The sequence below is a fragment of the Hyperoodon ampullatus genome (genome assembly GCF_949752795.1).
Source record: "Hyperoodon ampullatus genome assembly, chromosome: 18".
NCBI lineage: Eukaryota > Metazoa > Chordata > Mammalia > Artiodactyla > Ziphiidae > Hyperoodon > Hyperoodon ampullatus.
In genome coordinates this window covers 48,924,397-49,045,451 of record NC_136931.1, presented here as the reverse complement: position 1 = coordinate 49,045,451, position 121,055 = coordinate 48,924,397, and the positions used below count along the sequence as shown (strand labels likewise).

Here is a 121,055-nt window from a genome sequence, read left to right as displayed (position 1 = left end):
AGAGTCCTATAAGGTCTGGCTGGGTGGAGGGGGCACTGCTGAGCGCATCTACTGGGCACCAGTCTACGCCAGTTTCCTGCCTGGCGGCTCCTCCCCCACCCCAGTCCCTGGAGTTGCAGCTCTCCCACCTCCCCACCCAAGGTGGGCACCATTCCCCCCTCGTGCCCAGGGCAGGTGGGTGTGGTGTCCACCCCCCGCCCTCTCTTGGTGCCCGCTGTGGATACTGCATGATGTGAACCACGGTTTTGAACTCCGTTCCTGCACCCTCCCCGAGAGCCCCGCCCCGAGCCCACTCTGTGCCTGCCTTGGCAAGGCGGGCCCCTGCCCAGCGCCTGCTGGAATGAGAAGCACAGACTCTGCAACGGACTAGATTTTCCTCCTCCCCCCGCCCCGATTCCCTACCGGCCAGGCCGGGCTGCCCCCTGCCACCCTCGCTGGCCATTTTCGGGTCGCGAGGGGGCGTGGTTGTTTCTTGTGGTTGTGTGTGTTTGTTGTTCGGGTTTAAAAAAAAAAGGGAAATTGAGACTGCAAGTGGGGGAGGTGGTGGGTTTGGGGGGTCTCCCCCAATCCAGGCGTGTCCCCCCTTGTAAACGAGTCTCCTTTATTGCCTGCCTCTGCTGTGAATTAACTTGTTCCGTGTATTAAACTGGGCCTGACCCCTCTGCCCACGTCGTCTGCCTCGTTCTCCAGGCTGGTTTGGGGCGTCACCAAGAAGGGGAGATGGGGCCTCACTGGGGGAGAAGCAACCGAGGTTAACAGCTGGAGCTGGCCCTACGTCCATCTCCCTCCAGCTCCCCTCTGCACCCCGCCTTTCCCTGGCTTTGTCCCAGCTCCTCCCTGCCTCGCTGGAAAGGAGAAGGGGGGGGATGGGGTGGAGGGGCTCCCACCCAGCCAGCTGTGGTTGCCCTGGCAACGGACTGCTGCAGCTGCAACGGGGAAGCAGTGAGGAGGGAGGCGGGAAGCTGGGGACTGGGGGAAGGGAAGGGATGGAAAGATGAAGACTGGGGGCTGGCCCCTCCCCTCGGGGCTGTGGTAGGGATCAGGGGCGCCTCATCCTACACCCAGACATCACCTGGAGCTCCCTATCCCGATGTGGGGCAAAGAACAGAGGGGAATGGGCAATGGGATATAGATCCAGGGACATTAGGAGGAAGACAGATTTGGGTGAGGTGAGGTGAGGAGTGAGAACCAGGACACAAGAACAGTCAGGAGAGAGACAGGAGTCACACAGTTACAGAGAACGAGAAAAAGAGCAGGAGAGGGAAGACGTAGACCTGGAGAGAGATGCAGATGAAGAGGGCCAGAGGAATTATGGTGGGAGAGGACAGAAGAGATGACTTAGTGGGAGAGAGGCGATAATAGTAATCAAAAACAGCAGACACATGGGGAGAGGCAGAGGAGGAAGTACAGGGATCTGGAGAGAGAAGCAGAAGAGATTCCATGTGGGGAGGCAGGGAACCAGGGCACGTAAAATAGGAGAGCGGAAGAGAGAGTACGAGGGGGGAGGCACATTTGGGGAGAGAGATGAAGTTAGGACCCAGCACAGGCGGAGTCCTAGGACAATGACACAGAGAGGAGATTTCAGGGGAGAGGACACAAAGAATTTAGGGAGACAATAGAAAGATCTGGAGAGAGCCAAAAGCAGGAAGGGATTCAGAGCCTGGGTGAGGGGAGAGCCAGAGGCGGGGTGGGAGGCAGACGAGACGGGGGGAGGGTCGAGGAGGGCGCCCGGGCCAGCGAGAGGGGGACAGGCAGAGGAAGTGGAAAATTGGGGCAAGATGGGGAAGGGACGAGCAGGGCACAGTTCAGGCGAGAGCGCAGGCTGGCGTGTGCGAGTTGTGGGGTGTTGGAAGTTGGTGTGTGTCACAGGCGCCAGGAGAGGATGTGAGAACAGCTTGTTCCGCCGTTTCCGTGCGGGGGAGGGGGGAGGGCAGCATGGGTTGAGGATGGGGCCTCAGGGAGGGCGGAGACAGGGAGAGTGTCTGGAACACTCTAGAATTTTTAGGAGATGTGGAAATAGCTGGTCCACCTCCTCTGGAAAAAGGATATATAACCGTTTTGGAAAAAGATTTTTTGTGTGTGGGGGGCGGGTGTGTGTGTGCGGGAGAGTCTAGGTTACAGAAGCATCAGGTTTGAGATCGGAAACAGTAAAGTCCATCACAGGTAAATGGCTAGGTGGGCCAGAAAGCCCCAGCCGTGGGGCCAGCCCTGTCAAGAGGAGGGGCTGCTTCTCAGATCCAGGTGGAGTTGGACCTAGACTTCCCGCCCGAAGCCGGACCTTGGGATTCTCACATGAAATTTCGAGATTTGGAAAATAAGTTTGACCCTGATCCCCGGGTCAAACTGAGAAAGTGTTTCGCCAGGGCAGCTGCAGATCTGGGCCCAGGAGTTTAAGACCGCTCCCAGCCAGGAGAGCCCCTAGGCCCAGGGCTGAGGTGCCCGAGCCCCCGGGGCCTGGAAGCAGGGGCTGCTCTTCACTCCAAACCACCGACTAGCTGACGGGCAGAGGGAGGCCTACGCCCACCAAGGGCGGGTGTGGTGCCAGGGAGCTAGCACTGGCAGGGTGTGGCCTGGGGCGACAGCCCCGCTCAAGGAGGCAGGGGCCCCTCAGTTCAGAGTCTTGCTGCAGAGGACAGAGTTACCAAGCTCGAAATCCAGCTTTCTTTCTGTACCATCTCCAGATTTTAAAAAGTTGACCATTAATTTAAAAACCAACACAACTCCATGGGCCGGGTCTGGCTTTCAGGCCTCAAGTATATGAATTCTGAGGTAAAACCTCCTTCTTTTTAACTTAAGAATTTCTTACATTCGGGGGAACTCCCCGGCGGTCCAGTGGTTAGGACTCCGTGCTCTCACTAAATTTCTTACGTTCTGAGTGTTGGATTTCTGTCACTTGGGTTTCAAGAAAAAGAATGGTGCTCCCTGGTTCTTAGGGGTGTGTGCGTGCATCGGGGGTGACGGCGTTTGGGACAAGGGGGACAGGAGGAGGGGGATGACGGTGGATCACACCCGCTTCTCAGGGAGTCCAGGCAGCTGCTCAGCTAGCGAACACACAAGCCACTTCTATGAAACATTTATTTCCTTTAAAACCTCCAGAAACATGCCAGAAAATCTCAAGACAGGGATGGGGCTGGGGGGTGGGGGGAGATAATAATAAAGAATAAAAAAATCCAAATGAAACAAATCAACATATATATAAAAAAAAAAACCCTGCTGCTATCTTCAGCCATCAGATAGAACACCAAACTCAAATTAAATGTGCTTTGCAGAGATCCTTTAGAAATAACAGACAACAAAACCCCAAATCATAATTTACACTTGTCGATGTACATGATTAGGTCCCCAAAATGATTCAAATGATCTGAAGATATGAGGAGACAACTTAAAAAAACAAACAAACAAAAACGGGGAGGGGAGGGGTGAGCCCCAGGTTAGGGTCTGAGGAAAGGGTGGGGTGGTAAGTGGTCCTGGAGAACCCTCCCCAAAAGGGACCCGGGAAGAGGGGCAGAGACATCACAGTAGCTGGCCAGGGCTGAGGGCCCGGCAGGCCCCCCTCGCAAACCACAGGTGAGGGAGACGAGATGGCAGACCTGAGGGCCTTTCTCGCGGACTGCAGTGCTGCCGAAGGGCCAGAGGTTGTTGGCAGGGAGGCACGACGAGGGTCCTTTTCTCTTGCTCCTTCAACGTCTGTGTCCTGTGTGGTCGGTCCCCAGAGCCTCCTTCCCTGAGGTTTCTGGCCCCAGAGAGGAGGCGGCGGGGTCTCCGGACGGGACTGGACCGCCTGGTGCTGGCCCCCGGCCGGAGCGTGCTGCTCTCAGCTGGGCCCCCCGGCCTGCCTGCCCACCCTGCCTTCGTCCCCAGCCCACGGGGGACGCGCCTCGATCCTCAGCTTGAGGTTGGGGGAAACCACAGACTGTGGCCGTACAGACTTGTTCTGGCGCAACTCCACATGAAAAAATAAATATATATATATATATATTTTTTGTTTGTTTGTTTTTAAAGGAAAAAAAGAAACTGTTTCCTGGGTGAACAGCGTAGTACCACACCGGCCTGGCTGCCTGGCCAGCTGCCCCTTATTGCCTCGAGAGAACCAGCGTCTTGTGGGGTTCGCACAGCAAGGCGCTCCCCGGGGAGCACAGTGACGGTGTCCGATGTTGCTGCTGCTACTGCGGGGCCTACGAGATGGGCCGAGGGGCTTTGCAAAGGGAAACAAAAGCGGAGAGGAGAGGGAGGCTGCCTCCCTCCGCCCGGACCTGACGGCTCCATGGAGCCCCTCCTGGTGCCCCGGAGGGGCCGGGGCTGACGGAGCTGGGGAGGAGGAGGGGTGGGGCTGTGCCGGCTCCGCCGCTGGGCCTGGCCGGGTCAGCAGCTCACAGGCGGAGGGGCCCAGGTGCCGTGGCCTCTGGCAGTCAAGGGACTGGTAGACAAAGACTGGAGAAATGGTCCCGAGCGTGCAAATACCTTCCCCCTCAAAGAAGTTAACTCTGGATGCTGGGGTTTCCTTGCTCCACCCTGGGGCCCCCCAAGACAATAAATGAAACTCTAAGAAAGTGCTCCTGGTTGCTTTTTGGAGGACAGGGTAGGGAGGGGGCAATGTCCATGCTTTCTGGAGCCAGTGCACCAGGGACCAAGAACCCTGGCCCGCCTCCACGCCGGCCCGCACCTCTCCGGGTGTGAGGGGAGAGTGGGCTGGTTTCCCGCCGTGATTTCTCAGGCAGGGGTCTTGGCCCCATAAGCCCAGATGCTGCTGTGTGTGGTGAAGAAACCCAGTTGGGGGATTCCTGGAGCTGTGGGGTTTGGAGACTCACTCCTGCCCTCCACCCCCTTCCTACAGCTTCCAATGGCTTGGTCCTAGGAAGAGGCTGGATGCGGATGGCAGGATGGGACCCTGGGGGCAGTGTGGGCGTGGCCCAGCCCCCAGGAACCTCAGATGGCAGCTCAGAGGGAGGCCAGAGACCACGTCGCCCTCTGGGGCTCGAGGGCCAGGAGTGGACCCCAGCTCACAGCCCCGTGAGGCCTCCCTCAGGTCCCACTGCCACCCGGAGCGTCCGTGTCCACGGGAGGGCGGTGGGGCCCTGGCTGCATAGCTGGGTCACACCTGCAACCAGAAGCCGGGCTGAAGGAGAGGAGAGCAGGAGCCCCTGGTCTGCCCAGGCGGAGGCGGGGAGGTGGCAGCCTCTCCACCTCAGAGTTCCTTCTTTTCCCTGCAGAAGATCTCGGCGAACTTGCGTAGCTGCTCGCTGGCGGCCTGGGACTCCTCCTGCAACCGCTGGTTGTTCTGCCTCAGGCTGGCCACCTCCGACTGCAGCACCGCCTTGTCCTGCTTCTCCTGCGGGGGCGGGGGCTGGCATCAGCGGGCGCATCTTGAATGGCTCCCCGGGGCCTGCGAGCCCCGCTAGGCCGTGGTGGAGAGCCAGGCTGCCAAGGTTCAAATCCCAGCTCTGCTTCTCAACAGCTGAGCAACCTCAGGCAAGTCTCGGCCCCAGTTTCCTCCGCTCTAAAAGGGGCGGTTGAGAGGTCTCCCCGAGGTCACGTATGTTGAGCTCTTAGAACACAGCCTGACGTGCAGTAACTGACAAACGTCACTGCAGTTAGGAGCACCTCATTCCACCCTCACAGCCACCCGAGGGCTGGGGACTGCTGTTACCCCCATTTTCCTGGAAGAGGAGACCAGGCCTCACACAGCAAGTAGGGGGCTGGGATGTGGATGCAGGGCTGCCCTTCCAGGACAGTGTAAGATGCTCAGGCAGTGACTTGTGCAAGGTCACACAGCATTAAGTGGTGGGGTGGGATTTGAACCTGGGCCCCTATGACTCCTGTGCTTGAGACTCCCATGTTCTACTCGGCCACCTTTTGGCTTTTTACCCAAACACGTATAAAACGACAAGTGAAAGTCTCTTCCACTCTTATTTCCCCTCACTCTTCCACACCCTGGAGATAAGTACAAGGAACAATCTGGAATGTCGCCTTCTAGATATCCCTCTGACCCACAGCTGTTAAACATTTTTTAAGTATGATGATACTCTAGGAAACGGTTTTGCAACTTGCTTAATTTTCTGCTTGAGTTACTGGACTTCTTTTGTATGTTAGTAAATATATAGATTTCTGTTACTACTTTAATTGGCTGCAGACCATTCCGCTGCACAGGTGTCCTGTCATTTATATAACCATTCTCCTGTTGACGGACAGCTGCACTGGCTCCAATTTTTTTATTGCCAGCGGTGCAGCAGCGAACATCCTTGCTCATGGGTCTCTTCGTGCCCGTGCTTGAAATTCTGTTGGACAAGTTCCCACAGTGAAACTGCTGGGTCGACAAGGTACGCAATTACAGTTTTGACAAACATTGTCCAATTGCCCTCCAAAAAGGCTGGGCCAATTGATTCTCCCTCCAGGAGGGCATGAGGGTTTCTCTGTGTGCTTTGCCAGCCTTCCCTACTGTCACTTTTTACTCTTCACTCATGACTACATTCAAAGCTGGGTGGCCTCCCCTAGAATAGATGGGGTGTGGGTGGGGACGGGTGCCTCAGCCTCGCTGTCCCCTGCCACCCTCCGGGGGGGGGGGCCGGGAAGTGCAGTGGGGAGGTGCGTGCCACGTGAAGCGGCTGCTTGGCAGCCTTACCTTCTGGAGGTCCGTGTGCAGCTGTTTCAGCATCACTTCCAGTTGGTACACCTTGCCTGTCAGATCCAGGGGTGGCTCCTCACTGGAAAGACAGGAGGCAGGGTCAGGCTCTCAGCCCACAGCTGGGAGGAGCCCGGGATACAGGCTCCCTCTTGTCCCTGAGGCTCTGGGGAGTCCTTTTCTTGCTGGAGTCCCAAGGGATGCCTGGAGGAGAAGGCCACGCTCCACCTGGCGAGGGCATGTCTGTGGATGTGGATGTGGGTCATGGGAGCACCAGGCCTGCCGTGTGTGCATTCCTCCCGAGGATGGACCATGCGTGTGCTTTTGGGAGAAACTCCCCCCACGTATGACCACCTCAGGTGGCACAGTACAAAGAACACCCCCCCACGCCCATCCACCGAGCCCCCGGCAGGCCCGAGCATCGCTCCAGCATATGGGGCATGTAAGTGAGCAAACGGACGGGAGAGCCTGACAGGTGGTCAGGACCAGTAACGATACGGACAGTAACAGCCCCCCGCTACCGAGAGCCCACCCTGTACCGTGTGAGGTCTCACCTAACAGGGCGGACGGTGGTTTCCCCACTGGACAGAGGGGAAACCCAGGCTCAGGCGGGGACTCTGCACCCAGGACCCCAGCCTGTGGCTCCCCCTCTGTGCAGATTCCCCAGGCCTGGGCCCGCCTGGCCCCTGCAGAGGAGGGCAGGCAGCCGAGAAGGCTCCACTGGGTGCTGTGGGAACGCACACACCCGGTAGGGGTGCCGGGGTCGGGGGGGCATGTGGGCTGCAGCAGACGAGAGGGAGACGGCGGGGGGGGGTCTCCGCCCAAGAAGGGGAGAGGACTCGGCCCTCCTGCCTCTCCCACCCTTTCCTCCCTGCTGGTGCTGCATCTTGGGGAGCTGCAGCCACAAGGGGAGACAGGAGGCAGGTGGAGGGAGGTCATCAGTTCAGGGCAAAAGGCGTCCGGGAGCGTGCCCGGAGGTCCCGGCATTTCCACGCCCACCCTGCTCCTACCCCTGCCGTGGTGCCCTATCTGTAACCACCCAGCTCTGCTATTATAGTGGGGCCAATCTTTGGTGGAGGTTGAGTTCTAAAGCCACTGTGTGAAGCAAAAAACCAGGAGAGTCAAAACCACCCTAGAAAATCGCTTGAACGGCCCATAAAGTACAGTGCACGACTGCTGTATACAGAACCCTGCACGGGGAGGTGTGCAGATGAGTGTGAAATGCACTACTGAAATCCACGGACATGCAAACATGCCATTTCCATCCTCTCTCCCTCTTTGTAGTTCTATTTTCTGCCAAGCTGGTGCAGTTGCATCTGCTGCACTACATGTGAGATGACACATGTGAGATGCCCGCCTCCCCGACCTCCTCCCTCCCCCGGAAGCCTCGTGAGGGCAGGGCTTGGGCCTCCATCACCGCTGTGTCCCCAGACAGCCCAGCACGGGGCCTGCCGGGGAAGAGTGAGAGGTAAATGTCAGGGGAACACGTGCGTAATTTAGGAACCTGCAGAGGAGGAGACCCAGGAGCGGGCAGACAGACGGGGCAGACGAGAGGCCCGGGGGCGGAGGGGGAGACTGGGGGCACTACTTAGCGATTTTCCAAGTTGGCAGTGAAACAATCCTGAATGCTGATCACAGGGCTGACCCCGACTTGGTCCCTGCTGGGCCCCAGCACGTGGGTTAGTCCAAAGTCTGTCAGGTGAGAGGGGCAGTTGCTCCTCCAGCTACTGCCAAAGGGGTGGTGGGGTGACCTGCCCGGCGGCCTCTCACCCAGCGTGGGGGAAGGAGCCTCACCTCATGGTAGGGGTAGTCCTGGGGGTCGGGGGCCCCCTCTCCAGGCTCAGGTGGCTGTGGACAGGACTGTGTGCTGGCGGGATGTCCGGGCTCAGAGCTGGGTCGTTGAGAGAGAAGAGCGAGACGGCTCTTTGCACTGCCGGGCAGAGGGGGGCGGTGGTCGGCAGGGCTCCCGGCTCCTCCCCACTCCACCCCCTCCCCCAGTGACCAAGCTCTCCCTGGAAACTCCAGGACACTGCCAATCACACCCCGGTGAGATCACACAGGCGTGTAGGATGGATTCTTGCCAAAATACCAAACCAAATCGGGACACAAACAACAATAACCCGTCCTGACTCTGAGCAAGCCTCCAGACCCGATGACCAGCTTACGCAAAATACAAGGGACAGAGAAAGAAATTAAGTTGCGGTGTGGGGAAGTGACCACCCAAATTGGGCAGAAGTGACCTGGTATCGTCAATAAATAAATGGTAGGGGGAAAAAATGGCCAGAAGTGGATGGGGTTGACGCTGGGTGATGAGGACGTGGGGATTCATCATCCTAGTTCTGAGAATGTGAAACTTCAAAAGCAAAAAGGAAAGCGGAACAGAGAATATCAGGTATACGGAAGAGAGAAAAAAATCCCAGGGGGCTGCCCGTTAAAGCAAAGATTCCCGGGTCCCACCCCAGACACGTGACTGGCTCTGGGGGAGGGGCCTGAGCACCTGCACTTTCAGATGGGACCATTAGGTGATCCTTCTATAATGGCAAGAACTGGCGACAGTCCTGATGCATCCAAAAAGCAGCTGGCTGAGTGAGCCCTAGGACAGCCAGACAATGGAATGTGCAGGGAGTGAACAACCAGAGGTGGGGCTGCGTGTCGCCCCGTGGGGAGAGGGCACCGCTACCTGGCAAAGGCGGGCTCCTTTACATCTCTGTGCTCTTTATATCTCTGTGCTCAAAGAACAGCACAGTGAAAACCCAAATACCCTTCCCCAAGACCCACCCACTGTTAACGGTTTGCCACACTTACTTTCTGCATGTGTGTGTGTGTGTGTGTGTGTGTGTGTGTGTGTGTGTGTGTATTTTACTCCCTAACCATTTGAGAGTAAATTGCCGACATCCTGGTATTTCACCTCTGTGTACTTCACTACCCATCTCCAAAAAGTAAAGACAGGCTCCTATATAATCACGAAACAACTTCGTACTCAGGAAATTTAACATTTATACGGTATTACTGTCTAATAGATAGTCATCTTGAAATTTATCCAATTCTCTAAATAACATCCTTTATAGCTGTGGTTTTCTGTCTTGGATACAATATTTCTTCTCTTCGAAAATACTTTTCTATAAATAGTTTCAAACGGGCCCCAAAGCAGAGAAAAGAGCATCACGGGTCCTCATGAACCCACCGCCAGTTTCCACACTTTTCAACATACTCTGGTTCCTTCCCCTGCACTCTCTTTGGTTTTTTTTTATTCCCCTGATCACTCCTCTCCTTTACGTTTTAAAAACAGCTTATTGTGGTTTAACCAACATACAACCAACTGCGCATGCTGAAAAGTGTACCATCTGGCCCGGTGACTGTGGCAGCCGAGCCTCAGTCGCCTCATCTGTAAATGGGATCCTAATACATCCCTCAGACTGAAGAGCAGAAGAGATGATGTTTGTAAAGTGATAACGTGCCGGCTGAGGAGATGCTCTGTAATGTCACTGTGGCTGCAGAGTTACCTCCTTCAGGAAGTGCCCCCCACTCCCGAGCTCATCAGGCCTCTGGACAGCAGCGCTGGGACACTGCCTGGCAGCCACTCCCCAGTGGTTCTGGAGTGTAAGGCTGGGGTATCCCTGAGGCCAGGCCTTGTATTCTCTGTCGTTCTCCCTCCTACCATGCCCTCCCCACCCCAGAGGCCTGACTGCCTTCATCCCGTGGCTTGGGGAGAGGCTGCAGGACAGGATGGAAGCAATGAATGGAAGCAAAGAGGGAGGGGCTTCCTCCAGGGCCACCTGTCAGAGGTGGGCTGGCTGACACGTGGAAATAAGAAGGATGTGTATCGTATGGGTCTGGTTTAACAGATCCTGCTCTGTGCCAGACCCATGCTGGGCACCCAGTGGCGACTGAGACAGCCCCGGGTCTTGCCATCATTAAAAAGCAAGGGCACAGGCAGAGGGGTCAGGGCTATAGGAGCCCAGAGGAGGTGCCTGATCCAGACTAAGGGATATCAGGGAAGGCTTCCTGGAGGAGGGACGGCAAAGCTGTGGCCTAAAAGATGGAAAATGAGCCAGAAGAATATGTTCTTGTCTGTCACGGTTTCACAGATGTGGGAACTGAGGCTTAGAAAGGTAAAGCCGCTTGCCCAATGTCACACGGGAGAGAAGTGGCAGAGACTGCCAGCTGTCCCTCATGGTTTTTCTTTCCCCTTCTTGGTAATGACACATCACAAATTTCAGCCTCGCACATGGCCTCACACCCCAGCTTGCCCTGGAACAAGGTGTGGCCGTGACACTCTGACCAATGGGAAGCAAGTGTAGGAGGAGTATAAGGCTTTGGGAATAGTCCTCAAAGGGAGGGGATGTCTCCCTTGCTGGTCAGAGCTGGACATGATGGTCAGAGCTCTAGTGGCCTGTGAGGGTGAGGCCCCCCAGGAATGGCAGAGCAGGCACGGAAGGGGCTTGAGCTGTAATGCGTTTGTGGAAGTGCCATACCAGCCCCAGACTGCCCACCCCAGGAATTTTTGCTGCATAAAACCTTGTTTGTTTAAGTCATTGTTAATTTGGATTTTCTGCCACTTGCAGCCAAAGTACGTCTAAGTACAATTTGGATTATGAAAATTCTGCACTGTAATAATAACAGAAAGTACTGTCTGCTGAGAGCGTGTTCTGTGCCCGACACGTTTTACACACAGACTCCTCCCCGCGGGTCCAGGCAGTGGGTGCAGTCTCATCCCAGTTTTGTAGATAAGGTAACTGGGAGAATCAGACAGATGAAGACATTTGCCCAGGACTGCACAGTGACCAAGGGACAGGGCAGGATGTGAAGCCTGCTCGCCTCATTCTGGAACCCGAGTGTGTCCCCCTTCAAAGCCCCAAGACCCTCCGTGGATCCTTCCAGAAGAGAGAAGGGAGTAGGGATCTGGCGGGGCTGGGTGGAAGATGCCTACCTTCGTATGCCTTGGCTGCGTTTACGAGGCTGGACCACTCCAGGCCAGCAGCCGTGTCAGGCAGTGGCATCATCCCTGGGTCCAGGCGCCGCAGGGGCCGGTCCCGCCCATCGGCCAGTGAGAGCTCGGAGGCTGAGATGGTGGCTGGGTGGGGACAGCGGAGAGGGGAGATGGGTGAGTGACAACGTGGGAGAAACAAAGAAATTAACACATTATGTTACACTTCACATACAATTATGTAACATTATGTAACTGTTATACCTGTTACATATAACTAAACGAGTACATTATATTTATTAGATGATCAATGCCAGGGAAAACATCCAGCAGGCTAAGGGGGTAGGAGTGTTGGATGTTTACGTAGGTACGATTTTAGGGTGCTGAGGGAGGCCTCGCTGAGAAGATGGCCTTTGCACAAAGCTCTGAAGGAAGGGGGGCGCGGGGCGGGGGCACCTGGGGGAAGAGCATTCTGGGGAGCTGAAAAAGCCGAGGCAGGAACGTGCCTAGAGGTTTAAGAAACATTGAGGGGGCCCGTGCGGCTGGGACGGGAGAGGCAGAGAGCAGTGGGAGGTGAAGTCACAGGTGACAGTGCTGGACTGTGTGAGGCCCTGTGGGCCATGATGCGAACTTTCTCTCTTCCCCTGGGTGACATGGAGCCACAGGTGGGCCCTGAGCAGGGAGGGGTGTGACCTGTCACAGGTGTCCAGAGGGTCCCTCTGGCTTCGTGTGGGGGACAGACGGTAGGCAGGGGGAGCGGGGAGCAGGGAGGCAGTGAGGAGGCCCCTGCGATGGTCCAGGAGTGAGATGAGGGCGGACAGGACCAGGTGGGGCTGCAGGGACGAGTGGACGGATCCTGGGTCTATTTTATAGGTGGAGTCAATAGTATTTCCTGAGAGTAGATGTGGGCGTGAGACAGAGAAGGCTCCAGGATGACTTCAAGATCTTGGAGCTGGCACCAAGATGGGGAAGGCTGGGGGTGGGATCAAAAGTTAGTTTCTGGGGGCGTGTGAGATGCCTCAGACACCCGTGGGGCGCTGGCCACGTGAGTTTTGGAGTGGAGGAGTGAGTGCCAGGCTGCAGATACAATGTGGGGCGCTTCAGTGTATGGATGGTGTTTAGACGTGGCAGGGTCACTGTGGGGAGACCTGGTCGGTTCAGGTATGATATGTTGGGCAGAGAAAGAGTGTCAGGGTGTTGGAAGTGACAGATGGCACGAGCACTGCACCAACAGCTGACTTTGCTGCAGAGACAGAGCGAATCCCCCATGCTGGGCTCAGGCCCCCCGCCTCAGCTCGCCGAGGCCTCACAGCCCCTAAAGGGAAGGGGAGAGAGGATGACAGTGAAGCACAGAGGTCAGGAGGTGACTCAGGCAGGAAAAGCCATGTCCCCAACGAGCGTGTCCTCTCTCCGGGCACCATGCTGGGTGTTACAGGGATCATCTCACAGGCCCACCTCCAGTTAGCCAGGAGGGAGGTGCTGCTATGACCCCGTGAGGCAGAGGGGGCGGCCTACACTCAGAGCGGGAAGCTCCCTTGCATGCAGACTCACGCTCGCCGGTGGTGGCACTTGGCTGTGACACGCGGGGTCTGACACTGACCCTGCTCTAAGCCCAACCCCACACGGCTCTGGTGTTCAGAGGGTCCCTGTTAATATCCTATTTTAACCCTGCTCTCTAGTCCAGAGGCACAAACCTGACGGATGACAGATTAGAATGCTCGCTCCTGGTGACAGCACACTAACAGAAAAATACATAAACAGCTACTGGGTTTTTTTTCAGCGCTTATTGCATATCAGGCATTGAGCTTAGTGTTTTCCATGAAGAACTTGTTTGATTCTCGGATTAACCCAGTGAAGTGGGCACTATTTTTGCCCACGTTTTTACAGGCACAGAGAGGTTACAGCTGTGACTTCAGGACCTGGACTACAAACTCGGGCCATCCAGCTCTCAGGACGTGTGGTGCTAGTAAGTGTTGCCCAGTGAATGAAAGCTCGGGGGAATGAATGAGGGCAGGAAGGATGCCGAGCCCTTGACCTCCACGCTCTCCATCTCCAGCCTCCTAGCATCTCACTACTGAGCGGGTGAGGGTCGCGGGAGCAGCTGCCACAGCCAAGCAAGCTATCAGCGGGCGCTGCTGTGAGAGGCTCCTTGGCATGAGAGCCCTTCACCCGTGAAGCCCAGGCCTGGGCTGACGGCATCTCTTCAGCCCCGACGTGGCTTGGGAAGGGCTCTCGAGCAGGCGTGGAGAGGTGGACAGACCCAGGGCCCCCGGCCACACTGAGGCCAGATGGGACTCTCTGTGGTCCAGGGGGACAGGGGAGTCAGACGGGCAAAGAGAGGTATACGTGTGTGCTTCATGAGACAGAGGGCCCTGGGCTGTGGTCCCCGTAGGGACCCAGACAACCTGGACCCGGCTCTTAGGGAGCCCCCAGTCCAACAGGGGAGACAGACTCATTCCCACACAGTGACAGCCCGGAGTGAGTGGGGCTGTGATGGGAAAACATAAGGCAGAGTGGGCAGGATGGGATGGGAGCAAGCCAGGGGGCTGTGGGGGCCCAGAGGAGGCGTCTGACTCAGCCTGGCAGCCTGGTTGGGGAAGGAGGATTTCCTGGAGGCAGCAGCATCTTTTTTTTTTTTTTTTGATGCGGGCCAGTTTTTAAAAAAATAATTTATTTATTTTGGGCTGTGTTGGGTGTTTGTTGCTGCATGCGGGCTTTCTCTAGTTGCGGCGAGTGGGGCCTACTCTTCGTTGCGGTGCACGGGCTTCTCATTGAGGTGGCTTCTCTTGTTGCGGAGCACAGGCTCTAGGCACACGGGACTCAGGAGTTATGGCACGCAGGCTCAGTAGTTGTGGCTCGCGGGCTCTAGAGTGCAGACTCAGTAGTTGTGATGCACAGGCTTAGCTGCTCCACGGCATGTGGGATCTTCCTGGACCAGGGGTTGAACCCGTGTCCCCTGCACTGGCAGGTGGATTCTTAATCACTGCGCTACCAGGGAAGTCCCTGATGCAGACCATTTTTAAAGTCTTTGTTGAATGTGTCAAAATATTGCCTGTTTTATTTTTTTGTATTTTTTGGCCCAAAGGCATGTGGGATCTTAGCTCCCCGACCAGGGATCGAACCCACACCCCCTGCACTAGAAGGCGAAGTCTTAACCACTGGACTGCCAGGGAAGTCCTGGCAGCGGCATCTTAGTTGAGACTGAAAGGATGAGGCAGAGCTAGTCAGGGGCACTCTGTCTGCCTTGTGTGGGTCTGTGATCTCTGTGCATATTACCCCTGCCCTGGCCCCTCTCTTGCCTTCTCCTCACGACGTGTCAAATGCCTACTATATGCCAGGCCCTGCCTTCAGCACGGACAGGGCAGTATAGGCAAGATGCAAATGAAGGAGACACAGAGTGACGCTGAGGGAAGCAAGAGGAACTGCCAAGAAGCTCAGCCCCACAAGCCCCTCTGACGTGCTCCCACTGTGTGCCTACTGCCTAGAGCACAGCCTGGCCCAGAGCAGGTGCTCAAGAAACATCTGTGGAACGAAGGCAATGGAGGGGCAGGCCGGGTGCCCTGGAGTTCAAGACGGGAGGGATGACCCAGGCTGGGGCTTAAGGGAGGCCTCCAGAGCAATAACTGAGCAAAGCCCTGAAGGAGAAGCAGGAGTTAGTTATCAAGAACAGGGTTAGGGGCTTCCCTGGTGGCGCAGTGGTTGAGAGTCCGCCTGCCGATGCAGGGGACGGGGGTTCATGCCCTGGTCCGGGAAGATCCCACATGCCGCGGAGCGGCTGGGCCCGTGAGCCATGGCCGCTGAGCCTGTGCGTCCGGAGCCTGTGCTCCGCAACGGGAGAGGCTACAACGGTGAGAGGCCCGAGTACCGCAAAAAAAAAAAAAAAAGAACAGGGTTAGGGGAAGAGCATGGCCAGCAGAGGGACCAGCCATGTGGAATGCCCTGAGGCGAAAGAGTTGGGGACAGAAGGATCCAAGGGAGGGTACTGTGAAGCAGAGGGACTGAGGTGGGGCCCCCCATGGGGCACAACACCAGGGCAAGGAGTACGGACCGAGATACTAGGTTAATGGGGAGCCATGGAAGAATTTTAAGGGGGAAGATAGAACCCCGCAAAAAAGTCCCAGAGCCTCCTCCAACCCATCCCCTGCAACGTACAAAAGGGTTCCATCTAGATGCTACAGGGGCACAGGCCCTCAGCTGAAACCCTTGGGGTGGACACATCTCTGAAGTCAAGATCTGTTGGAATTTGATACAGTACGATGCGCTATATATACGTACACACCCAGAAAGGTCGGCAGTGCCCCTACTCAACACACTAGCGCTCCTCAACGAAGCAACTGCTCGCTCACACCAAGTGGGGTAAAGAAGGACCATAAACAGCCTCACATCCATTCAGGTCGAGCACTGCTGCCCAGTGAGCTTGGCCCAAACTTCTGCTTTGCCTTTCAGTTTCAGAGCCTTTGGGGTTGTGGATAAGGGATTACAGGGTGGGCTGAAGGCACGGCCAACCCCAGACAGTGCAGAGCTTTTTGATGGGGGCCGTGTGCACAGCGCCCCCTTCAGTAATTATTTGCTGATGCTGGTCACACCCCTGTACCCCCTTCCCTTCAAGAGCTGCAGGCCTGGGGGACGTCACTTACGTAAATAAATATTCACGAGGCTATTTGCTTGGTGCTGGAACACGGAGCTGGGAAGGGGGGCAGCTAATAGAAACCCTTGATCCTCAGGACCCTAGTGATGAGCTCTCCAGTCTGGAGACACCTAGAGAGACTAACGCCCTCTCTCTGGTCTCAGATGACCCCAATCCCTGGGTGCCACCATTCCTTGGTGACCCCCAGGAGACCCCTGATGCTTGGCCAACAACCCCTTGCTCTGTGGGTGACACCCGGTGCTCAGTCATCAGGGCCCCCTGAAGCTCCCATGCACTTCGGTTCCCTCCGTCAGCTGACTCTGACACTGATGACCCCCAGCCTTTGACCTCTAGGTGAACTGTGGGCTCGTGGCCCCTGCTTCCCAGCCCCTCACCCTCAACCAGCTCCTGGGTGCCCGGGCTCACATTTCTTCTCTGGGAAGCCGTTGCCGGTGGCAGGGATGGTGCTGGGGCCGCCGGGTGGGTGGGCGTGCTGGTGCTGGCGGCGGGCGGGCAGCGTGCTGGAGGGGAAGGCGCAGGTGCTGGTGAAGAGCACGTCGTTGGGCAGGCCCGGCTCCAGGCCGGCAGGGTTGGCAAAGCTGGGCTCCCGACGCCCGCTGCACAGGCTCTCGTCCGACAGCGTCCGCTGCAGGCTCTTCTGTGGCGACTGCTGCCAAGACAGGGATGGGAGGCGGGACGCCAGGCGTGGTCACGGCCAGGCCCAGCCAGGGTCGCCGTCCTTAGAGGCTTCATCCCGTCCTGGATGTCTGCGGTCTTTACCCAACCAGCATCCATTTCTGCTCCCTTTTTGGTCAACGTACTCCAATTTTCTCCTGGGGATTCCTCCTCCCCCCTCTGCAGCCCACCTTATTCTGGAGGGCCGACCCCACCCTCCAGCTCCAGGTGAGGTCAGGGAAGGCAGGATGACCTGAGCTGGAGCCTGAGAGCCAATCATTGGTGGGGACCACGCGGGACAGAGTGCTGGCTTCCCCCAGAGCTCAGGCTGGTGGGAGGGAACCCTGGAGAGACTGCTGCCACCCAGGTCCCCACCAGAGAGCTCACAGCCAACAAGAGGGAGGCAGGGACAAGAGGGAAAAGAAGCAGGGGATGTGTGAAGGGACTGAGGACGCCTGCTGTTTTGGCCCCACCCCCACCCCTGGGTCACAAGAGCCTAAATGCCCCCTGGGCCCCGCTCCTGCACTCCTGGTCCTGTGGTCCAGGGAGGGGTGGGGGCTGCTTCCACCCTGGGCTCCACGAGAAGGACGTGAGAGCCAGTAAGAGCATCCCAGTCCAGTCGCGTGACCTACGGTGGGGATAAATCCCCTGCAAGCCTTCCAGGCTGGCTCACGCTGTGATCCTGCCCCTGACCAGCTCGATGTCCTGACTCCTGGCTGCGGAGCCACACACCCAAACAGGCTGGCAGGTGCCGCGGGCAGAGGCGGTGGGCAGGCAGAGGCAGTCCTCCTCCCCCACCAGCCTGTCTGATTGTGTGTGTGTAGCGCGGCAGGGGCGGGGCAGCCTCTACGTACTCTGGCGTCTCTCTCCTGCTCGGGTGCCAGGTTGTCCATGATGATGAGTTTCTTCAGGTCGTCCTCGATGGTGGACTTGTAGTTCTTCCGGGGAGAGCGGAGGTCTCGGAGGGAGGCCCTCAACCGCGGCTGCCCAAAGACGTTTTTGGTGTTGCTGTCCACCTGCCTGGAATGAGAGGGGCATGGTCAAGGTCAGAGGGGTCTCGGGAGGCTCAAGCTGCTTCTCAAGGTTGTCCTGACCCAGGAAGGCTGGCCGCCACTGGGCGAGTGATTGCAGCTTCTCCACAACATCTGGTGAAAGTGGGACAGAGGAGAGGCTTGGTTTGTTCTCTCCACTCGCTCATCCCACAGACGTTGCCTGGGAACCTACCCTGTGCCATGCGTGTTCTCGGCGGGGGAAGGGGGGATACAGCGGTGAATGTGAAGCTGACTCCAGTCAGAGAGACTGACAATGAATAAACGAACAAAGACAGAGACCCCATAATGTGAGGTAGAGAGAGGTATTCTGAAGAGAAATAAAGCTGGGTAAATGGATAGGGATCGCTGGGGATGGAGGCTGGCTTTTCTGAGGGGATGACATCGGAGCAGAAACTTGGAGAGAGGAAGGCAGGAATCCACCTGGTATTGTAGAAGAGGGCACAGGGCAGAGGGAACAGCAAGTGTTGGGCTGTGAGGTGGGAACAGGCTCGGTGAGTTTGCGGAGTGGCGGGGGGGATGAGTAGCTGAGGGGGAGGAGGTGAGGCCTGGGAGGTGCTGGGGCAGATGTTCTGGAACTTATGAGCTACAGAGGGGACTTGGGGTTGCATCTAGGGAGCCTCTGATCTGGTGAGTGCTAGGTCCTGATGTGCATTTTACAAGGGTCTCAGACAGAAAAGTGACCCTCATGGAAGCAGGGAGACAGTGAGGAAGGGAAGCAGTTGTTCAGGTGGGAGACTGGGGTGGCCTGGACCAGGGGTTCCAACCACAGAAGAGGGATGGGGTCCCACAGAGGGAGAATCCCCCAAAGGGACCAGTCCCTTTGCGCAAGTGCAGGGCCAAAGGCAGCAGACCCCTGGCCTGAGTGCTCCAGGGCCTGGCACCAGATCTCCCTAACTTTGGTTTCCTCATCCACCACATGGGGTAAGACAGCTCACGCATCACGGGGTGGCTGGGAGGATCTAGACATGAGGTACCTGCACCTGTTCCTGCTGTGGGACCCTGGGCAAGTCACACCACCTCTCTGATCTTTGGTTTGCTCATCTGGAAAACACGCTGACCTCACAGCATTTTGGGGTTTGCTGCTAAGCGCTTGGCCAGCGCCTCACAGAACAGACAATGGGGGAATGAGAGCTGCTCTTGTAACTTTACCTGAGGCTGCCCGGCCCCCCGAGCTGCACACAGTCCTCTCCTGCTGCTCCTATCCCCTCCACTGGCTCCGCAGGCCATCACCCCCGGCTCCCTGGCCCTCTCCTGGCCAAGGCTGGCTCCTGGGGGCTCTGTGTCCTCCACTCCTGGGACTTCCCCTGAGACCTCCTCTTGCCTTCTGATTCCGGCCCAGCCCTTGAGATCAGGTTTTCCTTCCCCAGTGAAAACCAGATCCCTCACCTGAGGTGTTGCTACACCCCAGGAAAGAAATAATGACAGCTAAGAGGAGCGCAGCGTCAGGCATGAGCCACCAGCCCGAGGGCTCCACGTGTGCTAACCTGTGAAATCTGCACAGCAGCCCTCCCTGGGAGCCACTATTACTAGCATCTCCATTTTACAGGTGGGAAACTGAGGCACAGAGAGATAAAGTAACTGTCCAAAGTCACACAGCCTATGAATGGAGGAGCCAGGATGCCAGCCAAGGCCACCAGGCCTCAGAGCCCATGGTGTCACGATCACACTTGGCTGTCACGTTTGTACCACAGAGATGGCATATGAAAGCTGTACAGTATGTGGAACATAATCACGTTTGGTTTAATAATATGCTTTTATATGCTGAAAAAAAATTCTGGAAGAAATTATGAACGATTACCTCTGGGAAGCAGGAGTCTTATTAGGAGGTGGAAAAATGAGATTTTTACTTTTTATCTGATACCAACACCCTTCTGAACTGTCTGAATTTATTTTGCTATAATCACGTGTTACAACAATAATAATATAAAAACTAGAGCTGACACCTAGACTTCATCATTTTGTAACTCAGGAAAGAAAAAGAATCTTTGAACCCAGGAAGAAATAAGATACCTTGGGCTCTTGAGGGTATTGAAGTCTACATTTTTTCTCATTTTCTCAGCTGCCAGCCTTGGGATTTTAACAAAGGAAGGAAGAAAAGGCAGCAAGTTTTTTCTTGTTAGGTCGTATTCCTTCTCAAATGAGAATTCCAGGTCTAGGGTAATTTTGGCTCTGTCATTATTAGGGAAGTATGCTCTTTAGGCAAAGGAAAAGCGCTCTATCCAAAAGAGAGAAACAGAGACACAAAGAGAGAAAGAGAAGTATACACCCCAGAGTACAGGTTGCTCCCTTGGGAGCTGGAAGGGGATTCACCCCTCCCTCTTCCCTTTTGATTTGGCCATTTCCCAGAATCCTCTGCACAAGGGGAGTATGTGACTCAGCGCAGGGCGCGCCTGAGCCCATCAACCTGGTGAGGGAGCAGGCTGGGCCTCCAGCTCATCCACCGCAATAAAGGGGTGCTGTCCCCGAGGCTCCCCTCTGCGAGGGGTGTAAAATGACCTACTGAAAACTTTAAAACGTGCACTTTCTCTACCCTGGGGGTTCTACATCTGGGAATGTGTCCTTTAATGTGCCAGGTGTACGGGGACCCATGTGTGCCAGGTGTGCGGGGACACTTCATGGGGTCCTATCTATGGAGCAAACAGAATTGGCCAGCAGGGGAAGGGCGAGGCCCCACAGGGAGGGACAGTGGCATCACAGAATAATACTACCTAGCTGCTGAAGAGAAGTGGAGTTGGTCCACATGACATGGGAAGAGGTTCGCCCAGATATGTGTCATGGGAATAAAGAAGTGGTACTTATGGTGCGAAATCATTTTTAGAAAACAAAACTCACACACAGCTTAGCTTGGTATACTGAAGTTTACCGAAGTCTCAGCTCCAAAGGTGGATATGTGGGGATTCACTTTCTAAAAATGTTCCTCACCACAGCCCACGAGGTCCGAAACAATCTGTCCTGCCCGGTCTCAGCCCTCATCTCCTCCCACACAGGCTTCCCAAGGTTCCTTAAATATGCCAGGCATGTTCCTGCCTCAGGGCCTTTGCACTGGCTGCTCTGTCTGCCTAGAGCGCCCTCCCCAGCATTCCCTGTGAATGGCGGCTTCTCATCCATCCAGTTTGGCGCAACTGTCACCTTCTCACCTCCCCTGGCCACTTGACCTTCTGGTGCTCCCTCCCGGCCCAGGTGAGTTCCAATACGCGATCCTGTGCTACTTCTTCACTGTATCCACCTCATGATGATTTGTCCTGTGTGCTTGTGTTTGTGGTTCCACTCCTCCTACCTGACTCACAGCCTTCTGTATTCTATGTCCAGGGTTGGGAACAAGACCTGCCACATTGCAGGCACTCCAAATTAGTTGTTAAACGTGTATCACATGGAACCAACCTTCCTTCCAACCAACCAGCCAACCTCCCTACCCATCTTCTTCATTCCTTCTAACCTTCCTTACTCTCTTTCTTTTTCCAACAAGCTTAAATGACTTTTATAAAACAGGAAATACTTTACTCTCTATACTTTAAAAAGTCAAGCCAAAAGAACATAACTATTCCTTCCCTGCTCTGTTTGGGTTCATTTGCTAAATTGCCTTCCCAGCTCCCAGGACCTCCAGGACTCCTAATTCTACAGCAGAAGGCTGGCTCACTGGAAGAAACCCTGCTAGAACCTTCTCCCCCGACCCTCAATTCTGCACCTATCTATCCACTGCAAGTTCCACATGGCTGACACTGTTAGTGGGCTGCTGGGACATGTCTAAAGAGAAAAAGTATGATGAAATTCAGTTTGGAGAGTCAAACTGATCATTTTTGCCCTTATTCGCTTTCTTCTGAAAGAATTTTCCAATGTATTTTCTTTTTTTAAATTTATTTTTGGCTATGTTGGGTCTTTGTTGCTGTGCGCAGGCTTTCTCTAGCTGTGGTTAGCTGTGGTGAGTGGGGGCTACTCTTTGTTGTGGTGCGCAGGCCCCAGAGCATGCAGGCTTCAGTAGTTGCAGCACGTGGGCTCAGTAGTTGTGGCACGTGGGCTCTAGGGCATGCGGGCTTCAGTAGTTGTGGCATGTTGGCTCAGTAGTTGTGGCTTGCGGGCTCTAGAGCACAGGCTCAGTAGTTGTGGCGCACGGGCTTAGTTGCTCCGCGGCATGTGGGATCTTCCTGGACCAGGGATCAAACCCGTGTCCCCTGCATTGGCAGGTGGATTCTTAACCACTGCACCACCAGGGAAGTCCCCCAATGTATTTTCTAAATTGAACATTTTAAGCAATAATTTACAATGGCATTAATTCCAGGTTAAAAAAAAACAAACAAACCAAACCAAACTGGGCTTGTGCATCTCTGATCTTTTTCCTTCTTCTCAAGATCTTTGGTCTCCATAAATGCTTAAACCTAATGACCTCTGAGGATAAAATGGACTATTCTCTGACTGCTAAAAAGAATGAGATCAACTTCTATGTACTAATATGGAACTGTCGCTGAGCTAAGAGTAAGTGAAAAAGGCTGGAGCACAGACAGGAGGTGACCACATGGATAAATAAAAAGGGGCGTAAAGGAAGCACACTCAATCGTGTGTGCTCAGTCATGTTCGGAACATTTCTGCAAGGATGCAGAATAAATGAAACAATGGTTGCTTCTGGGGAGGGGAGCTGGATGGCAGGGGGCCAGGGAAGGGAGAGAGGCCTGGTTTTCACTGCAAACCCTTTTGTACTAGTTTGATTTTTATCCTGTGCATGCTTTACCTTCTAAAACACAAATGAAAAAAACATCCAGGAGGAGGTACCCGCTCTCAAGGTTCTGACTGACAGCATTGGACAGAGCCTCTAATTTGCTCATGTCGTCTGAACTTGCATTTGCCACACGGTGGAATTAAACCACTCACATCAGAAAAGAAAAAGGAAGACAGAAAAATTACAAAGAAGGCTCTGCAGTTAGGACCCGGACAACAGCAACTTCTTTCTCCCGTGACAGAAGGGCCAGGAGTGGAAGGCGACCAATGGCTCCGACTTGTCTGGGCCCGATCCCAGCTGACTTGGAGCTCTGGCCTCCAACTGGGGCGGCTCCCTTGGGGCCAGGTTAATTAAGCTAATTAGCACCGCTGTCAGCCAGCCCGAGCTGGGGGTTCTGCCAACCTCGCTGGTGAGGACACTCATCAGGCCTGCATCTCAGGCAGCAGGTGGATTTTCCTGGAAGGAAGGCTGGAAGAGGCCGGTGGGAGTGGGGGCCAACCCTGCCGTGGGGCGGGGATGCTGCTCCTTCCGTGGCTGCACTGAGCTGGCCCCAGGGCCCCTGAACTCGAGGAAGGAGGGAGCCCCAGAGCCAGGTGTCAACCACTAGATGCCAGTGCCTGTCAGCCCAGCCAACGCTGACCAGGCACGTCCCTATTCCTCACTGCATCCTCATGCCACCTCTGGGAGGTAGGCACTCCTGTCTTCCCCTTTTGAGGCTGGGGGACCGAGGCACAGTGAGCTGAGGACACTCGGAACCCACACCTGCCTGACGCGCTGAGCCGCCCGAGGTTTGCTCACGATGAACACAGTGCTCAGTGTGCACGGAACACGGGGACGGCGGCCCTGGGGGATGTGGGCCCTCAACCTGGGGCCGGTGCGTCCCATGGGGCTACGCTCCTTTCTCACGGCCATCGCTTCCATCACCTTGCTCTACTGGTGGGAGCACTGATGCTCTGAGAGCAGCGTTCTGACACGGTGACAGCAGAGTCGGATTGTGGGCTTGACTCGGGGGACTGCTCTGCAGTGGTGGCAACTGCAGCAGCAGCAAAGCTCACCTCCTGAGCGCTCACTCTCTCCCAGGCCCCAGGCTGCCCTCCACACACATTATTTCATCTCATCCCCTCAGTGGCCCTACATGAGGCAGGGCTGCCCCCTCCTTTTAATTAATTAATTAATTAATTAATTTTTGGCTGCGTTGGGTCTTCATTGCTGCGCACGGGCTTTCTCTAGTTGTGGCCAGCGGGGGCTACTCTTCGCTGCAGTGCGTGGGCTTCTCATTGCGGTGGCTTCTCTTGTTGCAGAGCATGGGCCCTAGGCACGCAGGCTACAGGAGTTGTGGCACGCGGGTTCAGTAGTTGTGGCTTGCGGGCTCTAGAGCGCAGGCTGAGTAGTTGCGGCGCACGGGCTTAGCTGCTCTGCGGCATGTGGGATCTTCCTGGACCGGAGATCGAACCCGTGTCCCCTGCATTGGCAGGCGGATTCTTAACCACTGTGTCATGAGGGAAGCCCTAGGGCTGCCCTTCTTAAGGATGAGGACGTTCGGGGCCTGGGTCCTTGGGCGTGACCAGGGGGCTTGGCCTCCCAACCACCACTCCACCTTAAGGCAACAAACAGGCTGTTCCCTAGGGCCTGCCCCCTCCTCACTGGGCCTGCCAGCAGGGACGGGGGCCAGCAGGGCAGCAACACGCCAGCCTTTCAGTTGGACTGAGACCAGCCTGGCGGGGAGGAGGTGCCCAGGACGGCTGAGGGCGCAGGGCCGCTGGTACTGCCTCCTGCTCCGCGGGCTCCAGCCTGGCAACCCATCGGCCTAGAGTCGTCCCTCACCGCTAAGCCCTGTGCAGCTCAAGCTCGGTGCTGGGGTCCTCACATGGATTAACTCAGGAAATCCTCACAACTGGGAGGTAGAGAGGACCGTCAGGCCAGTTTAAAGAGAGGGAAACTGAGGAGTTAAGGAGGGGGTAAGCAGCCGAGTCCCACCCCGACCCCCATGCTGTTCTGCTCCTCTACTGGTTGGGAGAAGGCAGCCCAGTAAATTCAGTGTCTTGGGACAAAGCGGTCAAAACGGGGCTGTCCGGCCGTCTCCCGAGGCAGGGCTGCTGGCCCGTCCCACAGAGTTGACCAGAGCCTGCAGCAGAGGGGCTGAGGTGAGGGACCTTCCGTGGCAGGTGCTCTCAGTCCCCTCAGTGTCCCCTCTGTCCTTCACCAGCTCATTCTGTCTTTCGTTTAACAGACCACGTGCCCAAATCTAAGAAGTCAGTCCTCAGAAAATGCACGTCACTGCCTTGGGTGCAAGTCTTCCCTGAGTCTCTCCTAAGACGAGATGCTCTGTTAGTTATCTTTCTGGGCATGAATCCTGGTTCTGCCACTTGCAGCTCGGTGACCTGGGCTACGCACGTCTGGCTGTGCCTCGGTCTCTTCCTCTGGAAGTCGCCGGGAGGATCAATGGGGCCAGGTTGGTACAGCCCTAGCCAGCAGCCTGGCTGAAAGGCAGCGCCCCCGTGTCGGCCGCAGCCATTTTCCATTTCTCTGGGGATGCATTAGAGGTCCCTGACCAGAATCAATGAGAAAGGAGGCAGATTTGGTAATTACTCCTTTGGGGATAATCTCATAATATGTGGTGACCTGTAGGGACAGATTATAAAACCAACAACCATAATATTTGCAGTTGTTGACCTTAACTAACTGAGTGAATTTGGGCAAGTGACTTAACTGTTCTGTACCTCGATTTTTCTTATCTGGAAAATGGCATACAAAGTACCTATACCTCATTGTTCTGTCGTGAAGATTAAATGGGTTAAAGTAGGTACAGGGCTTATGACAGTACTTGGCGGGGGGGTGGGGGTATCAGTAAATGTAGGTAGATAAGTTATGCAAATGAGTTCTTTTGCCTTGGGATAAGATTTCAGCAACAGGATTACAGATTAAAAAAAAAAAACAAAAACGTTTTAGCCTCAAATAATTTAGCTGGAAGTAAAGACAATGTTTTCTGGAAAACTAGGTTAGGTGACTCAGAAGTATCTTTAAATGACAAAGATATTGCCTCCAAAATGCTCAGGGAGAGTTTGAATAAAACAGCTTTCCGAAATGGGAGCGTGTGGACAAAAGCATGAATTCTAAATGAACATGTTATTTTATGCGTGTGATTTTAAAAATGTATCTGTAACTAAATTAATAAACATAAGAAACCATGAAACTATTTTGTGTCCCCCAGTATTTTATATATTTCGTTTACATGTTTACACAACACACATACATATGTAAAAAGCCTTCTTCGGATGTTATGTTAGGAAATGGGGGGCTGCTGTTTGTTTACAGTTGTCACGTATCCAGGTATGTTTTCCGAGTGCCTGCTATGTATGTGCTGGGCCCTGGATGGGGCTCAGGTGTCTCTGCTTTCCCAGAACCCTCCGCCCAGTGGGCCGACAGGGAGGAAGCAAGTCTCTAGGAAACGACTGCCTGATGTGCCCTGGGACAGAGGCTGAGGAAGGAAAGAAGCGTGGGGTCAGTGGGAGGGATAAGCCTGGTGTGGGTGATGGGAGAGCTTCTCCGAGGACGGCGTGTCTGTGTTGAGACCTGAGGCGTGGCGTTACGGGTCCCCTAAGCAAAGGAGATGTTGAAGTCCTAACCTCTAGTGTCTCAGAAGGTGACCTGATTTGGAAATAGGGTCTTTACAGAGGTCATCAAGGTGAAATGAGGCAATTAGGATCGACCCTAATCTAATGACTGGTGTCCTTACAAAAAGAGGAAATGTGAACACAGAGACACGCACACAGGGAGAAGGCCACGTGAAGACGAAGGCAGGGATTGGGGTGATGCACCTACATGCCTAGAAATCCCACAGATTGCCAGCAAGTCAACCAGAAGCTGGGAGAGAGGCATGGAACAGAGCCTTCCTCACAGCCCGCAGAGGGAACCAACCCTGCTGACACCCTGACTCCGACTTCCACCCTCCAGAACTCTGAGAAAATACACTTCTGCTGTTGAGCCACTTGGTCTGTGGTACTTTTTTATGGCAGCCCTAGCAAACTACAGATGGGCAGGAGTGAGCCAGGTGGGGCTGGGGGGGACCCGGGCAGGAGGAACAGCACACACGCCAGGGAAGGCCAGAGGAGCTGCCCTCGTGGAAGAGCACAGTGGGGTCAACAGGGCCTGACCCTCTGGCCACCCTGAAAAGTGGGAGCCTTACTGTATTTTTGGGGTTACAGTGAGAATGAAGTGAGATATGAGGCTCACACCTTCCATTCACTGACGGAGCACCCACACAGTGCCAGGTGGCTACGAGTAAAGACAGAGTCACCTGCTTTCCAGTGGGAGAAATGAGCAGTGGAACAGAGACCAGTGATAGAATGACGGCGGGGGCTACAGAAGGCTGGGAAGGCCCGTCTGAGGAGGTGGCACTGGACCAAACCCCTCCCCTCCCCGAGACAGCCACAAGATGTGGGGGAAGGGCATTCCAGGGACCAGAGAGAGCCAGTGCAATGGCCCTGAGGTCAGCCTGTACTTGGCAAGTCTGAGGAGTGGGAAGAGGCCAGGTGGCTGGAGTGGAGTGAGTGCAGGTGAGAGTGGGAGGGGATGAGGGCAGAGGGGTGACGGGGCGGGTCATGCAGGGTCCAGGTGGGATTTTGGGCAAAGCACAAGGTACCCCAGTGCCTGGTACGATATATGTGCTCTGTAAATGTGAGCCTTTATCATTAATCCTGGGAGCGGGGCAAGCCACTGGAGGTTTTAATCAGGGGAGCGAAGGATCCAAATCTAGTTTTCCGGGTGCCCCCGGCTGTTAGTGAGGTGCGTGAACTGGATTCTCTGCTTGTTTCCCTGCCCACGTCTCCAGGGATCCCGTTTCTGTCTCCTGACACCTCTCTCCTTAGGAGCTCCGTGCCAGCACACATCTGAATGGTCCCAACCAGGTCATGAAAGAGGACATCACCGAGAACAGGATGGAGGAGGGCAGACCCCCCCAAACCCAACTGAAGAGGAGCCTTGGCCCGAGCTTCCTAGGCTCTGATCCAAGCTCCGTCCCTTCCCAGCTCTGAGCCTCTGGGCCTCAGGTGCCTCATCAGTAAAACTGGACGAATAACAGGTCCATCTCCCGGAGCTGCTGTTGAGGAGGATTCGGTGAATAAATTCACGGACGAGAGCTCGGAACCGAGACTGGCACACAGTGAGTACTTGATAAACGTTTGCTATCATCATGTTCTAACTTAGAAACACGAAAACCCTTTCTTCACTGACGACTCCTCTGCGCTCTCTCTCGCTTCACAGCAAAATGCCGCAAACCAGCTGCCTCCGATGCTGCCCTGCCTTCTCTCCCGCACCCTCCAGTCACCTCTGTGAGGCTCAACCGACGCTCAGTTCCCGGGCTCGTCCCGCTGACGGCTCACAGTTGTCACCCCGGGCTCCTCCTCGTATGAACACTGAGGGGTCTCAGGCTGAGTCCTACACCTCCCTTCCTCTCCAGCCTCGTGCCTTTATGCTGACAACGCCCAAATTTCTCTCTCCAGCCTGACCTCTCCCCCGAGCTCCAGACTCCTTACCCAACTGCCTCCTCCATGTCGTCTTCTAGTTGCAAACTTAAACTGTCCAGGCCTGAGCTCTGAGCTCCCCTGAGCCTGCTCCCCACTCAGTCCCCATCTCAGCCCGAGGAGAGTCCATCCATCCTTCAGGCTGCGAGACCTGGGATCACATTCAACCTCGTTTTCTCTCACACCACAGACAATCTGCCAGCAAAGCCTGCCTGCTCCCACATCAGAGAATCTTTCCCGAAACCGCCCCCTTGACCTTCCCTGGCCTCCGTCCTGCTCCAGGCCCCGCGTCTCCTGCTTGGACCATCGCAGCAGCGCCTCGCTGGTCTCCCTGCCCCTCGCAGGCCGTGCTCCGCACGCAGCCACAGGGACCCTGTGGACACCCAATTTAGGTCACGTTCCAGATCCTCCCGCGGCTCCGCCTCACTCACAGCAGACGCCCAGGCCCTTATGTGGGGCCCACAAGACCCTCTCGGTCTGTGTCCATCGCCTCTCTGACCTCATGTGCTCACATGATCCCAGCCACGCTGGCCTTCCTCCAGCAGACCAAGCATGCTCCTGCTTCAGGGTCTGTGCAGCTGCTGTTCCCTCTGCCTGGAACAGCCTTCATTTACATGCCACACAGTGCTACCCACCATCTGACCTGCTGCACGCTTTTCTTAGTTACCCTATTTGCTGTCCGCCTCCCCAACAGGCACTGTCAGCTCCCCGAGCTGAAAGGGATCCCTGTCCGCCTGTTCACAGCTGTATTCCCAGTGTGTAGACTGGCACGGTGTCCTGATGAATGAGGGAGTGAGGTGTCACCCTCATTCCCACCCCGAGACGCCCGAGCTCAGCTCCCGCAGTGTCTCACCGGGCGTCCAGGCACTTACTTCTTTGGGTCAGTGAAGGGGAGCGGCCGTGGCGGGGGCTCGTCTGTTCTCTTCCACCCCGTTGGGTGCTTGTTGCGCACGGGCTGCTTGGAGAAGAAGGACTTGGGGACGGAGGCGGAGAGCTGGAAGGCGCTGGGCTGGGCCAGCTGTGAGGGCCGTGGGGTCTCTGCGCTGACCGTCTTGTGAACCTGAGTGGGGAAGCCGGCCCTCGAGCTCATGTCGCTGCAATGTGAAAATGAGAGAAATAAGCCAATTTCATCCCACTTTTTGAAAAACCGATCTGTTTAAATTTCCTCTTGGGAAACAAAACTTCATTCACCCAGGAGAGATACAAGTACTTTACTGCTGTGGAAAATTCCAATACACAGATGTCTATGTGGAGAAAATGTAAAGCTGCCTTCATAGTCCCGATCCCACCCCAGGGATGCCCTTCTAGCACCGTTGGTACCTCCACGTGAATCTAAAAAGTCACCCCCTGTGGGTGGATGCTCCCACCCCGCCCCCGAGATTCCCTGTCTCCTAGGCACAACCTACACAGCTGAAGGTGGGGGTCCCACCTGCTTGTCTCTGGAGGTGACCGTGGTTTACAGCTTGCTCTATTTCCTTCTTAACCCTTTCTTATGATTAAAAACACACGTGTTGGGAATTCCCCGGTGGTCCAATGGTTAGGACGCAGCACTTTCACCGCCGGGGATCCTGGGTTAGATCCCTGGTCGGGGAACTAAGATCCCATGAGCTGCATGTTGCAGCCAAAAACAAATAAACAAAAAAACAAAAAAAGTGCATATAATCAGAAAACAGGAGCTTTTTTTTGAGGGGTGGGAGAATTTTTTTATATATAACTGGGATTGTGCTAATAACTTGCTCTGTAACTTATGGGTTTCTTTTTTTTTTAACTTATACCTTGCCACGCCTCTTCATTCAAATATTTTTTGAGCACTACTACACGATGACACCAGTCCAGCTGATCTAATCTAAAACCTCAGCTCGATATCCCGAATGCTGGATTCCTGTGAAGTTAATGCTACAATGAACCTCACGCTGTTAACTAGGACCCAACTCTTGGGGACCCAACTGCTGATACCACTGAGGCGAATCAGCTTTTAAAACTATTTTTTTTTTTTTTTTTTTTTGCGGTACGCGGGCCTCTCACTGCTGTGGCCTCTCCCATTGCGGAGCACAGGCTCCGGACGCGCAGGCTCAGCGGCCATGGCTCACGGGCCCAGCCGCTCCGCGGCATGTGGGATCTTCCCAGACCGGGGCGCGAACCCATGTCCCCTGCATCAGCAGGCGGACTCCCAACCACTGCGCCACCAGGGAAGCCCCCAGCTTTTAAAACTTTTAAATAAAATTCCAATTCCACTTCAAGTAAAACGTCTTTAATGGGAAAATTAATGTCCTTGGAGTGCAAGTCAATAAATCCTTATTGAAGGTCAATTTAGCAATTGGGTGGGATTCTGATTATGGCAGAATGAGGAGATTGGCAAATTCTTTCCCCCAAAGCACAAAATCGACAAAAGCAATCATTTCAGCACTCTGGAAACTGACCAAGGGCATGCAAGAATCCAAGTATCGTTTATGCTTGAAAAACTGAACTTCAGGTAAGAACAGAGGGAATCTGACATTGTGGCCTGGGGGCTCTCTCCCATCCCACTGCCCAGCTCAGTGAACAGGCAGGTTCTGCCACAGTGGAACCTCTGGGGCTGCATCAAGCATATCAACACGTGCTCACTGAGAGTTTCAGAAGCAGAAGAGAGAAAGGGGCAGAAGAAAGGTTTGAAGAAATAATGGCTGAAAACTCCTCAAACTGGACAAAAAACGTTCATCTACATATCTAAGAAACTCAACAAATCCCCACCAGGACAAATATAAAGACATCATCCAGAAAAACAGGTGGAAGTCAAACATTAAGACAAAACCCCTGAAAGCACCAAGAGAAAAGGATTCATCACATACAGAGGAGCACAATACAATTAACTGCCGACTTGTCATTTGAAACAATGGAATGGAATGATATTTTCAAAGTGCTGAGAGAAAGAACTGTCAACCAAGACTTTTATGTTCAGCAAAAGTATCCTTCACAAATGAAGGCAAAATAAAGATGTCCCCAGATAAACAGAGACTCAGAGAATTCATTGCTAGCACATCTGCCTAATAAATAATAAAATAAGTCCTTGGGCCGAAAGGAAATGACTGCAGATGGTGACCTGAATCCATTTGGAGAAATGAAGGATCCAAGATGGTAAATTTGTGGATTAAAAAAAAAAACTCTATAGATTTATGTTTCCTTATTTCTTCTTTAACTTCCTTAAACATAAGACTGTATAAGGCAACAATAACAACACTATACTGTTGGGTTAATAACATGTATGGATGTAATAATATAGATGACAAAAATAGCACAAAGGAGGGGAAATGGAATGGGGCTAATATTGGAAAAAAGTCTCCATACTTTATTGGAATTAAGTTAGTATTAATCTGAATTACACTGAAAAGGGATGTACTATAACAACTAAAAAAAAATAGTCCAAAAAATCAAGAGGAATCCAAATGGTGCACTAAAATGCATTTATTTAACACAAAAGGCGGCAGTAAAGGAAGAAAAGAGGAGCAAGAAAAACAGTAAACATATAGAAAACAAAGAGGAAAACAGCAAATATAAATCCAATCATTATCAGTAACTTCATTAAACGTGAATGCTGAAACACCCCAATTCTAAGGCAGATTGTCAGACTGGATTAAAAAAAGCAAGCTCTGACTGACTTACATATACTTTCTATAATTCAGCAACATCTACTATCAGGCCCAAGGTTGCACATTGGTGGGGGGATGTCCAGGGAGCCATGGAGCATGTAACATCGGGACTGGACTTTGTCTGGGGTGGTCAGGGGCTTCCCCAACGAGGCAACGGTGTCTGAGCTGAGAACTGAAGGAGATACAGCCTTAGTCTAACAGATCTGACCTCCCAGAAATCCATACCACAGAAAAGCATGCACAAGTATATGCAGGCACATACAAGGATGGTCACTGCAAGGCTGTGTGTAATCAAGAAAACATGGACATGGACTGAATGTCTTTTAACTGGGGATTAATAGATTGTTCCAAGCACATCCATATGATCAAAATCTATGCAGCCAGTGCGAAGAATGAGGTCTATTTCTGTTTATGGGTGAGGACAGATGTCTGAGCTACAGTAAGTGGAGAAAAGGCATTGTGTAAAGCATGCTTTTTCTTTTCTTAAAATGTATATATAGGGGGCTTCCCAGGTGGCGCAGTGGTTAAGAATCCGCCTGCCAATGTACGGGACACGGGTTCGATCCCTGGTCCAGGAAGATCCTACATGTCACGGAGCAACTAAGCCTGTGTGCCACACTACTGAGCCCGAGTGCCACAACTGCCGAAGCCTGTGCGCCTAGAGCCTGTGCTCCACAACAAGAGAAGCCACTGCAATGAGAAGCCCGCGCACGGCAACGAAGAGTAGCCCCCCGCTCGCCGCAACTAGAGAAAGCCTGCAGGCAGCAACGAAGACCCAACGCAGCCAAAAATAAATAAATAAATTTATTTTAAAAAAATGTATGTATACTATATGATTACTGGGCTTTTTTGGAGGGATCTTTTTATGAAAAAGAAATGTACACTTTTTTCCCCAACTGTGGGTCACGAAATCAACTTAGTGGATCTTGACTGTTACTAAGAGGAAAATAAAAAATAAATAGACTAGAATGAAAAACTTCAGTGTACCTCTTGTGAGGTAAGGATAAGTGGTTTTGTGAAACCTTATTCTGGATGTCCATGCTGGATTGTAATATAAAATGCTTTTCCTGTTTTGGGTAATGGTCAAAAATGTGTGAAAGATTTGGGCTGGTACAGGTTTGGAGAAAAATCTCTGGGGGAGTGTACACTAACTGATTACCTCTGGAGATAGTAATGATGGGGGAAATGAAACCATATAAAAGGCGCAGGGTAGAAAGGAAGTGCCATCTGACACCTCAGTCTCCTTTGAGGCAACCCTGCCCCTCCCCCTTTCTTCTTTTTCAACAGAGAGCGTAGTACACACAAGCACAACCTTCCTTTGTAACATAAATGGCAGCCTATCATGAGCTTGTTCTGCACCTGGCTTTAACCTTAACACGGTGCTCTGGAGACTTCTCCGTGTCCGTCCACACAAGCCCCTCTCCCTTCAATAGCTGCAGAGGGCCCACTCTACGAACATATCCTAATTGATTTTTACCCTAACTTTTACTTCCTACAGTACATATTTCTCTACCTTGTCATCAGGCATGTTCAGCTTTTACGAGCTGAAAAAAACAAGAGATGATTAAAAAAAAAAAGGAAGGGAGTAAGATGAACACGCTTTGCCTCTGTGCCTGCCAGCTGGCTCCAGCCATTGCCTCTTTTGGGAGGGGTTCGCCCCCTCCTCAGGCCTGTGGCAGGCACTGGGTGTCATGCTAATCCCCATTACCCTGTAAATGAAGGCTGACTGTACTCATCCCCAGGGAAGGTGACCTGGCTGGCACCCAGCCCAGGGCACAAATCCTGAATGGCTGATGCCACTTGTCTGCAATGGGTCTGGGGTAGGTCTGCGATCTACTTCTGGCCAGTGAGACATCAGGTGTGTGAGTGTAGACTGTGTGCTAGGGGACTTCTGGGGAAGATTTCTTCACTAGAAAACTAACACAGACCACCTGCAGCAAATACCACCCGTTCTTCCACTGGACACTGTGACCATCTGGTTGAATGACAGCCACTGTGAGACTGTGAGGGGAGCCAGTCTATAGGCTGATGGAGGCAGAACAAAGAAAGGGAAAGAACCTGGGTTCTCGAGTCAATAAATTACCCAGTCGTGAGGCCCTTCCTACCTTGTGCCTTCACGTTCTGAGAGATAACAGACTTCCTCCAATTGAGCTGGGATTTCCTGTTGCTTGGAGGCAAAGGCATTCCCGTGACTGTCCCTGTTTTCAACCTCTACCAATCTCAGGAATGGATGGTGCCCCCCACACAGTAGGGCAACAAAAAACTATTCTGAATATGCTGTGCATCTTGACCTGGCCCTCTGAGGTGGGCACGCCTTCTCACATATCCCTTGGACCACGAGTACAAGGTGGAGTTCTTACCCCACCTGCCAATCACTTTCCTTCTGAAGCACCGGTGAGGCCAGGTGCCCTCCCTGGGCCTCAGCTTGAAAAACGAAGCAGCACCTCGTGGTGGATGAGAACATGGGCCATGCTGCTCCCCTGACACACTGTGCTCCTTGCTCGAGCTCTCTCCCCTCAGTGAGCCTCGGTTTCCTCCTCTGAGAATTGAGGCGATGACAGCACCTGCCTCACAAGTTCATTACGTGCACAGTGCTTGGCATAGGCCTGGGCACCGAGGTGCGCTCCCCAAGCTGCAGATACACAGGGACGTGGTGCGTCCAGGGGCTAGAAGCCTGGGCTCCGGGCTCAGCTAGGACTGGCGGGGGCGGGGGGCATCCTGCTCCGACCCCATCCTCACCCAGAGAGGCTGTGCGTTTATCTGTGTTGTATCTCAGGGGAGCAGTTAAGATTTTGTTGGAGTAAAAGGTTCTGTGGCTTACAAAAAAAAAGCTGAAAAACTGTAGGCTGGATGGAGAAATCGCATAGCTGCCTGGGCATGTGTGATGCTTTGGTCTATTCACCCCCGTGGGCGCTGATGGGTGGGCCCAGGGTGGGCAACAGGCACAAAGGGAGCTGTGCCCTTGCCTTTAGGAGGAAGAGCAGTGACGGAGCAGGTGGTAGTGATGGTGGTGACCGCGTTGAGCCTGTGAACATGGCCAGGCCCTGTTCTAAGCATCTCATAGGCATCACTTCATCTGGTTGCCCCAGCAACCCCATGAGGCAGGAACTACCACCCCCCGCAAGTTCCACGTGGGGAAACCAAGGCCCAGAGAGATTAAATAACTTGCCCCAAATAACATAGCTGGCCAGGGATAGAGCCAGGATACAAAGCCAGGCAGTGTGGCTCAAGAGACACTGTGTTTAACCACCAACCTGTACTTTCAATGACAACGGTAGTCATGATAAATACATAATACATGAAAATAAAACCAAGCAGCAGCTGATATATTTGGACCAGCTATGTCTCAGGCCCTGTGCTAACTACGTTAAACACATGGTGTGGGTTCATCTTCGCAGCCTTGGACCACAGAGCCCATCTTCACCCCCATTTTACAGATGAGGAAACTGAACCTCAGAGGAATTAAGGAGCCTGGTGGAGATCACACAGTCGGTGAGTGGTGGAGCTGTGACCTGGACACAGGCAGCCAGAGGCCAGAGCCTGGGAGATAACACTGCTCACCCAGGTAACCCCAGGTGGGCCCCTGTGGGGCCATAACTGCTGGACTGATCTCGCCCTCCCTCCCAGGTGCCTGGCAGGGGCTTGAGAGTTGAATCAGTCCCTGCACGTGGCTGGAATTATCAGGCTCAGTGTAGGAGCCATATGCAGCAACATTCTGCCCTGCGGCCTGTGAGCAAAAACAGTAGGTCTTCAGGAGGTGGAAGCAGAGATGACATGGGAGAAAAACTCACTGGCACAAAACCGACGTGGAATCCAACCACCACTGGCCACCTCCACCAACCACCGTGCACCTGTGTCATCACAGCGGCGTCCTCCTGCCCTCACCCCCAAACGCAGCCAGAGGGAGGCTGTAACGCCTGAGTGCAACCACCGCCCTCCTCTCTCCCCTGGCCCACAAGGCCCCACACCATCTGGGCCGACCCCCCTCTGCCCTCAGACCCTCCCACTCTGCCTCTCGCTCACTCTGCTCTGGCCACATGGAAGCTGTTCCCCAAACACACCAGAAACATTCCCACCCCAGGACCTTTGCACTCCTCCCTGCCCCAGCCCCAAGATCTCTGCAAGGTTCCCTCTTTCCCTTGAGTCCCTGGAGATGGCCTGCGTTCCTCTTCCCAAGCTGACGGTGACTCTCCGAGTAGGTCTGTTGTGTGACCTCGGCTTCCTAGCCAACAGAGGTAGGGCTGGCCCCAGTGGATGCCAAGGCCCTCACATCACCTTTCAGGGCTGTGCGCCCAGAAGGGTATCCCGGAGACTGCAGCCCCACCCGCGGAAGCGAGGCCACGTGCTTCCTGCCTGCCTGGGAACACCCGGCGGTGTCAGCGCCACATGGAGTGGAGAGCCTCTCCGTGCCTCTAAACAGCTCGACAAATTGCTCAGGAAGCCCAGGAAGCTTTGGAGTGTATGCTGCCTCGAGAGAGGGCGGGGTGGGGGCAGGTGGCTGCCCGCCTGGGATCACTCAGCCCATCGCGATGCCCACAGCAGGCACTGGCGCCTGGCACTGTGCCTGGAAGCCGGGCTCCCATGACGAACGTCTCGGGGGAGAGTCTGTGAAGTCACTGGAATCATCCACAGGCACAAGCTGCTACAGGCTGCGGTGGCTTCCACGGAGAGGGCTGGAGCGCAGGGAGGGAGTGGGTAGGGGGTTTGGGCATGGCAGGGCCCATCCCTTTCCTGGCAGTCCTCGTATTATGCTGGTGAACTCAATCACCTCCACCCCTGAAACAGTCCACTTTCCCCTGAGTAGCCCAGAGTGATCTACTTAAAACATAAGTCAGATTATGTGCTCCCATGGCTCCCATGTTCCTCAGAATCAAATCCCAGTATCTGACCGTGGTTGGCAAGCCTGCCAGAGCTGGGCCCCTGCCCACCTGGCAAATCAGACCTCTTGCCTTCCTTTGGGCTGTCTGGCCACCAGAGCATTTCCAGAGCACTGCAAATGAGTTTACCTTCAGGGCCTCAGCATTTGCTATTTTCCCTGCCTGGATCACTTCCATGCTTCCTGCAAAATATCACCTCCTCCTAGAGGCCTTCTGGGACCTCTGCCTAGTTTGGTTTTCTCCCCAGACCTTATCTCCACCTGGCACATTAATATTACACGGTTGCTCAGTTGTCTGTCTGCCTCACTCTCTCTCCAGGAGAACATCAGCTCCACAAAAGAGGGCTCGACTTTGTCCCCTGCTGTATCGCCATGTTTGGAATGGTACCCGGCACACAGTGGGTGCTTTGGTGTCAGTGAATGTGAGAATAACATTCTTCTCAGGCCTGCCCAGCCCTGCTCTCTTCTCTCTCAAGAATCTCAACATTCCCCATCTGCAGCAGCCTCCCGACACTGCAGCAGACACTGTCCTGGACCTTTGCCTCCCTCCCTCCTTAGGTCCTGGTGGTGCCACCTGCTGACACATCCACAGTTGCTCTGTCCTCTAGTCAAGGTCCCCTTCCTTCTCACTCACATCTCGGCCTCAGACCCATCCTTGAGACTTCTGCAATTGTGCCTCCAGCACCATCTTTCAAAACATCTATCTGCCTGCATTATCCTTTCTGCTGAAGCCTTTCCTTGCTGCCCACAGCTCTTAGGATCAAATCCAAACTCTGTAATGTGGCTGACAGCGCCTTGCATGATCTGGCCCCTGCCAACCTCCCATTAGCTGCCCCCCTCAATTTCTATACTTGAGCCAAGGGGCCTGTGTTCAGTGACCTGACGGCACCCACCCTCCTCCCCACCCCAGGGCCTTTGCACATGCTACTCCCTCTCATAGGGATGCCTTCTCCACACATCATCTTTCCTTTTTCTCTTTTAAAAAAAAATTGTAAAATAGCCCACATAGAACAAAGTGTACAAAACATGTATGTACAATTTAACAAACACTTACAAAGCAAACACCCACATAACTGCATCAAGAGTATATCATCAGTCCCCCTGAAACCACTTCACCTGCTCCCTCCTCATCCCTCTCATCTTTGGCAGAAATGACACCTCCTCAGGGAAATTATCCCTGCCCCCCAACCCCCCGCCTAGATTAGACACCCCCTCCAGCCCCTGCACCACATCCACTCTCAGATCCCAGGAGGTCTCCCTTGAAGGCTTTCCCCTAGCATAACTGATTCATTGCTTTCGTAATTATTTGCTTGCTGTCTCCCCTGGCACCCTGTCAGTGCCAGGACAGCCGGGGCCCTCTGCGGCAGAGGGGTGAACATACAGTAGGCGCCTGCTGTATGAATGAATGCAAAGTGTTGGGCTACAAAGGGCCTGGAAGTAGACACAAGGGCAGCTATGGAGCTCTCTTTGGGGAGCCAAGGCTGGGCAGCAGGTTGTCATTCCGGCTCGGCTCCAGGGAATAGATGGATGACAGCAAAGGCACAGGGCTGCTGGGCTGCCCCGAGCAAGGGGCAGTGTGGCTAGCGGCAGGCAGAAGCATGTGTGGGCCCCTTGAGCACAGGTGCTCAGTGGCCTGCTGGGAACTTGTACCTACTGAGATGGGAAGATTCTGGGAGGACTGGCAGGGTGAGACGGGACTTGCCCATCTTCTCTGCCTAGAACACTCTGCCTTCCTAGTTGCTAGTAGCTTAGCCTCTTTCCTTCAGGAAAGCACCTCCCATACTGGGTCAGGCCCCTCCTTTGGGCTCCCATACCCTGAACGTTTCCCTCACCCTGGCCCTGACCACTATGGGCTGTCACTGTCTGGGGATGGATATGTCTCCCCCACTGACTTTGAGCCCTCACTAAGGCCCTGGCGCTATCCCTAAATAAAGTGCTGGTGCTCAGGTTCTTAGGTAAGACAGAGTCAGGCTTTTAGTTAGGGACAGCGTCATGGCCTTAGTTAGGGACAGATTCAGGGTCTTAGTTAGGGATAGATTCAGGGCCTTGGTGGGGAAAAGCATCAGGCCCTTAGTTAGGGACAGCGTCAGGGCATTAGTGACAGGGTCAAGCTTTAGTTAGGGACAGCTCAGGCCGTTAGTTAGAAACAGCTCAGGTCCTTAGCTAGGGACAGCGTCAGGGCCTTAATGACAGCGTCAGGGCCTTTCTTACGGACAGCGTCAGAGTTTTAGTTAGGGACAGCTCAGGCTGTTAGGGACAGTGTCAGGGCCTTAGCTAGGGACATAGACATGGCCTTAGTTAGGGACAGTGACAGGGCCCCCATTTCACAGATGAGGAAACTGAGGCCCAGAGAGGTTCAGTAATTTGCCCAAGGCCACCCAGCCAAGACAAGGCGGTGTGGGGTGGCACTCAAACCCCAGTGGGCTGACTCTGGAGTCCATGCTCTCATCTACCATGAACACGTTTGTTTCTTTGAATCAACTCATTTAATTTTCCTTAATTTGTCCAAGGCAATATCTGTAAAATCAGGGGATGGGTTGATAACACTTTTCCTAATATCCATTTAAAATAAAACATTTTCCTCCCCACACCACCCAAAGCACCTCAAGCACCCCATTTTGGGAAATGCTGCTTCATACTAAAGCCTGGTTGCCTAGGAGAAAACTTCAGGAAGCGGCTTTAATGAGTAGATAAGAATGACTTGCAATTAGCATCAATTGTCTGTATGCAAATTAAAGCTCCCAACCGCAGGGCTCTCTTTTGTAGCAGGTTCCTCTCCCATTTTATTCCCTTCATTTCTGGGTTCAGCAAATCGTTCTCTCAGACACAGAGTAATTTTATACCCACCCCCCTGCCTCAGACATAGTCTACTCCCCAGCACCGTTGCCTTTATATCACAGACTCCAAAACCCTACAGCTACTGAGTTTCACTAACATGGGCCTGTGCCCAACACCGGGGCTACCACAGCCGGGACCTGGGACCCCCATAGCACCGAGGCCCTCTCGGTGGGCGCACTTTGACATCTGTCTCAGTGATGACCTGATTCTAGTCTGTCTCCCTCAACAGATGGTGGGTGAGGTGAGGGCTGGGGGCCTCGTCTGAATTTGCTCGTTACTTCTCCTTAGCTCTCAGCATAGTCCCTGGGACACAACAAATCCCTGAGAAATATTTGTGAATGAAATAAATGGATAAATAAATGAATGAAGGAGCTGTTCAAAGGAGTCCGTGAGTTCAAATGATTAACATCTATCTGTCTAGGGAGGCTGGCTCAGACCGAGACCTAACTCCCTGGAGCACCCTTTCTCTCCACCCCCACCCTTCTCCTGGCTCCTGACTCCAGGGGGACCAGGGCCACAGTGAGGGAAAGCACTGACAGACGGACACTCTCAAATATCGTGGTTTCCAAGTCTGTCAGAGTGTAAGCAGCCCCTTGGTCTTAGAATCTAGTTATACTTTAAGTTCTACAACAGCTAAACTCCCTTACGCTTCTGCATATTTTCCTTTCCAATCAACAATCAACACCTGTCTCTCCGATATTGGCTTTCGAGTGTCAAGCAGCAGAACCTGAGTTTGGTAACAAGAGAACCGCTGCTAGGTCATGAGATCCTTTAAGGAGGTAGTGAGCAGCGTTCAAACGTTCTAAACAGAGTAGACTGGATAAAAGGGCTTTGCACGGTCAGGCTAAGAACTGCTAGGGAGATTTTTGCTTCACCTTTTTAAAATATATAGATATTTCTGTATAGTCAAAGACCCAGGTCCACTGTGGGTTGTGGTCAAGGAGGTCTGAGGCCACTGCCCGGGTGCACGTGTCCTGTGTGGAGAGAGGCGCAGGTCTGGGGACGGGCCAAAGTGTCAGGAAGCCAAGGGAGATGAAGACCCCTAATGGGGGTCCTGGACACGGGCTGGCCCCTGCTCAGGTGTGGTCAGGGAGGAGAAAGGAGGTGGTGGCCTCAGGGGTGCACACTGGGGACTGCAGCACAGTAATCCCTGCCTGGGGCCGCAGACCTCTGAGGGGGCCCCTGGACCGGGCTGAGTCCTGTGACGGCAGAACTTTTCCAGGAGGCAGTTCGTGGCTTTCATCACATTCGCAAAGTGTGTGTGGTCCAGACTCCAGGTTGTTGGTTAGTCAATGCCTATTCGTTCTTACTTATTACCCTGTCTGCCTCTCTACCAGTGGTTCTCAAAGCGTGGTCCCGGGACCAGCAACATTAGCATCTACACGGAACTTTGTAAAAACGCATATTCTCAGGCCCCACCCAGTAGGTCAGGGGAATCCGTGTTGAACAGCCCTCCAGTGGACTGTCTGGAGACCACACTGCCCTTTCCTATGAAGGCTGGAAGGCTAACCCGTGATCTCCCAGACTTCCTTGTAGCTGAGATGGCCATGTGACACTGCCTGCTTAAGGGGGTTCTGGGAAAGCTTTTGCTTTCTCCACAGACATGGAGCTACACAGACGCTGCCGTCTTTCCTCTGTTCTCTGTCCCTATGTCCCCCAGGGGCACCACAGCCATCTGGAGACCAGGAAGTCACAGCCAGCATGAGGAGGGTGATGGAGCGGGAAGACACAGGCTGCTAGGCCTTGAGGCCCTCCCTGAGCCGCTGCTGCACCAGCCCAGCTCTGCCCTCTCTGGACTTCCCAAAGGCGGACTATTAAACCTCTATTTGTTTAAGCCACTGTGGGTCAGGTTTCCTATTACCTCCAGACAAATGCACTCCTAACAGAAACAGTCTGTGGCTCCCAGAAAGTGTAAAAACTACTAGTCTCAGGAGAGAGAAAAGGAAAGAGACTGAGGGTCAGAGTGAACCAGAGACAGATGAGACAGACAGCCAGGGATTTACTCCCTCTACTGATATCCTTAAAGGCCAATGGATGGCAGCAGGGGGTGGTCCACGAGTCTCCCAACTCTGTAAGCAAACTAAGGTGTGAGCATTCCCATCTGTGAGCATGTTTCTGGGGAGGGGAACACCACTGTCAGGACTGTGAGGGATGCAGAAGGTGGTCAGGGTCCCCCTGAAGGACTTGGACTAGATTCAGTGTCTTACCTGGACTGCCTCGGTGGGTTGCGGCTGCCCCCAGCCAGGCCTGTAGGGGTGCTGGAGCCGGAGGAGTACAGCTTCTGTCGGTAGCCCTTGTTCTGGCCAGTGACCCCAGGGGCGGGCGAGACCTCCCGACGCCGGTCTGTATGGTGGGACCGCCCGGCAGCCTCGTGCCCGCCTCCACAGAGGCCCATACTTCCCGGGGGCTTGTGTGGCTTGGCTGGCCGAGACGTCTTGGCCAGGGACAAGCAGCTGGGGCTAGAGGTGTAGAGGGTGGTGTCAATGCCACTGTCACTGGAGCCGCCCTTGGAGAGAGGGTCTTGCTCCGGCTCCAGTGGGTCCAGGGGATCGAACCAGCGATCGTCGCTGTGGCTGCTGGATGCGTTGCTGGAGAGGGTATTGCTGCTGGAATGACTGGAGTACTGAGGCTCTCCCTGGAAGGCAGGAGAAGTGTGTCATTCCTAGACTCTGGGTGGGGGGGTGGGCGGCAAACTCCCTTCTCTGGGTCCTCCCCACCCCTAAGTGTGAACCCTGGAGCCAGACAGCTTCGAACTCTGGCTCCCCAACTTACTGGCCTTGTTATCTTGGGCAACTGATTGAACTTCCCTGTGCCTCAGTTTCCACATCTGTAAAATGGGTTGATAATAACCCTGCCCCATGAGGTTGATCAGAGGGATAAATGACAGCACATATGCAACACGCTGCCCACAGCTTAAGCTGAACACATCTGAAACTGAGCTCCTGGCCTTCCCTCCTGAATTCACCTCTTGTCTGTCTCATAATGGCATCTCCATCCTTTCAGCTGCTCCACCCAAGAGCCGTGGAGTCACTCGACGCTGCTTTTGCTCTCACACCCATATCTAGTCCAACAGCAAATCCTGTCACCTGAATCTTCGGAAAAGATCCAAACCTGCCACTTCTCCTCCCTCTGTGGCTCCCCACTGGTCCTGTCCACCACTGCCTCCTGCTGGACCATGGCAGGAGCCTCCTCCTTGGTCTCCCAACTCCCTGTCCCTGTGTCCCCTCACCCCTGGCCCCCAAGTTGTTCCCTACACGCAGCCAGAGACAGGCTGTGAACACTTGCGTCAGTTCATGTCCTTTCCCTGCTCACTCAGGGGAAAAGCAAGAGTCCTCACCATGGCCTCTGAGGCCCTGTGTGATCTGGTTCCAGGTTCTGGTCTCTAACTTTATATCCCGCCTCCCTCTTGATCACTCTCCTCCGGCCACACTGGCCTTCTCACTGTTCCCCGAGTATGCCAGGCACACTGCCCCCTCAGGGCCTCTGTACTTGCTGTTCCCTCTGCCTACAACGCTCTTCCCTCAGATATTTTCATGGGTTGCTCCTTACTTCATTCAAGATTTTGCTTAAAGGTTACCTCCTCAAAGGCCTTCTCTGACCACCTCATCCTAAAGTAGCTGTGCTTGACACTCTTTTCCCTTAACTGTACTTTGTTTTTCTTTCACAGCAAGAATTGGTTCTTACCATTATATTACGAAATCTGTTTCTTTGCTTACTGCTTGTTGCCCCCACTGGGATGCCAACTTTGTGAGCACAGGGGTGCATCTGCCCTCTTCAACACTGTGGTCCCAATGCCTGGCACATTGTACGGGCTCATCAAACACCCACTGAATGAACAGATGTGAAGAGACTTCCAAGTGCTCACCAAAACTATCTCCTTCTCCTGGGCACACAGCACTACGTTTCCCAGTTCCTCCTGCAGTGACCTGTGGCCACGTGATAAGAGTCCTGGCCAGTGCAATATAGGTAAAAGTGATTTATGTCGGGGCTTCCCTGGTGGCACAGTGGTTAAGAATCCGCCTGCCAATGCAGCAGACACGGGTTCGAGCCCTGGTCCGGGAAGATCCCACATGCCACGGAGCAACTAAGCCCGTGCGCCACAACTACTGAGCCTGTGCGCCTAGAGCCTGAGCTCTGCAACAAGAGAATCCACCTCAAGGAATGAGGAGCCTGCGCGCAGCAACGAAGACCCAACGCAGCCAGAAAAAAAAAGTGATTTATGCCATTTCCAGGTCTGAGCCACAAAGACCTTCCCTCTCCCTCCTACCCTCATCTGCTGCAAAGAGGCAGGGACCCAGGGGAGGGCTCTGAGGCCCTGAGGGACAGCTGCAAGAGGGAGGGAGCCTGGGTTCCTGAATCACCATGTGGAAAGCTGCTCACTGAGTACCCACACTGAATTGTTATTTGAAAGGGGAATAAACTTCTATTGTGTGAGGTCACTGAGATTTGGGGGCTGTCTGTTACAGCAGTTAACCTACTGCTATAGATTGAATAGTCTGTGTTCCCCCAATATTCATAGGCTGAATCCTAATCTCCAGTGGGATGGTATCAGGAGGGAGGGCCTTTGGGAAGTGATCAGGTTATGAGGGTAGAGCCCCCATGAATGAGATTATAAAACCGCTATATATTTTCACATATTTATCCTATATATGTTTATATATTCCTCATGAATGGGGTTATAAAATCAATATAGGTATTTATATCCTTATAAAAGAGAGCTCAGAAAGCTCCCTTCACACATGAGGTGGAGGGAAGGCTGTCTGTGAACCAGGAGGCAGGCTCTCACCAGACACTGAATCTCCCTGCGCCTTGATCTTGGACTTCGCAGCCTCCAGAACTGCAAGAAATAAGTTTCTGTTGTTTATCAGCCACCCAGTCTGTGGTATTTTTCTTATAGCAGCCCGAGCTGGTGAAGACACGTACCACAACTGTGGTAATGAGGAAACTGTGGCTTCAGGGGGTGAAGGTATTTGCTCAAGATGACGTGGATGGCAGGGGCTGGAGCCAAGATGTGCACCTGGCTGGGTCTAACTCCAGACCAGGCATCTTGCCCCTCTGCTGGAGCGGATGGGGGCAGAGGTGGAGCATGTGCTCATGTGTGCTGCTCAGAGGCCCACACCCAGGTGAAGCCGCCCAGCCCTAGGCAGTCAGGGCGGGTAAGGCGGCCAGCTCCCACAGCCCTGGCTCCCCGGGGTTGGCAGGCGGGGCCCAGACTCACCTTGGAATGCCTGTTGGGGGAATCTTTGCCTGCTGTGTCCTGCCTGGAGGTGTGCTTGCTCCCACTGCTTCCAGCCATGGCCGAGAGCCGGGCCTGGGCGGGCACATGCCACAAAGGCTCTGCATTAAGATAGGAGACACACCAGTGGTCAGAGGTGACTCAGGCTCTGGCCCAAGTTCACCCAAAGTATCTGGTCCTTCATGTGGTTGGATGGTCCCACCCCTCTGCCAGCTTGTCTGCTCAGCTCACACACGGCCATGACCCCCATCAACTCATGTCTCGGGGTCTAACAACACTCAGTAACAGAATATTTACTGAGGACCTACTGTGTGCCAGGCACCATTCTAGTGCTTGACATGCATTAACTTCGCGAAGCCTTCCAACAGTCCTCCATCCACAAAGGAGCTTGAGCACGTTTTCATCCTTACTGGCTATTTGGATTTTCTATTTTGTAAATTACTTGCTCATATCCTTTACCCATTTTTCTACGGGATTGACTGTCTTTTGGTGAATAAGGTTCTTTATATAACCAAGGTCGCATTCCTTTGTTGCTTTTTTTGGTTAAATGAAAGTGGAATCATAATAAGCATTGTCTCATGACTTGATTTCTTACTTTACAAATAAATAATACACTTGCTTTTTGCTCTGTACTTTCAAAATACATCTTCACATAAGTTAACTGAACATGAAGTTATCTTATTTTTAATAGCTGCACAGTATTCCATCATGTGAATGGACATCAATTATTTAACCTGATGATGGACATTGAGGTTATTTTCGATTTTTCTTAACGTCCTGGTGGCCTTCCCTCTACACCCAACTTTGAGCAAGTGTGGAATTATGTTTGGGACAGAATTCTATAAGTGGAATGGCTGGTTCAAAGGTGAAACAGGTTTAAAATCATGATGGCTGGTGTGGGTGTAAATTAGTCTAACTTCCCAAGGCTAGCCAATGTGCCTGAATGGAGCATCGGATCTTAAAAAAACACACAACCCCAGTGGAGGGCTAGTTAATATCTATCAAACTTGCAAACGCACTAACAGAGGACCCAAACCCAGGCGGTCTAACACCAGAGCCCACAATTTTGATCAGTGCTGAATAATCATAATAACGATAATTATTATTAAGCACACGTCTGTATCAGGTACTACTATAAGTGCTTTGCACACATTACCTTGCTACATCCTCCCAATGATACTGTGAGGTGGATATTAGTACCAGTTTAATAGATGAAGGAGAACATCAAGACTTAGAGAGGTTAAGTAACTGGTCCAAGATTACAAAGTCAGAAAGAGCTTCGGACCTGTGCTCTCAACCCCTGTACCCTCTCTGTGCTTCCCCAACAATAACAACTCCAGTGACAGTGCAGAGTGAGTGCTCGAGAAGCAGAAGTCGTCATTCCCTTCGTGATGGGCTGGGTCCTGTGCCGAGGGCTGGGCAGGTGTGATCTCACTGGACCCCGAAACCACCCTGCAAGGAAAGACACTTAGGGTGTCCGCCACAGCAGAGGGACCTGGGGCTGGGAGAGATAAGGTCACCGCCAAGGTCACACAGCCGACTCAGAACTTCTCACTAGGCCTGTCAGAGGCTGAGCTCACAACCATACACACTGCTGCCCCCAGTGCAGCCCCAGAGGGCTCTGGGCCCATGTTCCTGCTGGGGAAGGTGGGCCTGGGGGACCAGGCACGGCACTCAGGGACATGGCAGAGAGCAGCTTGGCTGGACATTGCCGAGGGTGTCACTGCCCACGTGGCTTTCATTTTGGAACCATGGTCATGAGAGTGGGCAGGCTGGCCACTTTGTCCACCTCCTTTACCTCCACAGATGCTTTTCCTCCCTGGAAGCATCCGACACGCCCAAGAGGCTCTGGTCCCCTGGGAAGTGGGCAGACCATGCCAGGAGACCACATTTCTGCAGAGAGCCAAGCCCATGGCAGTCACACCCAGCCTTCTCTACCACCTATGACACCAGTGGCTCCCACACTTCTATCTCTGGCTGGACCTCTCCCCATAACTTCAGACTTGTATATATGGCTCCCTCACATGCCTCCACTGGGTGTCCGCTGGGCACCTCCCACTGGACACGGCCAAAGCCAACTCCTTATCTGCCCCCAAACCTGCGTCTCTCATCATCTCCATCCTTTCAGCTGCTCGGGTCAGAAACTGGTTATCATCCTTGAGCATCAGGAACTTCTAACTTTACCTCCAAAGGACCATATCCAGAACCTGCCCATCTCTCCCCGGCCACTGGCCCCACCCTGCAAGAATCTGTAGCTAGAGGGACCCTGTGAACACCCGAGTCAGATCCCACCCCTCCTGTGCTCAGAAGAACTGAGTCCCATGGTTCTGAGTGAAGGACAGAGTCCCCAGCATGCTGTCCCCGTCACCTCCCTGGCCTCATCTCTCACTTCTCCAGCCACGCAGCCTCTTTCCTGTTCAACCAACACCACACCCCCTGCTGCCTCAGGGTCTTCAACCAGCTCCCTTTCCCTGGAATGTTCTCCTCCCAGTTCGCTCCTCTGCATTCTTCTAGCCTCGCCTGAAATGTGATTTGCTCAGAGACACCCTCCCCCCCAGACCCCACCAAGCTCTCTCTAGGCACTGTGTTTGTTTCCACTTAATACTCAGCATTATTAGTGAGTATTTATTACTCGGTACTCCTGCTATTGCCCGTCTCTCCCACCGTCAGCTCCAAGAAGGCAGGGGACATGTCTGTCTGGCTCACACTGTATCCCTGGCACCCAGCCTGGCACACATCATTGGTGACGTGTCGAATGAATGGAGGGATGAAGGGCTAAGTTCCTGCCCCTCCTTGGCCGCCCCAGTGTCCCCTTTGCCCCTAGCCCTGCCCTTAGCAGGCCCTGATCCTGGGCCCTTCACTGGCCCTCTGAACTGGGCCCCAGTAACCTTCTGGCGCTCCTGCTTCACTCTTGACACACCTGGATGGGTGACAGACATGGACATGGCTGTGAGAGATGTACTGGAAACACGGCCTGGGGCAGCTGGTGGCTCTGGGGCCACCTTCCTAACCTGGTTGCGCTGAGGCTTGAGAAACGCTCACTCTGTGGGTGAGGGACTGTGGTGGTGTCTGTGGGTGATGAGCGTTAAGGAGGGTTCTAGAACCAATAGGTCTTCGTCCAAATGTCAGTGATGCTACTCACCAGCAGGGACCTCTGAAAAGGGACAACCTTTCTGTGCCTCATCTTCCTCGTTTCTAAAACAGGGCAGTCATGGCACCCAATCTGTCGTGTTCCTGAGATGATTAAACAGGAGGAAGTGTACAGCACTGGAAACCGTACTGCTGTCACTGCAATCACGGTCATCTGACCAGGGCTGGGCACATCCCCACGTCCATCGTGGCACCTGATTCCCCCATCCTGGTCTTGAATACATTCTAAACTTTATGACAACTCCTAGACACAGACTGCCCTGATTTGTGTGTGTGCAGGGAGGGGTTAGTCAACTTATAACAAGGTCTCAAGGAAGTGAGAGGGGAGACGAGCTCTAGGGGACAGAAGAGGAAAGAAAGAGGGACCACGGTGAGCTTCTGTGACTCCTTATTTGGGGCCCATGGTGAATGCTGGAAAAATTTCCTTCTTATTTTACACTTTGGAGTAATGACATTGCCAAGCAACGCGTTTCTCTTCTTCTCAACTGGGGGAGGGTGGGGGGAAAGAATCTGCCTGTGCTGGAGCAAAGATCACAGACTGCGGGCAGGATCAAGCGTGCTGAGTAGAGGAGTGAACCCGTGTCTGCAGGCCCCGGAGGCAGCAGCAGTGGGGGACGGTGGGGGGTTGGGGCGATCTGCTTGCCTGCAGTTCAACCATTGTCCCTGGTTTAAGAGAACCATGGGGCGGCGGTGCTGAGGAATTCTCCAGGCCGCTAATCCTGGGGCAGGCAACCTCTCCCCTGCCCCACAGTGCCCGGGGGGAGCCGGTGATGTGCTGCCATGGTCCTCCCCGCCGAGAGCTGCCTGGATACCGTCGAACACCCGCTGCGTGGACATCTCCATCTCCTGCCCCTCTGATGTCAGCGCTCTCTGACACTTCACTGATTTTCTTTCTTTTGAACCCACCCATCATCTGCTGGTTCTCACACTTCAAAGGGGCTACAACTTTGTTATGAGGAACCATGTTTAAGATATTCATCTAAGTAGTACATGCCCATGATTAATACTTATACATAGAAGAATAAACAGATGAGAAGATGCTCAGTCTCATCAGGCATCAGAAAAATGCAAATTAAAAACACAACATGATACCACTACGTGCCCACTAGGAAGACTGAAATGAAAAGGCTGGTGAGGACTGGAGCAAACAGAACTCTCTCTGTCATTGGTGGGAGTGGTAAATGGTTTGGCAGTCTCTTATAAAGTTAAACGCATGACCCAGCAATTCCACTCCTAGGTATATTCCCTGCAGAAATGTGAGTATGTGTTCATCAAAAGACAGGTATGAGGATATTCCTGGCAGCACTATTCTAAGCAGCGCTGAACTGGAAACAATCCAAATGTCCTTCAACGTTAGACTCGAGTAAGAAATTGTGGGTCATTCAGACAATGGATATGCTACACAGAAATGGCGCGGCTACCCACAACCACGTGGCCGACCCTTACCAACACAATACTGAGCAACAGAAGCCACACACACACACACACACACACACACACACACACACAGTGCATCCAGTGGGAGTCTACATTCCATATGCGTGAAGTTCAAAACCAGGCAAGATTAAGTCTGGTCGTGGGAAGCAAGACAGGGGTGGCCTTTGGGGATACTGATTGGGAGGGGCTGGGGCCTTCCAGGAGGCTGGCCACGTCTGTCTCTTGCCCTGGGTGTGGAACACGGGCGCGTTCACTTTGTGATATGTTATCACACGAGATGCTCCAGATTTGGGCTCGTTTCTCAGCACAGCAGTCGAGAAGCAACACTGGAAGCTTTATGTAACGAGCAGCCTCAGACCACTGCAGGCTCTGCTCCCGAGGGCACCACTTCCAGTCCTTTTCAACGACTTCCCCTGGTGGTCCCCACCTCCAAGTCGCACACACAGCTGTGCCCTGGCTCCTGACCGACAGTGTCGGCAGACCCCGTCTGCTGATGCCCTGCCCGGATGGAGATGGATCTGGCTCACTGGTCCCTGCCGCTCTCCCGGGTGACCTCTCTAATCTTACGTGTGGCACTTACAGCTTTCTTTTGTGTTTTATCCATCACTGACAGGAGGAGGGGTGTCACCTGTCACGCTGTGACTAAGAGGTCGTGCAGGGTGAGGCCAGGGGCACAGCTGGCCTGGGGAGCCCTTACCTGGCTTCTGGCGCTCCATGGTGCTCTCCTGGCTGGTCAGGCCGCCTGAGGAGGACTCGCCGCTGGACGTCCCATCGTGGCTGAAGTGGGGATCAAAAGACAGCAGTGGGTGTGGGGCGGCTGTGTACCTGCAGGGGAGTGAGAGGACCAAACACAGGTTGAAGGGCTGGTGTGCCAAAACCACTGAGACTTCCTCGATGTGGGGTTTTAAATACACGAGAGGCTCCGCGTGGAGGGGAGGCTAGGTGAGGAAGCCTGGAAACGTGCTATTAACTGAGGGTCAGGAGTGAGTTCTGTGTGGGAAGCATGCCAGGGAGCCGGTGGTGGCAGGGTGTGTGGGGCCAGGTGGGGTCCTCAAGGAAGGAGGGGGCGGAAGCCACCTGGGCAACAGCCCTACCCAGAGGCTCCTCCGGGGTCCCGTTTCTTGGCTGCGAAACGGGGTGGGCTGTCATCAGCAGCCCCCGCCCCCAGGCCTGTCTTGGGCTTCCTTTCTCTCTGGTGGAGGAGGGCAGGATAAGGCAGCGTTTGTAGGTACAGGAGGTGTGGAACCTGGCGGCCTGGGGATCAAGCCTCCCCTCAGCCTCTCGCCCAGCCAGGTACAGTCACTTCCTTGCCCTGAGCCTCAGTTTCCCTAGTTGTCAAGAGGCAACTGCAGTAGGTCCTTCCTTGCAGGACTGAATGTCGTCCTGTGTGTCCAGAGCTTAGCCTGAGGCTGACAGGCCGGAACTGTGTGTGTCTCTCTGGTGGAGGAAAGAGCTGCAGAGGAGAAGCTGCGGGCTCAGGCTTCAGAACAAGGCAGGTCTGGGCTCAACCCCAGCTCCATCCCCTACTAGCTGCGTGACCTCGGTCGGGCAAGTGCTCATCAGTTTGAGCTGCCGTTTTCCTGTCTGAAGAATGACATTTTCTGCTTCACAGGGTTGTGGAGGAATGAAATAACAAAGTTGTCTCCTAGACAGAGATTCTCTTGGAGGCTGGCCCTGCACACCCGCAGGCAAGGGCTGAGATTTAACAGAGGGATTGGCCAAAGGTTCTCTGTGGCCTCAGGTCCCACAGACATTCTCTATGAACCCGGAGTGAATCCTGTGGGTGCCTCCCAACGTCCATTCCACCTCAGATCAGAGCCAGTCATGGCGGAAACCTTCTCCCTGCCTGGGGTTGGTTAGGGACAGGCACATGAGATGTGAGAGGATGTGAGTTATTAAGACTCCCATGAAATATTTCTGGCTCTTCACCTGGCAAGCACATGGCAGGACCATACTTCCTAGCCCCTTGAGACTGGCTGGCTGGGACTGTGTGACTAGTTCTCGCCAGTGAGCTGTGAGGCAGCCTGCATCCTGAGAGGTCCAACCAGTGGTGGACCTGCAGTGTGGGTGCAAAATAAACCTTCGCTGACTTTGGTCACTGCAATTTTCAGGCATCTGTTACCCAGCATAACCTGACTGAAATGGGGGAAGTCTGCTGAGGAGCTTTGGGGAAAAGTCTCCTTGCTCCGAAGGGAGCTGGCATGGAAAGATGGCCTCTCTTCTTCACCAGGTGTTGCTGGGTTCAGATATAACACCATGAGCCGCTGTCACCCTCTCCCAACCAGCCTGAGAACAAGGCCAATGCTGAGCGTGGAAGGGCCCTTGATGATGTTGTCGAGATGCTGGATTAACCCTCCCTGGAGCCTGCTCTGCCTCTGAACCTTCTTTGCTGTGAGATAACACATTCCTACAGCATTTTGAGTCAGCCAAGTTTTGGCTACTTGCCACCAGAAACGTTCCATTGACATAAGCCCTGGACTTTGCAGGAGTCACTGAGCCTCCATTAATCAAGCTGATATTGTGATTCCCCATTTGGCTCCTGTGCCTATACTTGCAACTTGAGAAGATGATAAACCAGGACCCCCCAAAATCCAAAAGAGGAGTTAACTGACTTCTCCAGGGTCACCCTGCCAGCCCCAAGCCAGGGCTGTCTCTGTAGAGAGCAACTCTAAACCCCTGGCTTCAACATCTCCAGGGCAGCAGAGGGGTGCTGCAGAGGTGTACTGGACTTCCTGATTTCTCGTCTTTACTCACCTGCCAAGAAAATACATATTATCCCCGCTTCTCCAGGCCTTGAACTCTAATGCCTCCAGGAAAAAAAGAGTCAAAACAATAAAAAAGCATAGGCAGTCTTCAGCTTAGCAGCCAGCCAACCTCCTGGTAAAATGTGGCTCCAGCACAGCTGGAAACTGAAGTGTTGATGTGTTTATTCCATTTTCTCAAAATGTCCGTATCGAATTCTGAGTATTAAAGGAAGACGGCAGTGGCTGGGATCAGCCAAAGGAAAGCGGAAGGTCCAAGTGGCAGATGCTGCAGGCTGCTCCCTCAATGTCTACTCTCTGCTTCCACCTTGGTAACGGAATCCCAACTGTACTGGGGGCAGCAATGTGATCGGTAAACAAACTACATTTCCCAGGCTCCCTTGCAGTCCTGGCCAATGAGATAAGAGTACTGCACGTGACTCCCAGGCAATCTCTGGAAGTGTGCGGTGGGTGCCTTTACCTCATTATCTCCTTAAGGCTGAGCAGCCACCTTAAGACCAGTAGGCCACAGGCCAAGGGTGGGAGAACATCGGCGAGGAGGAGCAGCCAAACCCAATCCCAACTTTTTTTTTTTTTGGCTGCACTGCATGGCTTACGGGATCTTAGTTCCCCGAACCAGGGATTGAACCTGGGCCCTGGCAGTGAAAGCGACGCATCCTAACCACTGGACCGCCGGAGGAGTCCCCTGATGGACTGTCTTTAGATGGATATATGTTACCAGCTTAATCTCTCAGCTAACTGTCCCCAGTCAAGACAACCTGTACTTTGTCCATTTATGTAATTCTCTCACTAAAAAGCCTTCTTATTATCCCAATGCAAACTGACTGACCTATGTTGACCATTCTTTAGGTACTGAATATGTCCTATTTGGGGCCATTTCTATCATTACCACATCCTGGTCAAGCTGATTGGAAACTGGAACATTCCAGAATCTCACCATGCATAGCTCTGGGCAAAACTTCCCAGAAGCAGGTTTGGGCTGCCAGGATCTTGGCTTTGAACTTCCCACTCTGCCATATAGGAAAGTACCAAGATGGAATTGAACTCCTGAGGGCAGGGCTCCAGGCCTGGATGGAACAGTGGATGGGTGCATTACAGGAGGACTAGGTAAAGGGTGGACGGACGATGCAGCCACTGCTGGCTGCCACCTGGGTCGGCATCATCTTCTTTGCCTTCTTTGCCTCTGCTGGTGGAGTCCAGATTCTGCTCTTGCGGCCATCCCTCTGCCACGCGACTTGTGTAAATCCTGATGGTTTAAGACGGTCATGGGGGTCCAATGTGACCTTGCCAGGGGTTAGTTCAGGGGTGGGCAAGTGACCGAGTTCCTTTACTGTTAGAAACAGAAAGAAGCTCTTCCTTCTTTTTCTGCAGGGCACCGGTTTTGCTTGGAGCCACAGTAGCCCTCGTGGGTCATGAACGGAGCCAGGTCCCTGAGGGTGACCCTGTACAATTAACCAGCCCTAGATCCACCCCACCTCTGGACTTATTACGTGATGATGATAAATCTCCCTGACGCTCATGCCTTCTTGAGTTAGGTTTTTTGTCTGAAGTCAAATGCCGCCTAACTGATATACCACTCTTTATGGAACTGGCAGAGAAAAACAAAGGAAAAAAAAAAAAAGCCAGCCAGGTGGCCTAATGAGCAAATGTCTGGGGTCCACGCCATTCCTGCAGGGTGCTGAGCTGGGTACACAATTCTGTTCTAGCGCCCTGTACTGAGTTTGGAGGTTTGCTCATGTTGCACACGAGAGTGGCAAACTCCTGAGGACGGGGCCCGCATCTGCAGCTGCCGGCACAGCCCTGCATGCAGCAGTAACAGTCAGAATCCTCACAGGGCACTTACTGTGTGCCGGGCTCAGTCCTAAGTGCTCGAGGGAGGTTCCCTCCTTGAATGTTCTCAATACTGCTCAGAGGCAGACTTTTTTTTTTTAACAGCTAATTTTTCTTCTTTTCTTTTCTTTTTTTTGGGCCTTGCTGTGTGGCATGAGGGATCCTAGTTCCCTGACCAGGGATGGAACTTGTGCCCCCTGCAGTGGAAGTGCAGAGCCCTAACCATTGGACCGCCAGGGAATTACCAAGGGCAGACGTTTTACATGCGAGCAATCTGAGGGGCAGAGAGGTGAAGCCCACTCTCACATGGCTGATGAGGTGCAGGCCATCTTGCCCTCCTGTCTCAGTAAATCTAAAATGGGCCATGGGACAGGTTCTGTCTAAGAGGGCCTTCGAGCTCCTAAAAGCCTGATGAATTCGGCAAGTTGCAGGCCCGCTGGAGAAGACAGCAGGAGACACAGGAGTCCTGAGGGGGGAATGTCCGTGGTTGGGCTGGAATGTCTGGCTTGGGTCACACAGGCTCCAGGATGTCAACTGTGCAGCAGGAAAAGGGGAAAGGAGCTGAGGCCAAAGGCCACTGGGGCAGCCTGACTTGTTCCCGGGCCTCTTATCGCCGGCTGGTGACTAGCCATGAGACACACTTTTGGGGGTTTAGGGGCTGAGGTGTGCTAGGAATGGTTGGTAAAATTTGGAACCTAGCTGTTGACAGAGATAAAAACTGCTGAGACCTAGGTCACAGAGAGCCAAGTCAGGCTCCATTGGTGCCCTGGGAAGAGAGGGGTGGGCTGGGAAGAGCTGGAATCCAAGGGAAAGGGGAGAGTTTTTCACTTGCCAATGCCAGAAAGCCTGAAACACAAAATCACAGCCATCAGTGTCACTGTGGGGTGGGGACTCCAGTAGGGACCAGGCATGTCACCCTGATTTGGAGGATGCGCTCAGAGTCTCGTGGGCAGGCAGGACAGCTCTGGGTCAGAGTTGGTCCCTTGGAATCACACAGGCCTGGGTTCCTGGAAAAGTGATCTTGGCCAACCTTGGCCAAGTGGATTCACCTTGTTGAGCCTCAGTTTTCCCCCTCCCTCTGTAAAATGGGACACGCTACCCACCTCATGGAATTGCTGGAAGCACTCGTTGAGATCATGCGTATAGCTCCGTGGAACAGTCTAGAGATTACAGAAATAGACCCACACAAATGTGCCCAATTAATTTCCCCTTCCAATGAATTTTTGCTTTAAGAAGCAAAAGCAATACATTGGAGGAGGGAGAGCCTTTTCCATAAATGGTACTGGACATCGGCAGGCAAAAAAAGGAACCTCAACCTAAACCTTTCACCTTAGGCAAAAACTAGCTTTGAAAAACTCAAAGTGGATCATGGACTTAAATGTAAAATAGAAAACAATTAAAACTTCTAGGAAGGGAATTCCCTGGCGGTCCAGTGGTTGGGATTCCATGCTTCCATTGCAGGGGGCACGGGTTTGATCCCTGGTCGGGGAACTAAGATCCCACATGCTGCACAGCATGGCAAAAAAAAAAGGAAAAACTTCTGGGAAAAAAAAATCTTCAGGACTCAGGACTAGGCAGAGCTCTAAGATTTAACGCCAGAAGCATATGATCCATAAAAGGAAAACAATGATAATTTGGAGCTCGTCAAAATTAAAAACTTTTGTGAAAGACCCTGTTATGAAGATGAAAAGACAAACTAATGACTGGGAGAAAATATTTGCAAACCACAAAGCTAACAAAGGACTTGTATCTAGAATATATAAACATTGAAAAACAAAGATGTTCAACATCATTAGCCGTTAGAGAAATGCAAATTAAAACCACAGTGAGGGCTTCCCAGGTGGCCCAGTGGTTAAGAATCTGCCTGCCAATGCAGGGGACACGGGTTTGAGCCCGGGTCCGGGAAGATGCCACGTGCTGCGAAGCAACTAAGCCCGTGCACCACAACTACTGAGCCTGTGCTCTAGAGCCCGTGAGCCACAACTACTGAGCCCGCATGCCACAACTACTGAAGCCTGTGCGCCTAGAGCCCGTGCTCTGCAACAAGAGAAGCCAATGCAATGAGCAGCCCGCGCACCGCAACGAAGAGTAGCCCCCACTCACTGCAACTACAGAAAGCCCACGCTCAGCAATGAAGACCCGTCGCAGCCAAAAACAAACAAACAAACAAAACCCACAATGAGATATCATCACACACCTATGAGAATAGCTGAAACGAAAAACGGTGATGACACCAGAGAGCGACAAGGATGTGGAGAAACCGGATGACTCATACCTTGCCAGTGGGAATGGACAATGGTACAACCACTCTGGAAAATAGTTTGGCAGCTCTTTTTAAAACTAAAAATGGACTTACCACAAAGTAAGCAATTGTATTCTCTTTTCTTCCTAAACACTTCTCTACACATAATACAGAATGGTCAGCATACCCCTTCACAGAAATAACAATGTTCTCAGCTCCTTGAGTAAACAGCACTCTTAGAAACATCTCTCCCCCACGACCCGGAGCTTTACTGAGGTGTAACTGACAAATAAAACTGTAATATATTTAAAGTGTACAAAATAATGATTTATGTATACATTGTGAAATGATTACCACACTTGAGTTAATTAACACATCTATCATCTCACATAGTTATCTTTTTTTTGGGTGAGAATGCTTAAGATCTACTCTCTTAGCAGATTTTAAGTGTACAGTACAGAATTATGAACTACAGCCACCATGCTACACATTAAATCCTCAGAACTTATCCATCTCATAACCCAAAGTTTGTGCCCTTTGACCAACATCGCTCCATTTCCCCCACCCCCAGGCAACCACCATTCTACTCTGTTTCTTTGAGTTCAACTTTTTTTTCCCTCCTGCATTCCACTCCATTCTGCTTACTCACATCTGTAGCCTTTGCTCTGTCTGGAATGACCTTCTCCCTCTTCTCTGCGGCAAACTCCTACTAATTTCTCAAAGCCTTATTCAAATGCCACTTCCTCCTGGCAGCCAGCCTAGACCTGACGCTGGGCTGAGCTCCCTCCTCTGAGGCCTGAGTCTATTAGAGCTCTCATCAGAGTGCACATCCCTTGTAAGACCCTCTCTCCACCACAGCAGCACTGACAACAGGAACCCCTGGGGTAAGTGAGTATCTCAAATATTTCTCCTGGCACCTGGCACATGGAAGGCTCTGGGGATCCTTTGCTGATGAAAGCTGAATGGTGGCCACTAGAAGATGAAAGACTGAGTATGTTTCCCCCAGTTTTACAACAGAGGCTTAGAATCAAACGATGTTTAGTGTGGTGGCTCTCGAAGTATGTTCCCTGGACTAGCAGCCTTGGTATCGCATGCTCTACCCCAGTCCTACCAAGCTGGAAACTCAGGGGTAACAAGCCCTCCCTCCGGGTGATTCTGAAGCTCACTATTTAAACAAACTCACTCACTCAATCCATTTTTCATCAAATATATACCAAGGATCTACCATGTGACAGACCCTGTGCTGTGTGATGGTAATAATATTATACAAAACGACTTGGAAAGGTATTGTATCTTGGAGAGCAGGCTTGTTCGTGCACACACGCATGAGTATGTATGCACATGTGTGTGTGCACACACGCTTAACCGGGCTAACAGAACGGAGAGTGCTCAAGGCCATGGTCAGGAAATACATATGAAGCGAAGGGCACAGGGGCAGCACGTCACCTAGTGTGGGGGGAGGTACAGGGAAGCCTTCCTGGAGGAGGAGCATCAGCACTCACATTGGACAAATGGTGTCTGTGGAGTGGGTGGGGGTGAAGATCATGAAGAATTTCCATGGGGAGGATTCTGAAATGCACACAGCCTGCCTAGGAAATCAGAAGTGGCCAGGGCGGCTGATGTGCAGGACACTGCACAAGGCTGGAGAGGCGGGTGCGTCCCGGTGGCCAGAGTGAGGCATGGAGGCTGTGTCCTGAGGGCTCTGGGACACAAGGAGGGTTTGGAGTAGGGGACAGACATGGCCAGATATGCAAAGACCCCCCAGTTACTGAGTGGGGGGTGGACCAGAGGAGGTGGCACAGAGGCTGGGGGCTCAGGGAGGTGGCCAGGGTGGGGCACTGGGGAAAGGAGGAGAGGGCAGAGATGCTCAGGAGTTTGAAGGGGTGGACCGCAGTAGAGGGGAGGGGGGGAAGGGAGACATCCAGGATGAGGTGCATGGCTCTGGCCTGAAGACAGGGGAGTGGTGGGGCTGCCCCTCAGACAGGGACCCTGGAGGAGGAAGGTTACAGGGCACCAGGGCTGAAGGCTGCTGGAGAGCAAGCCAGAGAGCTTGGGCTTATCCCGAGGGTGCTGGGGAGCCAGGGAGGAGCTGGGAAGATCCCTCAGGCTGCCAGACTGGGGAAGGGGACAGGACTGAAGCCCGACAGGCCATGAAAACTGGGTAATGCTGGTGGCCTGGGGCTGGGGAGCACAGGCTGGAGTCAGACGAATGGTTGTTCTGGAAAGCGCCTGCTCTTGCTCGGACAAGTGATTCAGGTGTCAGGAAAACGGCAACCGAAATGCTGCTGCAAGGACAGGCACGGCAAGCCCTGGACAGGCCGGCTTGGCCCTACATCTTAACACACACAGCCCACCCTCCTGGAGGTCCTCTGATGACCTTCAGGGATCCAGAAGCCCCATAAAATGGCAAATAAACTTGTGGGGTAAGTGCATTTCCTGAGGAAGAAGGATTCTGGCTTTCACCAGATTCCTTAACTGAAAAGAGTGAAGAGACTCTGACCTTTCTGGGGATGGCTTGTATCTTGCGTAGGTGGCCGAGCCGGGGGTGGAGAAGCTCCCAGAAGGCTGTCGGTAGGGAGGGACTTTGTCGACCCCTGCTGGTGATGCTGTGTAAGGGGTTTCTGGGAAGCTGACGGGCCTGGAACAGAGAAAGGAGGGAGGAAGGCAGTGGGGGTGAGCGGGGAGGATACCCCTGCCCTCCGAGGAGGAACAGCTAGACCTCTCCCTCAGGCCCAACCACATCCCATGTGATTCACCTGCTGTCCTCCCATGGGGACAGAGAGAGGGCTGCTGAGCAAAGGGCAGCAGGAAGCCAGGGCGCCCCTTGCCTGCCTTCCCACTGCGGCTGAGCCTGCCCCTCAGCTTCTGTGGCCTGATGGGGCTCTGATGGGGCTGCGAAGACCGTTCCCGCCCACGCCTGGGACAAGACGCTCCTCTGCAAGGTGGATTCCTTCACGACTTGGAAAATTTTCTTTATCTTTTAATATGTAATATATTCAAAAGCATTTATCTTTAAGGTATATGCCGTCATAATAAAACAAACTCCCTGAAGCTACCACCCAACCCAAGAGCTAGAGCGGCGGCAATACCTGTCCACTGGTGGGCTCCTCCCCTCCCCACTTCCCTGCCAGAAGGAATCACTGTCCTAAATTTTGTGCTTATCCGTCCTTTGACCTTTTAAAACAATATATAGTTTTAATCATATACAGTAGGGTGGATTTCCGACCTCAGACCCTGAGCTCCCCAGCCCTGGGCCCTCACACAAGAGGCTCATAAGGCAAGCTTAAGGGAAGGAGGAAGCGGGGGGCATATAAGCACAAGAAGAAAAGGAGGAAGACTGAGGAGAGGAAGAGACTGGACAGCAGGGGAAGGAGAGAGAAAAGGCCAAAGGGTGGCTGCAGACAGGAGGGAGGTGCGGGCTGGGCTGGTGCCCCGGGTGGGTGCGGGGGGAGTCCTTACCTCTTGCTGTGCAGGGGCTGGGACTCCCGGAAGGGGACCATGGGGGTCTGCTTCGGGGGCCGGCTCAGGGACTGGGCGTGCCCGGGGGCGGTGGGAGTGGCCCACTTGGAGGCTGGGAGAGAGTTGTGGGACGCGGGTCCGCTCCATTGCCAGGGAGCGTTGCTGCGGTAGGGGGGCCGGCCTCCCGCGACCAGGCTCTCCAGGTCCGTCTTGGGCTCCGAGGTATTCATGTCGTAGGTCTCTGGCCACCCCCTGGGAAGAAAAACTGCGTTACTCAGACAGGCCCCGGCCCACCAGCGCGCACGCCTGCTGAGCATCGCAGCAGCACTGGCTGGGCTTTCCCACCCAATCTGAACGGACACGGCCTATTTTAAAAGCCCAGTTAGGTACCCTTTAAACTGGTCTGACATGTAGCAGCTTGGAGGCCTCAACCGGGACAGGGCCCAACAATGTGGCTCCAACGCTTGGCGCTCTCTACCTCATCTCCTCTCCCCTCCTCTTCCTCTCTCCTCGTCTCCCTTCCTCTCCCTTCTCCCTGACCCAGGCCTTGGGTCGGCCAGTGTCCTCCATGGGCTGGCTCGGCCCCTCTTGGTGGTTCTCGGGGCCAGGAAGGCGGATGCCCTCAGAATCAAAGGACAGTATCTGCCTTGTTCCAAAGAAGCTCAAAGGCAGCTGGAAGAGGAGCAGGTGACCTACTTTGCAGGGTGGTTAAAAAAAAAAAAAAAAAAGCCACGAAATCCAGAACCTTGAAATAGATGCAGAACGGCCTGTGAATTCCCCCAGACCAGGCTGGCACACACGCACCACAGCGTTCCTGGGCTCTAGGTGGGGAGATCCGCATGCTGGGCTGGCATCTCCACCACTGCTGCAGTGCAGCATGGGAGGGGGCTCTGAGCCCGAGGAGGGGGCCGTGCTCACAAAATCCACCTCCCAGCAGCTGTGGGAGCTGAGCTCAGAGGAGCCCTTGGTCTGGAAGTTCTCCTGCCCACACTGAGCCAATCCTCTGCGGTTCTCCTGAGTCCCCTGGAGCCTGGGGAACTTTCAGGGCATCCAGCAAAAGATCTGGTGGACGTGGTGGCTGGGAGCCTGTGGGCCCAGGTCATGCCTGCTAAGGAGTCATTAAAAGGTGACCTGAGGATGTGCTCTGGCACCTGGGCCAGACACACAGTGCCACTCAGTAGCACTAGAGTCGGAGCTGAGCTGACGTTCTGTAGTTCCTTTCAGAAGACGCTCTGGATTAGCAGGTGCCCGTGCCTCACAAGGTACCAGGTGAGGAATGACAACATACAAATGTCTACCAGAACCCACAGATACGCCAGGCCTGAGCAGAGGTGGAGGCGGTACCATCGTGGCCCCAGGCAGTGCACACCTGCTACCCCTGCCTGCTCAGCTTCTACACCCCTTCTCCTGAGAACACGTCTGTGTGCTCTAGGTGGGGCTGACCCCACTTCTTGGCTCCAGGTATGAGCACATGACCCAGGCCTGCTGGTCAGAAACTCTTCTCTCTCTGGACACAATGACAGGCACAGGATTGTCATGTGCCCCAAGCTGAGCCAATCAGAGACAGTGAGCATCAGCTCTGGAACTACCGGGGGCAAGATCTATTCCCCTGGGCTGCTGAGCTGGGGAGACCTAAGCTGGAGCTGTGAGGAGGGAGAGGTCATCTTTGTCCCCATGAAGTGGGAGATGGCTTGAGAATGACAGCAACGCACAAAAGGAGACAGGTGATAAAGATTCCTGATGAAGATGTCCCTGCATAAAGCCACACTTAAATCTTGCCCCATCTCTTAGTCTTATCAGGTGCATTAGCTAGTAAAGTCTCTCTTTTGCTTCACCTCTGTTGCTGGTAACCAGAATTCTAATCAGTAGACACACTGAAGAGAGAAGTAAATCGAGGCACAGAGAAGTTAAGTAATCTATCCAAGGTCACACAGCCAGTAAGAGGTGGAAACTGGATTTATCTATGTATCTATGTACTTATCTATGTAGCCATGTATGTATGTATGTATGTATCTATCTATCTATTCTTTTTTCTTTTTTTGGCCATGCCACACGGCTTGTGGGATCTTAGTTCCCCAACCAGGGATCGAACCCACACCCTTGGCAGTGAAAGTGCAGAGTCCTAACCACTGGACTGCAAGGGAATTCCCGGAAACTGGATAGTAAGCTGACTTGAAAGCCCACAGCTTTAACCACCATATACACTGGCCCACTGAACAGTGGTTTGGGAACCAGTGAGTAGATGTTTTGGGTCCCTTCTGCCCCAGTTACTGACAGCTTCATCTTTGGTCAAGAGTCCCTGGGCATGACGTCAAAGAGGGAAACAGTCATCTTGAAGGCAGCACAGAGTGATGGAGAGCCAGGGCTCTGAGGTCAGACGGCTGGTTCAGATCCCAGCTCTGCCACTTATGGCCTGTGTGGCCTTGGGTGAGGGATTTTCCTTCTCAGAGCTTCTGTTTCCTAATCTGTAAGACGGCTGCGAGCATTAGCAGCAAGTCTGGCGCGTGCCAAGCGCTTAACAAACAGGAGCTCTTGCTGCTGTCGCCTTCTCCAGCCGATTCTGTGGACTGTCTACCTGCCATTCCCACACGCTCAGAAGCGAAAGTCTCCCTTCCGCCTTCTGAAGTCCAACCACACCCACCTGGGGGCTCTGGAACAAGTTCCTTCCCAGTGATCTGAGATCCATCAGCATATAAATTACCCTGAGCGCTCAGTAAAGGAACACAGATTCCTGGGCCCCATCTCAGCTCCTCTGAAGCAGAGTCCTCTTTGAGGTGGGGTCCAGGAAGCTGCATTTTACCAAGCTGCCAGGGATGATGCTGACATGAGAAAAAGTTTACGAAGCCCATTTCACTTATTTAGTTTTTGAATTGTTTTTAAAAATTAAAGTGGTATAAAAGGGCATCCCTGTCCCCATCTCCGCCCCCCAGTCACACCCACCAGAAGCACCCACAGCTGCCAGGTTTTTACATATTCTTGCAGAAATAGCCTATGCACATACGTAAAGATGATTTAAAATAGAAATAAAAAGAATATTACACTTAACTCCAGATTCCCATCTTGCTTTTTTTTATTCTTCCCAATTAACGACATTTCTCACCGGAGAGTTTGACATTTCTGAACTCTCAGCACAGAGACTCACTGCGCTTTCTTTATAAACAACCCATTACTATTCCATCACGTGGATGACCTGGGATCTACTCAGCCAGTCCCCTGTGGTTGGATATTGAGGTTTCTTCTAGTGTTTTGCTTGACCAACAACGCTGCCCTCAGCTACGTGCGGGAGACATCTGAGGGCGGATGCCCCTGGTTTGCAGAACACTTTTCCTCTCTGCCTCCTTGTCCTTGATTCCTGACAGCCTAGTTTCTGGGGGCCATGGGGACTCCTTTCTTATCTCTACTACTCACTGACTTGTGGGGTTTCAATTTCCCTTCTCAGGGAGGAGTTTCCACCCCTCCCCCTTCAGACGTCTTAAGTCCAACTGAAGAGGACAAAAGCATCTCAGATAGCCTCCCCCGTCAGGCGGCGAGAGACAGCAAGATGAGAACATCCCTCCTGCGCCTGTGCAAGCACCCCAGGTCACGACGACACGCCTCATTGGGGGCTCTGGAATGTCCTCCGGGCTACCTGGCCCAGCCTGGCAATTGCCCAGCCTGGCAATTGCCCAGCCTGGCAGTGCAGGGCTCACTTGAGAACCCCAGCCTTGCGGCCTGGGGGGTGTGAGGATGATCCCCTGTATTCTGCTCAGTGTCTGAAGAACACGGGGTCCAGACGCACGCCATACAGAGCCTGGCTGGAGGCAGGGAGAACCCTCTGCTCAATCCTGGTGTGTTTCCCCTCAGAGCTTATCGTGACATTTGAGCCAGCAGGCCAGGGTTGCAGCAAGAGGCTGGAGGGACCCCAGCGCTGGGGTTATCAGCTCTGCAAATGAGGCCAGCCAGACGCCTCTGCACTTGAAGAACAACAAAAACCACGCAAGTCCCAACCCACACCCGCCCCTGTAAACAGGAGATCCTGTTTCTGTGGCCTCCTTGTAAAGGGAGCAGGATGATAGTTTTTCTCCTAAATAGGGCAGGGAGCGGAACCACCCTCCTGGCCCCATCTCCCCAGAGTTGGAGAAGGGAGCCTGCAGACATTTCCTTTTGCTTCAGCTGGTCCCTACCTGTTGGTCCAAGGACGCCTTTGTAGCCTCTGGCGCTCCCAAGTTTTGAAGGTAGGGTATTTCGTGTGTGTGTGCGTGCGTGTGTGTGTGTGTGGTGCGTGTGTGTGTGTGTGTGCTCGCCTGTGGGGTTACCTCAGCTTGACTTGTCCCTGCAGAGCTCGGAGCAGGTGTGGCCAGGCCTCGGCTCTGTGCAGGGGTGGAGGAGGCCCCGGAAGAGGGCTGGGAAGAGGGGACGCCTGGGGCCTGACCGGAGTCCCAAGGCTGGGGGGCTGGGGTGTGGGTGGCTAAGCCCTTGGTTGCAGCAGGGTTTAAGCCTGCCCAGAACCAGCCCCCACCAAGGTCAGAGCAAAAAGACTCAAGAAGATGGGGCTGCTGCAGCCAGAACGCACACGCCCACAGCTCGCAATCGCTTTCAGAGGCAGCTGAGGATCTGGACACGGAAGCTGGACTGAGTTTTGCTCACCATTCAGTAGCCGTGCAACTCTGCACAAGACACTGGGCCACTCTGGGCGTCAGTCTTCTCACTGGTAAAGCGGGGATCACACCAGCCCTGCGAGGTCATGTGTATAAGCACTCAGTGTCACCTCATCTCGTGCCTTTCTCGTGGCTCACTCAGCTCCAGCCACATGACCCTCTTTCTGGTCCATCAACAAGCCAAGGGCCTCTGTCCTCACCTTTGTGATGGCTGCTCCCTGCCCGCAAGGCCCCTCCCCTGGCTCCTTCGCGTCTCCACGCCTTCCCTGAGCCCTTATCCAATGTTGGGTCATGACCCTTATGCTCCTCACACCCAGGATCTCACAGCTGGTGTGTTCAGAGTGCCTCCTACAGGCCAAGTCCTGTTCTGTGTGCTCTACAGGCCTTACCTCCCCCACCTCACAACCACCTCTAGGGAAAGATCTATCCTTGTCCCTATTTTACAAATGAGGAAACAGGCAGAGAGTGGTGAGGCCACTTGCCCAGGGTCACAGTTAATAAGAGGAGGAGCTTGGATTCAAATGTAGGCAAGCTCCCTGCAGAGCCTGCCTTCCCACTATGCTCAGCTGCCTCCCCCTTTGGCTATATGAACCATCTCACTTGCTTACTTGTTTACCGTTTGTCTCCCCCGATCCATTCAGCAGGGCTGTGAGGGCCCAGGCCTTGACTGTCCTCTGTGCAGCTGTGTTTCCGACACTTGGAATGTAGTGATTCTAGAGAGAATCACTGTCTCCAGACCCCTCTGGAGGTTGCGAGGGTACCAACTCATTATTCTAAGAACTGCATCTATCCTGCCTTCCCTGTACAAATTATACCTCAGAAGAATCATACAGTTGCTGAAGGACAGTTCTTTTTTTTTTTTTTTTTTTTTTTTGCGGTACGCGGGCCTCTCACTGTTGTGGCCTCTCCCGTTGCGGAGCACAGGCTCCGGACGTGCAGGCTCAGCAGCCATGGCTCACGGGCCCAGCTGCTCCGCGGCATGTGGGATCTTCCCGGACCGGGGCACGAACCCGTGTCCCCTGCATTGGCAGGTGGACTCTCAACCACTGCGCCACCAGGGAAGCCCAAGGATAGTTCTTTTTAGAAGAATTCCAGGGATGTCCTTGGCAGTTCAGTGGTTAAGACTCTGGGCTTCTAACGCAGGGGGCACAGGTTCGATCCCTGGTTGGGGAACGAAGATCCCGCATATCGCGGGATGGCCAAAAAATAAAATAAAAATTAAAAAAAAAAAGGGAAGAATTCCAGCCAATAAATAACACAGGAATGACAGAAATGAGGACGTCACTTCAATGTGACCTGTAATGACATAGGGGATCCAGGCAATGATCACGAATGGCTGCTGAGAGCTGAAGGGAAACGTATGGTCACGGGTCAGGTTGCCACCATCTGAACCCTCTGAGCGCCCTTAGTACCACTCACACAGGGACAACTGGACATTTGATGCCTCCTAATGGATGCACACCTGGGAAGTGCCGTTACCAAAAGAAATTCAACCAGAATCTGATCAAGCTTCTATGCTGAACTTCAGTTTATAGGAAATACACATGCTAGAAAAACAGGTTGAAGGACACCAGAGGGGTGGTGTCCAAGCAGCTAAATCTAGGACGTGGGAAACTCTAAAGGACAGGTGGCCTGGTTTCCTCCCAAAGTAAGTTGTAAGAAAAAAATAAGAGGGAGGGGAAACTTACAGATTAGAAGGGCCTGAAGAGGCACATCAGCCAAATGCCACAGGAGGAGCCTGATTAACAAAACAACTGTTTTTAAAAAATATCTCTCTGATACAAAAGAAGTTAAAGATAGACTGGGCAGTTGATGCTGACTTTCTGCTAAATTTTTTAAGTGTAATAATAATTTTTTAAAGGTCCTGACTGGGTAGAGATACATTCCAAGGAGTTGGGATTGCTTTAAATAATCCAAGGTGGGGAGGTATGGAATTAAAAACAAAAACAAAAACTGGGACTTCCCTGGTGGCACAGTGGATATGACTCCGTGCTCCCAATGCAGGGGGCCCAGGTTGGATCCCTGGTCAGGGAACTAGATCCCACATGCATGCTGTAACTAAGAGTTTGCATGCCACAACTGAGGAGCCGGCAAACTACAACTAAAGAGCCCGCGTGCTGCAACTAAGGAGCCAATGAGTTGCAACTAAGGAGCCCGCCTGCTGCAACTAACACCCAGCGCAACCAAATAAATAAATAAATAAATATTTAAGAAACAAACAAAAAACAAAACAAGAACTGGCCACACGTTGATAAATGTTGAAACAAGGGGCTCAGCATACTTTTCATATGTTTGAAATGTTCCATTAAAACAAAACAAAAGAAAAAGAAACAAACACTGCACTGGCTTCCTAGTGAACAAAACCCAAGCTCATCACCATGTCCAGAAAGGCCCCCCAGTCTGTCCGTCTCTCCCATCTCGCGGCTTTGCTCTCTGTGCTCCAGCCACACTGGCCTCCCTGTGCTGCAGGAATGCACCACACACACTGACACTTTGGGGACCCTGTGCTGGCTTGTTCCTGTCTCGGACCCGCTAGCCCAGAAAACTACATGGTGGCCTCCACCCGGGAGCCTTCCCTGACCACCCCGTAAGCCACTCTCCCGCCACGCTGCAAACTCTTCAACGACCCCACTTTCTCTTCTCAGACCTCATCACTGCCAGGTCCTGTGTTATACAGCTATTTGACGATTGCCTGTCCTTCCCTCAGGACACAAACTCCAAGGGAACAGGCGCTTTATTTTGTTCATCGCTGTATCCTGAGCAGTTCAAATGGAGCGTGCACACAGTAGGGGCTCAATACATATGTGCTGAACAAGTGAGTGAAGTGCCATGTGCCCTCAGGCAAGGACTTTTAACGCTGTGTGCGAATAAGGAGGTCGCCTGCCTCACAGGGCTGTGTGGAGGCTGGATGGGACAGCATGCACGTGGAGAGCTTAGACTGCGACTGGCCTGCAGGAGGGGTTCCACAGATATTAACTCTGACCCCGTCACCACTATCACTTTTCCTACCGAGGGAGGGCTTCAAGTGCCAGCACCTGGGGAGCTGCCGACCTTTCAGGGTGGACAGACTTACCTCCGGGGCGTGCCGTCGTCAAAAGGCGGGATGATGACCACCTTGACGGTGACGGAGGTGCGCAGCAGGTCGATCATCTGGTCGTGGGTCAGTGTGACCACGGCCACCTTGCAGATCTCCACCAGGCGGCTGCCCTGACGGAGGCCGGCCTGCCAGGCAAACCCGTAGTCCTCCACCTCGGCCACGGTCCCGTCGTACTTCACGTGGAAGCCCAGCTGCCCGAGCCCGTTCCGCCGCAGGGTCATGTCCACCGTCTCCCAGCCATTGGTCATCACCTGCAGGCAACACGTGGGGTCTAGCCTCACAAGCTGCTCGGGGTCAGCTCTTGTGGGAGATTCCTGGTCAGACTCTGCCCTTTGAGGCCAAAGACCCTGCTGACCCCCGTCTACCCTCCCAGGTGATGTCAGGGTATGGGAGCGCAAACACCCACCTAGTCCCAGCCCGGGGTTCCTGACTTCTGGAGAAACGTGGATACCTCACACAGAGGTGGCGGTCATGAGCTGTGATCTCCAAATACCGCCCCCCAACCCCCCGCCCCGCCGCTGGCGGTCTCTGGGACTTGTTCTGGCCAATGAAGTGTGAATGGAACTGGCATACTATCTGGGCTGGGGCATTTCACTGCCAATTCAAGACCCTTTGCAGGCCTTTCCCCTCAGCCACAGCCTCTAGGATTATTCCGGAGAGTGGCTGTTTGGTCAGCTAGGGTCCCAAAGTTAGAATAATGTGGAGCACAGGCACCAGCTGAACCTCATAAACCTTTGTTATCTGAAGCCACTAATAATGCATCCTGACCGATACGGTGACTGTGACCAGAGTAAAAGCCAGAGAGGCAACAGACCAGAGATCCTGCGACCTTTTCTAGGCTGGGGGCTCGGGCCATATTTTTTACTTCATGACATCATTCTTAGAGGTACAAACCCCTTCCCAATCTCCTTCCCAGACCGTCCCCCATCCTGGAGCCGACGAGACCACACAAGGCCTTGCCTCCAATTTACTCCCTGCTTCATATGTATGAGACTTTCGTCATGATTACCATAGATATGAGAAGCCACTGAACAGAACCCCTGGTTCTTCAGCATGTCCTTAGGGATTCCCTCCTCTTCCTGGGACAAAAAGATTAACTTAACAAGCCGTAGCTGTTAAACAAGTTACATCAAGATTTGTCTGCCCTATCCTAAGGCTGTATTAAGGAAAGCGTTCGTGTAATGGTTCACATTTCCTGTGAGAAGTCATTCCCTGGCTAGAAGGCTACCTGATGTACCTATTAGAGCAGCACAGTAAGAAAGAATTTTATGTCACAAGCCACGCTATTCATTCACACATTTACACGCGTATCCATATACACAAAAACATTCCTTGCAACCCACACTGACATTCCCGAGTGTGGGTAGTGAGAAATGAGTTTGGATGGCAAAAGACTTACCTGAAAATGTAAACACATTTGTTCCTGGTCTGGACAGTGAGAATTTGGGAAGTGAGGAAGCATGTAACACTGGAACAAAGCTCCACGAAACCAAGTCCTTCCCCACTGGGATCCTCTTGGATATGTTTCCATCTTTTCTACGCTATCTTTGAGGATTTTTGATTGAGACCCAGTAATTGATTTTATAACCCAACTTGTTTACATGACAATAAGGAGTTACTGTTAATTTTTTGTACGATAATGACAAAATAGTTATTTTTACAGAGTCCATATGTTTTAGAGATAAATACTGAGATGTTTACCGATGAAATGATAGGATGTCTAGGATTTGTTTCAAAATAATCAGGGGAAGGGAAGGGAAGGAAGGGAAAAACAAGACGGGCCACGGGCTGATAACTATGGAAACTGGTGATGGGGCTACAAGTTCACTATGTGAGTCTCTTTACTTTTCTGTATGTTTGAAAATTTCCACGATTAATAAGTTTTAAAAAGTTGGTTGGAAAGGAAAGTCTACTGTTCAGTGCCTCAAAAGAGAAAGTTGTGGGTGGCTCCATCCTAGACCACTGCTTCTGCTTTGGGAGTCAAAATTCTTCTGCCCTTTGAAGCCATCACCCTTGTGTCCGAAGAATTTGGCTGTGGGTGATTCACAGGAGAGTCCTGTGCGTCCGTGCCTGTGCCCGATTAGGCAGCACCAGCCCTGGGAGTCCCGGGCTGTTCTGAGAGCCAGCCCCCAGCAGAGGCTCCAACGGCTCAGGCACTGCTGTGCAGGACAGCTAAGTGCCTTCCACTCTCCATCCTCCCCTTCTTCCTTTGAGGAATGAGACTCCCCTGCCCACTGCAAATCAAGAGTTTTGATGGGTGCATGGCCACCTGGTTAGGGACCACATTTCTCAGCTGCCCCTGCAGCTGGGTGTGGACATGACTTGGTTTGGGGCAGTGATGGAACTGTGTTTTTAAAAATAAAATTGCTTGTCCTCCACGCTCATGCTTTCTCCCTTCCTGCAGACAGGAACATGGATATGGAGTGACTCCACGTTGACCATGCTGAAAAGTACAATATCAAAGGGAAAGAAGAAGCCACAGGAGGAAGGAACGTGAGTCCCTGAGCTGTCTCTGCCAGCTTTGAGCAGCCTGAGCGCTAACTACAAAAAACATAAACGCCCATCTTATTTCAGCCACTGGATTTCTCAGTCTCTCTCTCTCTCTTTCTTTTAGCAGGTCAGCCTGTAACTACCCAGTATGGCTGCTTTGGGTCATTTTGGATGGGGGAGAGAGCCAGTAGGGAAACTCGGGCTGCTCTGGCTTAGTGTCCTGCAACTTCTGTGCCATGTGCTTTTGCTAACAATCCGAAGGCAGCCCCACCCAAAGAAGAACACCATTCCCAATGTTCACAAGCTTCCAGAAAGGCTCCCTGGCACACGGAACACCTTATGAGACCAAACACACAATGAGTTCAGAGGAACCTCTGCTGTGCCATGCGGCCACCCTGCCCCCTTTAAAGCTAATTTTCTTGGGGACTGATCTTTGTGTGCCAGGCATTGGTTAAGTCCTTTCAATGCCCAATTTCTCTAACATCTCACTTATGACGTACATACAATAATTTGCTTGTTTTACAGCTGGGGAATCTGAGGCATGTCAGTTGCCCAAGGTCATAAAGCAGATCTGACTCCTTAACTCTATCTTTTAGCCCCTGTGCTGTTTTCCCTGCTGCTATGCTGCTTCCCCTGCTTTTTTTTTTTTTCTCTTTTATTTATTTTCCCCCTCATTCTTCACCAGGATGATTCCTACTTACTGCTCTAGTTTCAGCTTAAGTCATTTCCTCAGGGAAGCCGCGCTCTACCCTGGGCCAAGGCTCACAAGCTGGGGTGCTTTGTGGGTAATGGGAGATGCAGGCTGGTGAGAACCATGGTCAAATGGTGCACTCACACCCTGAGTAAAGGGGGCACCCAACACCCTGCTTCAGCTGACCCCTGACCAGTATAAACATAGGCCCTGGATAGCCAGATCCCCCAGTTTTTCAAGAGAAGCCAGAAAGCTAGGTTCATACGAAATCCTCGGAATGTTAAGCATTGGTAACTAACTAAATATGTCTGGGGGCTGCATCCCATCTGTGGGTTTGAGACCGCCCACCATGATAGGGTCCCCTGGCATCCTCAGCACTCTGCCTTTTAGCCTCTTGGCACTTGTGATTCCTGTTCAGTGTCTGCCTCGGATGGGAGCCTGGGCCCACCGTGGTCACTGCTGAGTCCCAGCACTGCCCGGCCCAGGGCCCGGCACATAATAAAACCTGTCGACTTAACAAACAAAGGATGTCTGAATCCCAGCTGTGCCGGGGGAGGGTGTGGACCCTCACCCTGGAGGACTTCACAAAGAAAGACTCACCTTGTGAGCCATTTAAGATGGGTCCGTCCCTTCACAGAAGATGGCTTATGTCATCACTTCCTGGCTGCCCGGTTTCTCAGCGGGCTTTGGGGCACTGAGATTGTGAGGGGGGCTGTGGAAATGTGCTCTAAAAGCACTGCGCCAACAGGCACGGGGGTGCGCGTGGGACAGAGAGGATGTGGGTAAACCATGTAGCCTGGCACAGTGCCTGGCACGGTCACTGCTCAAGAAACGCAAGCTGCTGTCAGGATTTTGGGAGGAAGACCTCTCATGTTTAAGAACCCAGGCCCTAAACTCACTCTGGGCCCTGGGCAAGTCGCTTTACCTCTCTGGGCCTCAGCTTCCTCATCTGTGAATTGGGGGTGATAACAGTATCTCCCTCAGTGGGCTTTTGGGAAGAAGAAATGTAAGGTTGTGCAAGGCTGCAAGCAGTCAGACAGTCAGCCCCCCATGAATGGCCACTTTTGCTATTACTACAAGGTAGCACGCATGCGAGCCTTCAGTCCACGGCCACTGAGTGCCTACTGCACACCAGATGCTGGCCTAGGTGCTGAGGACACAGCGGCAAACAACAAATAGGTAAAAATACACGTCAGATGGTGGTAGGTGCTATCGAGAAAGTTAAAGCAGGGAAAGTGGGTGGAATAAGCTCAGGGCCAAGTTGGGGAGGGGAGTTTGCAATTTTGGATAATGAGGCCTCACTCACAGGTGACATCTGACTAAAGGCATATAGAAGGGGAGGGAGCCATGTGGGGATGAGGGAAAGTGTTCCAGCAAGAGCGCACAGTCAGTGCAAAGGCCCTGAGGCTGGATGCCTGATGAACACACTCTGGAAACAGCAGAGGTCTGTGTGCCTGGAGCGGAGAGAGCAAGGGGAGACAAGATCAGAGAGGCTGACAGAGAGGCCACGCAGGGCCTCATGGGCCACCGTAAGGAATTGGGCTTTTACCCAGAGTGAGCTGAGGGGTTTGAGCAGAGCAGTGACATGATCGGATCCCTCTGACGACCTTACTGAGAAGAGAGCACAGGGAAGCAGGTGCTGACGCAAAGGAGACCAGGGAGGAGGCTACTGGATAGGCCAGGAGGGGCTGTGGAAGGGGGAGAAGTAGTGTAGCCTGCCTACTGGAGACGGAGCTGACAGACTGGATGTGGGTGTGAGAGAAAGGGGAGTGAGGCTGATGCCGAGGCCTCTGATCCCACAAATGAGGGATGGGCTTGTCCTCTGCTGAGACAGGAGAACCCTGGGAGGCATGGGGAAGGAAACTAGGAGCTTGCTCTTAGACATGTTAAGTTTCAAGGTCGAGTGGAGATGCCAGGCAAGCAGTTAGTTATCAGCCTCAAGTCTGGGCACAAACAGGTTTTGGAGTCAGAAAAATCTGGATTCAGATCCCAGTCTGCCACCTACTGTATGACCTTCTGTGAGTATCTATACCCCTCTGAACCTTGCATTTCTCATCTGTCAAGTGGGGATAAAAACAGTGCCTACATTCCACGGGGTGGGTGAAGAACTGTGAGGTCATGCACGTAAATGGTTCATTAGCACAGAGTCAGGGTTCAGTCATCTCATTCAACTAACCAACTAATCAGCATTTACGGACCACCTACTATGTGTCAGCTCTGATCTGTGCATATGAGATAAGCAAGTGAGCAAAACAGTCAGAGGCCCTCATTCACGGACCTCACATCCTAATGGGAAATCTACACACAAGCTACTGTGGTAGTCTAAGGCGGGGCATGAATTTTGGAGTCAGGGAAGCTGAGAGCAGGGCTTTACCAATCCAACTGAACTCAAAGAGCAAGTGCAAAGGCCTAGAAGGGTGAGGACAGCCAGCTGTCATAGTGGTCTCTGGAGGTCACGGCCTCCCAAGTCTGGGCAGCTTGCCTGGGCCACATAACTCATTCAATCCTTAAAACTTTTACATGATGTAGGATGATTACTGTTCCCATTTTTCAGATGGGGAAACTGAGTCACCCAGCGGTTAAGTAACAGGGTGAGGTTACACAGCTGGTAAGTGGCAGTGCCGGGAGTTGAAGCCAGGCCTTCCGATTCAAGAACCTGTGTTAACTCCCGTGATACACTGCCTTCTCTATTCCATGCAAGACATGCCGTTCTGCTAAACCCACTGAGAGCCAATCACCGACCACAGCATTCCTTCACACGGGACTCAGATGTGGCCTTAGTACTTCTTAGCCCAATGCTTCAAACAGCCATTACCAACTAAGTTGTCATCTGACTTGAAACCAATCTGCTACCCTTGGTTTGGCATCAGTCCGAGCCTGAGCTGCCAAGAGCTTAGGGTTAAGATTTTTATCCAGACTGTGAGTCTTTGTTTTTTAACAGGAGATGTTAAACCACTCACGTTTACTGTGATTACTGATGTGGAATTATTCCTGCCATATAATTTTCTGTTTGTTTTGTTTCTTTTATTATGCTTTTGTATACTCCCCACCACAACATCCTGTTTCTGTCCTATATTTTAATGGTCTGGAAACCTTTCATTCTGTTTTAATTCTTCTGGAAAGTATCCTTACATTTTTAACATGAGTTTAAACTTATCTTTCCTATCAACATCTTGAGTGAGTAAATATGCCTTTTGTCCTCCCAAGGTGATGGCACGGAGAGCCTCGGACACCTTCCCCAGAAAGAACCCAGGCTGTGGGACCCACTAGACCCCTGGTGTGTAAGTGACAATTCTGATTCTCTTGGGGCCAAAGAGTGTCCTGGCCTAACTGACTGGGCTCAGGGAGGCATTTTAGTGGTTCCTAAGGCCTCTGCCAGACCACAGAACTGCAGCACCCTTGAGAAGCTCTCTCCCTTACCTTCAGCCTCTGGACAATCTCCCTTATGTCCTCCACAGAACCCTCAGCGGCCTTTAGGAAGATGTGGTCCCCTCGCCCGTAGAAGATTTTGAGCGTCGAGGAGTCTGGGGTCCAGCCGATGACATCCCCGCAGTAGCAGTTGAACACCACCTCCTTGGTGCGTAGATCCAGGAGCACCACAAACTCGTTGGAAATTCCCAAAATGCAGTCGATTTCTACCCCCTGGGCGAAGTCCTCAGCCGCCACCCTCCAGGCAATGGCCCCGGCGCTGTGTTGCTCAGCGCCTGCCCGGGCTTTTGTCTTCTCCTTCTTCTTGGAGGTCAGGGAGATGAGGTTGAACTTGCCGGTGGAGTCAATGGGTGTGTTGGAGACACAGTTTTCAGCCAGGTCCTTGAGGTACTCCTGGCGGGTCCTGGTGGCCATGGTGTGGAACTTGTCAGACTTGTGTGCAGCATTCTCAGCATTAATCACCTTGGCCAGCAAGAAGTCTCTGAAGACATCAGATTTGCGGAATGTGGTTCCACTGGGGATGGGGGGTCCAAAAGGAGGAGCATCTTTGGATCGGGTCACAGCCATACTGAGGAGGGAGAAATTATTTAGATGGTAGAAAGATAGGCACTTGAGAGTTCCTTTAGAAAGACAATACATGACCAGAAGGAGGAGTTTCCTTTCTAAGAACGAAGTCTACGTCTAACTAGTAAGTTGCCAGCCGACTAGACTGGAAACTGGAGAAAGTATTAGGGCACATGCATGCATTTTTACTTCCTATAGAACTGATGTTAGAACGTCCACTGATATTCAAAGGATAATTTTCCTAGCATTGTTCAACTTCAGTTAATCTTGTTTTACATACATACAGGCTTGCGATAAATTATAGTTTGGCAAAAATTCACCCCTTCCTCTCTACCTTTGTGGGCAGGTACATCCCCACCCCATTGAGCCTGAGCCTGGTCATGTGACTTGATTTGGCCAATGGCTTTCGAGCAAAGGCACAAATGTGTGTGCGGGCCAGGCCTGCCTCCTATGCACCTGCCCTCGCCATGAGGTGAACATGCCCCGGGGCCTACTGGTCCAGGAGGATGAGGACACCTGGAGCAGACCTGCAGCCAGGGCCAGCCAGACCTCAGCTGACCTGCAGATGTGTGAGCCAAGAAGAAATGATAATGTTTGTGAGCCACTGAGCTTCGGGGTGGTTTGTTAAGCAGCATTATTGTAGGAACACCTGACTGATATGGAACGTTCTGTGATTTACTTCTTTCAGACACTTGTGTAAGACTAACACACTTTGTAAGTCATCTCTACAGAGGTTGTTCTGAAGATTCATTGTATGGGGAAGTTAGGGTGGGGCTCTTCCTACTTCAGTTTTGACTGAGATGCTATTATGATAGAAATCAGATAGCAACTGAGTGAGAAAGTAAAAAGGAAATGATCTAAAACCTGTTCCCCCAAATAACCTTCTCACCCACTAGGCAAACTAGAGATGGAGGATCTCATTGGGAGGAACATCTTTGGAGAAAGTGGCCCCATGGCTAGGGGCCGTCCCTAGGTGACCCTTATATTTGGTAGGAGACTTGGGTCTGCTCCTGCCTGGGAGATCTAGAAGGTGGGCAGGGAGCCCCCGCAGAGCCCAGAGAGCACGCAGCCAGCTGTGACCAGAGCCCCAGTGACACTTCCCTGTCTCCCGTTTTCTCCTTGTGCTCCAACCGTGGACAGGTCAGAAACTGGCAGTGAGCACGCCTTGGGGAGGGGAAGTGCAAGGCGGAGAAACAGAGGACAGGGAAGCAGGCTCCCCATCCACCGAGGTTCCCAGGCAGAGGCAATCCTGAGCTGGGAGGCAGGAGATTTGCTGATATACTGCATAAGTTTAGTTTAGACTTGATGAACCTCGTTTGTGACATTCCAGACTCAGTGGCTACAAGTTAGACGATTTCTAGTATCAGGCAGAAAGGCTATAGCACCTGCCAGGGTGAACATCCACGGGGCAGGGGAAGACAACTCTCCCGAAAAAGACATTTAAAGGGGCTCCAGAGACACCATGAGTTACGCTGTTTACATAATGACGATTAAAAAACAGTATGAGGTGCTGAAAACGAGGTTTTTCTTAGAGAGTACTGCATTCACCTTCTATAAAAATGTCAGCTTGTGATTACAGTGTTGGGAGAGATTTCATACTGTAAGACACTTTTTAAAATAATGAGATTCTTGATTAAAACCTGTTTTGTGAAACCCAACCACAATGAAAGGCTTGTTCAGGTTTCGACTCCCAAGCCCCCACCCAACTTGACAAGGGGACAGGGTGACATGCATGCATTTGTTTGACCGGTGCTTCTGGGACACACCCCCTCTTGGGCCCTGGGGATTTAGTGTTCTGGGAAGGCTGCTGTGAGGAAGAGAAATTGCGATGGGATCTGCAGCTGAGTAGGAGACAGCGGAAGAGCTGAGGGGAGGGCCGTGCAGGCAGTGACCATGGGAGGAACAAGGCCCGACAGGAAAGAGCACGCGCAGGGCGAGGTGAGGCCGGGGTGCCCAGAGCCCAGGCAGTGAAGGGGGGAAGGCGGATGAGGTCACCAGGGACCAGGCCAGGCAGGGCCTTGATGGTGAGTTAGCGCTTTTCATCCCGAAGCAAGCAACCATTTTACCATCTGGGCTGGCTATTCACCGCCTGTGCCCCCAGACGCAGTCTCTACCATTTTCTGCCCTGGAAGGTGGGTTTCTACAGGCTGTGCGACCTTCACTGGGTTCCCCTGGCCAGGCTATGGGAAGGGGAGAGGAGAGAGGGTGGAGTATTTATTTCTCTTCACTGCCTCCCTGCTGGGCTCGGATGGTGGCAGTGGCTGTAGTCCTGGGCCCTTTACTCAACAGCCATAGCTTCTGCTGCGCAGCCCCTCTCCCAAAGCCATAGTTCTCCCCAGTTTCCAGAAACTTCTCCCATCCCCTTCTGACCTCATCCCTGGGGGTGGGGTAATGGCTCCCTGCTGTTGCTGGTCCCTGGATGTCTCATTTTCCTGTACTGGTTCCCTTAACATACCCACACCTATTAGTCTGTTCATTAATCCCTCAGTTAAAACCCAGAGTGGGGGGCACCTGCTTCTGGCGGGTCCCTGATGAATGCAGGTGCCAGGCTGACAATCTGTAAGGATCACCGTGGCTGCCCCATGAAGAAAGGGATGGACGGGACCAGAGAATGTGCAGGAGACCATGGAGGGAGCTACTGCAGACCCAGGTGGGTCAGGCCAGACCCCTTGCTCTCCATCTCCACAGTTCACTGGCCAGTGAAACCTTCTCTACATCCCGGGAATGTGTGTGGGCAGGTGCCACCCACCTGGGCTCAGCTGACGCCCCAGAGCCAGCACAGGTGTTCAATACTGATTAAAGTAAACTTGAACAGACAGACCAAGAAGAAACAGATTCCTACCAATGTGGAGGTTTGACAGAAAAAGGCATTTCCCGGTGGAGAGGTTCTTCAAAGGCCACACAAACCAGGCAGCTTTTCCTCTGTGGGAAACCCTGTGGGCGTGGCCTTGCCTCCAGGCAGGGGGATGGATAAGACAACCTCGCCAGTCTCTCTACTCTAATTAAAGCCATGTTCAGACTGTACTTTACAGATGTGAATGGCTCTGCAACTTCTTCATTCAGGACGTAGCTGCTTATAGTGACAGATTTGGGCTCTTCCCATAGTCCTGATTCATGATTTTAAGAATTATGAAACTGCAAGCTGCTGAAGGTTTCTGGACAATCAGAACAGCTGGTCCCTCACTTCCCCAGCAGGAGGGATGGGGTTTCCCCAGCCCACAGGCTGCAGGGATGCTGGTGCGCTATGCAGAAAGTACGCACTTGAAGCGAGCGGGAAAGGGCGACATCTCCTTATGCAGCCAGGAGATGGTGCGACCACCAGGTCACCTGGTCGCTGTACCTCAGTATTTCTAGAACACTCACAATTATTTATTCAACAACTATCTTCTCAGGGCCTACAATGTTTGGGCCAGGCATGTGTCTAGTTGGCAAAGGCGCCTTTGCGGTCCTCTACATGGCAAGCGCCGGGCCAGCATAGATGTATGAAGGTGAGTATGACGTGGGGTTACCCTCGAGGGAGGCGAGAGTCACATCAACAGTTTGTTCCTACAGGGTGATGAGTGCTGAGACAGAAACGTGTTTGGGGACACCTTTGGGGTGGGGGACAGGGGAAGGTCTGTCCAGAGAGCAGCTGCATGTGGGGAAGGAGAGGAGGGGAGGAAAGGGGTTGCAGGAGGGGCAGCTTTGGTTGTATCTCTAACACTTTCTTTCTTCAGAAATAAAGGGAGAGCTGAAGCAAATATGGCAAAATGTTAACATCTGTTAGATTTGGTGGTAGGCACATGGGTGTCTGTTCTATTATCCTCTGTACTTTTCAGAACGTTTAAAATGTTGCATAATAAAAATATTTTAAATTAAACTGCAAAAAAAAAACCAAGAAAGCTTTGTGCGTCAGGAAAAAAGAGATCGTTCTGGAAACCACGTGAAGGCCGGCCTGGAAAGGCAGGAGGTCAGCCGCAGGCTCCTGCGATAACCCAGGTAGGAGAAGGGAGCTCACAGTTAGGAGAAAGGCCCACCCAGCAGCCCCCTGCTTCTGATGTGCTACAGGAGGGCTGTCTCCTTCTGTGTCTGTGTGTATGTGTGTGTGAGCTCGAGAACAACTCCATCGTTGCTCACCAGGGCTACCTTTGAGCTGCTGAGGAACATCGACAGCATCTAAGTAACCTCAGGCCCACATGGAGCCTGGAGGTGCAGGCCCTTGTAGCTGCTGCTCCGTCCCGGGAACAAATGGGTGGGGGTGAGGGAGGGGGGCTGCAGGCCTGGGCCTGGGCTGTGTGAAGGCCCTGCCATGCGGTGTACTGGCTCCCAGCGGCCACTGGGCAACACATCTAGCCCGGTGGTCAAACAGCACGTCCTGCATACTGGAATCCACCTCCCTTCTCTCACACATTTGGCCAAGAAGAAAGTGGTACATTCTGGCAATTCCACTGAGACCACCCAGTGTACCTACGCACATACCCTTTGGCCCAGTACTCCCTGCTTGGGACTTTATCTATCCCAGCTGTGTACTTGGACGCGTGTGCAATGACAGTCTAAACTAGGTTATGGGGACTTCCCTGGCAGTCCAGTGGTTAGGACTCAGTGCTTTCACTGCTGAGGGCCCGGGTTCAATCCCTGGTCAGGGAACTAAGATCCCACAAGCAGCACAGCATGGCCAAAACACAAAAACAAAAAACAAAAACCCCCCACAAAACTAGGTTATGCACTGCAGGGGGAGTGTAACAGCAGGCAACAGGAAACAACCCAAACGCCCATTGATAAGGGATGGGGGGAGATGCTCAGGCGTCCACGTGATGGACTAATACGCAGTCATAAAGAAGGAAGAGGCACTTTACGGACTGGTGTGCAAAGTTCTCAAAGGCTGTTGAGCGAAGAAATACAGGATGCAGAACAGTGTGTGGGATATGGTACCATGTGTGTTAAAAAGGTGGAAAAGGAATACTTGTAAGCATTTGCCTGTATGACCCGAAGGTATCAGGATACGTGAGAAATGGCTAATAGTAGCTGCCTCTGTGACAGGCAACAGGATGGTTGGGGGTCAGAGGTGAGAGGCCAGAGAGCTTTCCATTTGTCCTTTGGGGGCCGGCCCGCCCCCAGGTGAGAACTGGTGCCTGGGGAGGACGCTGAATGGGTCTGTGGCTTGTGTCACTTCTTGATCTGCGAATTAAGAGAACCCTCAGCTCTGCCTCCCGAGGGGGGCCCCTGCCTGCCCTGTCTCCATCCTACCATATTCCGATTTTCCTGTGCCTCTCAGCCCATGCGCCCTGTGCCCAGGCACAGCTGGTGGTCTTACTCTAGGATGGGCACGTGACCCCAAGCAGGTCAAGGAGCCTCAATCCTGGGGCTTCTTTTCCTGGGAAAGGAAAGCTGTCTTTGTGCTGGATTTGCAGCTGGGAAGATGTTAAGCTTGGAGCTGCCAGCAAACGAAGCGACAGACAGGGAAGTGGAGCACATCTGGCTAGGCCTGAACGTGTCATTTATGAGAACCAACGTATGTAACTGCCTTTTTGAGGTGGGTTTTCTGTCACTTGCAACCAAAAGATTCCAGGCAAATACAAATCCCTGATGGTTTGCTTATGGAAACTGGGGTGACATGCCCCTTTCTGGTTAAGAATCACTCTCTCAGAAGGTGTGGGAAGGTGTGAACAGAGCTCCCCTACTGAAGCACAAACAAGAAACGCAGGAGGCAGCCCACCTGGGCCAGCTGTCCCCCGCCCCCTCTGCCGCACGTTGCCCGGATGCTGGAAACCAGCTTTTGTGACCAGTGCATGCAGGGGTAGGGTGCAGGTGCGTACCTGTAGCAGACGCTATCAGTGCAGGGCTTGTGGACTCGGACAATGATGAAGACGTGCTGAAAGTGGGAGCGGATGTTCTTGGGGGTGAAAGGCAGCGCCCCGGGCTCCTGGAAGATGATCGTCACGATGTCGTTTCCTATGTGCCTCTTCCTCAGTAGCTGGAAAACGGCAGGGAGAGGAAAACGTCATGGTCGGCTCAAGGCTCACGATCCGCCCCGTCACCTCTCTGCCGTCTCGTCTCCTTCAGTGCTCCCCCTCGCTCACTGTGCTCCAGCCACACTGGCCTCCTGCTACCCCTCAAACCCCCCAGAGACATTTCCTCCTCGAGGCCCCTGCCCTGACTCTTCCCGCTGCCTGGAACATTCTTCCCCCAGATCCCCACATGGCTCGCTCCCGCCCTCCCTCCTTCAGGTCTTGGCTGAAACGTCACCCTCCCACAAGGCCTTCGCTGACTGTCTTATCCATGGTGTCACCCCCTCTGCTTTTCTGCCTTTATTACTTAACACTCGTTGACACTTAGCGTACAGCGGCTTCCCCTCTTCCCTTTGTTTCTTGTCTGTCTTTTCCCACTACCATGTCAGCTCCATGAGAACAAGGGTTTTGTCTGCTTTGTTTGCTGCCCCCTGCTGTATCCTCAGCGCCTAGAGCAGAGCCTGGCACACAGCAGCTGCTCAAGAAACATCTCTTGGAGAAGAGCATGGGCTGGCAGCTTTCGACTTGCTCAAGGCCACGCTCACAGACAATGGCAGAGTCAGACCCGAGACCGCTGGCAGGGCCCATTCCTGCCGCCGCCCCTTCCCCAGACACCTGAGTTGAGAAGCCTGGGGCAGCGGCTTCAGAGCAGCCCACAGGAGCCCTGTCCTTTCTCCCCTGCCTGTCACGGTCTCTGAGAAAAACTCTGTCATCCTTGTAGGCGATGATGTACTCACGACATTTTACTCGTTTGCTGAAATTACGTTGTTCTTATTTGTACAAGTTTAGTCTTCATGTAACTGTTAGGAATCCCCGTTGGCCATGTGAGGTCCGCAGATGGGAGACACATGCAGCTCTACATGAGGTGGCCCGTGGTGTGAAATCCAGTCACACAGAGTGGCACAACTCACACTGTTGAACTGTTAGCTCTTTATGTGTGTTTTACACTGCATTAAATTAAATTGCTAGATAAAGTACCCATTTACTGTGGCCGGCCCTGTACTAGGCATTTTACATCCACATCTGAAAGCTGCAACCTCATTTCATCTTTTTTAAAAAAAAACATTTATTTATTTATTTATTTGAGGGCTGCATTGGGTCTTCTTTGCTGCGTACGGGCTCTAGGGTGTGCGGGCTCAGTAGTTGCAGCTCGCCGGCTATAGAGCACAGGCTAAGTAGTTACGGTGCACGGGCTTAGCTGCTCCATGGCATGTGGGATCTTCCCGGACCAGGGATAGAACCCGTGTCCCCTGCATTGGCAGGCGGATTCTTAACCACAGCGCCACCAGGGAAGTCCTCGTTTCGTCTTTACAACAAGGCTGTGAGGCATTAACTCATCCTACCTCCTTTTACCGATGAGAAAAGTTAGGTTCCCGGGGGTTAAACGTCTTGCCCTAAGTCACACAGTCATGGAGGGAAACAGCCAGGATTTGAACCCACTTCTGCTGGACTCCACAACCCAAGGTTTCCCCACCATGCCTCCCAGACGTCCAGGAGTAGGTTTCTGTCTGCTTCCTGTGCGCCTCCCATGTCGGGCCCTGACTCAAGCCCCAGTTTCATGCATGAGTGCAGGGTCCTTTCCCAATGACCCTGAGACATGGGTGCTATCATTCCACCCATTTTACAGAGGAGGGATCTGAGGCTCAGGGAGGTGAGATTACACAGCTAGGAAGTGGCAGAGAAAGAACTCCAACCCAGGCCTAATGACGGCAATGCTCTTACAGCTGCTATTAGGTGAACCTTCTGAAATCACCGATATTTGACCATTTTCGGCCAGTAAAATCTACAACATCACCTGTACCAATGGAAAAAAATACATACACTAAACCATAAGTCTGTGGGGTTTCTGTTCATTAGGAACTGCTCCCGGACTGAGCATGCATGGCGTGTCCAGGTGAGGAGGCTCCTGGCGGTGGGCGTCAGCTGTTGCACCCACCTAGCACCTCCTCCTCCTCCTTCTGGCAGCCGTGTCCATCCCCTTTGGGAAAGCACCTCCCTGATCTCTGTCAACGTTTCAAGCTGAGCTGACCTCACTCGCCCTCTCTAGGGGTGGGCATGTCCTTCAGGCTTGGCCAATCAGCCCATTCCATCCCTGCCCTGGGCCTGGCAAGTGAGTGGTCCAATGAGATTCATTCCTGAAACATTTCTGGGACTTCTGCAAGGCACAGCTCTCTTTCTCCCATGGTAGCAAAGCTGGTGGGATGTAAGGCGAGGGCTGCTGGGGGGCGACTCTGCACTACTTGGGAAGATCTGTGAATAAGGCCACTATGAAGAAAAGCAGAGGCGAGAAATGCAAAGAATTCCTAACACTGTTTGAGCTCCTGGATCCAGCCATACCTAAAGCTAGCCCCCTCCCAGTACTTGAGAATTACCTAACCCAGTAAATCCCATTTTTTGCTTTTGCCAGTTTGATTTGTGCTTCTATTACTTGCAGTCGAAATAATGTTGACTGATTCACTTTTTTTTTTTCCATAGGATCCCTGGTGACTCAAGAGACTCTTGAGGGGAGTTGGGGTAGCAGGATGGACAAGCAAACAGAAGAAAACTGACAGTGAATGACACCTGACCTAGTCTCCAACCCCCAGGTGATGAGACCGTGATGCAGAGGGTCTCCAGGGCCAAAGGCCTCCACATGCTGTACAGGATGGTGCCAGGAGAGCCAGTGCCGGGCAGGCAGCCAGCTAACAGCTGTGGGGAGGGACAGTGCCGTGGGTTCAGCTGTGCACCCACCGGAAGTCACTTGGGGCCCCCACCCTGGGCCCCACTGACCTGCTGCCTGTTGTTGGGGGTGTAAGGGAGCAGGGTGGAGACGTGGAACATGATCTCATAGTCCTGGTACGTCGTGTAGAGGGAGTGGGTTCCCGTGGAGTCAGCTGAAAGAGAAACACCAGTTAGCACCACGTCTCCAAAACCCCTGGGCTCCTGCCATATCCCACATGCCATCTGTGTTAGTTTTTTTTTTTTTTTTTTTTTGCGGTACGCGGGCCTCTCGCTGTTGTGGCCTTTCCCGTTGCGGAGCACAGGCTCCGGACGTGCAGGCTCAGCGGCCATGGCTCACGGGCCCAGCCGCTCCGCGGCATGTGGGATCTTCCCGGACTGGGGCACGAACCCACATCCCCTGCATCAGCAGGCAGACTCTCAACCACTGCGCCACCAGGGAAGCCCTGTATTAGTTTTTAACTTGATGTTTTCACTTAACTCCACCCTTTAAAATCCAGTAAATTTAGATAAAAAGGAAACCGTACATTAAGCACCCACCAGACTGGTAAACATTTAAGGGTCTGACAGTGCCAAGGGTTGGTGGGGATGTGGAGCAACTGGAACCCTCTGTGTGGCTGGTCAGGTGTGTAAATTGGTACAAGCACTTTGGAAAACTCTTTAGTAAGATCGACTGAACCTGAAGATAGGCTGAATTGATGACCCAGCACTTCATCTCCTAGGATCACAGCCTAGAGAAATTGTACACAGATGCCCCGGAATATAGGTACAAGTATCCTCCAAATGTTAGTCCAAGGAATAGATAAACAGTTCATACTATGGAAAGGTACATGGCCGTGAAAAGAAATGAGTCACAGCCACCACATGGGCAAATCCCAAGAATACAATGGCCAGACACAAGGAGCACAAACCGTATGATTCCATTCACATTATGTTGTCAAACAGGCAAAACGAGTTATATTATTTAGAGATGCATATGAAGATGACAAAACTATGACGAAAAGAAGGAAATGATAATCATAAGAGTCAGAATACCGTTCATCTTTAATGGGAGGGCGTTATGACCAGGGAGAAACACCTGATTAGGGGCTCCATGGGGGAAACTGAGGCACAGGGAGGGAGTGACTTGCCCAAGGTCACGCACACTTCAGTGAGTGGTGGCGTCTGGACTGGAACTCAGGCTATCTGACTCCAGAGTGTTTCCTTAACAGTATTCAATGCTGCCTCTTATGAGTTTCAAAATTCTCATAGGAAACAGACCAAAATCCCTAATCTTTAGCCCTAAAGGTCCTGCATGGTGAGGACCCCGCCTGCCTCCCTCACTTTCTCCTTCACATTAATTCCCTGAACAACAGCCTTTAGACCTCAGGGCTTTTGCACATGCTGTTCTTTCTCCCTGGAACGCACTTCCTGCTCCCTCTTTGCCTATTTTATTCCAACTCATCCCTCTCGGGTCACATGCCATGTTCTTGAGGCCCAGCCCCCACATGAGGCTGGGTTCCTCATATGTGCTCCTATCATCTTGAACTGCTCCTTCCTGCCCAGGGAGGACAGCCAGGAGGTTGTTTTTGCTGGACGCGTGAGTGAACCCACAAACCGCACTGCAAGTAACTCCAGGGTGTCACACTCACCCCTGGAAGCCTACTACTTGGCCTTTTTGAGCACTGAGGTCCACCAGCTTTATTTAACTGTAGGTGCAGCAGAAACAGCAGTAAAACAGACCGAGGAATCCCTATTCTTGTGGGCTTCCATTCTAGGGGAGAAGCTGTGACAGGTGAGGTCACTGACGCCTTGGTTGGCCAGTGCCAGAGCCAGGTGACCTCCAGGTGGCTGTGAGGCCATGGCAGCCCTTCCTGTTAGTTGGGGACACTGACCAGGAGCACTGTATACCCCGGAGTCCTTGTGCACACTGGGCACCATGCAGGTGTCTGTGGCTATGACCCCTCAGGACGTCTCCCAGCGCACATGTGCACAGGATCTCAGAGGACATGTCTAGGAGCGCAAGGGCTGACACACAAAGCAAGTGAGTCTTCAGGCTCTACTAGAATGAGGTACTGCTGTCCAGAGTGGCTGCACTGCCCGCACTCCCAACGACGGAGTCCTCGAGCTCCCGCCGCCTGGAGTCCTCACCTGGGTGTCACCAGGCCTTTGGGCCTTAGCTCAGGGGATGAGTGTGCGGTTGGGACCCACCCTGCTCCCCCCGCAAGGCCACCCGCCACTGCCACTTACTCTTGACGTCCAGCTGGGCGGCGTACTTGGTGAAGCCCTTCAGGCAGACCTTCTCTCCGATGAGAGATAGGAACTCCTCAAAGGCCGGCCCGGCCTCCTCGTTGTTGTACATCTCCTCCTCCGAGCTCTGGCCGGCCTTGCAGTAGAGGATGCCCACTTTGTGTTTCCGGCAGAGCTGCAGAGGCGAGAGCGGCATCAGGGAGGCAGGCCAGGCAGAATGGAGGGGGGCACGGAACAAAGCAGGCTCTCTCGGGCGTGGAGCCCGGGGAGCTGCCGGGGTCACACAGGAATTCAGTGCCACAGCCAGAGAAGAAAAAAAGCAGGGGGGCACATCCCAGTTGTCCCTCTCCCACCCTGCCATTCCAGGGAGGCACAACAAGGTGCTGGTGCCGCCATTCTCGTGCTTTCTACATGAGGGCGGAGGGCGGCTGGCGACGCCATTCTCTCAAGGGAAAGACCTTGGCCGGCTTCCCACAGTAGGTGGACTGGACCTGGCTAAGGTTCTGCAAAAGGAAATTCTGGAGGACTCAGTCTAGTCAACATTGTTTTTTAGGGGGTGAGCCCTCGATAACCATGTTTTTTCTTTTTTTAATTAATTAATTTTATTTATTTATTTATTTTTGGTGCGTTGAGTCTTCGTTACTGTGCGCGGGCTTTCTCTAGTTGCGGCGAGCGGGGGCTACTCTTCGTTGCGGTGCGTGGGCTTCTCACTGTGGTGGCTTCTCTCATTGCACAGCACAGGCGCTAGGAGCGTGGGCTTCAGTAGTTGTGGCTCGCGGGCTCAGTAGTTGTGGCTCATGGGCTCTAGAGCACAGGCTCAGTAGTTGTGGCGCGTGGGCTTAGTTGCTCTGCGGCACGTGGGATCCTCCTGGACTAGGGCTCGAACCCGTGTCCCCTGAGTTGGCAGGCAGATTCTTATCATTGCACCACCAGGGAAGTCCTCCATGTTTGTTTTATGTATCCCTGATTCCTCTGTTCACTGGTGACTGGACCTTCGACGGTCACGTGACCTAAGTGTGGGCCAGTCAGAGGCTCTCCTGGGACTGAGAGTCAGCTAACTGGGGCCTGCATGTGCCTATAACCCTAACAGTAATTCTGTGAGCTGTGGGAGGGCCAGAGAAGCAGAGGGAGGCAGTGTGCAGTAAGGGAGAGGGAGCATGCACACACACACGGGAACCTGGTGGCTGTTTTGTTCCTAGACTATTTCCCTCCTAAGACCCAGTCACATTCTGGCTCTTGGTATCCCTAGAATTTGATAGGAGACCACTGCTTTTACTGGAACTAACCTGAGTGGGTTTCTGTTCTTTGGAGAAAAAAACAAGTGACCAAGACAGAAGGAGGTACCGGGAGTGGGGCTGCAGGCTGCTGCCCCAGTGCCCTCCCACCCCCCTCCCTGGCTCCCAGCTCACCCCTTGCTCGTCGAGCTTCAGCAGCTGCTCCGTCACCTTGGGAGTGTTGAGAGCCAGCCGCAGGCAGTGGATGTTGAGCTCGGGGATGACATACTCCAGGGCGTCCTTCAGGGGCAGGCCCCGCCCTGTCCCGTGCTTCATAGCTGTGGGTGTGGCGTCCTCCAGGATGGAGCCACGCAGGGTGGTGAGCTGCTCGAGGGAGAGGAGGGAACATTAGGAGGCTCTCAGGACTCGGGAAGGGATGAGAGCACATGAGGGTGTCCTGTTCTCAAAGTGACACGTGGGATGGTTAGTAGCCTGGGCTCTCGGGCCAGAAAGCACTAGGTCTGGACCAACTTGAACTTGCTGCCTCCTGGCTGTGTGTTCTTGACCAAGTGACTGCCTATCTGTGAGCCTCAGCTTCCAAGGACTGTTGGGAGAACTAAATGAGACAGTGGATGGAACATCCTTCATTTGTTCAACGAATGATGAAAAAAGAAAGACCCCTGTCTTCCTGGAGCTGACGTGCGGGGGAGGAGATGGATTATGTCAGGTAATAAGAGGTATAATGAATAAAACAAGCTCCACAATGTAGACACTCAAACAAACACTCTTACTGTCATTATCAGAATAATATTATGTGTACACTTATTACCATAAGCTCTTATGTAAAACACCTGCCTGCCCTGGACACCGGTACCATCTTGGATCTTGAATTGTGACACTGGTTTTCAACCTGGTTTCCTGATAAAATCACCACCAAGGGTTCTGATTCAGCTGGTCTGTGGTGGGGCCCAGACTTATATGTATACATGCACGTATGTAGGTATACACACACTTACATATTTGTATATTTGTATACTTACACACACACACTCACTCTCTCTCTCTGTCTCTTTTAATACTACTCAGGTGATTCTGATGTGCAGCCAGGGTTGAAAACCTTGAGTCAAGCCAATCATGGCCATCTCATTCCCCTTTCGCAGATGTTGCTTTCCAAGTTTTTCCTACAATTAGCTACATGACTAGTTCCAGGCAATGAGATGGGATGGAATTTAGCTTGGGGAGGACGTCTAGAGCAGATTTTCTTCCCTGGTAAAAGGAAAGCCCCTTTCCACCTGCCCATTTTTTCTAAGGACACTGGTATAAGGATAAGATGTTTGGAGTTGTGGAAGCCATCTTGTGATCATAAGTAAAGAGACAACAACAACAAAAATTACACAGAAGTCATGTCCTGCCACTGCCTACCCCCAGACTTCCTGTTAGATAATTAAAATAATGCCGTATTTGTTTTAGCTATTGTTAGTCATGTTTTCTGTTACTTTGTAGACAAAGCAATTTCTAACAGATACGTCTTAATAACGAGTCACATTTATGAAGGCACAGTTCACTGCACTGTATTCCAGGAATGATAGCAGTTATCTAGGTATAGGTCTGTTCAGAGGAGATTTTACGATCTCCATTTTACAGATAAGAAAACTGAAGCTGTAAGAGGCTAGGTGCCTTAGCCAAGGTCACCACAGCTAAGTGGCTGAACCAGGATTCCAACCTAGGTCTGACGTCTCCAAAGCTCATGATTTCTCTCTTTGAAATTGTTTTTTAACTGTGAAATATAATCCATATACAGAAAAGTAGACAACACATATAAGTACAGCTCAAGGAATTATCACAGAGTGAATACCTAGGTATCACCACCCAGACCAAGAAACACATTACTAGCCTCCGGAAACTCTTTCGTGCCCCTTCCCACCTCCCTAACGGCAACCCTATCCTGACTTTTCACACCATAATTTATTTCTGCCTGCTTCTGAGCTTCATGTCGTTTGTGTTCTTTTCTATCTGGCTTCTTTCTCTCAATGTTATGGATGTGAGATACGACCATGTGGCAGTAAGAGGCTGACGTTTTTACCACAATGGATTTAATCCATCCTACTGCTGATGAGCTGGAAACTGCTTCCAGCGTTTGACAACTGTGAGCAGTGCTGTTAGGAACATTCACGAAAGCATCTCCTAGTGCACATGGACACATTTTCGTCTGGGTTTATACCTAGGAGAGAAATTGCTGAGTCACCAGGCATGTTAATCTTCAATTTTACTGAACTGCCAAATCGTTTTCCAAGTGGTTGTACCAATTTACACCCCGCCAGCCCTGTCTGAGAGCCCCTGCTGCTTCCCGTCCTCACTATCACTAGCTCAGGCTTCCATCTACGCTGTGCTGCTGGTCGCCAGGCTCTGCTGTGCTCTGGGTGAGGCACAGCAGCTCCAGCACCACAGCAAGAAGACTCCCTAGTCTGCAGCAAGACAGGGAAAAAAATCCTCCCCCAAGGGGATTGCACCCAAAATACACTTGGGGCTACGGTTTAAAGACTAGGGAGGATCAGCGTTAACTGGAAAAACACGCTCACCCCAAGTCAACAGATGCAAGAGATGGCAAAAATGACGTGTCATGACACTGCCTCTAAGCATACAGCCTAACCCTGCCAAACAGGACCTGGGCAAGAGGCATGCGTGTTAGGAATGAATGATCTCATGGTTGGGAGTTCCCAGTTCTGGCTTTGGGAATTAATAAACAAATCTCTCTTAGGATAAGCAGGACAGTCTTGAAATACATCATGAAAAACTGTGATATGGATGCTCTGCCCTGCCAGTCTGGGGGGCCCTGGGACTGTGAATTTCGATTAATGCACCAACAGGATCAGCGCCTTTCTATCCTGCTGACACTGCCCCACAGTGCCCTCTGCTGGGGCCAAGAGACAGCGTGGACCAGAAATCCTCATTCTCTTCCACACTCGAGACAGGTGGCCTACCGTCACATTTTTGGCTCTGAAGACTTGACCAAAAGCCACTACTTGAAAAGCTCCCAGCTCTTCCTTCTCTGCTGGCGATAATAAGTAGGGCACTGGCAGGCTGCAACGTGTGGCCACCTCTGCCCTCCACCTGGTCCTGTCCACCATCATGTCCTACCTGGACTGTGACAGCAGCCTTTTCCTGGTCTCCCTGCACCTGCCCCCCGCCCCCACCCACGCCAGTCCATTCTTCCCGCAGCAGCTTGAGTCAGATCGTGTCTCTCTGTGCAGAACCTGCTGACAGCGTTCCATCTCTCTCCCAATAAAATCTACACTCGCAGGACTTCCCTGGTGGTCCAGTGGTAAAGAATCTGCCTTACAATGCAGGGGATGCGGGTTCGATCCCTGGTCAGGGAACTAAGATCCCACATGCCACGGGGCAACTAAGCCCACACGCCACAACTACTGAGCTTGCATGCCTCAACGAGAGAGCCCGCCTGCCGCAAACTACAGAGCCCACGTGCTCTGGAGCCTGTGCGCCACAACTACAGAGCCCACATGCCCTAGAACCGCACACAACTAGAGAAGAGAAAAGCCCGCACGCCGCAATGAAAGATCCTGCATGCCTCAATGAACATCCTGCGTGCTGCAACTAAAACTCGACACAGCCAAAAGAAAAATTCAAAAAAAAAAACCTTGCCTTAAAACAAAACCAAACAAAACTACACTCGCTGCTCAGGCTGCGAGACCCTGTGTGCTCTGACCCTTGATGACATCTGGCATCATCTCACTGAGCTGTGAAAGGGATTCAGGGCCACATCAGCAAGGAGGTTCCCATCGGCACAGGTTGTTCTCCACCGGCTACCGACTCAGATGCATCCCTGCCTTCCCCTGTGCTGCGTCCACCCTCCAAGAGCGCTTCCTGGGAGGTCACTTGGGAGTCAGTCTGCCTCGGTTCAAATCCCGGCTCTAACCCCTTCTCTAGCTGTGTGACTCTGGGCAAGCTGCTGAATTTCTCTGTGCCTGTTCCCTTATCTATAAAATGGGGAATAACAGTGCCTGTCGCAAAGGGTTATAAAGATTCAGTAAGATAATCCATGTACAGTGCTTTTTTACCACTGTATCTGGCATACGGTGAGCACTCAATATATGTGTTAGCCATTATCACATTACACACGTTGAATGTTTTTACACAAAGCCATATGTGTAGTTAAAAATTTAAAGAAAATTTAACCTTAATAGGAAGCTACAGTTTGTTTTTCCCCCACTTAACAGTATGCTTTGGAGATTACATCACACAATCATCGGTGCCTACTGAACACAAGTGAGGTCCCAGATGAGGTTCTCTACTACACTTGCTTTTTTCAGTTAATACAAGATTCTTCCTTTTCTACTTTGTATACATATATACTGTTTAAATTCTTAATGAGTGACTGTTACTTTTTCAATAAAGAAAGAAAAAAAAAATCTAAACCTCTAACCCTAACAAAACTAAGGCTGTCAAAAACTCATACTTGGGGCCAAAGGGAACCCACCGAGCCTGCTGGGCCAGAGTCCCTGGCTAGTTGGCACCCCTTGTGTTCTTCCGGCAAGGGGCTCAGGACAGGGCGGCCCTGGCCTGGAGCTTGTCCTGTCCAGGCTCAGGGTGGGTGGGGCTGATGTTGCGGCGTGTGGTCCTGAAGCCCAGCTCCAGTCTGTTCCCGCCCCAGCGGGAGGCTCAGAGCTGCCAACACTCCCATCCCATCTGCTGGGAGATGTGAGCCCACTCGGTCTGCTTGGCGGCTGGGGGCGGCCATCTGGGGCAGGCCAGCCGGCTGGCTTGGAAAACAGCCTGGGCCCTTCGCTCTGGCCCCCCTGCCTTGGTTAACTGGAGCCTGAGACGTGTGTGTAGACAGGAGAAGGGCAGAACTCTGACCATAAGCTGAACCTTCGCTCCCTAGAAAGGCCCTCTGACCTTTCGGGAAACAGTGACAGCACGACAGCAGCGTCATCACAATATCTGCCGCTCAGAGCACTCACTACCCTGCAGTCTTGTGCTATACCACCTGTGCGTGCCAGTCCAGGAGAACCTTCCCACCTTTCCAGGACACAAGGAACAAACAGTACGAAGTCTATTTTACAGATGAAGAAACTGAGGCATCCAGGGATAAAGCTATCTGCCTGAGCTCACAAGACTAGTGAGTGGCAGAGCCCAACCGAACCCCATGCTGTCTGTTCCCAGAGCCAGAATACAAACTCAACCCCACAGGGAGTGGTGAGTGGTTAAGAGCACGGGCTGGGGACACAGGCAGTCTGGGTTCATATCCTGGCTCTGCCACGGGGGGACCCTGACGAGTGACAGCCCTAGGCCTCAAGAGTCCTCATCTGTAGAATGGGGGGAATGGGACCCACATCATGGGACTACTGAGAGAATTTGAAGGGTCAATGCATATAAAACACTTGGAAGAGTGCCTGGCAGGAATATGTGCTAAAAGTGTTAGCTATTCTTATTACTACTGTCATTACTACTTTTGGGTTATGTGACTCTCTGCCTCCATGGCAGGAAAGCCTTAGGAAGGGGCAAGGCAAACCCTGTTGGCCACTGCCCCTACCTCCAGATGACAGGATGACGAGGTCCTCAGGCCGTAGTGCCCAATAGGCAGCTCTGCAAGGGGCTGGGGCCAGGACTGAGTACACGTGTGGCCTGCATGTGTGTGAGGGCAGAGAAAGGCCTGCTTGTGGCCGTGAACCTCACGGTGGGCCAAAAGTCAAGAGGGCTGACTGAATGTGACAAGGGGACAGGAAACTGAGACCTCTCCCGATGGCTATCCTCACTGGGCTCTCCCCAAGTGCCAGGCCCAGCACTGCCTATTTTATATGGGCAACCTCACCAAGCCCACACTATGGTCCTGTGAGAGTGGGATTCCCATGGGGGAAACAGGCTCTGAGAGAAGAAGCCACGTGCCCAAGGTTTCATAGCTGCTGAGTGACTGTGCCAGGCCTGGTCCTGCCTCAGGACCTTTGCACTGGATGTTCCCTGTGTCTGGAACACTCTTCCAGATGTCCATATGGCTCCTCTCATCTTCTTCAGGTCTTTTACTCAAATGTTCCCTTCCGAGTGACACCTCCCTTGACAATCCTGTCTAAAAATCTTACCACCCCCGCACTTATCTGTCTTCCTTGCTTTACTTTCCACCTTGTCATCACGTACCACGTAGTATAATTTACAAGAGTATCTACGTATTGTCTGCCTCCCCAGCAAAAATGCAGTCCCATGAGCATCTCTGCTGCCTTATTTACACTGTTTCCTCAGTGCCCAGCACAGGGCTGGCCGGTGGTGGTGCTGAGTGAATCTCCGTGGAGTGGATGAACCCCAGGCCTGTGCCCCTGAGCTGCGAAGCCCCTGTCCCCAGCCTGGGGTGGATCAGAGGCTAGTCTGTGGGCGCTGGGGGTGGGAAGTGAACGGAAGCAGGAACGAGCCAGGAATGGCACCGAGCCAGGAATGGCACCAAGCCAGTTTCCAACCTACTGAATAGGAACCACAGCAAAACATTATCCCCTGACCTAGCATCTCCACACTAGAGTCTCACGACTCTCAGTACCTACAACAAAGTCTGGTATTAAAAAAAAAAAATCATTCTACATATTCTGTTTTGATTTAAAACAACAACAAAAGCAATAACATAAAATGCTGGCATTAAGTTGAGTTCATAACTCTTGAATGGGTCTGATATGCAGTGTGGGCCAAGTCAGTGGAATCCCAGAGGCGGCTGAGCGGGGGCTGGAACGTGGGCCGCCACTTCGTCCCGTCACTCACTGAGGTCCCTTAACCTTTCTGCACCTGTTTCATCATTTGTAAATGAGGACTATAGTGCCTTCATCATAGAAATGTCACGATGTTTAAGTGAGTGAACATACAGAACCAGTGTAGAAAATGCCTGACACACAGTGTTGAATAAATCTGCAATATAACGGCAGCTGTAATATTATTGGTTAGTATATGATTGCTGTTGTCCTTTCACCTGGCAGCTCCCCACATGTCATACGACACTTGGATACAGTGTGAGCTGTCACCTCACATTCTGCCCTGGTGTTCATCTGGCCAGAAAGGTGAGGAGAGGGAAGGAGGAGGGTGCTGGGGAGACTCAGGGGCCGCTGACCACCTGTGATCTGGGGCACAAAGTTTTTGGGGCTGCCTCCCCTACGCTGCCATCTGTGTCATCTCATTCCCCCTCAGCAGGAAGGTCTTTGCGAGGGGATGCGGCTACAGCCCTCGGTGCAGCATCTGCCGGTCTGGATGAGGTCCAGGATCGGCCGACCCCACATCCAAACTCCCTGGCAGTGCCTGCCTGTTGGGCTCCCATGTCTGTGCAAAAGCCCAGGCCCAAGGGGGGATGAGGTAATGCAGGGGTGAGGGAGGTCCATTTTGGGGGCCCGCCCAGCTGATGATTGCTCCTTTTCTGAAAAGGTCTTCCTTTGAGGTCTTTTGGAAGTCTCTGTCATTTCCACTGGCCTAGCTCCCCACCTTCTGCTGAGGAACCGCCCCCCTACCACCACCTGTGGGTGGCTCTAACAGAACTGTCGATCACAGTGCCCAGCCTGGCCCCTGGACCCAGGGTGGAGCACATGTCCTAGATCTAGACAGAGTCCTCTATCATCCCTGACAACAGTGACTGGCCCAGGCTTGTGATCCAAGCAGAGCCAATCAAGAGTCCTTCCCAGAGATTCAGCAGATAGGAACGTGGAGGAGAAAGTATAAAGATGGAAAAGATTTGAGCAGCCGGTCCCCATTTTCCCATGACATGGAGAGAGCTTGTTGGTAGCAGAAGAGGATGACATTTACAATGCAAAAAGCAGCAGAGCCAGCTGAGCGGGAGAGATAAGGAGGCAGAGTTCCGGTGACATCATTTGAGTGCCTGGGGCCAGCTATGCCTGAAGCCATTCCTACCCCTGGATTTGCAGTTACATGAACCAATGAGTTCTATTTCTGGCTTAAACCAGACAGAAGTAGATTTCTGCCACTTACACCTTAAGAGTCCTAATCGAGCAGGGTGCCCCCAACGGGCCTTGTTCCCTAGCCACAGCTGACATTTATTCCAAGGGAAGACCTCTGACCAAGCCAGGACAATGGGATCCTCTATTCTGAATGAAAGTAGGCAGGCTGGGACTGTTTTGAGCTGATCAACGTCAACAGCAGTGCCTGCTGCTGAGATTTCCCCAATTCCTGCCCTGCCCGAGACTTGCTGCCTTAATTCTCCTTTCCACTCTGCAGGGCATCTCACAATCCTCAAAGAATCCCCTATATCTCTCCCTTTATTTTTTATACTCATCACAGTTAATCTTTTGCAAATGTCAGAATCTTGGGCTCTGCAGTCAGACACACTGGATTCCAATCCTGGCCACTTAGTCACTGATTTCAGACATGTTTCTGAGACTCAGTCTTCCCTTCTGTAAAATGGGGAGACTGGCAGGATTGCTCTCCTGAGGCTGTTGGAAGGATTACGAGTTAAAACAGGGGAAGCCCTTGCCCACAGAACCTGGCACAGAGTAAGGGCTCATAGATGTGAGTGGCTGTGATTTATGTAATAATAACAATAGCAATGGGACCTACCTCACGGGTCCGGAAGATGATCCTGTACTGGTACTGAGGCCCGTGGTCCTTGTGGTCCTCCAGCTTCTCCCGTTTGATGCTCACGGCCACTGGTCCCAGCTTCTCGTCCACGCCAAAGTAATTGGCATGCTCTGAGAGGGAAGAGCAGGTGAGCTCAGAGTCAGCTCTCTGGGAAGGAGGGGTGACGTCCCACGGCAGGCCTGCTGAGAGGACAGCCGGGGAAGGCTCTTGTGCAACCCGTGCAGAGCGCTTGTGCAGGCTCTTGGGATCCTGGTCACACAAACCTCACGGCTGGTCACGACCACACTCAATGGAGAGACCGTAAGAGGTTATAAAGCCCACCTTACTATACTCCCTTGCCAGTCACAGAAATTTCCTGTCTCAGTGCTCTCATCTGGGAAATGGGGGGCCCTCACGCTACCCATGATTCATAGAGCCGATGTGAGAGTGAAATGAGGCTATGAACAACAACGCTTAGTGCAGTGCGTGCCATGTTATAAACCTGGCTTCGCTGTGACTATCCCATATTTGCAAATGTTCAGCAGCTTAGCTGCCAATTAGCCCTCGTGAAGGGGTTAGATTCTAGTCTAGAGAGGCTTCTGCCCGGCTGAAATCCGGGCCCTGGACTCATTAGATGTGTGGCCCAAGTCGCTTGATGGCATTCTCATCAGTACAATGGTATCAGGAAGGACGGACCCCTCTCTCAGCCGGTTGTAAGGACTAAATAGGTTAATAAGCATGGAGCACTCAGCACAGGGCCGGGCACAGAGTAAGCACATGAGATGTGCTGGCTAGCACTACCCCCAGGGCATGATGTTTGTCACAGAAAAGGACCATGATTCCAGTCCCCAAGCGTCACCTTTATCTAACCATATTTCTATAGATGTAGGAAACTTAAACACTACTCTTTTTTTTCCGTATGGTGACAGAGTCTTTAACAAGTCACAGAGGAAGTCTCCTGTTCTCTCCCCAAAATGACAGCTGTCTCCCCTTTTAAAAAAAACATGCTGCTGTCTTATAATCCTTCCAGGCAAACAGTTCTAACTGATATATAACCCAAGTATCTCCTGCTTGTGGTAGATGCCTACCAGCAATCTGTCTCAAGTCCATGAAGTCAGCAGCTACGCACTGCCAGAAATTCCTTCCCACCCCAGCACTCTCAATATTTAAATGTTGGTTCCTATGCTCATGAGGTGCTCTTGGTGAATCAAAGGCTTATCTAAGGATCAAATGTGTGTTAATTAATGGTCCCAATAAGAACAACACCTGCAGTGGGTTAAACAATCTCCCCAGCTGGTCAGAGAACAGAATAAGTGTGCTCCACAGATATCAGTTCGTTCCTGAAACAGCCGCAGGATCTGTTTTGTCTTCCGCCAATGCATACCCAGTACCTTGCGGTCTTAGCATAAAATAGGCAATCAATAAACACTGACCAATGACTAACTAGTTTCCAGGGCTACAAAGAAATCATTTTTTGAAAGAAAAGCTTCTTTTTAATGCTCCATGATAAGTACTCACTATCTGCCTGATGAAGAACTGTTTTGATGTACAATCTTATTTGATCCTAACCACAGTCCTTCCGTGTAGGTATTCCTACGTGCAAGTTGAAAAGGACGTGTTCTCTGTTGGTTAGGTAGGAAATTAATATAATATAAATGCAAAACCAGGTTGCAAATCCTCTCAGCCTTACTTTCTGGCTACTAGATTCGTCAATTTCAAAGAGCGACCCTGTCAACTTCTCCCATGGGTTGTGGATTTGTTCATGTCTCCCTGTCGCTGTATTAGTTTTTTATTTATATACCCCTCAAACAGGTTGCCAGGTATACAAACGTTCACAACTATTACAGTTTCCTGGTAAATTTTTAAAAAGTCAATAAGAAATGGCCCTTTTGGGTCTTCTAACAAATGCTTTTAGCCTTGAAATCTATTTTGTGTGATACTGATGTCACCTCACCAGTTTTCTCTTGGTTAGTGACTGTCTGAACTCCTTTTTTCATCACTTAATTTTCAGTCTCTGTGTCATTTTGTTTCTGGGCAGGTGATGCTGCTACAATCATCTCTGCTCCTCACACGAGGACACGGAGTCCAAGGGGTAAAATGTGTCACGTAGCTAATAAGCTATGAAAAAGACATCCCAAACCCAGGGCTGTCGGACTCCAACACTGGTGGACCTCCAGAGACTGTACTCTGGACGATCTAGTTGACATTTGTTGTATTTGACTAGGATACTGCTTTAAAAATTTTTTTAAACTAGTTGCTGTGGAGTACTGGCTGCCTATCCATTACCTATTCTTCCCTTCTTTCATTTTAAGAGAAACCCTCTGTTCTTGGAGGAAGAAAAGAGAGGGGCTATGTCTACCTAAAAACTAACATTTCTCAGCCTGCCTTGCAGACAGGTGTGGCCAATAACCAGAAGCAGGTGGCTGGGACTTCTGAGAATGTTCTTTAAAAGGGGCTGACTTGAAAAAAAAGAAAAAGGTAGGGGTGCTGACTTGACATTTCGCCCGAATCCTTTCCTCCTTTTCTTTGCCTGGAAACATGGATGTGATGGCTGGAACTCCAGCAGCCATTCTGGACCAGGAGACCACCCTGAGGGCTCAGAGGCCATGCACTAAGGCTGGCATTCCACTGTTTCTGAGGAGTAACCATACCAGTCCTGGGCTGCACATCTCCAGACTTCTTTATGTGAGACAGATAAACTTCTATGTTGTTTTAAGCCTGTTACTATATCAATTCAATTCTGAATTGATATAGGAGAATTCATATTAAAAAATCTGAATTTCAGGAGAATCTAGAAAAATTGGAAAGGCTGGCAACACTGAGCTTGTCTATACTTCCTGATGACAACAGTGAGCTGGAGCTGAGCAGGAGCTGCCCTTTGTGCAGCCCCTGCCTGGTTTGCTTCCCTCTACTGTCTCCTGCCTGGTCCCTGAGGCTGCCTGGGTTTGTGGTCTCTGCACTACAGCTCTGCTGCCTCCTAGGATTGCCTCATCAGCACCAATGAACTTAACCATGTGTGATGCCTGTGTTAACACCCTCCAAACATCAACAGCTCCGCCATCAAAGGGAATCCAGAACCTGCCATCTTCTTCCCCCCTCCTAGGCTCCCCTAGACCTGCCCATCATCATCTCCTGCCTGGACCATTGCAGCAGCCTCCTCCTCGGTCTCCCAGCTCCCCCTGCCCCCACAGCCTGTTCCCTAGAGGGAGGCTGAGAATACCTGAGTCAGATCAAGGCCCTCTCCTGCTCAGAACTTTCCTGCGGCCCCATCTCACTCCGGGTAAAAGTGAGAGTCCTCACTGTGGCTCACAAAGTCCCACGTGATCTGCCCCGTCACCTGTCTCAGCTCCTTCCACTCTCCCTCAGTCACTCTGTCCCAGCAACACTGGCCTCCGTCCTATTCCTCCAGTGTTCCAGGACTATTGTACTTGTTTCTCGTGTCAGGAACACTGTCTTCAATCTCCACAAGGCTCCCTCCCTCACCTCCTTCACCTCAGTACTCAAAGGGCACCCACCTAGGAGGCCCTCCCTGACCATTCCCTACTGAAAATGCAACTCCCAGCGCTGACACTGTTTCCCTCTTCCCTGCTTTACTTTTCTCCACCCCACTTGCCACCCACCACACCTTAGATAGTTTACATATTTATCTAGTTTTATTGTTTGTCTTACCCTACTAAGACATTAGGAAGACAAGGTTTTTGTTTCAAGCTGGTCAATACTGTATCCCCCAGCTCTAGAAAGTGCCCTGGCACACAGCTGACCCAAGCACCTATTTGCTAAGTTAATGCATATCTACTGTTTCATGTAGCTCAGGGTTTTGGAGTGCTACCCATGTGTCATGAGGCTGGACTCCCTGCATCCTCACAGCCCCTCTCTGAGGGAGGTCTTGTGTCTTTCTGCACCCTCGGTGCCCAGGGCAGGGCCTGGCAGCGAATGAATGAGCAGTGACAGTTTCAGAGACCAGGTGCCTCCCCCACCTCACCTTTGCCCACGAAGTAGTCCTGGTAGTAGCGGGCGCCCAGGTCCACGTGCTCGATGCTGTACTGCCGTGGGCGACTCTGCGTCCTCTGCTGTTCCTTGGGCACCTCCAGCACCGAGATGCTGGCGTTGGTGCGGTAGGCACTCAGGGCGGGCTCCGGCGGGCGGCCCTCTCCGCCGCCCCCACCGCTGCCCGTGGAGCCTGCGGCCGCCCAGGAGAAGCTCACGTTGCGCTCGCACTCACCGCCGATCTCGTTGCGGAAGTGCGGGCAGCTGAGCAGCAGGTCGTTGCTGTTGTCGTCGCCGAGGTCCTGCTCCAGGTTCTCCTTGCAGTTCAAGTCCTCCGTGCTGGTGAAGGCGGGGTCCAGGCCGCCGAGGCTGTGGGCCCGCGACGCCGTGAGGGACGCCATGGCCGAGGCGGCCGAAGCCCCGGTGGTCGTGTTCCGCCGCTGGGCCGTGGACGCCCGGTTGGCGGCCGCCTCGTTGAGGTCGAACAGCATACTCTGCACGTCGAAATGGGCGAAGCTCTTCTGGCAGACCCACGGCCTGCTGGCCTCCGGGGGGCTCCGGCCGTCCTCGGCCTCCCCGGCGCACCGGGCTGCTTCGCCCTCGGCTTTACTGCTCCGCAGCTTCCTGAAGATGGACGAGTCCACCGCATCCCCGCCGCCCAAGCCCCGTGTGGGCTTCTTCCGGGCCTTCTCCTTCTCCTTCATGGGCTGCAGTGGCAACAGGCCGTCCTTGGCGGGCTGTCCGTTGCGGGCGTCCCCCTTGGTTCCACTGCCGCCCCTTGTGACGTGTCGGCCGGGATCGGCACGCAGGAGCTCAGTGAGGCTCGGGGCGCCCCGGGCCTCGGGCTGCTCGCTGCGGAACTCGTTGAGGATGTCGAAGAAGCTCTGCTCGGGCACGCCCTGCACGTCGATGGAGGACGTGCTCCCATACTCGCGGAAGAGCGGCAGCGCCCCCGTGTGCCGGGCGCCCCGGGGCTCCGCCGCGTCCTCCAGGTCGCACTCGCTGAGGGTGATCTCGCTGCTGCTGCGGTGCCGCAGCGGGAGGAAGGCCCTGCCGGGGGACCGGGGCCACCCGTCCTGGAACTCCACATCCTTAGACCTTCTCCTGGAGAGTCGGTGCAAGGCTTTGGACCCTGAGGAAGCCGGGGTGCTGGCGGGGGGCTGTCCGTTCTGTACGCTTCTCATGGAATGGGCCACCTTTGTGGCCTTTGTGCCATCTGTGTCCTGTGAGGGGCTGGGGTTGTTCTGTTCCCTCAGGGCCTCCCGCTTGGGCGGCCAGTCGGCCACTCTTGCCCGCACGCCCATCTTGGGCACCGCGGGGGTGGTGGGACTGGGGCGGGTGGTGGCACTGGCCGGGCTCTCACCCACTGGCTGGGGCATGCTGCCATTCTGGACCCAGAATCCCATGGGAGCGTAGTCCCCTGTGTGCGGGCCGGGGAGGACATCGGCTGCCCTGGTCCCACAGCTGACGGCCAGGTCCACACCATCATTGGGAATGGGCCGATAGGTGGTCATAGTCCACGGGCACTGGAGTGCTACTGGCCCCTGAAAGCTGTAGACTAACTTTATGCGGTCCCCTGGCCCTCAGCCATTGTTCAGGGCCACCAGTCCCAGGATGAAGGATTCTGGCCCCTGAAGCCTGTCGGGAAGGTTGTGAGCCTGTGGAGTCCAGCTCTCCACCATCGCTGTGGACAACTGAGCCAGGACAACCTCACGAGGCAGGCGCTGTCCCGGGGCCTCCAGACTGAGTGGCTCAGCGGGGCAGAGCAAGCGGCAGGTGTGCGCGAGGGCTGGCCCGCTGCAGGGGTGCCTTCCCTGCCATGCTGAAAAGGGAGAAAAGGCAAAGGTGAGATGTGATATTACTGCTCCCAGAGAATGACCTTTTGTTTTTGACAGCTTTACTCATTTAAAAACAAACAAACAAAACCACAAAAACCATTTTATTATGGAAAATTTCAAACATACCCAAAAGCAGAGAGAAGGACATGATAAGCCACCCCACCAGCTTCAACGCTATTAACTATTTGCCATTCCTGTTTCATGTTCCCCTACTCCTCCACTTTGTTTTTGGCACAATATTTTAGAATAAATCCCAGACATCAGGCCATTTTACCTATAAATAATTTAGCTTGTATCTCTAGCCTATAAGGCCTTCAAAAAAAAAGTAATCACGATACCTTTATCATACCCATCTAGATAAATAAGAATTCTTTAATGTCATGTAATACCCCAACTGCATTACATTTCCCCGCATTGTCTCAAAGATGTCTTTTGAAAGTTGACTTGTTCAAATCAGGATCCAAACAAGATCTGTACTCTGCTTTGGCATATATTATTTCTTAAGTCTCCACTACTCTACAACCCCCCCTCCCCCACCTGGATGCTATTTACTTATGGAAGGGATGAGGTCACTTGTCCTGTGGAGCTTCCCACTTTCAGGATCTGGCTGACTGTTCCCTGTGGTGTCACTGAACATGTTCCTCTGCCCCCCATGAGTCCTGTCTACTGGTGGTTGTACACAGAGGCTGCACGGTTGTCCATCTGTTTTGTAGTCCACCTGACCAGCCACCCCGCCAGAAAGGAAGTGAAAAAGATGGAGGAATCACCATGAGCACCGGTGGATTTGGGGGAGGGAATGTCTCTAGAAATCTATGTGATTAATAAATATTGATACTATGAGAGCTGGCAGATCAGCTCCTATTGCTTCTTTGCTGACATGTCCCCAGTGGCTTCTTACTGCATTAGAATAAAATCCAAATTCCTTCCGCTGGCTCATGAGCCCCACAGGAATGGCCAGTCTCCCTGTTGCCTCTCCCCAGCCCCAACTAAGGGATGTGCCTCTCCCATCACACTGGCCTTCTTTTCTGTTCTTCTGACATATCAGGTCCCATATAGGATATGTGGGTATCCTTCCTCAGTGCTTCACCAGGCTGGTTCCCTAACTTGATATTCATTCTTTAATGAAGCCTTCCCAAACCACTCTAGGAGCCTTTCTCTGTCACTCTGCTTTCTTCTTTTTCCTTAGAGGTTACCACTAATTGAAATTAGTTTGCTGTTTACTGATTATCTCCATCACTAAGTTATCAGTTCCAGAACGGCAGGGCTATCTGTGTTGTTCACTGATGTAGCCCCAGCTCCTGGAATAGTGTCCAGGACACTCGTTCACTAATGAGCGAACAGACAGCCTCCACCTGACCTGATGTGTTTAGTGCATCCTGACTTGCAGACCTCTGGGGAAGGGAGTTCATTCTTCTTCTGCCCGGCAACATAAAGTACTCTGCAGGATCACTTCCCTTTGTCTCTACCCTGAGCTTCTGGAAGATGAAACCCTCAGTGGGGAAGGAAGGGGAAAGTGGATCACGGCCTGTGGCAGAACCTGCTGCTTGTCCCAGCAGCTGTGCCCCTTTCTCCTGCCAACAGAACTGATTTTATTCAGGGCAGCAGAGTGCTGGGTCGGCCTGGGCATCTGACTCAAGGTGACTAACAATTACTTTCCCTTGGAATGTGGAACTGGACATGGCCATTGTGAGTGATGTGACTGACTCATGTGAGTCAGCGAGTGTTGGTGCTTTCTGAGTAAGCGGAAGGCCTCCTGTGTGAGCATGTGTATGAGAGTGTGTGTGTGTGTGTGTGTGTACGCGCACGTGTACACGTGTAGGAGGCACTTCACAACTCATGCCTAGAGGTATGGAATTAGCTGGCAGAGAGGCACCGCCGGGGAAGCATGAAGCAGATTCATGGAGCAAAAAAGGGGAGCCTATAGCCTCTGAGAAAGTGAGAACCAGGTGAGGGGAGGGGTGGGGGCGGGGAGCAAGAGCGCCCTCTTCCTGGTTCCCCATGAGCATTCCTGAAGATACCACAGGGAGGCATACAGGGGAGGTGGCAGAGAAGGGGCCGGAAAGTGGAGAGTCCCCAGGGTTGGGCTGGTTAAGGGAGATGGAGGCCAGGTGAAGCCGCGGGGACCTGGACAGCAGAGGCGTCCTCTAAAGAGGTAGCTGGGCCTCAGCTCCTGCAACGAAGCCTTGCAGGCATGTGGATGCCTGATCATGGGATTTTTCAAGAGAAACCAGCAATCTAGAACTGTATGCAACATCTCCCAATCTGAGAAACAAAAACAACAGCTATGACAGCAACAAACTAACATGCAGAGATGACCTCTAAAAGGATTTTCAAGAAACTGCTCATGGTGGTTGCCCCTGGGGAGGGAAACTGGGTATCTTTCCTCTCCACTCCCAGCCCCATCCCTGCTTCATTTATTTTCTTTAGTACTTATACCCACTTATATCTCTGATTTATTCCTGGCCTCCCCCCCCCCCAATAAGAATGTGAGCTACTGTGTATCCCCAGGACCTGTGTTTTGGAAGGGGCAGAAAGGAGCCTCACTTTTTACTGCACATCACTGGCTACCATTTGCATTGCTTACATGTATTCTTAGTCAACAGATGAATTACCAACACACACCACAATGAGGGCCAACAAAGTAAGTATGTGGGCCTGATTTGAGCAGGGGCTGCTGGCTTGTGACTTTCGGTGACTGGTCTTCAGCTTCGCCAGAGATGAGGGCCTGAGGGCAGCCCCAAACTCTGCTGGGCCCCGGATCCCAGGCCAGGCTGGGGTATCCCGACCAGCTGAGGGCACTGTTGGCACTGTTTGGCAGCCCAGCTGTGCCCTTGGGTCAGCCTGGCAGAGTTCAGAGGATTAGTCCTTTGAGGTCACGTTTGGGCTGGTTGGGAAACGCAGTGGCCCCGATGCGACCCTGACTTGTTTGTGCAAACACCTCTGACAGATGGGCTTTGCTGACGGCATTTTGTTTCAGCTCAGTCGGAAACCCCCAATTCGCTTTGCTCCCTTCTATGAAAACACACAGATGTTCTTGAGGCCCCAGTCTCTGCACAAATCCCTTCCCCGAGCAGGTGCAGCCGAGTCTCTTTGTGACGTTCACAGACTGGGTGTATGATACTCACAGCCTCTCTGGGATTCAGGGACCGGTGCACACTGGTCCCTTTCTAGCTGTCTCTGTCGAACTCCCTCTTCCTAAAAGCACTCTGATCTTCCTGATGGGGAACCTCTTGTTATGAGAGCCAGACCGCCTGGGTTCAGATACTGGTGTGCCATGGGCTGGTTACTGAAACTGTGACTCAATTTCAATCTGTAAAATGGGGATAATACCATCTACCTCATGGTCCCTGCTATTATCACTGTTCCTTTGCATATCTTTGGCAGGAGTTCTTCCCCCTCCCCGCAATTACAGAAGCACAGCCAGGGGTGGGCACAGGACCTCCGCAGAGCATAAAAGGCTGGAGGGTGTCCTGCAGTAGCGGGGGATGTGGATCTGACTTTTCCTACATGTCACTTGCTAGGGACCCTGGCGTTCCTTTCTTCCAGTGTTGCTTGGCTCCTGCCTGTTTTCTACAATTGCTCCTCTGGCCTCCTGTTGATTCTGTAAGCCACTGATAAATCTGCCTCTGCCCAAGACTGTCAAGCAAGGCTTTTGCTGCTGCCATCTGAGGACCTTGACTAAGACACGGTGCTGTGTGCAAAGAAGGCAGCTGCGGATGGTGGAGCGAACAAATGGGGCCAAGGCAGTGGCACAATGAGAAGCAAGCGACAGTGGGTGAGTCAGGTGGGAGGCATTTGGCTGCAAGTAACAATACCATCCAATAGTGTCTTGGACAATGAAGACATTTCATTATCTCATGTAACAAGGAGGCCAGATATGGCAGCTCCACGCTTCGTGCAGGGAACTGACGTCAGGCGTTTTCTTTCTCCCCCACTGCCGTCCCGCAGTGTGCTGCTGGCTTACATCTTTGGCTTGTGGCCCCGTGGTCACAAGCTGGCAGCCACAGCCATGCCTCTCACTGAACTACTGGCGAGGCGTAAAGAAAGGGATGATGTAAGAGTGTTCTTACCGATCTGACCCTAATCAGGAAGAAGAACATTGCCAGAACATTGCCCCTCCCTCCACAGACATTCTTTTATGTCTCATTGGCCAGGATGTGGTCCCTTATGGCCACTCCAGTTGCCAGAGAAGCTGGTGAGGCCAGCCAGAGTCTGTGATCATCCTGATTGCCCGTGGGCCACTGAGGACTCATCCCTGGGGCTGGCCACATTGGTTCCCAGAAAACGTCAGGGTCTGTTAGAAGAGCGGGCAACTAATGGTGTATCTGTGTAAGTGCTCCCAGACTGTCATTTGTAAAGAAGCTGGGGACCTCTGAGCTGAAAGGATGCTTCCTTATCAGGCCCCCCAAGCCTGGAGGCTAGAACAGCAGGCGGACAGGCCAGCACCACGGCCCCAGTGTCCTGGCTCTGAAGGGCCCTGCTCTGTGGGGTCACAATATCTGCCGGAACCTCACAGAGCAGAGGAAAAGGGCAAAACACAAGCCTTCCAGGGTTAGACATTTGTAGTTTGCTCCCCCAGCCTCCATGACTTCTTTTTCCAACAACAGCCCAGATTTCCCTTTGAGAACCTGCTCGCTCTGACCTCCACCCAATGGGCTAGAGGAGGGCTTCTTCTCAAGGTCAGGAACAAATCATGCAACCCAATCAGAACCAGAGACCTAGTGATGTCTTTGCTAGAAGTGCTGGGGCTGAAGACTGTGCTTTTCCCTTTTGCCCCGAGCTGGAGAGGATGTGAAAGATGGAATCACTGTAGCCATCTTGTGACCATGAGGGGAGAACCATCTGTGAAAGGGGCTGAGAGTTACAGACAATCTGGGGGCTGTAGTCATCATTTGAGTCTCTACATCAAGCCTGGACCTGAAGCCAACCCGATTCCACTTCCTACCTCTGGACATTTTAGTTACATGACAAAAAAACAACAAAACAACATCTGTAACAACAGCTACCACGAATGACCCTTCTATGGTCCAGGTCCTTGTCTAAGCACCTGACATTTGTTATTTCTCTTAACCCTCACAGCAGCTCCATGGGGTAGATATCATTATTATCTCCAGCTTACACATGAGGAAACAGGAAGGAAGTAATGTGTCCTAGACCATATGACTATGAGGTAGCAGAGTTGGGACTGACCCCAGCTGCTTCATTCCTGAAGTGAGGCAGTCCTGAGCTCAAGCACCAGCCCTCCCAGTGATCACAGGCAGACTCCAGCACCTCATGATTCTCATTTTCTTCAGTGGTGACACACGATAAATTATCTCCAGATACAACTGCTCTTCTGAGTTCCAAACTCAGGTACTTACCTGCTTACTCGACACCACCACGTCTGTATCTCACATGCACTGCAAACTGAACATTCCCAGCCTGACCTCTTGATCTCTCCCAACCACAAAACTTGCTCCTTCTCAGGACAGTCAGGACGGGCTGAGCTACATTACACTAACAAAGGACCCCAAGTGCTCAGAGGCTTACACAACAAGGGTTTGTTTCTTGTTCATACTGCATGTCCATCATGGATTGGCCAAGGGCCCCGCTCATGTCAGCTTTGTTCCCAGTTGAGGGAGTAGCCCTTCACCTGAGACCCTGCCAATCTCAGAGGGAAAAGACATGGCTGAACCACGCAATGGCCCTTAAAGTTCCTGCTCAGGAATGACACATGTCACTTCTGCAAACTACATTTTATTGGCCAAATCAAGACAAGAGATGTCAACAGGGTGGTACACCAGAATATCTGTCAGAACAGGAATGCAACTGGCCATCTGCTTCCTCTGCATCTCAGCAAAAGGCACTTACTTCCACCCAAGGGCTCAAACTGGAAGCGTCAATGTCATCCTTCACACTTCCTCTCCCTCACTCCACACGTCCAATTCACCACCCCACGTCCTGTTGACTCTCCCCACAGCATATCCGAGTCCATCTTTCTCTCCCACCAGCCCTCTGGTCTGAGCTGCTGTGACTTTCACTGGTTCACTACACCACAGCCTCACTGGTGTCTCTGCTTCTGTTCCTGCTCTCCTAAGGGCCCTTTGCCACACAATAAAATTCAAAACCTTCCTCTCAGTCCTCCAGGCTCCCTTTCCTCTTCCCCTTGCTCTTGGAGCCCAGGCCACAATGTCCCTCTTTCAGTTTCCCTCACACCCATCTTCCCTGCTGTCTCAGGACCTTTGTACATGCCACTCCTGCTCCCCTTCCTTTACCTAGGTAATTCTTTCTCAAGACTCAGGACAAATGACACTTCCTCCACCTAAGCTTTGTTTCTCACCAACCTGTTCAATCCCCAACCTGAGCTCTCTGCATTTCCCTTTGGTGGTACCTGCATCAATAAATATAAATAGAGACCTCCCTGGCGGTCCAGGGTTAAGAATCCGCCTTCCAATGCAGGGGACATGGGTTCGATCCCTGGTTGGGGAACTAAAATCCCACATGCCACAGGGCAACTAAGTCCACGCGCCTCAACTAAAGAGCCCGCATGCCGCAACTACAGAGCCCACGCACTCTGGAGCCCGCCCGCCACAACTAGACAGAAGCCCACGCGCCACAATGAAGAGCCCACGCGCCACAATGAAGAGCCCGCACGCCACAAGGAAGATCCTGCATGCCCCAACTAAGACCCAATGCAGCCAAAAATGAATAAATAAATATTAAAAATATATACATATATGTAAGCAATTTACCATGTAATTAATTGTTTGCCATATGTAAAGTTTGTGAGGCACTGAATGTGAGTCACTGCCTGCGCCTGTGGCACAAGCCTGACGTAGGCCATTAATAAATATCTGCTGAATAAATGAGTGGATGAATGACTTCATTCTGGACCAGGAAGCACCGTCTCAGTTGGGGTCCATGACCTGAGGGTAGGTAGGGCTTGCTTGGTGCCCAAGTGTGTCTGCCCCTGGGAAGAAGCTGAAAGTAATGTGTTGGGGGGAGAGAGTGTGTCTGTGTGTGTGTGTGTATGTATGCTGCCCCTTCACAGGCCTTAGATGAGAGGGGCTAAGTAGGTATCCAGGGCCTCCATCCTATATAGCCTCTGTGTCCAGGGCTGCCCTGGTCTATTCCAGATGTTTCTCCTTTATGGAAACATGACCCAGTCATTGTGATGGGGGCTCAGTGGGACCTGTGAGCTCTGGATAGCTCAGCGTTGTGGCACCAAGTCTGAGGGCTACTCTCAGAGGCTCAGGAAGAACAATGACTCCTCCAGGGACACAGTGGCGATTCAGCAGTTTCGGGGCACATACAAGTCATTCTTTTGTCCAGTAAGAACTAGTTAGTCCTTGGGCTTCCCTGGTGGTGCAGTGGTTAAGAATCTGCCTGCCAATGCAGGGGACACGGGTTCGAGCCCTGGTCCGGGAAGATCCCACACGCCGCGGAGCAACTAAGCCAGTGCGCTACAACTAGTAAGCCTGCACTCTAGAGCCCGCGAGCCACAGCTACTGAAGCCTGCGCACCACAACTACGGAAGCCTGTGCGCCTAGAGCCCGTGCTCTGCAACAAGAGAAGCCACTGCAGTGAGAAGCCTGCGCACCGCAACAAAGAGTAGCCCCCACTCGCCACAACTAGAGAAAGCCTGCGAGCAGCAACGAAGACCCAACGCAGCCAATAATAAATTAAAAGAAAAAAACTAGTTAGTCCTTAAAACTCATTCATTCATTCACTCACTCATACAACAAACACCTACCACATTCTTTTTTTTTTCTTTTTGGCCGCACTGTGGGGCTTGTGGGATCTTAGTTGCCCGACCAGGGATGGAACCTGGGCCCTTGGCAGTGAAAGCGCAGAGCCCTAACTGCTGGACCGCCAGGGAATTCCCACACCTACCACGTTCTTACAAATCATTCAGTCCAAAAAATTCATTCAGTCAGAAAAAGCACTAAAAACTTCTTCACTTGTTCAACATTTACTAGGCATGTATGACTCATTTATTCCACAAACACTAAGCACTTAAAATCCATTAATTTATTCAATAAATTTCTTAAAGCATCTACTATGTGCTATTATAGGAGCTGAAGATACAGCCCTGAGCAGGGCAGACCACGCTCCCCACCCCTTAAGAACTTACTTCCAGTAGAAGGAAGCCAGAGAAATAAGTAAACAAAGACAGAAAACAAGGGTACTTCAAAGGGTAGTCAGCCATATAAAGGAATAAAATGTAACGCTGTGACAGGTTGGGAGGAGGTCCCACCCTGAAGGCTCAGAGAGGGGGTGCCCTCTGACCTGGGGTCTGCATCAAGAGAGGGTGCCTGCCGTGCCCCAGGTGTGCTGATGAGCGAGGCTGACGTGCCGGGGCAGGAAAGCTGGGAGCGGCCCATATACAAGGCACTCTGGGGTTGTCCGAGACGGTGGTTCTCTCCCCCAGCTGTCCATTAGAGCCACCGGGGAGCTTAGTAAAAATACAGGTGCTCACACCCCACCCCCAGAGAGTCTGAATCAGCTGGTTTGGGGCGGGGGCCCAGGCCTGAGTGTCTTTTAAAAGCTCTGCAGCTGATTCCAACACGCAGCCAGGGCTGAGGAGAGAGGAAGAAATGGACAGAGCAAAGAGAGGAGCGTCTGACACCAAGCCTCGAGGGGCCGCAAATGTCAGAGGGAGTGAGCACACTGGCCACAGCAGGCCCAGGCAGAGGGGCAGGAGGGCAGGTGTGCGAGAGGCCCTGGAGGGGGGGTGTGGTCTGGGGAGGACCAGGTGGTTCACAGGCTGGATGCTGCTGAGAGGGTCACCTTTGGTGACAGTTACTGGTCTGAAGGGCACTGTGACCACTGCAGGAGGTATTTCAGCGGACAGGGAGCCTTGTCCACACCCCTCTCCCCCGGTGCTGCTGGCCAGCACGCGGTGACTTCCTCCCGCCAGCCCCTCCACACTCCAGGCAGAATCACCTTTGTCCTCCCCTCCCTGAGCTCCCAGGGCTCTGGGCTGCACACACTCTCGACTACAAGAGTTAGCCTACAGGATTTTTTTTTTTTTTTGCGGTACGCGGGCCTCTCACTGTTGTGGCCTCTCCCATTGCTGAGCACAGGCTCCGGACGCGCAGGCTCAGCGGCCATGGCTCACGGGCCAAGCCGCTCCATGGCATCCCGGACCGGGGCACGAACCCGTGTCCCCTGCATCGGCAGGCGGACTCTCAACCGCTGCGCCACCAGGGAAGCCCAGCCCACAGGATTTTTAAGCCTCTGAGTATCTTTTGTTCTCCTTAGACCTTGAACAGCTCCAAGTGTGTGGTGGACTGGGGTCTAACGTTTGTGTTCTTGCCACATGGGTCGGGTAGAGGGGAGGAATGATATGGTGGTGATGCTTATGACAATAAGGCTAATACTTATGAGTTCTCCTGATGGGCCAGGTGCGGGGCTACCTTCGTGGGGTGTATTAACTTGTGTGTTATAATAACCCTATTAAGTAGGGACCCTAGCATGCCCGTGTTACAGCTGAGGCAAGGGTAACATGACCAAGTCACACAGCTGGGATTCAAACCTCGACAGACTGGCTCCCACACCTATGCTCTACATAAAAGGTACAGCAGGTCCAATGGGTGTGTTGTGTGAATACAAGTATCTTTGAAATCAATTCATAAGGACAAAGCTCTGGAATGTCAGCAACACCTCAGCAGATTTCAGATTAAGAATCTGTTTTCTCCCCGGTATACCTTTCTCCACTTTATTGGAAACCTGAGCATACACAGGACCACTTTAGAGCTCCCCCAGGAAACAAGGCGGATGGAAATCCCAGAAATCTCGTTAGAAAGTACCATGGCAGAGACTGCTCCATCAGCCCAAAGAACAGTGAGCAGGGCCTCGACCATGGCCATATACTACTGTGATATGTTCTGCATGCTCAACAATTCTGACACCAAACGTGTGGGTTTTCCATACCAAGCAATTCTTGTAGGGCTGGGTGTCCCACAATTTAACTCAATCCTGACACTAACTACCCAGAGTGAGCACAAACCCCAGAGGTAAAGGGCTCAGTCCCATAAGACTGTCCCCACTTCAGACCCCAACTGCAAGCAGTGGGTCCCTAGGTTACCCACACTTCTGTCTGACTTGACTACAAATCAGAGATTCCCACGACCCCCTCCTCAAGTTCAATAATTAGCTATAACAGCTCACATAACTCAGGAAACACTACTTACTACTTACTGGTTTATTATAAAGGATACAGATGAACAGTCAGATGAAGAGATACACAGGATGAGGTCTAGAAGGGTCCTGAGTGCAGAAGCTTCTGTTCCTGTGGAGTTTGGGGTGTGCCGCCCTCCCAGTATGTGCATGCGTTCACCAACCTAGAAGCTCTCTGAACCGTGTTGTTTAGGGCTTCACGGAGGTTCTGTTATGAAGGCCTGATGGATTAAATCAGTGGCTATTGGTGATTTAATCTGCAGCCCCTCTCCCTTCCCAGAGGTCAGGAGGGTGGAGCTGAAAGTCCCAAGCCTCTAATCACGTGGTTGGTTCCTCTGGCAACCAGCCCCATTCTGAAGATATGTAGGGGTCCACCAAGAGTCACCTCTTTAGCATAAACTCAGGTACGGTTCAAAGGAGCTTATTTTGAATAACAAAAGATGGTATCACCCATATCTCTCAGGAAATTCCAAGGGTTTTAGAAGCGCTTGTGCCAGGAACCTGAATGAAGACCAAAATATTTTTCTTATTATATCACAGTATCACGCTGTGAGAACCAGCGCTTTCATATTTAATGTCAGAGCCCAGCGGATGGGTGTTTCTAATTTAAACTTTCCCAGGCATCCAGGAGGGCTGCACATTCCTACCTAGGGGTCAAGGGCAGTCCCCACAGGGGCAAGGGCAGCCATGTACAGCTATTACGCTCCAAACAGGTGGGGGTCCCACACAAGTCAGAGTTAAATCGGTATCGGTTTTTTCCCCTTGGGGAAATAGGAAGAATGAACTGGAATTATGCATTGAAAATGTAGGTGTGCATACTGTTTTATTTGTACCCAGCAATTCCCCTTCTAGGAATCTCTTCCTCAGATATTCACCCCAGTGCACCTTGAAAGACAGACTCAACGTGGTTCAACTGCAGGGGTGCTCACACTGCCGCACTGCTGTAATATGGAAGCGCTGGGAACAGCCCCAATGCCCACGAGCAGAGGATGGGTTAAGTGAATCTGGGTGCCTCTATTCCAGGGAAGGTGCCGCAGCTGTGATAAACAGTGAGGTAGTGCCATGTGTCGTGTGCATGCAGATTGTCCACACGGCCTGAAGGGAATGAGCATGGCTCATACTTACTGAGTGCTTACTGTGCACCAGGTGAAATGCTTACACACATTCACCCGTTTAATCTTCATGACAAGCCTGTGAGGGAGGGACTACCTGAGGGACCATGCTCTTTTAAAGCCAATGCAACTCAGTCCAGAGAGGCTGAGTAACTTGCCCAAGGTCACTCAGCTAGAATCCAGTAGCACTGGGATCTGAACCGAGGCTATCCAGCTTCCTACCTTATACTCTTTTACTCTATGCTGCCACTTGGGAAGGAAAAGCAGCAAGTTGTGGAATAGTTTGTATAGCAAGACCCCATTTGGTTTAAATAAGAGGGGGACAGACTTTGTTAGTGTGAGTGTGTATATACATAAATTCTATAAAACGTACAAGAAAGGGTCTAGGAAGACATCCACCAAACCATTAAAAGTGGTTACTTCTAAGGAGTAAAATGGAATGGAGATAAAGGAAAACTTAAAAAAAAACTTCTCCATGTCTGTGTATGAATTTTTACAAGTATGTATGTAAGTTCAAGGCCCTCTGCAAGACCCTTATGAGGCTCTGCCCCGAATCCAAATCCTGGCGAGAAGCCCTGTGAATAGGTTTTGCATGTCTTCTTCCACACCTTTCTCTGTGGGTCTATAAGGAAATGCTCACAATTGCACAGGGGAGGGGCGCCTCAGGCTGGGGTTAAGTTTTCAGTTTTAAAAGTGAGCATGTGAAGGGAAACATGAGTGGAGTGAAAGCCACGCACCGAAAAGCCCTGATGGATGCAGTTAGAATGGAAGAGCTGCCCCACCCCCTGGGTAGAGCACAAGTCCCCACCTCAACCTCGCCTCTAGGGCCATGGAGTCTGAAAAATACGCATCTTTCCAAGTGGAGATTCCTCTGTGGCCTAGCAAGATGCTCGCCCCCAGCCCCACTGAGAGAAGGAAGGGGAACCCCATCTCGTGTTCATGTGCTCCTCAGTGAAACAGAAGCAGTGCTTACCCAAAATGCTTAAACTGCAATAAATGCTTATATACAGAAAAGAATTTTTTTTAAATAAATGAGTTAATACCTCCATAGTTGCTTTTCTTACTTATCACCAGATCTTGAAGATGCTTCCTGATGTGACAGCTGTAGCGTAGTGGTTAGAAGCAAAGACCACCCAGGTTCAATTCCCACCTCTGCCACTCAGACCTTGGGCAGGTGACTTAGCCTCCCTATACCTCACTTTTCCCATCTGTAAAATAGAGATAATAATAGGGCTCAACTCGTAGGAATGTTATGAATTAATGAACATAGAGACTTAGAATATCTCTGGCACAAGTGATATATAAGTATTAGCTATTATCATTTTCACTTATGTAATAATAATAATAGTAATATCTTAAGCAAACAAATAGGACCAAAGGTGGCCTTGGAATGAACCCTGGCTCCTCTGGGCTCAGAAGCCAGGTAACCCACACTGGCCAACCTTGAACAAGAGGAAGGGCAAGCCCCTCCTTCCTGGTGGCCACAGAGCCAGGGCCAGGGGAGGCACCTGCTCCTGAGTCCCTGTGGTGTTGGGTGGGTTAGGCAAGGGTGTCACTACCTCGCATGAAGCATGTGTGGATTGTGCATCTTGTTCCAATTCTGGGAGCAGTCCCACTCACTTCAAATGAGACTTTGAAATCCAAAATTAAAAAAGGATGCTTCAGGCTTCCCTGGTGGCGCAGTGGTTGAGAGTCCGCCTACCGATGCAGAGGACACGGGTTCGTGCCCCGGTCCAGGAAGATCCCACATGCCGCGGAGCGGCTGGGCCCATGAGCCATGGCCGCTGAGCCTGTGTGTCTGGAGCCTGTGCTCCGCAACGGGAGAGGCCACAACAGTGAGAGGCCCGCGTACCGCAAAAAAAAAAAAAAAAAAAAAAAAAGGATTCTTCCTGGAGTACAGGCACATGCACCAGGCCCATCCAGGAGCTGCAGCCATGCTCGTGGAGTGGGGATACAGTGACAGAGCTGGGCTACGGGCCTCTGTGATCAGGGGAGCCCCTTCTGGGAAGACTTAATCAGGGGCACAACCCCTGCTCCAGGGAGCTGGACATCCCTCGAGGGATCTCCTGGCTCTAGCCAGGCCCAATGTCAAGCCACATGCACTGGTATGGCCGTGCCGTTTATTTTGATATTGAAGCTTTTCGGTCTAAGGCTGCTTGCCTCGAACCCCGAGTGTTCCCGCTGTCACTGTGTGGGGCAACGCTGGGCCCACAGAGGCTTCCAGGACCCCGCTTCTGAGGCTGCTCTCGTGGCTGCTGCTGCCCAGGTCCGACTGGTGGTTAAATATTCAGTAGGTTCCCCCGCAGGGCTCACTCCTGTGGCCAGGTCAAACTTCCTTTAGAAGATGGTTGTCTTGTCAGCTCGGAGCCTGACTTGCTAACTAATCCCAGCTAATTGCCACTGAAACCTGCTAAGATCACATCTGTCGGGTCTAGAGATTAAATCAATATTTGACAATCTTGATTAAACAGAGCCAGGGAATCCTTGTCAAAGAACATCTGTTAAAGCCCTGTCCTTTCCATCCTGCTCTTGGGGGGCCAGGCCGGAGGTGTCTCGGGCTCTGCCTGTCCTCACCTGAGGACGACTCTGGGGTGGGGGTGCGGGGAGCAGTGGAGCCCACCAAGAACACGGCGGCCAGGAAGGCTCCCCGTGGTGGGAGGGGAGGGGGACACACATAGCTAGGCCTTGTTATCCTGGGTGGCACCCAGCTGCCAACAGTAACCATCCTAACTGCCCCCTCCCCCATCCAGAGTGCCAGGCCCCCCTGCAGAGTACGTGCCACAAAACACTGAATTCAAGTTTTCTAGTGACCCGTGGAGGCAGTGTTCTCATCACCTCCATTTCAGAATGGGGAAAGCAAGGTTCTGAAGGGGGACATTACTTGCCCAAGGTCGGAGGAGCAGGGGTCTGAACCTGGGTCTCAGAACTCTGAACTCTGACTCACTCCAGAGTCTGTCCTGAGACCACTCACGGACATGAGTCCAAGTTGTCAAAAGTGAGAACAGGATCTGGCACTTACGGAGCCAGGAGCCCAGGCTGGAGGCCTGCTCCCATGGTCCAGTTCCCTCAGCTACACTTAACGATGGCAGCCCCACTAAGAAGCACCGGCCTCACACCTGGCCCTAACTCAACCCAGGCAGCCTCCCAGGGGGAAGGCTCTACCATTCTGCCCCACATCGCAGAAAGGAACACTGAGGCTCAGAGTGGCAAGTTACCTGTTTGAGATCACCCAGTGAGGGAAAAGGCAGAGGTGGGGCTCGAAGCCAGGTGGGTGACTCTAAGGCCATCGTAACTATTGTCATCTCTAAAAAGCAGGGATAGAGTCGTGAACATGGTGGGTCTTTGATAAATGCCTGCCCTCTGTCCCTGGGTAATTTTATGGCAGAAATTAGGCTTCTGCTCTGGAGTCAGATCTCCTGGGATTAAATCCCGGCCCCAATGCAGACCAGAGAGGATAACAGTGCCACCTCATTGGACTGCTGGAGGAGCCCAAGATGATCCCCGTAAGGCCCCACTCCCCACAGTAACGGCACATAATAAGCACTTATACGTCCTCATCCAGGATTAAAGAAAAAACCAAACCAAAACAAAACAAAACACACAATAATAATGAAGACAAAGCAGCTGCACTCAAAGTACCTTCATGGCGGGAGGGGTGATCAGACACCCAAATGCCTGCAGCCACTGTTAACCTCTCTATCCCTAGGTTCACAGCAGCGCTGAGATCAGGGGAAGTCCTCCACAGTCCAGGGAGTCCTGGATTTCCTGAGTCCATAAAAAAAACACCCCAAAACCCAAACCAACCAGACAACCAGTCAGCCACCAAGCCAGACAGCCGACTAACCAACCAGCCACCCAGCAAGTTAGCCAGCCAACTGGTCCCATGTTTCTGTGTCTCCTCTACCTCTCTGTGTCCCTGTTCCTGTCTCTCCATGTCCCTGTCCTTGTTCCTCTGTGTGTCTCTCTCACACATGTGCACGCACAGATGGCCACACCACAGCCATGCACATCTCAGGCCCGAGTCACAATCCCATGTTAACTCACCACTGGGCATGTGCTCCGGGCTGGCAGCCTCTGCCTGGTCCCTCTGTTAACTCCCTTCCAGATTCCAAGTTCCCAACATCTGCAGGCCAAGACCATATATATGTATATACATCCAGTCTCACTCCCATCCTGACGTATACAATCTTACAAGGAAACTGGCTGCTTTAATCAGAGAACAAACTCAGAAATCCCAAGAAGTAATTTAGAAGAATGGCACACCCTCTTACCAAAAAAAAAAAAAAAAATTAGTAATAAAAAAAATCCCCAGCTACTTATTTTATATCTATATAGCCACCTAGGTCAACACAGAGCTAAAATCTGAAAGGCTGAGCTCCAGCTGTAAGCAGTCACCCCAGGGAGGGGAGTGGCGTGTGTGTACATGTGATCATCCTGTCCTAGACCCTGAAGCTCCCAAACTTCCCGAAGTCACATACCTCCACTGACACAATCGCAGACCACCTGTACTATTATTTACTTAAGACGGTCCTTTCAACCAACTCGTTTATTAAAGCCTTAATAATACCAGTGTTGGAGTCATTATTTTTTTCTAATACTCATCAAACAAAATGCACAAACACGAGAATTCGTAAGGCTTGTCTGTACATCAGTGAAAACAAGCTTTAATACCAGAAATGCACTGATATCAAAACCAGGATGCAGCTCCCAGACATGATCCTGAGCAAAAAAAAAGCCAGACGCAGAACATAATATGGGTTATGATTCCATTTCTATAAAGTTCAAAAACAGGCAAAATGGAACCATGTTATTATGCAGGGTTGTTCACACAGGTGACCCAACTTCGAAAGCAAGAAATGGCGAACGGAAGTCCTGAGAGTAGTGGCTTCTGGGGGAGGGAGAGGCTTCTGCGGGTTCTGGCAAGATTCTCTTCTTGATCTGGGGGTTACAGGAATGCTTGCCTAGTAATTATTTGCTAAACTGTATATTTACATCTGATGTACTTCTCTGTGCATGTGTTACATTTCCCAGTAACAAAGTTTTTAAACGTCTTTTGCATTGTATGAATTTGTTTTTAAAATGAGATCGTACTCTTGTATTATATACGTAATTTTAAAAAACAGGTAAATGTATTTAAAAGTCTCAGTTGTTTGATCTTTGCAGACCCACTTTGAAGACCTGAGAATCAGTTTCATGCCTTTGTGTGCAGTGCATACAAACAGACACACACACACACACACACAGCCACCCCAGTCACTCTCACTCTCCTGGCTCACTTTCTCTGCTATAAAAGGTTTCCACTTCCCAGAACCTGCAGGGCCACATCGCCTATATGAACACAAACATCCTGGGCAGGCTGGGGGAACGTGTACTTCCTCCTAGCCCCGAGGTGGGGGCAGGGGGCAGGCAGGGAGGGCAGGGTTATCTCATAGCAGCAGTTTCTGGACAACTCACCAAGTGACAGCAGGGGACAGAGTGGGAGGGACTGGCGCCCACCTGAGAAATACAGGAGGGCTTCCAGGGCATAAGGCTATGGGGCCAGGCTGCCGTAAGGAGCATGCATCCCAGCCCTGCCCCTGCAGTGATACCAGTGAGCACTAGAAGGGCTCCTGACCCTAGACTGGGTACCCAGCCTCCTCTCGGGCCCATGGACTGGCTGACAGTTGGCGAGGGCCTGCAGCTCTGTTTGAACAACACTGTGATCAAACATCCTGCCCCAGGACTGCACGCAGGATGGGTACTCAGACTAAGGCCAATGCAGAGGAAGACAGGCTGGAAGGGGGCACCGGGCCCTTAGGAAACTAGGGCGGGGGCTCTCTGTGAGCTCAAAGGAAGCCAGGACACTAGGAAATCAGCAACTCACTTCCAGGACAACAAACTTTTTTTTTTTTTTTGATGGTCACAGTTGGTGGAAACCTTTTAGAGGCAATCTGGCAACAGCTTTTAAAAATGTTCTTACCCTCTGAACCAGTAGTGCTACTTCTGGAAATTGATCCCAAAGAAATTCATGGCATTGGTTATAAAGGGGGGGAAACAAAAGGTCCAACCTCAACGTCCAACAACAGAATGGTTAAATAAATTACCACACATCCTTATGACATTAAAAATACATATACGCAGATGCAGTCATAGAAAAAAGATTGGAAAAAAACTCTGAAATGTTCACTGGGGTTACGTTTTGGTGCTGGGACTACCAGTGATTTTTGAAAACGTGTTCTTTATACCTTCCTATATTTTCCCGAATTACCTCTAATGAACATGTTTTCAAAATCAGGGGAAAAAAGCAGTAAGTTTTCATTCATTTAATTGATTTCCATTCATTAGATGAATGTTTCCTGAAATCTGACTACGTAATAAAGCAGCGAATGAGGTAGCCCCTCTCTGCCCTATGGCTGGAGGGGGAGACGCGTATAAATTAAGTGCCCTTACCAAATACGCATGTCAGCATAAATGATGCAAAGAAAGGATAAACTGACAGAGGAAAGGAACAGGGTGTGGTTGGTCAAGGAAGGCTTCTCAGAAGCAGTGGTGTTTAAGCCCTGAAGGATTCGAAGTTGACCAGGGAAAGGGGTGGTAGCTGGTGAGAGGTACAGATGAACAGCAAGTGCAAAGACCCTGGAGTATTTAGGAGTCTGGAGTTGCCCTCCATTGCAGGTTTAGGAGGCAGTGACCCGATCTGCCTGCCACGTAGATGATTAACCCGATGAGCAGCAGAGTGCAGTTCCACTGGGAGCTGGGGTAGCCATCCCTGTGAAGCACAGGAGTGGCCTGGCCCAGAACAGGGGTGGTGCTGACATAAAGAAGCAGGTAGGGCTTCCCTGGTGGCGCAGTGGTTGAGAGTCTGCCTGCTGATGCAGGGGACACGGGTTTGTGCCCCGGTCCGGGAAGATCCCACATGCCGCAGAGCGGCTGGGCCCGTGAGCCATGGCCGCTGAGCCTGCGCGTCCGTGCTCTGCAACGGGAGAGGCCACAACAGTGAGGGGCCGCATACCGCATACAGCAAAAAAAAAAAAAAAAAAAAGAAGCAGGCAGACTGGAGAAGACTGGAGAAGATTTGGTTGCTTCCTCACATGAAGAGGAGCTCCAGGGCATTCAGTCCTAAACGGAGTACCAGGTGTGTACAGGCCAGACCAGGTCAGAGAGATGCAGGTCACCACTCGTGCTCTCACACCTACACTGTTCAGACCAGAGGGGAACAGAGATGAACAAATGAGCCGTTACAGGGCAATGTGTTTGGGCTGACAGTCACCTGGTAGGGCTGGATTCAGCTTTAAGAAATCTGACAGTTTTCCAAACAAAAGCCAGTCCCCGCCCTCTTACTAGGTGGGATGTATTTCAAAATCCTTCCCAGCCAGGCTTCCACAAGTGCTGCTCAGTTGACCCTAAGGCAAGGAGCATCACTCCCAATGGGCAGATGAGGAAACTGGGCACCAAGTGGTTGTGCTTCTTGATAACAAGAACAAGAACTCAGGCCTTCAATGTGAGAATACTGTGACCCTCTACCCGGGCCTGCTCCTGCGTTAAGCACGACACTGAATGCTTCATACTCATGGCTGCATGGACATCACTGCTGGTTGTCAAATCCAAACCCACTCTCCTCTTCTTCCTTGAGAGAAGTCTGAATTTGTTTGGAGCAGCAGGATGCCCATCCAAAAAGCTTGCTTTTGCAGGTTCCCTTGCAGCTATGGCTAAATATGTGTCCCATTCTGGCCAACAAGAGGTTAAGCAGAAGTCTGCTGGGGGTGGGCGAAGGGACCTTCTGGTAAGGCTACTGCTTTCCAATAAAAAGCAGCACACCCTTTGCATCATTCTCCTTCCTGGAATGGGGATACCGTATCTGGAGGTGTGGCAGCCATCTTGTAATTGTGAGGCTGAAAGCCACAAACTGAGGACGGCAGCACAAGGATTCAGAAGGAGCCCACTCTCCCAGCCAGTGCCTCTGCCCTGGTCCACCCACACTCCCTTTCCTTCTCATGTGCAACAGAGACTAGTTGCCTTATTTATGTCGCTGCTCCCTGGCTTTCTGTTACTTGTAGCAGAGTACAATCTTGACTGATAGAGGTCCTACCCAGATCCTCATTTTACAGATAAGGAAATGGAAGCTCTGCGAGGGAGCATCACTAGCCCAAGGTCACATAGAGCCCGGAAGAGATAAGGCTGGAATGTGAGCCTGTATTCCTCACCACTTCATAGTAGCTCCTTGAATCTTATTGAAGAATACTAGCTTTGGAGAAAACTTGGCTTCAATTCACTTCTCCATTTAGTAGTTTGTTTGCCCATCTCCCCCTCACTGGAAGCACGCGCTCCCTTCGCTCTGCTTGCTCTCTGCCACCTAGAACAGCAGCTGGTGGCGGTGCTCAAACCCCGCCCCTGCCAAAAGAGCAATGATCGAATGCATGGCAAGATGGAGTGACTCTTCTGGAAAATGGAAACGCCACCACTGGCTTCACAGGAGGCTGTGAGGGTTCAATGAGGGATGAACGGAAAGCACAGGGCATGGTGCCCAGTTAGTGCTCAATAACTGGTTCCATTATTACCATCACAGGGGTATAATGTGGATCTCCTCTTCCAAAGACCTCTCCTCGTGACCAAAAGGGTTCATCATCTCTAGAGGATTCTTTTATAAAACTTGGACGCAAAAATGATTTCTCTACACAAACTAGCTATAACTCACAGGCCAAATACCCCCAGCATTCCCCACGAATTCCCAACTGCTCTGTAACAGAAGCAGCCTCCTCACCTCCCAGCCTTGGTCTTGGCCT

The 121,055-nt window shown here is 52.3% G+C and overlaps 1 protein-coding gene across 1 annotated transcript; it reads right to left on the bottom strand.

The window, feature by feature from the left end:
* Positions 1-5,185: 5,185 nt before the first annotated feature.
* SIPA1L3 (signal induced proliferation associated 1 like 3) lies at positions 5,186-100,696 on the bottom strand (the record flags this gene model as incomplete). The annotated part of the gene is made up of 20 exons (XM_079723669.1): positions 5,186-5,329; positions 6,620-6,701; positions 8,414-8,549; positions 11,550-11,693; positions 16,600-16,843; positions 17,703-17,868; positions 29,006-29,227; positions 41,681-42,108; positions 44,692-44,810; positions 49,994-50,121; positions 58,631-58,768; positions 59,590-59,841; positions 67,300-67,574; positions 73,925-74,501; positions 80,293-80,450; positions 83,254-83,357; positions 85,432-85,606; positions 86,841-87,029; positions 95,196-95,326; positions 99,178-100,696. 20 exons carry the CDS (start codon positions 100,694-100,696, stop codon positions 5,186-5,188), a joined length of 5,331 nt encoding a protein of 1,776 aa, XP_079579795.1.
* Positions 100,697-121,055: the final 20,359 nt, after the last annotated feature.